At 43.9% G+C, this 125,226-nt stretch overlaps 1 protein-coding gene across 1 annotated transcript; it reads right to left on the bottom strand.

Moving 5' to 3' along the window:
• Nucleotides 1-16,659: 16,659 nt before the first annotated feature.
• NEDD9 (neural precursor cell expressed, developmentally down-regulated 9) lies at nt 16,660-117,251 on the bottom strand. Its single transcript, XM_065399210.1, has 7 exons — nt 117,194-117,251; nt 40,945-41,391; nt 24,562-24,663; nt 21,714-21,815; nt 19,873-21,093; nt 19,327-19,416; nt 16,660-17,169 (listed from the first exon to the last, which is right to left on the bottom strand). The coding sequence occupies exons 1-7, from the start codon at nt 117,194-117,196 to the stop codon at nt 16,660-16,662; spliced, it is 2,475 nt and encodes an 824-aa protein (XP_065255282.1). The 5' UTR covers nt 117,197-117,251.
• Between the last annotated feature and the right edge of the window lie 7,975 nt (nt 117,252-125,226).

Below are 125,226 nucleotides of genomic sequence, written 5' to 3'. Positions count from 1 at the left end.
AGAGTGAGTTGAAAGAAATGGAAGTAGAGTTTGGATTTGGAGATTTAGGTCTGTGCTTGGGGTGGGGTGAAGAGTATGAAATTGATTGGCTATTGGAGTTTTGGGGGGACAGGAGGGGAAGAAATACTTTACCCAAGGAAATACTTTACCCATGGTCCTGCCATGCGGGCAGGGGACTGGACTCGATGACCTCTCGAGGTCCCTTCCAGTCCTAGAATCTATGAATCTAAGGAATGTCACCTGTATTGGTGACTGAAGCAGAACATTTTTGAGCGAGCCTCTTGTTTAAAAGTTGGTAGCACATCATGTGGAGTGCTGAAAAGAGTGATGCACAAAATACATAAATGATTGTTATAGAGAGCTGAAAATTTTTCAGCTAACTAAAACCTTGATCAAAACCAAATAATTTGGTGCAAAAACAAACAAAAAATCATGATCGTCTTTCCTTTTCCCAACTGTGTTAATAATTATGACCATCATTCTTGCAAGAGAAGTTACTCTATTTTCTACATGAAATAGTGTTCTTTACTTTGCTCACATTTCTCTGTCCACCTTCTTTACACCAGTGACACTGATCAGTAGCCTAAGAAATGGGTGTAGAAATGAGCAGAGAGATGATAGCTACAGTGTTCTGAGGGAAGGAAAGCTATCACAGCTGCTAAATCTGTCCTTGTTTGCCGGGAGTGATCTGCTCTATTATTGGCCATTTTCTGATTAAATCAACAGGAGTTTTTCTACTACTTTGAGTAGTCATTTCCACCTGTGCAAAGTAGTGTGAAATGTTACCAAATCCGAATTCTCCCCTCACATGCACCACTGGTAGCGTTTTACATTCTTTTTCACACTCTGTTCAAAGTGCCAGGCACTGGAGAATCACACCCACAAGGTTTGCAGCTGTACAATTGGCTTGGGGGAATGAGGGGAACCTTAATTAGTGAAAAACAAAACAGCTGTGGCTCTTCTGTAAATGAGATTAACTCTCTTCTTGATCTTCATTTTTTCTAAGAAATGAAGAGGAAGAGAGAAATAAGGTTGTACATACCATTCTGTGTAGTCTGATGGAACACTTTTCAGAGGACCTGTCTTAATATTTTCTCTTGAGAAACAATGGAATGCATTTTGGTACAAATCATGATACTTCTCTTTTCTTTTACAATAGGGTTATTTTACTGAATGGAAAATGGGCAGTGTTTGCAGATAATGTGCAGTGAATTCCTCACCCCCACCCCCTTTCCCTTGCTTGGAAACTTAGGTTAGTATTTGTTCGTGAATGTACTACTTGTGAAATGTGTTGGCTGGATAGCTCTGGAGACTGAAGTGTTCCTTCTGTGTGTGTATCTTTCTTTCTTTCTGTGTATCATGATGCTAAATATTGTCTCATTGGCAGGGCCGGGCTTTTTTGCCGCCCCAAGGAAAAAAAACAAAAAACGCGTGGGATGGCTGGAGCGGCGAAGCAAAAAAAAAAACGTGCAGGGCAGGAGCCAGGGTGCAAACTTTCGGTGCCACTTACTTGGCGGCTCGCAGCTGCCTCCCCTGGCTGCGTTGGCTAATGGGACTCTCTACGCTGCAGACATGCCCCAGCTGGCAGCGGAGTGCGCGCCCTGGCTAGCGGAGGGGGGAGAGAGAAGGGGAGTGGCCAGGGCTTCCTTCAGCTGGGGCGCTCGCCACTCGGCTCCTCCCGCCGCGCCGCCTGCCAGGAGGGCTTCACTCCGCTCCCACCTGCAGGTGAATTGAAGGTCGGCGGGGAGGGAAGGACGCGGGCTGCTGGGCTTGCTGCAGACCTGGCACCGGCTGGGGCAGACGGAGCGCGCAGCCCTCTCCGAGCAGGGCGCTCTCCTCCTCCGCGCCGCCGCCCCCTACAGGGCGGCCGGAGCGGCAAACCAAAAAAAAAAAAGGGCGGCCGTGCCACCCTAGGATTGGAGGGAATGCTGCCCCTTAGAATCTGCCGCCCCAAGCACGAGCTTTCTCGGCTGGTGCCTGGAGCCGGCCCTGTTCATTGGGTACATCTACACTGCAATTAACTGTGGTGTAGACATTTGGGCTCAGGATGCAGCCTGGGATCTAGGATTCTGCAAGGTGGGAGGGTCCCAGAGCTCCGGCTGCAGCCTGAGCCCAAACGTCTAAACCACAGGTAAACAGTCCCTTAGCCTGAACCCTGTGAGCCTGAGTCAGCTGGCACGGGCCTGCCGCGGGTCTCTAATTGCAGTGTAGACATACCTGTTATTACCTTGCACTCCTCCATCTGTCTGTATCTATCTGTTGTCTCTTGTCTTTTATATTTAGTTTGTAAGCTCTTGAGGCATGGACCATCTTTTTCATAGATGCTAAGGCCAGTAGGGACCATTGTGATCATCTAGTGTGACCTCCTGTCCTAACACAGGACATAGAACTTCCCCCAAAATCATTCCTAGAACAGATTTTTTAGAAAAACACCCAATCTTGATTTTAAAATTGCCTGTGATGGAGAATCCACCACAATCCTTGGTGAATTACCCTCACTGTTAAAAATGTACAACTTCTTTCCAGTCTGAAGTTGTCTAGCTTCAGTTTCCAGCCACTGGATTGGGTAATACCTTTCTCTGCTAGACTGAAGAGCCTATTTTCAAATATTTGTTCCGTATGTAGGTAAGCATAGGCTGTAATCAACTCACCCCTTAACCTCCTCTTTGTTAAGCTAAATAGATAGACTCAAGGAACTCAATCACTCGAGGGCATATTTTCTAATCCTTTAATCATTCCCGTGGTTCTCCTCTGAACCCTCTCCAATTAATCAACATCCTTCTTGAATTGTGGACACCAGAACTGGATGCAGTATTCCAGCAGTGGTTGCGCCAGTGCTAAATACAGAGGTAAAATAACCTCTCTGCTCCTATTCTAGATTCCCCTGTTTATGCAGCCCATGATCCCATTAGCTTTTTTGGCCAGATGTGTCACACTGGAAACTCATGTACAGCTGATTATCCACCATGACCCCCAAATCTTTTTCAGAGTCACTGCTTTAGGGTGACCAAATGTCCCGATTTTATTGGGACAGTCCTGATTTTTGAGTCTTTTTCTTATATAGGCTCCTATTGCCCCCCACCCCCTGTCCCGATTTTTCACATTTGCTGTCTCTTCACCCTACACTGCTTCCCAGAATAGAGTCCTCCATCCTCTAAGTGTGGCCTACATTCTTTGTTCCTTGATGTATACATTTACATTTAGCCATGTCAAAATGCATATTGCATGCTTGCACCCAGTTTACCAAGTGATCCAGATTGCTCTGAATCAGTCACCTCTCCTTTTCATTATTTACCACTCTCCTAATTTTTTGTGTCATCTGCAAACTTATCAGTGATGCTTTTGTGTTTTCTTCCAGGTCATTGATAAAATTGTTAAATAGCATAGGGCCAAGAACCGATCGCTGTAGGACACCTCTGGAAACACACCCGCTCGATGATGATTCCCCATTTAGTTACATTTTGAGATGTATCCGTGAGCCAGTTTTTATCTATTTAATGTGTGTCATGTTAATTTTATATCATTCTAGATTTTTAATCAAAATTTCATGTGGTACCAAGTCAAATGCCTTTCAGAAGTGTATTATATCAACACAATTACCTCTGTCAACCAAACTTACTATTTCATCAACGAAAGATATCAAATTAATTTGACAGGATCTGTTTTTCTACAAACCACATGTTGATTAGCATTAATTACATTACCCTGCTTTAGTTCATTATTAGTGAAGACCTGTATCAGCTGTTCCATTATCTTGCTTGGGATTGATGCCAGACTGATAGGCGTGTAATTGCCTGGGTCATCTCATTTTAAAAAATTAGCACATTAACTTTCTTTCAATCTTCTAGAACTTCCCCAATGATCCAAAATTTATTGAAAATCAACATTAATGGTCCAATGAGTTCCTCAGCCAGCTCTTTTAAAACTCTTGGATGCAAGTTATCTGGACCTGCTGATTTTAAAATGTCTAACTTTAGTAGCTGCTGTTTAACATCCTCCAGAGATACTAGTGGAATGGAAAGAATGTTATCATTATATGATGAGACTTTATCATTTGTTTTTTCCCCAAATACAGAACAGATGTATTCATTGAACACTTCTGTCTTTTCTGCATTATTATTGATCATCTAGTAATGGACCAATACCATTGTCAAGATTCTTTTTGATCCCAATCTATTTTAAAAACTCCTTATTGTCCGTAAGTCTGCTGGCCATAGATTTCTCCTTGTGTCCCTTGGCTTCCTTTATCAGTTTTCTACAATTCCTAACTTCTCATTTGTATTAATTGCTATCAACATCCCCTTTCTTTCATGTGTTATATATTATTTTTATTTATTTATTTTCTATGGCTGCCTTCACTTCCCCTCTAAACTAGGTCATTTTTTTTACCAGCACATCCTTTTTGCTCAGTTGTGAGATTGTGGCTTTTCTGGGCATCTAGTAAGGTGTTCTTAGATTATTCCCAATTATCATTTACATTTTTATGATTAAATTATTTCTCCCAGCTGATTTGACTCATAATAGTTTTTAGCTTTCTGAACTTGGTCCTATTAAAGCACCAAGTACAGTATACTCCCATTTATCCAAACCTCTGCATTATCTGATCCTCTGCATTATCTGAATCTGTTCCTTGGGCACAAGGAAGGGATTTGAATAATGCAGAGGTTTGGAAAATAAAGAGGAGACCTCTGGATAGGACTGTGAGGTGGAGAAGGACAATGAGCCCCTGCCTGCGGTTTAAACCACCCTGCTGCTGAATGGATCCTGTCCCCTCAATTTATCCAAACTCCCAATTAGCTGAATAAAATCCAGGTCCCTTGTGCAATTAGGATAATCAGCAGTATACTGTATATATATTGCTGGTCTGGACTTTGTTCTTTGTGCACCTTATAAATGTGATCAAGTCATGATCACTTGTATCTAAGCTACCATTAATTTTTAGTTCTGTGATCAGTTTCCTCGTTATATGTTACGATAAGGTCTAATATAGAATTCCCTCATGTTGGCTGCAACACTTTTTGAGTTAGGAAATTGTTATCTATTATGTTTAGAAATTCCAAGGATGTTTTAGGACTAGCAGCATGAGACCTCCAGCATGTGTCACTCAAATTGAAGACCCCCGTGATATCACAGCTTTTTTTTTTTACCTACACATTATAGATAGGTGCATAAAGAGATGGTCATCTTGTTCCCTATTGTGATTTGGTGGTCTGTAGGAGACATCAACAATGCGCAGTACTCCATCTTGTCATTCCTATGCTACTAAGGCATCTTGTGCATTATCTGTTAGGACATTGATTCATAAGCATTCAGGATCAATTTGTTCCAAGTTATCAGTAACTCGGAAATAGTTAATGCCATTTTTGGCAGAGTGCCACTCTTCCTCCCCTTTTGCTCATTCGATCCTTCCTAAATAAGTTGTAATGATTGATTTTAATATTCTAACCATATGAATCATCCCACCAGGTTTCAGTAATACCAATCAGATCAAATTTGTGCTCATAGGTGAGCAATTCTAGTTCCTCTTGTTTGTTAGGCAGGCTCCTAGAATTGATGTATAGGCAATTCAAGAATTTTTTCTCTTCATGCCATTTGGTTCCCTGATTAATTTTGTTACCATCCTCTCAATTTTGTGTTAACTGAGTGCTCAGATCTTCCCTCTTTTTACTTTGTTGCTATTTTGCTTAACCCCTTCCTTTTGGTCTGTGTTTGTACAGTGCCTAGCATAATGGGGACCTGGGTCCATAACTGGGGCTCTGAGCTACCACGATAATACAAATAATAAATAATATCACCAGCTGAACCAGCAATTTGTTGCACAGGCAATTAATTGTGGGTGCCAATCTGCAGTTGTATAATTAGAGGAAGCGTTGAGATTGAGAATAAGGATAATTTTTCAATGACTGCATCAAGTTTATTCCCAAACATTGTGTCCTGCAAAGAGATATGGAAGTGCCACCACTGGTGTATTGTACAAGGTTATTGTCTTAGATATATTTAGTTAAAAATTTGAACTATTTTATGCTCTTTCCATCTGATGATATCTTGACCCAAAAGCAGGCCTGCGGGGAGGGCTCTAATCTCGTAATAGGGATAAATTTGGGGTAGGCATTTCTTTCATCTATCAAATGTTTCTGAATCATAAAACGAATTGTAACTTGTTTACTTTTTCACAGTTTCAAAACTAAATGCTGTGCAATTATATGCAGTTCCTTACCCAAAATTACCTGAAACATTTAGCAAGGTTATGCCTGCACTGTAATTAAGCTCCCACGGCTTGGCCTGTGCCAGCTATCTCTGGCTAAGGGGCTGTTTCATTGAAGTATAGATGTTCAGGCTCAGGCTGGAATCTGTGCTCTAGGACCCTGCGAGATGGGAGGGTGCAGCCTGAGCCGGAATGTCTACACCGCAATTAAACAGCTCCTTAGCTCAAGTCCGAGTCGGCTGGCATAGGCCAGCCGTAGATGCCTAACTGCAGTGTAGACATACCCCCAGACTGTTCTTTTGCCAGCTAATAAACTTTCAAACGCTGCGCAGAGATTTAGCTGTGAATCTCTGATTCATTTGAGCAGGAGCTGACTGGCTGCATGCTGCTTTGAAAATGTAAGGCAATGACTTTGTATCTAGTGCTGCTTACCAAAGCAAAGTTAAAATCAGCCCCTTTCAACATGCTCTGTGTGAGCCATGGAAATAGCAGCTGCTTGATGTTCTGAGCCAATCTGCCTGAATACAACTGTTTGCACAGGCATGAAAAAATGACCCTTGTTGGGAATGAGTCTTAGGCTGACAGCAGCCTGGAAACAGCAAACACTCAACTAACTTCCCTCCATACTCCGTACTAGCATAGGAATGGCAAGAAAACTTCTCCTGAGTACACACATGATTCCTCCCATCCAGTGCAGAGAATATTTTGGTCAATATGATTTTAAGGGGAAGGCCTGATCTTGAGTGTTGATGAGAACCTTGAAGTCAGTGGAAGCTGTGGTGCTCAGCTGCTCTCAGCATTAGGTCCTAATAGTGGGTCAGTAAATCATAACTGTGATCACAACTTGGTACCAGAGTTCAAGGTTAATTATTTAAATGTCATGGTTATTTGGGGGAAGAGAGAGTCAAAATTTGTAGATGTTTGCTAATTCTGCATGCCCAAATTGCGGCACCTTGTGCTTGACTTTCAGATGGGCTGGGGATGTGCTGCAGTGCTTAATTGGTAATGAAAGAGGTACAGGGCATAGGGGCTGTGAACTACCAAGCCTAAAAGTGCCGGGGCTCAGTTCTGGCACAAATTAAGCACTGATGTGCTGATCCCATTGACTTCACTAGGCGCTGACAGTGCTCGCACCTCTGAAATTCAGACACCCGAGGTCTTAAGTTGAACACAGGGAACACTTCTAAAAATCAGCAACCAAACACAGCTTTATTGCTGATGTATCCCCACTGGCTTCAGTGCATTTACACCAAGGATGAATTCGGTCCTTTTGTTTTCATGTTTGCAGCTGAATAAAGTTCAGTTTTCCACTTTTTACTGTAAATATGCAATTCTACATGCTCTTAGAACATTTAGGCTGCTATTTGAATAAACTTCAGTAGGGTTCTTATAAAGAAAAAGAACAGTATCTCTCAGAGTTGTAGATTCCACACACTTGATTTGTTACCTGTGTAATTATGGAGACTGAAAAAGTAACTCCATTATTATTAGACAACTGGAGGAGATGCCTGGTACCGAGCACCAGATTTGACGAGAGCAGAATGTCAGACATTGGAAAATCCAAATGCTCATTTTCCTTTAAATTTATCAAAGATTAGTTTCTCTGATTTTGCCTTTTTCCATACCAAATTTTTTATGTTCAACCCTATTGGAATGCAGGTTAATTATAGCTGCTATTGGTATCTGGCTTAAATCAGCTTGTACGATAAAAGGCTTTGTGTAGGCTGTACTTAGGAATTTTAACATCTTTCATAAAGAAACCCTGTATCACAGGATGAAAAGACACTGAAAATCCATCTTTCTCTTTCATGTTCACAACAACTCACCCTTGTGGCTTTTTCCATTTCCACGTAGCTGTGGGCAAAACCAGAGCTGAGTCACTGCATGGGAAAATTACCCAGTTTGTTCTACATCTACAAGCAGCAATAGGATGTCTCCAGACCCCTTTCTGAAGGGCATTTGGGGTTGATTTTTTCCCTTTCCTTTCATAGTGTCATCTCAGTGAAATTTTAAATTCAACCTTCACTTAATGCTGTGCTGATTTGCCCCTCATATATAATATAAAGCAGTAGATGCTTCTGGATCTTCACAGTGGTGCTTTCCTGATTGCAAGCACCTTGGGTAGCCTTGATCAAAACGGTGAACAAGACAAAAGCTGAAGCAGAGAGCAAGGAAATATCAGTTTTGTTTCAGTCTCCTGCAGCCTTGCACTGAAGAGGGAACTGTTTGTTATGTAGTTAAGAGAGCTTTAAAAAAACAGTTCCCCTTGCTCTGACCTGTATTTAAAGATTCCATTGCCAGTCATCAGGGTTCCATTTTTGACTGTAGAGTCCTATCCTTGGCTCTTAGGAGTTGATATTGTGGTATATATAGCTAAAGGCAGATTACGGTTTTGTGGTGCCCTGGGCCAGAACAAATGGGGGCCCCTCCCCATCACTTCTGCCTGCGGTACCCTCCCCCTGCCCCACCCCCGGTGTTTCTAGTAGGGAGTGGGGTCAGGGTGCAGGGGTTTCCCCTGCTCCCCAGCAGGAACGCGCTGGGTTGGCGGAGCGAGGCAAGCCCCCATGTCCTGACCCTGCTCCCTGGCAGGAGTGCCAGGTGGAGTAGGTTGGGGCACAGGGGTGCCCATTTTTCTGGGACACCCCAGTTGGCCAGGGCCCCTGGGCATGGGCTCCGTTGGCCCAGAGGCTAATCCGCCACTGTATATAGCCCGTAACTTTTGTGATTTTAGTTTTGGTATACTACACCTTTAAACTTCTAGAAAACTACTATCTGCAGAGGCGACTGCCATTTTGTGAAGTATGTTATAGATGAGATGTGCCATGCACTTTCATGGAGACTTAATTTTTGTTCTGTCTTGTTTAGTTGTTTCCTTAAATCTAAACAGAACCATTCAGACTGATATATCACATTGGTGCTCTTTGTGTGGAAAAATATATCCCGCCTCTTCATGCTCCACAGAATAAAGAAAGCTTTGATATGGAAATGCTGAATCTGTTACAGATGTAGCAGCATTTTTTGTGGGGTGGTTTTCCCAGATGGTAGGCTAAACCTGGACAGTGACTCACAGAATTCATGGAGATGGGACAATCTGTAGTAAGGAACAATGGACCTGAATAATCAGAGAGGAGACATTTTCAGAAGAACATAAATTTGTCAATTTTTGCCTTTAAAGGTCTCTCTCTGTCCTTAATTGCTATGGATTTCAATTTTTCCTACTTTGATATGCTCCTGAAAGAATTATGAAACAGCAAAGAAAGATAGGTTCATGAGTTTTAGAGCATTCCTACCTTTGAGGAAACTGAGACATTCAATAGTAATCTCTTGACATGTGATTGAGAAAACGATGATTGTAGGAAGACATAATGCCATAATGTGCAACTAAGTTAGCCTGGCTATTTTCTATCAGGCCAGAATTTGGCATAATTTACTCTATATGAACTTGCTGCTTTTCCCCACTCACATCCTTTCCCTTTTCCATGGTTTTGGTATCCAATCATGACCAGGGCCGCCCAGAGGATTCAGGGGGCCTGGGGCAAAGCGGGGGAGCTGCGGCGCTTGTACTCACCCGGCGGCGGTCCGGGTCTTCGGTGGCATTTCGGCAGCGGGGGGCCCTTCAGTCACTCCGCATCTTCGGCAGCACCGAAGGGCCCCCCGCCGCCAAAATGCCGCTGAAGACCCGGACCGCCGCCGGGCCAGGACTTGCGGGGCCCCGGGGCAAATTGCCCCACTTGCCCCCCCCCCCCCCCCGGGCGGCCCTAATCATGACCTGATTTTCTCTTTTCTCACCTTAACTTTCATGCGATAAACTGTTAGGGCTTGTTCACTTCAGGAGGTCCAGTCATTTCCCATGAGACCTAAATTATCAGAATCATCCTATCTAATGAGTTAGACAGATGACAGGACAAAGAGCACTCTGCTTCTGACACAACAGCTGGAACAAAAGAAGATAGCGACTGATGTTATGGAGAGAAGGTTGTTGAAATAAGTTTAAGTGGCGGTATATCGCTCAGAGTACTTTATTTGCTTTCTGCTGAACAAATCTCTTGATAGCACATTCAGGTATCTGGTATGAGGGCAGCATGTTTGAATTTTCAGTGCAATACCAATGGGCCTCAGCATGCCCAGAATAATCAGACATTGTTAATGATGCTGTCCACAGTCAAAACATAGCTCTAGTTTAATTAAAAGTAAAGGAAATGTGTTGAAGGCAGTTCGGTGAGCAACTCTTAATGGATTGAAATTACCAAAGGTGCCAGTTAATAGGTTTTGGGAATCCGTATGGAAAATGACCCCTTTTTAAGGCCTTTTGCTCACAAGAGAGGCAAAACCAGAAAGTTAATGTTTTTGAGATGAGACAATGTATGTGTTCCTTATCTTGTACTTCAGGCCAGCCAAACCAGCAGACTCATGACCTTGATTCTTCTTTCTCTGTGAGCCACAAACACTTCTGTGAGGACACTAAAGTGGCAGCTGCACCTCTTGCTGCACTACTCATGGTACAGATCGGCTCTGAAGAGCTACATCTAGCCCTCTCAACCATGGCATGGACGGATGCTCTGACATGGGTCCTTGGTGCAATTTGGTGTCAATGGCTAAATGAGAATCCCTTCAAGACTTTAAAATAAATAAATAAAAATTCCCAAATACTATCTGGGGAACTCTGTTTCAAGATATCAAATATCCATTATTTTGGCCAAAATAATAATTTAACGGATCAAAGACTGAAATATGCACTATCACCTTCGCACTAGTTCCTTAAGCGCTAGCGTGACAGGACATTAAGGAGGAACTTCAGGGATCTGCATTGCCCCTTTGCGTGGCCCTATTTAAAGAATGGAGAAAAGACAATCCCTGCCCTTACAACTGCAATCTAGTGTACTATTTAAATGTAACCAAAGTAGAATGTGAAGATACTATACCAGACACAGAAAAGTGCTAAAATATATTAAAATGTGAATCGGACAGTGAGAGAATCTTACAAACTTAATATTATAAAACTTGACATGGAGGAAGGGAAAGTTGTGGAGGAGACTGGGAAACTGGATGAAAGTAGTATTTGGGCAGGACGGTAAGGATGTTTGGCTCACAAGAAGGAGGTGTGACTATCTATACCAGGGGTTCTCAAACTTCATTGCACCCAACCCCCCCTTACTACATGACCCCTGGGTGTGGGGAGAGGGGGCTGCAGCCTGAGCCTCATTGTCGCCTTCGTAACCTTAGCATTAGATTTGCTGGGACCCAGGGCTGAAGGGGTGGCCATAGCATCCATGCAGGCAGCTGGAGCAGCCCCTGCAAAAGTCACACACGCTTACTCCCACCACCTAGACATTGGTGCAATACACAGGGAAACTGAGGCACGCACAGCATTCATGCAAAACAGTAAGACTCACATACAACATAACAAGGGGAAATCCCCACAGTGTCACAGTGAGATTTGAGATAACAAGGCTGGTGCATACAGGGCCGTCCCTAGTTATTCTGGGGCCCTACGCAGCCCCCCCTGTGGGGGGGATGTGGGGCCCCAAGCCTCTGCGTGGGGGGCTGGCTTGGGAGGCAAGGGGGAACCACCCCCCAGCACTCACTGGCGGCATGGCTGGGGCCAGGCCGCTGCACTTCCTGCTGCCAGGGAGTGCAGGCCGGGCCCTGCTTCAGTCCTCAGGGGAGTGGGAGCGGGGCTGGGGCAGAGCTGGGGCAGGAAGAGGTAGGGTGGGGCAGAGCAGGGGCAGGGGCTTTGGGGAAGGGGTGGAGTGGGGGCGGGGCTGGGGCAGAACAGGGGCGGGAAGAGGTGGGGCAGGGGCTGGAGCACCAGGAAAGTTCCTGGTGCCCTATGCAGCCGCATACTTTGCGTATGGGTAAGGACGGCCCTGAGTGCATATATAATTTTTCTTTGATGAAATGAGCTTGAATTGTTCAGTAGTGTGCTGGACAGTACAAGACGCACATTTCTGGGGGAAAGTCTGGGACTAGGAATTTACGGGTGTCGCCCTGTATGCAATTCATGAGTGACTGGCTCATGTATTTAGCTGGGAATGAATTTGCATCCTGAAGGTTGTGTGAACAGGCCAGGAGTGGCTGTTCTGACAGCAAAGCAGTGTTAAAGGCACCCCAGGCTAGAGAGTTAAGGGGATACCACTGTTCAACAGTCCAGATTGTACCCTGGCTACTGTCACAGAGTGATGATGTTCCAGGCAGAGGAAGCAATATGGGGAACAGGCATGAAGATGAGAACAGGAGTAGGAGACAAGCTGAGGAGCAAGGTGTGATAATTGTGCAGAATGCGTATGGGAAGAGGGGTGAGATGCACAGAGAGGCAGTGCCTTAACTGGTGTTGGCACTTTGTGTAGAAAGAGACAGTGCACCAGTGTGGGAAACTGAGTGGTGAGAACGATGCCATCAGAGCAATGGGAAAAGCTGGTGAATGCTGGTTAGAGTGACGAGGTGAGAGTGTGAGAGAGTCTAGAGAATGGAAGGCTACAGCCCACCCAAGAGAAAACCATGACATGAAGCAGAACATTAATATGGGGGTGTACAAGGCATTCACAAAAATGTGGCCACTCTTTCATTGCTTCTACAGGGAAAATAAATTTTAAAACAGCCAGCAAAGATGCTAGATTGACAATGAAGTTTGGCAACAAGTTCACCTTCAGCATGGGCAGCAGAGGTCATCAAAGCAGCCTCACAAACAAGATCATGTTTAATATTGAGGGTGTGAGTCAGCCTCTTGGTCCATTTAATCCTCAATGCCTATGCTGCAATTGCCAGCCAGCGGGTCATTCAGAGGTCCAACGATCTAAAATATTGCTAGCAATATCCTCCATTTTAAAAATAAAGAATATCCCTGGAGCTGGTGACATCTCTAAACCGGAATGAACAGTATTGGAGTACTGTAGCTCCTTATCCCTCCAGTAGCTGAACTTAAGAGGTGAGTAATGCCAAATGTTTTTTGTGAATTAATGTTTATACAGGGCTCTGAGGTAAAGAGCTAGATGTGTTTAAGCATTTTTGTTTTGTGATGTGGCATCTATTCATTAGAAACCAGAAACCATTTCATGTTGGCCACCAAGCTGTTGTCACATGGCAGCAGCTTAATCTGCTGCTGTCGTGGGACACAGTGACTCAGACATAAAAGGCTGTGGCTCCCATTTCCAATTCCTTCAGTTATCCAATCCCTTTATTATTAGGTTTTTTAAATTTAGAAGCAGAATACGGTGGAGTCGTCTTATAGATTGTGATCAAAACAGGCATTGCCTGCACCAATCACGGAGTTCAAATCCACCAAACCCAGAGGTTTCTAAGTCAAATGTGCATAGAAGCAACCTCTTCATTTTGCAAGGAACGGAGTAAGCTGAAGTAGGCATTAATTTGCACTCACACAAGATGGGACTTTCTTTACTGACAGCCAACTGTTGTCACACTCCAGAAAGTAGCTCTCAGAAAGGTGCAAAATTCTTTCCTAACTTTGGAAACAAAGACACTGCTTCTGCTTTCATCCTTACGATCAATGAAGCTCAATAGGTATGAAAGTGAGAGGCAAGCCCGTCAGCACCAATAGGGCATAACTTTTGGAGAGGAATTTTTGATCCTTAAAGCCACATAGTCATTTGGGCTCTTGACCCCTCACCCCAGACATGCAAGGCCTGAACCACAGCTGAACTGCTATGGTTCCACCTGCTTGGGGCTGGGGGAATACAGACTATGAGGAGTGGCTCGTCAGCCTTCCATGTGGCATAGAGCATAGATGTAATCACAGAAGTTGGATTGGAGGGCAGGGATAGAATTGGGCATGAGATGGAATGAGTCCTGCAGCTGCGTTGATGGGTACATTAACAGGATAGTATAAAGCTGAGAGGACATGTCCTCTCCATCTGATTATACCTGTTCCATAGAACAGTGCTACACATCTGCAGTCTCTGTGGGATGATACACCGGGGCTTCGTGAATGAGATAGGGAAGTGGCCAAATGGGCCCACAAATATTGTGCATCCACTGACCATAAACCCTGCAGGGAGATGAGGAGAGCAGCAGCCTTTAGCTGTTTTTATAATCTATGAGGCATAGTAGCCGCTGCAGGCCAGTTGCACAAGTGCTCCACCAACTTCCTCCGGACTAGTAGAGATTTTTATCACCCCCTCAATCTCCACACTGGTTACTCATACAAAGCCAGTCTACTAGGGTTTTCTATGGATGATTTGAACTTCACCCTATAAAGAGTGATCACTACAGACCAAATTCCCCTAAACCCTTTCTAGTTAGTTTCTTCTTTCTTGATAGCAGCTTGTTTAATTACTGTTTCATTGACTTTTCTACACTCCTTAGGGGCGGGAACATAAGCACTCTGTCTCACAACAGCTTTAGCCTGGAACATTTGCTTCCACAGTTCATAGAGAATTGCAAAGGAGGAATAAAACCAGTTAACATAATTTTTTTTTTAAAAAAGCTTTGTATATTTAATGATTTTAAAAATACTCTCTACAAGGTAACAAGTAAACAATAATATAAGTTTGCCATAAAAGGAATCCCCCTTTTGAAAACTCAAAAGTGATTGACATGATGGCTAAAGTTTAAAACACTTTGTCACTTTCTAAAAATATTACAATGGAAAAAAATAGAAAAATCCCAAATAACACAAATACAAAACAGGTTCAAGTGGATTCTTTGGTATCTTTTGGCAATCCTATTTTGTTTACAATGGGATAATTATTCCTCTCCTCTTGTAAAACGGAGAAGAGCTTTCAATATTATATCTGATGCAAGTGCTGGGTATGATTCTGTTGCTGCTGAAGTCTCTCTGAACTCCCACTGGCTTTAATGGGAGCCCTCTGGAAACAACATTATGGTAACTCTCAGTGATGAGCAGTCATCACTCTGAGACAATGTATTAGGAAAGCATAACTTCATTTGCTGGTTAAGCAGTTCTGTTATCCAAGATAAACAAATGCACTGCAATGAGGCATGCACTGGAGAACGTGTTTAGACATAGGCTGGAACAAAAATACCAGACATCCTTTTGTGAAGAAAGACTTTACTTAAGTGCCTCCTGACTAGGTATTCTACATGGTGTGATTTTGTATTTACCACCAGGCTGGTCTCTTATGCAAACACTCAGAATAAATAAAGACATGGGACTGTAGCCTGAATTATCACAAGGAAACTTGGGTAACAATATTTTTGTTTTAAATCAGAAGTCCACTGAGCATCACCTGGACCTCATTCCCTGGAGCCTGATTGCCACTACTCCACAGTTAGGAGTGGTCATGTAATGTGACCTGTGGTCAAGTCATTGTTGTGTCTGCTACATATGGAATTACCCCTTTAAATATAGGGTGTTGCTTTGGTGACTATGTAGCCCAGGAGACCCATGGTGTGTCCGTAGGTCGGGAAGGAAAATTTGGAAAAAGTCCAAAATCTGAGTGAAGCTCAGAGCTGCAAAAGTGCAAATGATTCATAAGAATTTGTCATAGAGATAAGTGCTATTTTCTCCTCTAAAATTACAGATGTTTTAATCAGATGTTCCAAAATTGATGGCAAATTAAGCCTTTTCATGGGGAATTATGATGCCATGCATTTTCATTAAGCCTGATCTTGGGAGATGTTGTGTACCTTCAGAATCCACTGATGTCAGCAAGATTTAGGGACATTCAGCAACTCTGAGTAAGTCCCTAGGTCTGCAACAAAAAAAAAATACATCTTTAAAGTCTGACAGATATCATTATTTGCAAATGCAAGGAAAGGTGGGATAAACATATGTGAATTTATATTGTTGGGAATTCTTCCAGGTTTTTTAAATATTTTGTGGCATTAAGACGTTATTTTTAAATATATACAATCCTTCCTGCTCCTCGTGAGGAGGTTCTATCATGCAATATGAGGATGATTTTTGCCCCGCTGGTTTGAGCCTTGGTTTATTGTCTGTTATGTAACTTATATATATACACTGCTCAAAATGACTCCTGTATGCAAAATAAAATTGAGGGTACAGTTAATTTTTTACTAAATTAATTCAAATCAAGTAGGTTCTGGGAAGGGATTGGGGTTCCATTAGAACTATTACATCTACATCATGAATTGCTACAAATAGATTTGCCAGCCTTGTCCATGTGACAGCATCCAATTAACGGATATATTGAAAACCAGGCAGTATATACAGTGATATGCATCACTTAACTGATGCATACTTTTAAGGTGCTTACATAATGGTGTCTTATGGAATGTAGCAACATATACATAGATGCAGTGTATACATATATATATATGTATATTAAAAACATAATAGGGAAACAGATATACCCCCAGATCCCTGAATTTTAGATTTTCTAATCCATAAAAATGTATTTAAAATATTTCATATAAAATATTTACAAAAATTGATAACATTTACATAAACTAGGACATATTTCCAGTTTTTAAAAATCATTTTTACTGTCCATTGATTGGATTTCATTTTGTTTGTTTCAGAATGATGCCATCTGTACCAGAGAGCGTTTAAACAGCTGTGCGTGATGAGACAGTTCTGTTACTCGGTCGACCATCTCCTGCAGGGCAGCTGGGTTGGGATAATACAAAGCAGCCATCTTGGTTGCCATAACAATGTTTTTTAGCAATTCACACAGCTGGTTGCTGGAGTTCATCACTTTGCTGCGGATATCCTGAGTAGTCACTTGCCTTGTGAGCGTGTCCCCAATGAACACCAGTTTGTGAGCGCTTAAAATGACAAACTTGCTGTGAGCGACGAACATCCTTGGTGGCTGAGCAGCACTGACACAGTTAAAAAAGGCATCAGTGGCATTTAGGAGAGAAACAAAATGAGTCTCGCACTGGTCAGAATAAAAGAAGAGCAGCTCTCGGTCTTGAGAGCCCACAGTGCTGCTTGCAGTTTGAAGACTCTGAGGCGGCTTCCATTTTGAAATGTCATTCTCCACAGGCTTTGTGATCTCTTGCTCCAGTTGCTGGAACTGATTGATCTGAACAGCAAAGAGAAGAGTCTCTTCAAATAACTATTAACACATCACATCACCTCGTTATAATTCACAAACCTATCCTTCCTTTGATAAACGCAAATACATTTCACACTGATTTCTTAATACCCTGTACACTAGCTGCAAGCACAGTTTCTAAATACTATCCCCATAGTGTGTAAATGATTTGGTTTGGGTATGTTACTCACAAGTAACTTACATAGCTCATCTAAGTGGAAGCCAATTAATCCTTTATACCAGAGTGTACCATCATGTATATCTGTATATGTCACCTATAGGAAAACTACTGTAGACATTTTTGAAGACTTCTAAAAACTTATTGGGACATCTTTGGACCCTACTTCCTACTACACATGAGTCCAACTACACAGGACCAGAGAAGTCATAACAATCTAAAATAGCTTTGCTATATCTAAAAAGATAATAGTTTTAAGAACTGATATATTGGGACACTACAGAGTCAGAAACAGTTGCTGTCCATCCAGTTGAGAATCTCTCCTATGATAAATAGCTGACACTTCTATCTATGCATGATCGTGAGCTATCAAACCTTAATCTTTGAGCTCCTCATTGCTCTTCAAGCAAACAAAAACACACAGGGAAATTTAAATACAAAACCTTACATTAATGTTATGTTAAGATTACAGCTTTAAATGCTCACAAGTCAGGAAATGCAAAAATCAAGGTTACCACTCGCACATTGCACATATGGAGTATTTTTGGTTACTAAATTTGTTAATATTTTATATTTATGAAAATTGTACATTTTATGTCAGCATGTTGGCGAGTTACTATTACTATGACAGCATTAACATTTTGTTTCCTGATCTTTTTGGTGTTTAAAAAAGAATTTTAAAGTTATACTAAGATTTTTTTTTTAATGTAGTGATGTACGTATTTAGACAGTGGATGTGCATAACCTATACTTGTATTCCATGTGGGCCAGTGGATATGGCACTGGACTAGGACTCAAGAGACCGAGGTTCAGTTTCTGGCTCTGCCACTTCCCTGCTGTGTGACCTTGGAAAAGTCACTTCACTGCTCTGTGCCTCTATTTCCCCTCCTGTATAAATTCTGTGGAAGAGGACTTGTCTCTTACTATGGGTATGTCTAAGCTGCATGCTTCTTTTTGGTGGCGGGTAGAGTATATATGTGTGTAGCCCCCCAGCACAGGTATAAATAGCAGCGTAGACCATGAGGCCTGGGCTTTGGCAAATAGAGTAAAGACACACCTGAAGGGTGTGGGTATGTATACAAGTGCACACCCTATAGGCTCTCTACTTGCCCAGGCCATGCCTCCCTATCTACACTGCTGTTTTTAGCAGTGTAGTGTCCCGCTGCCTGCTCATGACTGGAGCCTTCCCCTCCCACTTCTGCAGGGAAAAGCTCTACCAGCTCCCCGCTGCTGGAGCCCTTCTCCACCTCAGGGAAAGACGCCTGCAGCCAGGAGGCACTGGGGAAAGGTGCTGCCATCTCCCAGCTGCTAAAGCCTTTCCCCACCACATGGAAAGACTCGGGCGGACGGAGGCAGCAGGGAAAGATGCCAGCAGGGGGAGACAGCTGGGAAAGGTTCAGCCAGTGTGGATGGAGCCTGCTTTTCATATACCCTACATGCTATCACCAGTGATGTGTAGTGTAGATGCAGCCTATGTGCATATACTGTGCCTAGTACAGAGGGGCTTCTAGGTGCTATAAAAAGAATTAACCTCTTGAACAGACATGTTTGAATGTGCTTTCAGGGGACAGATCTCTTCCCAGCAGAGGAGATCTCTCTCAAATACACAGGAAGAGCTGCAGTTCTGCTATCTAATGGCAACAAGGTAATGAACAAGATGATGATGCTGACTCCCAGGCTATCTCCCAGAGTCTGAAAGGGCTAAATTGTCATAGAGGTTCCTGTTTTCTTTAGTGCCTCCAGGACTGAAGAAAATCTATAAGAGAGGATGGTGGGAAACTCTCCCGCATGCTAACCACTTCCGACTCTGAGGGGAGAGTGGACACCCTTGCCTCCTTTGTTGCTAAGCCGCCATTAAGTGGCTGAGAGATGAGCTCCTTCTCTTTTATTTGGCTGACACATCTCGTGGTACAAAATGGCCTGCACGCTGCCTTCCAAGTCTGACAGCTGTGTCTGACTGGACATACCTGATGATGCTCCAGCTGCATCTTGTTCTGCTTGATGATATTTTCTTTTTCTAGAAGCTCTTTCTGTTGTCTTTCAAACTCCTCTTTTCCCTGTTTGGCACAAGATAAAAATAGATATTGTGTCAAACGGTAATTCTCTAAAGTTAATGATTAAATGCCCGTGGACAGTGTGGCACATGTACCTTCTTGTATTGCCACCTTAATCTGTAGCACACCCACAAAAGAACAAAGCGGAAACGGACAATGTTATGTTGGTGATAGGCTACAGCCATTATGTAGAGTAGTCCCATTTGAATCCCATTCTTGGGAATCCCATTCTTGGGATTCAAACTAATTTTTAAAATCTGTACCCAATGTGCAGTCTGGGCTGAATGAAGTTTCTTAGGCAACTTTAGATATTCATCCATTAAAAAAAAGAAAAGGAATTTCAAGTGTATCTTGGTGTGACAGTCTGCTTCCTGTCTTGTCATGACGGGTTCTTACAGAAAGGAGCATGCAACAAATCTTAATCTGCATTGAGCAGAACAATATGTCTGGCTCGCTTACCTGTAGGTGAACGTAATCATAATCATCCATCCAGCTCTTCTCAGAGCCCTCATTAGTGATACCAGGGGGATGCTGGTCTTTACTCAGCAATGGGGGCAAAGAACTGCCGTGGTCCTGAGTTTTCTCTCTGTGGTGTAACAACTGATTCTGGGGGCTGTTGTATGCATAGTCAGTTGTGTTCATAATGTTCTCTGAAACATTCTTTACACGTGAGCTGCCTGATACCTGTTTGAATAGCATTTCTGCATTGATGCTGATAGTGGTGGTCAATTGCTTCGCATCATCTGGGACTGTCCTTGCCACCATAACAAATCGGTCTAGATCATCACATTTGTTTTGGGATTTGTTGACTGCCAAGATGTTCAATGACCAGCTGTAGCTATTCAGGTCATGGCTGGTCTGGGTTAAGATCTGGTGAGAATCCTCCAGTCTCTGCAGCTCCCTTCTCATTTTGTTATGGAGATTGATTTCTGAGAGACAGGAAGCATTGGCTGTTGCTCCTTTTGCAAACTGAAGATACTCCACCAACGACTGCTCTACTTTCTCCACGGCAGTGTGGATTTCATTGATATTTTTCTCCATGTACCCATAAGACCGCCAGTCTGTGTTAACAAAAGCCATAAGATTAGAGACCACAGTCTCCACTGTCTGCTGAAGCCAATAAAGTCTCTCTATGGCTGTGTCTGGATCTAGTATTAATCGTTTGTCCTGAGAAGGCGAGGCTGAAAAAGAAGACTCCTTTGAAGTTGTGGAAGATGTAGACATGTTACTCCTAGTGCTGCCCGTACTGGAGAAAGACAATCTATTTATCCCATCTGTCACATCTTTCAATCCTTTAGTGTCTTGTGTAGTCTGTGGTGGCACATCATACACACCTTCCCTTCCCTCTGGATTTAGACTTTTGCTGAATCCCGACTGCTGTCCAGGAAATGGAACTCCACGAGGGGTATCGTATACATCCTTCTGAGGAGCAATCTGCTGACCAAGAAATTGATTTTGATGGCTCACTGGAATGTCATATAGGCTATGTTTGCATGACAATAAATCATTAGGTAGAGGGACGTCAGAGGTAAATTTCTTGCTAAGTTCTTTGGTAGTGGGAGGAGGGATGTCATACACTCCTTCTAGTCTTGCATTATGGTTCACTGAAGAAGGGAAATCCAGCAAATTTTCCCTCAGCCCTGTATCCTCTCTGCATGCAGATGCAGGAACATCATAGATCTGAAATGCAGAAAGCAAGCCATGAGCGCAAAGGTAAAATAGCAAAGACGTCTTCAATGGAACTAGCATTAAATTAAAATTCAGGGGAAAGGCAGAGAGGGTAGGGAATCCTGGCCGCAGTGAATTCAATGGAAGATTTGCCTCTGACTTCAATGGAGCCAGACTTTCACCCTGGATTTCATGAAGTCACAATTTTCTTACTAACTAAACAATGTTCATTTCCATCAAAATGAACATTAAATCTTTTATAAGCGGGGCAGTGGGAGGGGGAATTGGGTGACCAGATGTCCTGATTTTATAGGGACAGTCCCGATATTTGGGGCTTTGTCTTATATAGGTGCCTATTACCCCCCACCCCCTGTCCCGATTTTTCACACTTGCTTTCTGGTCACCCTAAGGGTTCTCCTAAATGTAGCTTTAGCTCTAATTTATAGTTACCCTACATGAGGTTAGTAATTATGTTACAAAGCTTTAATGAATGTGTAAAAAGCCTGAGGGAATGTTTAAAGTACTAGAATTCAATACCCTTATTCAGTGTCATATGCACTTTTATGTCTAAACATGTCTTCAGTCTGACATGAAAATTCATGTATGATCCACTGAAATTGCATCAGACTTACCCCTTTTATAGCCGGTATATCATACACCCCTTGAGCTTTTGCCTCTCCCATTGGGACTGGATGCACAGGCCCCTTAACTGATGCAGGGGGAACGTCATATATCTGAAGAGAGAATAAACCTGTTACAGAAAATAGAGCCATCCCATGATAGCTGTGATTTCAGATGAGTTCTCTCACATTTTATTTACTTTGAAATAGAAGGAAGAAGAAGAGCAGGGCTTTCGCTTTTGTGTATGTGGAGGCTTGCAGGGTGGGCACTGAGGCCTGGTCTACACTGGGGTGGGGGGATATCGATCTAAGATACGCAACTTCAAAGTCGACGTATCTTAGATCAAATTAAAATTACTTACTTCGCGTCCTCGCGGTGCTGGATCGATGGCCGCGGCTCCCCCGTCGACTTTGCTTCCGCCTCTCACACTGCTGGAGTTCAGCAGTCGACGGGAGAGTGATAGGGGATCGATTTATTGCGTCTACACTACACGCGATAAATCGATCCCCGATAGATTGATCGCTACCCGCCGATCCGGCAGGTAGTGTAGACGTACCCTGAGAGACAAATATGCTTGTGATAGCTCCCTTTAGTGGGATTGTGTGGACTGTGGGCTGGCCAGATGAAGTTTCTGAATGGAAACACTTCATCTGAATTCCAGTCACAAAGTTAAATCAAGATCTGCACATAGGACCCCCTTCATCCTCTCCTTATTTACAGATGCAGAGGGGACTGAATCATGACAGAGTTCTACTGGGGTGGAGACAGAAGAAGAGATTGCCACAATGGCAGGTACGCTTCACAAGATTTGATACATGCAGTGTGGGAGGTGGTGGGGGGCACAGGGACCCAGGATCAACCTTTTTTGAGGTAGCTGTACTGGGAAATCTGTAAGGGTGCTCAGTATACACTGCCAGCTGTCCAGCTTTAGGGGCTCAGGATCATTCCTGATATCCTGGGTTTTTGTATCTCCGAGATGTCAACGGTGGTGGTGGTGGTGGTGGGGGATAACTGCTCTCTGTGGCATCATTGTCACTCGCTCCCAAAACCTTTGAGACTTAATGCTTGACCTTGTCAGATTATGTACCCATTGCCCCACTTGGTGATGTGGGCCACCCTGCTGAGAAGATTGCAGGGACCAGACCTTTTAAGTGTACTACATGGTGTGGTAGGTGCTGCATTACAGAGGATTCTGCCTCCCTGTCCTGCTGCACTGCATTCTCAGGTGATGCACTGCAAGGACAGGCAGCAACAGCAAGGGGTGGAGAAAGGAAAAGGAGACTCTCCTCTGGCAGCTCTCGGGCTCCTGCTCTTCTCTGCTCCTTGTCCCTGACGAGCAGGCAAGTGGTCTCAGGGAAGAAGCGAGCCAAGGAACTAACAAGCTTTTTGGGGTGGGGAGGGATGAATAGGGAGTGAGCAGACTGCCCCCCCCCCACACACACTATTTAAAGAAGGGCTGGGGAGCAAGAACCCTGACCTGCTGGGTTCTTCAAGGGGGGTGGGCTCTCCTTGCTGTGAGAAGTGTGCTGGTCCAGCTCGCTCCCTCCAACTTCCCCCCTCCTCTAGTGGAAAACAATGGTCATCTCCTGGGCTTGCTTTCTCTGCTTCTTAGAGAGGAGCATGGCTCAGGGCTATCAATGCAGCAAGGACCTCTGCGGGGGCAGGGCAGGAGCAATGGAATCTTGCAGAGGGGTAGGAGTGGCCTGAATTAATCTTTTTTAGGGACAGCCGGTGTTATGTTAATTGTACTGGGGGAGGGGTAAAGCAGAGCCCTGGGCCTGAATTAATTTCTGTGCGGCTTCCAGAATTAATATTATTGGGAGAACCCTAATCAGGAACCACTCCTTCCCCTCCAAATCTCCTTCCCACTTCTCACGCCAAACTCCCACGTCTTCGAGCCGCCTGGGTTATAATCTCACAAAACCTGTTTACGTAATGCATACAGTGAGGAAACATATTTAAAACAAACACTGTAATCTGTCCATTATGGCATGATGATTGTTCCACGTTTTGGTCATTTGTAACTCTGGTGCCTTGGCAGTTTTGAATGCTGAGGGGTACGCCAGGGGCGTCTGCTGAGGGGGAGCTTTAGTTTCACATTTCCTGCAGAAGCTGTGTTGTCAAGGGGCCCTGGTGAGCAGACAGGGAGTGCATAGTTCCTGGGTTTCTATATCCTGGAAATTCATGGGCTTTGGGGGCCAACTTCCCTGGTTATTCTCAGGAGTAGGGGCCCAATCCAGTATCAGGAAAATAATCTAGCGGACATTTGGTAAGAACAACCTCCTCCATGGAAGTAGCTAGTACAGGGGACAACTGTGCTCTTACTAAGTAAACTAGTGCCAACTATGCAATAACAGAAGGAGAAAACACTTTCTTTGGCAACATATTTATTCTGTTTGGGTATTTTGTTGGACCAAAACAATGAATCGTATCCCTTGGCAAGTAAATGTGATTTTGATGTTTGTGTACTGCCAGATCTTAACATCAAATGCATTTTGTGCACAATGACATAGAAAAGGACATCTCATCGGAGTCCGCACCGCTGTAGCATGCCTGGTGACAACCCTATATGCAGACAGGAGAGAGGCGGTAGCTGTGTCGGCAGAAGAGCGTCTCCCACCGACATAGCGCTGTCCACGTCAGCACTTAGGTCGGTGTAACTTGAGTCATTCAGAGGGGTGGCTTTTTTACACCCCTGAATAACATGTTATTTTGACATCAGCGGTAGCGTAGACCTGCCCTAACTGAAAAATATTTTCACTTTGGAATGACATAATGTCTCCTGCACTTCAACTGCAGATAAAATGGAAAGACTTTTTATAGCTTTTCAATGCCGCTGACCATTTTATTGGTACGTACCCCTTGGGAAGGACGAACTGGAGGGGTATCGTAGATATCTTTCTGGTATTTGGAAGGGAACTCATAAACATAACCTTGTCCTGTCCTGACTGGAGTTACTACCTGTGGGTTAAAAGAGAAGGAGATGAAAACAAAATTACTTGAGGCACTCAGCATGTTCTGTCTGTAATTGGATATGCTTCTCTACACAAACATTCCAGTGTTATTAACTTATACACTTTTTATCTGGCAATTTTATTAATGAAAGTCCCTACAGACATCTGATGTTTTTTTTAAAGTGTATTCCAAAACTATACTTATTGGTTACAATGAAAACATTATTTCTTCTTTGAGCAGCTCTGCCACTGGTTTAAAATGCTCCTGCAGTAGTTTTTTTATTAAGGAGTTGAGTAACCTCGACTGGTGCTCAATTCCTTGCTGGATCAGGCTCTATGATCCTAATCTTTGGCCTCAGAGATACTTAGGTACCAACTGATTACAACGAGAGTTAGGTGCCTAAATACCTTTGAGGATCTGGGCCTAAAATCCTAATCTTTCAACCTTTACTAATGTGAGTGGCCCAGGGACTTCAGCAGGACTACTTGTGTGAGCAAGTCCTAAACAATGGAGCATTTGTTGTGGCTTTGAAGCTCCTTTAAATGGAAGATGCTAAAGCAGGAAATTTACTCTTGGGGCTTAAGTGTAATTAGTCCACATTAGCAGCTAACAGACTGGAAAATTTAAGCTGTTCTTGAACTACACTATGTGACAAAACGGTCTCTGTGATGGTGAGAATTGACATTGCTTGTGTTTTCAAAACCATAAACTGCCCACACTTACTTCAAATAAAATGTGGTTAAAAATAAATACCTTACATCTGGGACAACCATCTGCATGGCAAGAGTTCAGTATAGTTTGGTTTAAAAGAAATGTTGTTACATAACTCCCTGAAAAACAGTGTTTATAGTGGAAATAGTGATATACTCTAAATTCTGTCTGTACAATTTAGCTCCAGTAAAGAAATATACAGTGCAGAACAAAGACACACAATGACAGAATGTCATAGGATTGTACAAGAAATGGTTTCAGGTTCAGCTGAGGAGAATTGTGAACAAGGGTCACTTAATTTTCCTTGTAAATGTAGGCGAGCTATTAAACAGAATTCCTGAGCACACTGTTGGTAAAGATCAAACAACACTTTTTACAGGAGTAAGTCCCAGTGGCCTAGCCAAATTCCACTGTGAGTTTTGCCTAACTATGGATTGCAGGACTGAGTCCCTGATGTTTACACTCTGCATATCTCTATTCTCCCTGCAAATTCAATGGAATACACTGTTCTTCTTCACTTCCTGTCCTATGTGTTTTGTGGCATTTTCCTCTGCACCGTTAAACAGCTGCTGGATTCCTCCGCAGAGGGGGCTGATGTCATTCCTGAATAGCCTGGGCTGGATTCAACCTGGCTGATGTAAGGAAGTTAAGATGGCCTGGGAGGACAGAGGAGTAGCATTCACTTCTGGGGGATGGTAAATGGTACTTTCATACTTTCATGACTTGCATCTGAAGAAGTGAGGTTCTTACCCACGAAAGCTTATGCTCCCAATACTTCTGTTAGTCTTAAAGGTGCCACAGGACCCTCTGTTGCTTTCTACAGATTCAGACTAACACGGCTACCCCTCTGATACTTGGTACTGTCATTGTTGCCCTACCCTTGGGTTTCTGCCAGAGGATGGGGGAAAGCTCGAACGGTTTAAATTTCCACTGGAGGCTCTGATTTCCACTAGGATGCCAGGCGGGTATTTAATAGAGGTGAAATTAATAGGTTCTATAGAAATTAATGTAAAAACTTATAGAATTTAATAGAGGAGGATCTCTTTCCTATAGAATTCTATATCAGGAATAGAATTCTCCATTAAATTTTATCGGACGATTAAACAGAAAACCTATGAGAACGTTCTCACTTGCCATTAAATTCTACAGGACTTTTTCATAAGAGATCACCTTGGTCATTACCCATCCCTGGCCACGGTTACACACTTCTGGGGCTGTGTTGTCTGCCTGTGGACTCCCTGGAGAAGTGGGGTAGGGGGAATAGCAATCTACCCTTTCTTCATGCGGTCTTTCTGCCATCAGGGGACGCTGGAGCAGATCCTGGAGTGAATCTGGCCAATATATATAGTTTGCAATGTGCTTTGGGATCCTTTAGGGCGAAAGGCATGATATGAATGTAAGGCATTATTAGCTTACTTTTACTAGACTGGCAGATGCTGTGTAGAATTCCAAGTGTGGCACCAAACACCAGTCAAAGACAGGTATTAATGTAATGCAAACACAATGAACCTCACCTGGCCTACTAACAGGTTTCCATAGTAATGCTGAGCACCATAGTGTGAGAGAAATACCTTGGAATCAAAGGACTCGGCTTTTAACCATGTTTACTCACTGTCCCTTCCAGGGGTTTCTAAACTGCAGTGCCTATTTTGCATCAATAATAAGCCCCCAGGGTTTTACAAATGATCCTCCAGTAGAGCAGACATTGCAAATTAGAAACAAAAGGTTGTTCCCTGGGTGGCCACCATCTTTAATCCTTTCTCTAATGTGAAAACTCTGACGTCAGGCTGCTCACTAGATTATGGGGGAAATGCTCAGCCGCAGGGTTGAAGAATTGTAGTGCTCTGGAACTCAGCCAAAGATACCAGTGCAGCCCTGGGGAGGGGCGGCGAGTGATTGCTAAATTGTTGAAATTCAAAGTTTCTTAATTCTTAACTGCTGTTTTACAGTAAAGGGCACTGGGAGTCAGCCATAGAGCAGCCAAACTGTATTTGAAAGTAGGCACGCTAGATTCCCAGTGCTGCTAGTCCTCCATAAATGGACTTCATTGATATCAGTGACAGTTTCAGGCACTGAGGGCTTGCAAGATCGAGCCCTAAACCACATCATTTTGGATTTTATGTGCGGCTATTAACAAACAAAAGTCTGTTGTTGTTAACAGCATTTTATGTTCTTGAAATTATATGCCTGAATGGCAATGTATCAGTTTAAATGACATCCCAACCCTCTATAGGATGATGTATACATAGAACAAAAGCTGTATTGTATCTCCAAACATTTATAGGAGAAGCATATCCTCAAAACCACAATCTCTGTCATGCAGTAGAATCTTGTACATCCAATTATTCTTTTACAGCACACCACAGAGTTCTCCCCACATTTCTCAGAAAAAGCTGTAATAGTTGTCTACTGTAACAAGGTCTTAAATTAACTTAAATGCCTGTTCTTTTTACCCAATGTACTGCTGTACATAACTAATACATTATGATGTATGATCCTTAGTAACTAAAACCAAACTAGACTTGTCAAAATGAAATAAGCCAAGTACATTTTGTGATGCAGTATCCTTTTTATTGTGTGTGTTTGCTCCCTTGCTGTTTCACAAATTCAGATAATCTGCAATGGGTGGGAATAAGGTCTCTCAAAAGTGATTAGTGCCTGATTTTCTGAGGGTGGTGGATGCTCAGCACTTTCAGAAAATCAGACCCTTTTACAGTGATGAATCTGGACAAAATGAAGGCACCAAAATCACAAGTCGCTTTTAAAAATCTTGGCCTAATTGTTTAATCTTTACTTTTTAAAAGCCAAAATAGTACTTTGTAATTTAATGTTAAAGACCTCAGAAGAAAGGCAATGTCAGTATAAGAAAATCTTTCCTCTCTTATCTCCCCCTGGTACGGCTAGTGGCCCTTTCTGGTGTTTAGGAATTTACTTCCTGACAAATGTCAATGAACTCTAGGTTGTCTTTTTTTCTCAAGAATGCCTGTGGTCATCTGGCTTTGAAAAATCCTGCCTTTCAAACCAGCAATTTTCCTTGTTTACGCATTAAAAGAAACAGATGGTGAGCCCACAAACTATCTATCCCAACATTCTCAAAACATTGCAACCATTTAATCTATGCAGAGCAACTAACAGGGACCAGCTTTGGCTCTGGTAAAACATGTAGTGAGCATACAGCAAACTCACAGCATTAAAAACAAAGACAATTGAGCTGGAAGTTTATTCTGTTCTTGCTGAGGGCCATGCTCCTCTGAAAGCAATTGCTTGGGCCTTTTCCATGACAGTTGTGTGTTCTTTAACCAGAAAAAAGAGCTGAATATGCATGTACTTTGTAAAGTATCCAATTCTGTGGTTCATTAAATCCCTTTTCCTTACACATAAGGAAAAAGCCTTTCCAGCATTAAATACTCAGCATTAAAATGGAAGGAAAAGTACCATAATGTTCCTAAATCAGATACAAACAGGCACATTTTCATGATTCCTGCAGATGGAGGTGGGTTTTAAAGTGCAGCTGATTTTTCATGGAAAATGTTATAAACCATTGGGCCAAATTTTATTCTCAATTTCGCTAGTGTAAAGCTAGAATAATTCCACTAATGCCAATGGAACTACTTTGGATATACACTGCCCTGACTGAGAGCAGAACTGGGTTTATTTCCTTAGCACTTCCGCATTATTTCAGTGCTTTACAATGGTGGGTACATCTCTTTGTCCTGCTTTACCAGTGAGGAATCTGAAGCACAGGCATGTAAAGTGACTTGACCAAAGTCACACAGAGATAGGGTGACCAGATGTCCCGATTTTATAGGGACAGTCCCAATTTTTGGGTCTTTTTCTTATATAGGCTCCTATTACCCCCCAACCCCTGTCCCGATTTTTCACATTTGCTGTCTGGTCACCCTACACAGAGAGCAGAGCTAAAAATAAAGCATAGGTGTCCTAATTCCCACTCCCAGGCTTTTACCACAGAGCCCCACTGACTCCTGCAGTTTGGTGTTAAATATGGGGGAGGGGTAACAGTCTTTATTAAAAAATATGACAAAAGGACATTTGCATTCTTATCTGAAGGGCTAACTTCACAATGCTCACTGATAGGGTTACCATATTTCCACAAGCAAAAAAGAGGACACTGGGGGGGGGAGGAGCCCCGCTCTAGCCCCGCCCCCATCCACTCCCTCCCACTTCCCACCCCCTGATTGCCCCCCTCAGAACCCCCAACCCCCCCCCGCTCCTTGTCCCCTGACTGCCCCTTCCTGGGACCCCTGCCACTAACTGCCCCCTAGGACCCCACCCCCTATCTAAGCCACCCTGCTTCTTGTCCCCCGACTGCCCCCTCCTGAGAACCCCCTACGACCGTACCTGTCCCTTGACTGCCCCGACCCTTATCCACACCCCCACCCCATATTCACACCACCGTCCCCAGACAGACCCCCGGGGACTCCCATGCCCTATCCAACTGCTCCCCGCCCCCTGACAGGACCCCCAGAACTCCTGACCCATCTAACCCCCCCTGCTCCCTGTCCCTGACTGTCCCAACCCCTCTCTACACCCCTGCCCCCTGACAGCCCCCCCAGAACCCCAGACCCATCTAACCCCCCCGCTCCCTGTCCCTGACTGTCCCAACCCCTCTCCACACCCCTGCCCCCCTGACAGCCCCCCCCTCCAAACTCCCGACCCATCCAACCCCCCCTACCTGTCCCCTGACCAGGGCCGGCTTTAAAGAGCCCGGGGTTGCGGGGCTTGGGGCCGGGCCGGATGTGCTCAGCCAGTGCGCTTGGCCGGAACCAGGGCCGGCGCTGCTGGGGCCCGAGCCGGGACGGGCCTGGTGCTGCTGGGGCCCGAGCCGGGACGGGACGGGGGTGCTCGGCCGGGGCTGGGCCGGCGCGCTCGGCCGGAACCAGGGCTGGCGCTGCTGGGGCCCGAGCTGGGCCGGAGCCGCCGGGGCCGGCGCTGCTGGGGCCCGAGCCGGGCCGGAGCCGCCGAAGCCGGCGCTGCTGGGGCCCGAGCCGCCGGGGCCGGCGCTGCTGGGGCCTGAGCCGGGCCGGAGCCGCCGGGGCCGGCGCTGCTGGGGCCCGAGCCGGGCCGGAGCCGCCGGGGCCGGCGCTGCTGGGACCCGAGCTGGGCCGGGGGTGCTCGGCCGGAGCCGCTGGGGCCCGAGCTGGGCTGGAGCCGCTGGGGCCGCCGGGCGCCGCTCGGCCAGGGGCCGAGCACCCCCGGCCCGGGGGCCGAGCACCTCCCCGGAGCTCTCCTCCTCGCGCCCCCCCCGCCCCAGCTTACTTGCTGCTGCCTCCCACTTGCCCCTGCTTCTTTTCAGACTTCCCGCGAAGATCTGATTCGCGGGAAGCAGGGGAGGGGGAGGAGCAGGGGGGCGGAGCGTTCATGGGAGTGGAGGAGGGGGAAGACAGCTGCGGGGCCGGACAGCGTGGTAAGGCTGCATGGGATGGGGGGGAGCCGGGAAGGGGCTTTGGGTGCCCAGTGGCGCTTGGCCGCCGCTTTCCTGTCTATAAATAGCCGACCGGGGGGAAATCCCGGACATTTTTAGATTTTTAAAAATCCCCCCCGGACGGCTATTTATAGACCGAAAAGCCGGACATGTCCGGGGAAATCCGGACATATGGTAGCCCTACTCACTGATGCTAGTGGGAGTGCTGCACGCCCCCCTTTCGGTCAGGTTAATCTGTGCCTGCTGCTAATTCCCTCCTCCTCTTCCCTGGCCCAATCTTGTTTCTATTGAAATCAGCTGCAATTTACCACTGGCATGGCCCTACTATGGAGGAAAGACACAGGTTGAAGAGGAAGAGTCTGATAGTTGTATGAGAAACTGGGAAAGTCTAAAGCTTTGAGGCAGAAAAGATGGCTAGAAAAAGTAAGTAAATGAAAGAAAACATGCAGCTGCCTGTGTGGTAAAGTGCTTTTGTAAATGTGTTCAGAACAAAAACTGCAGTTAATGGTACAGGCTTTCCCAGGCCCCTGGAAGGTTACATAACAGCCACCTGGCCCACTTTTGTTTTGCAAAGAGAAGCAAACAATCAAGGAGAATACAAGGAAATTACGTGAGAAAGGGAATTTGAAATGAAACGGTTTCCCCACTGTCTTTAACTCTTTCTGGGCCTCTGAAGGAAAGAATGACATGAGTCATTGGGAAAATTCACCACACTCCATATAGACAGAGGGAAATGCATCTACTTAACAATTTTCTTCTGGGAACTGCTGGCTCATTTGAGCAGCAAGAACATGTGTTAGAAACTGGTGTCTGAAGACAATAGGAGTACAGAAAGAACCTTGCTAATTAAATTCACTTGTTTTTAAAAATGAACCTAGTGTTTACTCCCGGCAAGTTTTCATAGAAAAACAATGTAGCCAGATCTCAAATCACTAACTGACATTTATTTACCCTCTACTAAAAGCAGTATTCCCTGTCATAATAAATGAACAAAATACATATTATGAACAGTAACCTTGACTTTTTTTTTAACTGTGTGTTTACTTATTAATAACCTACAATGGGTCTCCCAGCCTTAGTGACAATCCACTGAAGTTTAGATATACTAGAGTTATTCTTACTTGACTATCAGGCTCCTTTCATGAGTTGCTGTAAACCCCATTGTTAAACATGCAGCCTGTTTGCAAAAGCCATTTTTAAGTGAAGTTTTAACCTAATCTAATTTTTAATCCAGGTTCACTAACTGACAGATGGTGTGGCTTGCCATAAAATGCTTACTCATAGTATCCTCAGCAGAGAGAATAGCTGCTTAATGGCCATGGAAACTGAGCTACCCCTAAATGAAGTCCCTTCAAGAAACGGCTGAGACATACTCATACCCGGGGTACCGGGGGGTAAGCGTGCATAACAGTTTCTTGTACTGTACCTTGTTTGTGGCTAGGACTAGGACATGGATATAGTGCTATCAACCCAACACCTACTGTAAGGAAAGATTAAATGAACAAAAGCATTTTCCTCTTGGGTGGAGTGAGATATATGCTCCATTGTCTGATGGAAAATTGAGAAGAATGTGAGATTCTGTAGTTTATAGCTCTGATTTTTTTTAGGCTCTCATATGAATTTTCATAAAAATAGGCTTCAGATGGTAAGATATTAGTAAAGAAGGAGATGTGACAAATGCTACTCCTACCTAGAACTGTTTCATTTCATGTTGCTGCATGCATCCTAAGAAACTCCTACTTACTTTTCTCCCTCCATTTGTCTATCTGCTCTGCTTAGGTTCCAATCTTACAAAGACTTATGTATGTATTTTAACTTTATGCACTGTAAGTTCTAATTATGTTAATTCACAGTGCATGAAGTCACGCAGGTGTTTAAATTTCTGTAGGATTGGGGGCTTAAACTGTAAGCTTTTTAGGGCAGGAACTGTCTTACTATGGGTCTGTCAAGTGCTTAGTACAATGGGGACAAATCTTAGTTGGGGCATCTGTGCTATCATAATAAAAATACAAGTATTTTATTTTTTAAATCAGTGTTGATTTTTGCCCTTTTTGAGCCAGCTTAACACGTTTTAAGCTGTGAGCCTGTAAAATACAAAGCAGGAGTTGTGTAACTTGTTTTGAATATGCGGGAGAAGAGAGAAAGAAGGAAATAATGCACAGACCTTGATTCAAGCCAGAGAAGAGGGGTGATATGGGTACAGTCAACTTGACCAGCCAAGATTTTACAACTTTCACCTAAGAAAACCACTTCTGCTTAATTGTCACTCAGGGATAGGCCTGCCAGTTTATTACGTTATTTTTCAACTATGTATGAATCTTCATTTAAAGTACTGCCTATCTTCTTACTAATTGATTTTTCGCTATGAAGTTATTTAAATGGCCTGATTCTTAGCCAGCATAAATGGACATAACTCTACTGACTTCCATGGAGTTATTCTGATTTATACCAGATGAAGCTCTAGCCTGGAATCGTTCTACTCTGATTTGCTGCTGTTCTTCAGCTGCTTGTGATTCCAAACATACATAAAATACAAAGACCCTTTCTGCAGGCTTTGCAGAATGGGCACTTAAAGAGAAAAAGGATAATCATTTGTGCCACATTTTCACTTGGAAAAACATATTGCTTTTTATGACTCGATCCTTTCAGGACCTGCTCCTACTGATGTCAACATTAGCAAAACTCCCATTTACTTCAGTAGGAGCAGGATTCAGGCAGGCAGTCCTTGATTGCAGAGTAGGCTAGGAAGGGGGTGTTTCTGGGCCTCTGATAGAGTTCATTCCTTTCTATAGATACCGCTAGAGGGTCAGAACTATACTTATGAAGATAAATTTGCTGGGTTTTATTTTTTTGGATGGGAGGGGGTAAATGCACCAGATTACACTAAATAACTAGTATTTAAGCGGGGGCTGGGGGGATTCTCAGAAGAGGAAACTCATCCCAACACTCTTTACATGGGCTTTATCTCCTCCCCTCTGAAAATTAATCATTTCAGACTGAGTGACCTCATGATTTCTATATGTCAATGTACTCCCACAACCACTAAGGGTCTGATGCAGCACAACATTTGTGACATGAGAGGTCATGCACTCTGGAGTACTTGAAGTGAATGATTTGTGCATGGGTGGAAGGGTCCGGTGGATAAATCTCATTCATAATGCTTTGGGCTCATCAGTCACTGGGAAAATATACTTTTGTGCTAAAGAACAAATAGTCCCTTTAGCAGCCTGTGGCTTAAATTCTGTTTGGAGCTAAAGTTTTTAGCTAATGATGGACAAAACTCAGTACCTCAATATTATGGTGACTGGCCCACTACAAATATTTAAGATAGGACTTTTCTAATATGGGAAGACTAAATTGTCTAATGAAAGACAAAACAAGAGAATATAGAGACAAAATTTGTTGAATGCAAAACATTTTACTGTTGATAATTATATTACTAGAAATTTTGTTGGAATATGTGGTTCTGTTGAAATCAAAATGCTTTGTGAAATTGAATCATGTTAGCCAAAATTTTGTTGTGGAAGAAATTCCACCAGTGTCAAAACATCCTATTTTGACATTTCTGGAATGAGTTTTCATTTTGAATTTTTTAAATTTCGCATTATATAATTCAAAGTGTTACAAGTTTTTAAATCTAAAGGATTAGTGCAATAATAAAAATGAATCTTAAAATATCTCATACTGATTTCCTTATGCTACCCCCTATTTTTCCCAGTTTGGACTGTGAAATGAATAGAACTGTCTGAAGAACTGGAAATTGCCTTTCACAGGGGATTTCAATTTTTTAAAATTTGTTTTTATTCTGATTAGGAACAAAACCTGAAAATTTTGAAATTCTCCACAAAAAAATTAACACCCCCCCCCATGAGTTTAGATCTATTTGACTTTTTTTACATTTTATATTCTAATACATAATAAACATTGTCATTTTGAAAGGAAAACTCAAAATGTTTCATTCCACAAATATTGAAACAAGATTTTCTGACATTATTGGAACTTCCCCCCTTTTTTCTCCCAAATGAAATTTTGTTGAAATCAGCATGATTTCAGAAAATGTTTAGATTTCAATAGAACTGAATTTTTCTAATGGAAAACTATTCCTGCAAAGTTTCCCCCCCCCCCCAACCCCCTTTAGAAATTAGACGTGTTCCTTTTGATTAGATTCACTTTCAGTTAATAGTCAACTCCTCTTTCTGGTTCTCATGACTGTTTCCACTGCTGGGTTTCCTTCAGGGGAATGTTTAAATCCTCCCAACCAAACATTTCATTAACTTTTTATAAATGTAACAAAACTTTATTTTTGAAACTAATGACCTGATTCGGTGGGCAGATTCTGGTGCTCATGCAGAGTCCACCAGTGCGGATCAGATTGTTGGTTCTTTTTATGTAACCGGGAGAAAAAATATGCCCTGTTTTTTCCAAATAGAACTGATTGAGAAGAACTCTATGCCTAGTGAGAGGTTGTGAGTAATGTTGAGCTCATTTATTTACTCACACAGCAACGGTTGAGTAAAATGTGGGCTTTGCCTCACAATGCGTCTTTACAAGTCAGATCAGTGACTAACTTCCAACTACATCTTATTTCAGCTTGTGGGTGAGGGTTTCTTCACTCAGTGGTTTTCTAAAACACCACGGAGGCTAGATTAACTGCTGATAATTTCACATGCTTTATATCTGTAAATTACTGTTCTATTACTCTTGTCATATGGGAAGTTATAGTAAAACACTCAAACATCGTGAAAGATTGCATGCTTTCCTTGTTTTAAATATATATAAACAGTTTGCATTACATTGGAAGGAATCACCCTTTGAGCACATTATATGAAATAGAGCACTGACTGTCGAGGCTAATGTTTCAGTTCATGCTGTACTCTGCAGTTTTGCTGTATGTTTAACACTAAAGCAACATTTTGTTAGGAAGGTTACAAATCCCCAAAGTAGAATTTGCAACATGAAAGTGAAAGAAACAGACTAATTTTATTGTTTTGAGTCATTTAAATGAATCGTATCACAGGAAACTGTGGTATTTTTGAAAGAGGATATATTTGTATGTTGTCTGAATAGAAACATTTGTTGTTTGATTGCAAAACTTAGTACAAATGTTTTTTTCCCCTTTAGATATTAAAATATCCTGGCATAATAAATGCTGTTTTTTTTTTTACCGTGCTCAAAGTGTGACTCTTTATAGAATGTGAAACAAATAAGCAACCAAAAAATAATGGGGAGGGAGAATATTTCTGGAACAAATGTCATCTGCTGTTTGTTTCCTCCCAAATAAGACAGTAGTTGTTTAATTGGGAGGAAAAACGTCAGAACGTGGCTGAACTGGTGAACTGGCTTGCACTGCTGAAGTCTGGGCCAAAGCTGTCAGGGTGGTGCTGCTGGTGAGGAAATGAGTCTATGAGAAAGTAGAAACAACTAGCAGCAAATTCAAGTTCCTCAGGTGAGGCCCGTTCCTGCATTCCTTGTGTGCCTAAAAAACCCACTGAAGGCAAAGAAGGTTTGGAAAGGGCAAGGAACGTGGCAGAGTGGGGTAGCAGTGGTTCTGTGCCACTATGGGCTTGTCTGCTCTTGGAAATTTACCAAAATAGCTATTCTGGAATAATTATTTCGAAATAGTTATTTTGGAATTAGCCCCTGGGTGTACATTCTTCTTCTGGAACAAGAGTGCCTTTTTCTGTTTTAGCTTAGTCCACTGTAGAAATGTTGATAGATCAAAATTCTGAAAAATTTCAACTAGAAAATGCTGAAATGTTTTGTTTTGGGATGGGTCGACATCCGCTTGTGTCACTGCAGTGGTTCATGGGAGTTGTAGTTCTGGGTCCTTCATGGCACCATTCTCTCCTATAGGTCCTGCTCCCTGGTTGGACGACATCTCCTAGGATGCACTGCAGGCTCCCTGTGACTGAGCTACTATAGTCGCATATTTAGTCCATATCGGGGGGAGGGATAGCTCAGTGGTTTGAGCATTGGCCTGCTAAACCCAGGGTGGTGAGTTCAATCCTTGAGGGGGCCATTTAGGGATCTGGGACAAAAATCTGTCTGGGGATTGGTGGAGGTTGGACTAGATGACCTCCTGAGGTCCTTTCCAACCCTGGTATTCTATGATTTTGTCTTCTGTTGAATTTTTTGACAGAAAATTCTGCTGACATCTCTCATTTCCTGTGAAAAACTTTTGATTTTGATGAAACTCCATTTTCCAATGGGAAAACATTTCATTAGAAATTTTCTGACCGGCCTTTCTTCCAAGACAGTGGACACTGCCATAAATCAGTGAGAATAAGTGAGGGTTTTTTTTATTGTTGTTTTAGTGTTCAGAGCTGTTACTAACCTGGGGATGACTATACCTACTGTACATATAACATATACTTCTATAACACATTCCAACTGATGATATCAAAGGAATTTTCAAACAATGAATGTAGCTTCAATTCACCCCAGCATATTTTACAGATGAGGTAGCTGAGATACCGAGAAGTTGCCCAAGATTACACAGAAGTCTCTGGCAGGAGATAGAACCCAGGTTTCCTGACTGCCAGACTACTGTCCCTTAACAGCAAGACTCTCCTATCTTTTTGAGAGCATGAAGGGAGAGCAGGGATAGAGGGAAACTTGTAAGAGAAGGCTTTTTATTCTTATTCCTTGGATACTCTTTACACTTACGAGCATGATAATTTTGTTATAAACCACCACTCAGCCAGAAATCCTCAATGAGGGATATTCATGAGAGATATTTTAAGCCATCCCTCATTATCTTAGGCAATTTAAGGTCATTTTTAAAAGGTGGTATTTTCATTTTATGAGAGAAGCTGATACAGCTATGTTCGAAACAACTTAAAATTCCAGAATTGTTACATCACCACACTTTCCTGCCTCAGGACTTCTTTTTTGATTTGATTTGCAATTCCTGCCAGCAAGACGTTACCTAAGCAAGGCTTATCTCTTTACATTATTTCTGCTGATGATTTTCTATTACTTAAGGATAGACGATTCCTGCCTGATGAGAGCTTCCAAGTTGTTTGTGTAACATGTTGTGTGGAGGCCAAACACCATTTTTGGACAGAGAAAAATAGGTGATTGTGTACAAAAAGGGTATAAGTGTAAATGTTGCTGCTGCTTAGAAGGCTCCTTTGAGTATGGTTGTCTCTAGCTATTATTTTGGGTGGTTAGAAGGTTTACATATATGTAGAGTGCATAATAATATAGTTCTTTGAGAGGCAAATATCTTTCAGTTCAGTAGCATTGCTAAGACCCACAACACACTGACAAGCAGAGTCTCTGTTAAAAGCAGGCACAGCAGCTTGCTTAGGACAGGAGGGGCAGGTGTTGTAAATCTGAGAAAAGATATTCATCATTTTAGAAGTCAGAGCAAGGAGCCCTGGGATCAAGTGTTCAAGCTCTCTTTAATACTTAAAGACTGTTTTACCGATCCCTTGAGAGTACGGATTTGGGGTGAGAGATTGCTTCAGTATTCAGCCAAAGGAGTCAAGAGCAGAAAAAAGTTCCCTTTTAATTAGGCTTTTCTTTTACAAAGGCTCTGGAATCTTATTGCTACTGTGCTTTTGTCTTAGTGCAACAGTAGCATAAATAAATTGCAAAACAATATAGAGATTATTAGGAAAGACGCACGTTTTATTTATTCCACCTCCTTCCCCCTTCAGTCCCTGATCCATCTCAGAACCTTTCATATCCAGCAGACTTACAGCTCCCTTTCATTTCAGTGTAATTATTTTGGTCTAGAACATGTCTTGCTAATTTACAGCCAGAGGAAACTTCAGGAACTGGAAATGTGTAATGCTCACTGTCTGCAGCTAATCAAGGGAGGTCACTGATATTGAGTTTGTCATCCACTGAGTCTGTCGTTAATGTGTGATGGGTGAGGAATCAGGGCTGTTGGTTCAAACCTCTATCGAGTCAGGATTAGAATAATCCTTTCCTGAGTAACTGGAGCACACGTAGTCCCACACTGGCTTCCTGTGTGGACCTGAAGAAGAGCTTCAGTTATATTCAGTAGCAATAAACCAGCAGATGTGATTCAGGAGGGGAAGGCAGGGCTGAACTGACAGGGGAATCATTCCTTTCCAGCCAGTGCTAAGCAGGCTGGTAGCATCTAGTGCTGGAGATCAAATGCTTTATAAAACATACTATAGTCTATAAATAGTGGGCGGTATAGCAATGTATCTTCATGCAGTACAGATGGTCTTTCATAACTTACAAGAGACTAAATTAATCATGTTATAAGTCAGTCTAAACAAATGGTCTTTATTTTTCTTAGAAAAATCTATTCAGCCAGAAAAATGCATATCCAGGCTTTCTAAAATCTAAGTTTAGGCAGGAATTTTAGAGGAAACAGGTGTTTTAGTGCCTCTGAGTTTGCATCCTGATAAGAAGTTTGCATTTAACAGTTGAACAGACCCAGGATTTTACATACTCATGCTGCAACCAGATATTCTTACAGAATGCCCTTTTGATTTCAGTGAGTAGCTTTGCACATGGAATGATAGCATAGTGTGGCCTCAGTTGGTCTAACTGTTTTTCAGACTAAGATTAGTTGCTCATCAAAGAGGCAATTTATCCAGGCCTCCTTCAACTGCTTTTGAAGGTGCTTAGTTATACAGCTTCAGGCAGAGGTCACTGAATGAGGTTGGTTACTATCTAGTCTCAGGGATGGGGGAAGAAGAAATGAGGTGCGATTTCCATTAATAAAACCAGTCTAATTGCTCCAATAAAGATCATATCTCCACCTGTGAAGCAAGCCAGTAGTTTTCAGATGGCAATTTCATCCACCTGCAGATCCTCACACACAAAATGATGCTTTTCTTCCAAAAAAGAATAACTTTGAAAGTCCAAACAAACCTTTCTAGCACATGAGTTGAAATGATTTCACAACTCTTTGTTCCCTTTTTTGAAAATCTACTCATTAGCAATGAAAACAAAACTATAATAAGTCAAAAGTCTCAGAAGTTTTCCAAAGGCCCAAAATGGAAAAGTCCGAGTCTAGAAAGAAAAACACCTGACCTTCTTGCCAGTATAAACTTCAAGATGAAAGTTTAAACTATGGCACCTTCTGGTCCCTCACTTCCTGCTCAAGTCTCCCTCCCTCTTCTGTCTGCTTCAGGTTAATATGCATTTATTTACCGATGGCTGTGCCAGTCAGCTGTTCTACATCATGTGAAACAGAATGGGTTTTACAACACTTTTCCTCCTTTCACCTTGGGCAGGTGCCCTGTATCATGCAGTAGGCACGTACACTGAAGACAATTGCCAAGTTTTATATTTACTTTAGGTTTTATATTAAAGTATCCCTTCTTATCACCATTATCTGGCTTCCTGTTCTTCCAGGTAGGGACATATTGTCACCACTTAATTTTTTTTTTAAATGTCACATCCCATTGAGACCTCTCCATCAAGACAGTGCATCATAAAAACTGGGCATTTTATTTAATTACACAAGGTAAATATGGCTTGGCTAATGAGCAATACACCACACTGCCTTATGAGTTCTAAACTCTTATGTGCTAACAAAGGCAGTGGGTGGAGTCAGGGCCGACTCCAAGCACCAGCATAGCAAGCAGGTACCTGGGGTGGCCAATGAAGAGGGGGGCGGCACGTCCGGCAGTTCGGCAGCAATTCGGCGGCGGGGCCGTCACTCCCTCTGGGATGAATAGACTGAAGCGGCGCTAGAGCTGCTGCCGAATTGCCGCCGATCGCGGCTTTTTTTTTTTTCCCCCCCCCTCCCTGCTTGGGGCGGCAAAAACGCTAGAGCCAGCCCTGGGTGAAGTGTTATGGAGCGGATGTGCCTTGGGGATGGGACGATGTTACCACATCTGTCACCAGCCGCTCCTCTAGGAGCAGGCCCAGAATAGTCTCCCTTTGCTGTGGAGTCTGGTGCCCATTATGCACCTGACCTTTCTTCTTGTCCCTGTGCAGCATGTGTTCAAGCAGGAAAGAGGGGGATTTGCAAGGATAAATAGCAGCCCATTAAGAAGCAAAGTGAGTGTAAACCCAGCACATCATTCTTACTCATACATTTTTAAGCCCTCAGGCTCAGTCTTTTTATTTATTACCCTACTGTTGCATAGTGCACATAACCTGCTTTGAAAGAAAGATCTGAAGGTCAAGGCACCCACCTTGCTGTTGAAAGGTGAACCATCAGTACCACCTAAGCTTCTCTGCACAGATGGTGGGACTTGGTAAACATCTTGCTCCTGTAGACCATGGCCGGTAGGTACCTGGTAGATGCCCTGATTCAGATGGGAAGGTGGCACCTGGTATACCGGGTCCCAAGTTGAAGCCTGTGAGCTTGGCATTTGGTAGACTTTCTGCTGGTTATAGGCATGATGCATTGATCTTGAATTGGACGTGTCCTGGTTAGACGGACTATCCTGTACTGGGCCTATCAAAAGTTTCACCCGGTTGCCTGGAACAATGCCTTGTCGGCCATGTAAAGAGCAGAGCCACCATCCTTCCAGCCCTTCAGTGTTCTGTTCTATCACTGTCAAAATGTCTCCTTTGCGGAAAGCCAGCTCCTCTGCGCACTCTGGGACATTATCATACAAGGCTCTTGCCATAAGATTCTATAGAGAGATTGGGGGGGGGGGGGGGGAGAGAGAAATTGAACATGAATTAGAATTTCAACAGCACCCATTCAGAGCTTAAAGCACATTCAGTTCTGGATGCATCTAGCTTCCTGGGAGGAATAAGAATTGATTTAAAAAAAGAAGTTAAATAACATGAAGAAGACACAACTTTTGGAATTTGAATTTCAAAAGATTTGGAATTTCTCCCTCCAAAAAAACCAGGAAAAATGCCAAGTTTACATTACTGATAGCATTGCTGGGAAATCTCTCAGCATCAATAACATCCAGGTAGAGACTATCAGAGTATACCAATAACAAAAAGGCTTTTCATGTATGCTGTTGGCCTGAACGCAGAGGAATCCAGGCATTCCTGAGTTTTACTCTCCACTCGGACACCTATTCCTCCTATTACTTTGAGCAAGTCAGGTCACTCCTCTGCCTTAGTTCCCCAATTTGTATAATAAGGGTAACAACAATACTTGCCTGCCTCACAGAGGTGTGCTGATTAACTAAATTACAGTTAGAGTCCTAGTCACCTGCAAGGAATTTTTCTAAGTGATATAATTCAGAAGATCAACTGGGAGCATATAATCTGAGGGCCTGAGTTTGTCTGAATGATCAGGGTGGTTACTATTTACACTTACGAGCATGAGAATTTTGTTATAAACCACCACTCACTGGTGCTTGTTCTTATCCAAATCTCCCTTTCCTCATTCTTTCCATAATCTCCTTTGCCATGGAATGCTGTATAACACTTTCAGTCTTATAGAGATAAAATGTCCATTGATAATAATGCCCAAGAACTGCAGGGCAGGGCTTTTAGAGTATATCTTTGTTTCCCTCTGTGTACAATGAATATGCCTATTGAGAGAATGCTCTCTCATCATTATTATTAAACATTTATATTTCCAAAGTGTCCAGAGGCCCCAGTTGAGGTTATGGACACATTGCACTAAGTGTTGTACAAAACCATACTGTGCTGTTCTTATCCCAAAGCCCTTCCATCTAGTTATATAACTTTATTACACAAACCTATCCAAACATATCTAAAAATATGCTGTCGCCTTTCACAGACCAAACACGCTTTCCCTCTTGCTCTCTCTTTCTGTATGCATGTCTGTCTGTCTGTCTGGCACATTCAGTACTGAGTAGTCAGCCAATGAGGTATTCAATGGAAAGTGGGCAGGCAGTGTATGCTGACATTCCTGGAACCCTCACAAAGGCCCTCAGCATTTCATTTCTTGGCTCTGGTGATGTTTCCAAGTGCGCTGGCAACTACTACTCCACGCCTGCCTGCTTTGCAGTGAAGGCAGTCGGCAGAGACAGTTATAAACTAATTGTAAGCACTTGGGAAAAATATAAGGGGTACTGTATTTGAAGTGCTGTAGTTAAAATATTTGGATGTGGTGCACATAAATGAAACCGTGCTAATTTATTGAAAGAAGGGATGTGGCTTGCTTCAACTGGCTCATGGATTTACCTTGCCTCATTTAAAAGGATGCTGACAAAGACTTTTTAATGATGGTTTGATTTGGTGTATTTTTATCCTTCCCCTCAGACATTTCAAAGCAATATTTTTTTATCCCCACTTGTCCTCTTTTCTCATTGATCTCCCTCCTTCCCCCATGCTTCTTAGAGAATATCCAACCTTACTTGGCTTTTCTTAGCTCAGTGCTCCCCATAGCACATGAAGGACTAACTGGGGGGTGCAGAAGACGTATACATGAAGATGGGCAGGCCTGAAGTGGGTGCATGTGATTTGGTTTCATTTTTCCGAATGTGAGCTCAACTTTCAAAAGTTTGGGAACCGTTGGCTTAATTTGTCTTTTATCAGCATTATCGCTGAGGTCAACATGAAATAAGGTTTGGTCTTACCTGGGTGGACAGAACAACCATTTTAAAACCATATTGCAAATTAAAGCTACAGCACTAGTGCCAAATTCCTCCCTGGGGTAAGTCCATTCATATAATGCGCCTTTGATGCTGAGAGATTTCAGTGGGGTTACTTCAGGGAGGAATTTGGTCCCTTTCTTTACAGGGCTGTAAGATTATCCTGTAGCATGGTTAGAGTTGTTCCATCAGCCCTGTTACATCACAATTCCCTGACTATAAAGATTTTTCTGTTAAGTTGGGCCCTAAGAAGTTCAGAAGGGAAGGACTCTGCTGCAGTCTATTTAATCGGATTAATCTATTATCTATCTACATGTACTTCTAATGTGCCTTTCACTGTAGTGATCAGATATCAAGTCTCAGTCCTTTTTGGCTAACTGTGGCTGTTTAATGGGGCCTTTGAAGGTGGAGTGGTTCAAAGATGGGGAAAGAGAGGAGGAAGACTGCAGAAGGTCCACCAAAATTTCCAGAGTAAATCAAGAATAAATGACTGGCTAATCCAAAAAAACAAAACATTAAAGATTTGAGAGACCCCGATAGTTTCTATGGAACAATATGTCGGACAGAGCCTTGAGCTGTGCTAGTATTAGAGCAGATAAAAATTCCCATGTGAAAATCTTTCTAGTTGCTTATTATCTTTTCCCTATGACCTGCTCCCCATCCGGTTAGAAATATGTTAATGTTTTCTGGGTCTGTCTCAAGTACTGCTTCATTGCAAATACTTTCCGGCCCTCACTGTCCGTGTTAACTGAGGCACCAGCAGGTCAGTTATCCTAATTTGTTGTCAGTTATTTCACACCAATGTCCTCAAGTGCTTGCAGAGATTAGCATTTTGAAAATGGCCCTCAGCAGCACCATCAGTGCCAGGGAACAATGCAGCACGTATTGACTTGCAGGGGAATATTTTCAGCCAACGGTGAATGACCATCAGGAGTTTTTGACATTCATCTAGCGCCTGCCTGTAAGTAGGTGGGCTCAGTAAGTAGTAACTGCATTGACTGCTCACTTGCCATTGCAGATATTTCCCCTGTGCCATTCCCCTCCCAGAGACAGAGCAAACCTTCCAGGTCCTGATTCTCACTCAATGGGAAGTTCTTTAGTTTCCTGGAGGGAAATAAGACATTCCCCCGGTGCTACATTCATTAGCGTATTTGGCTGTAGAAAAAATAATCCACTCACACAAGCGAGTAGGCAATAACTTTTGAAAATCACAGCCCTTCCCCCCGCACCAGAAGATGAAAGCTGGTTATTTATAGTTATGATGGTGTCCAAATGTTACCTTTGCTGCCCCAGGCATCAGTTACTCAGCCCTGCTCATCATCATCACCACCCCCACACATCAGACTACAAGGCTGTGCCATTTGTCAGTATATTACTTCCTGCCTGTCTCATAGTCATTTCTTCTCTGAAATCTCTTCAGAAACACAGAGGAGTAAACAAGGCACGACTGAAAATACCAACCCACAAATCCCGTTTGAAACACATTTTATTTTTATGTGCAGGGAGGGATTTCAAAGTTGCTGAACTTCCCAGGCTAAATCTTGTACTGTCTGCACATGGATGGTGCCGGGTGCAATCAATCAACACGGATTAGTGCCGCCATTTAAATCAGAAGGAGCAGATGAGACACCCTTAGAATTTAGGAACAATTTGGAGTCCATGTTTGAATTTAGCTGTTTGAGGAGCCTTATTTCATCTAGTCTGATTCAGTGCATGTGTTAGCCCATTGGGGACCCTATGCTGGACTATTTCCTACCCAACCCCAAAACAAACACACACACACATAATTAATAAGGGGGCCCTTGAGCTGCTCTGGGCCCTGAGCAATTGCTTAGTCTGTTTATGCCTAGTGCCGGCTCTGTCTCCTGTCACAAGATGTTCTTCTTGATCTAATAATTCCAATACTGGGCAAGGTTCTGATCTCACTCACATGATCAATGCCAATCCCACTAAGGTTGGTTCCTTCCAGAATTACAGCACAAACAGACCTTTCAAGTCTTCCCTGATGGGACTCTTTGTTCTACTGTCTCTTCTCTTTGCCTCTTAGCCTACAATTCTTTACTTGCCTTTTACTTTTTAAATGAGCACATTTCAAAATACTGTAATGCTCAGTAAATTGTCCATTCAATCAGCCCATGTGAATAATAACTTCTCCTGCCGAATCAAACTATGGGAACCATCTACATGTCAAGCTGGAGATGTAAATTCCCATCTGAGGAGACATATCGGTGCTAGTTCTGATCGAGCTAGCGTGCTGAAAACCGAGTGTAGCCATGGCTGTACAAGGGGCAGGAGGGACTAGCCTCACCCAATACATACCTATCCTCTTGGATGGGTGCGCACTTGGGGCAGCTGCTGTAGTTACCTTCTATTTTTAGCACACTACCTTAAAGGTAGCTTGTGCAGGTGTGTCTCTTTGAGGTGGAATTTTCACCTCTGGCTTGAAGTATAGATATGCCCTCTATCCTTCGACTAAACCCTTCAAGAAACAAAATCAGTAATGTAGAGGAGCTTACCAATGTCCCATTAAGGTCAACAAATCTTAAATCTTTTGGACCCAACCTGTCAGTTCTAGAGTTGAGAAACCCCTTTTGAAGATATTCTACTTCAAGCCCTCTCCTTTTTAAACTAAAAAGATGTTAGCTCAAGTACCCTGTATTATTATAAAGAAAGTATTGCAGAGAAAAAAGACCTCTCTCTGGTAGCCAGGTCCCAAACTGTGTAGGGCTTTATAGACAGGGCCGGCTCCAGGCACCAGCACAGGAAGCAGGTGCTTGGGGCGGCCAATGGAGAGGGGCAGCACATCCGGGTCTTCGGTGGCAATTCGGCGGCGGGTCCCTCAGTCCCTTTCAGAGGGAAGGACCGCCGACGAATTGCCACCGAAGAATGAAGCAGCGCAGTAGAGCTGCCGCCGCTCATGGCTTTATCTTTTTTTTTTTTTCCCCTTCACCACTTAGGGCGACAAAGCTGGAGCCAGCCCTGAAATTATAGATAAAAAGCAGCTCCTTAAATTCTACCTGGAAACTATTTGGAAGCCAGTGCAGATTTCACTAGTGCCTTGCGCATGAAGCAGCACTTAGTAAAGAAAGTGGCAGTTGGCTTGTTAAATTTCTAAATGGTGTAAACCCACATAGGATGCATTTCTGGCAGTTTAATCTGTAGGTGTCAGAGGCATGGAAAGCTGTAGCAAGGACCAAATCCAAGAGAAAAGGTTTCACCCTTCTTCTTCACAGATACAGAAAGAACCGTCTTGCCTGCAGCTGCTACATGAACACCCAGCCAAGGACATTATCTACAAACTGTGAACCTAAATGATAAATGGCAGGCATACTTAGTCCATCAGGGCATTGAACCAAGAGTGGCCATTTCTTTTGGTTGCTTTCCACAGTCGACAAGCACGAGTTTTATCTGGGTTAAGACTCAGCTAATTATCCCTCATCCAAGCCTGATAGTGTGGCTGGGGAGGGGGGAGGCAGAGTGAGGGTAGCCAGCTTCAGCAGTGTTACTAAGCATGCTTGGTCCATGTGAGCATGCTCAGTACAAGCCAACCAGCAATTCTGGGGGAGTACGTGACCCCATGCATCATCTCTGGTTAAGACTCCGCTAATTTTCCCTCATCCAAACCCCTATCTCAGCCAGACAGTGTGTAAGTCTATTAACTGCACAAGTCAGATTAGAGGTGATGAAGACATGGAACCTGATGCAAGATTCCTTTGATATCAATGGGCTTTGTTTGACCAGGCCCACAGAGCTGAATATCATTAGGACACTGTAAGCAACTTAAGTCCATTCTCCCTTACTACCCCTGTTGTAGCTTCATAGGGTGTGTCTACATAGCACTTTGGAGTGAGCCTCCTGGCCCAGGTTGGCAGACTTGGGCTAGTGGGGCTTGCACTAATGCACTAGAAACAGCTGTAAAGACAGCTTTGAAGTTTCAGCTCAGGCTGGAGCTCAGGCTCTGACGTCCACCCACCTCCCCTAGGCTTCAGAGCCTGAGCTGCAGCTTCAAAGCACTGTCTCCATAGCTATTTTTAGAGCACTAGCACCTGAGTCTGTCAACCCAGGCTGGGAGCTCTCGCTCCAAAATGCTGTGTAGACATACCCTCATTCTCATTAGCAGGCGGGGTTATTCTGGGTTTAATGTAGATTTACTCCTTGGGGCAGGGATCCATGCGTGCTGGAACTAGGGGCTTGAAGTGGTTTCCATCATATACGGGGCTTACAGTTTGGTTCAATGGCTTTCAGCATCCCCGCTATACAAATTTTTCCAGGACTTTACTTGTCTGAAGTATCAAGCACTGAATAAGTATTAATGTTACTGCCTGAAGCTTGTTACACTGAAGGCAAAGGCCCAGCAGTGGCCTCTTTATATGATGAAGGGTTAAAGAGCACATTAAGGCTACTTCCTTAACAAGTGAGAAAATCAGCTGTAGGTAGCAGAGCTGATGAGAAACTTTTCTTTGGGTTTGTTTTGTCGGGGGGGGGGGGGAATTGTACAAAGGGCCCTTTATATTTCTAATACACTATGCAGTCATTGTTAATGAAAGGCCAGGAGCTAAAATCCCACGTTTGAGATGGGCGCTCTATCAGGCGGTAGTGGAGAAGGGAATATATAAGGTGAAAGTGAGATCCATTGCTTTAATGATACTGTAATGAAGGCACCCAAACTTGGCTCAGCTGAGGAACCCAACTGTGCTTCCAAAAATAGAGCAGATTGCAGTCGCTCTTTGGTTCAAGGAGCAGGCTGCTCAGATCAAGATGGCGCAGCAGTGTTCTTGACCTCTTTAGTAAAGCTGAAGGTAGCTGTGGGCCACGATGTAAAGCTGTTTGGGCCACTTACGGCTTGTAGGCTGTGCTTTGCACCCCCTCCCCAATGCCATAATGGTACAACAGCCAGGCCTTCACAAGTGCTCCTGGGCCCTTACAACAAATCACTGGCTGTGAAAAGCAGCTCAGCCGTAGGCTATGTTCTCATCGTAACATTCCAGTAACATTGTGGTAAACCCCAGAGGCCTCAGCTGGGATCAGGGCCCTATTGTGCTAGGCACTGTACAAACGTGATGGTCTCTGCTCCAAAGAGCTTAAACTCATCTTAACCTTGGGTGTTTAAACATTGAGAGTTACCTTCACTGAGACTATTAAAAAAGCAGGGATGTTAGGGAAACCTTGTCCAGTCACCAGTGGGTCAAATTCTGGGCACTGGAACAGAAAGGAAGCCTGATCCTGGTGGTTGTAGCCTAGAGGTTTAGCTGGAGAATGTTCTGTAGAAGTGGCTTGGAAAAGCATGTTGGTGGCAGCTGATTAGGAGTTTTATATGAGAGACCTAAAATGTACACAGATAATTTCTGGTTGAATGCAGATTAGAATCCCGTCACCCCAAATACTGTCCATTTTTGAGATAAAAGTACAATTTAAAAGCACTATCTGGTCAAGCATTTTGCCCATCAACAGTGGTTTCAGGATCCCTAAATTCTATATAATTCCAAATAATCTCAATTTAAAAAAAAACTAATTATAAAATATTTAAAAATTATAAAATATTAAAAACCAACAGCTATTCTCGCTTTAAGACACTTAGTAGAATAGCATCCCAAACTGCAGACCTGGAGGAATTCCATCATTGTAAACACAAATGCATTTGCCAGCAAAGACAGACTGAGAGAAGGATTTGTTGTATGCTGGACTCAATAAAGTGTTTTCTTCCTTACATTTCTGAAGAGAAACAAGACTAGGCAGCCAGTAGTTCACTTGCACGGGCAAAGGCAGGTTGGAGCAGATTTTAAAAAGTTATTTAGGCACCTAATAGATGCTTACCTGTATCTTTGGGATTTTCAAAAGAACTTAGGCATTAAAACTAACAGGTGTTAGGATCTAGAAGGATTCTGCATTTGAATGGCATTACTGTGGGACCATGTATTTTCGAAACTCCCACTAGGCACCTATCTGTTTCTTTAGATACCAAAATACCATTAAAATCTGGCATGCTGTCCTTTTGATTTGTTTGTTCTTCAGAGCAGGGACGTAAGATGATGCTCTGACACTTCTGATGCAACTAAAAGGGAAAACGTGGCTAGTAGGGCTGTAACTGCTAAAGAGAGGAGAAGACAAGGTGAGAGGGAGAGAACTGCGGAAGGGTCCATTCCTTCTGCTAGTATAAACAGGGAGGATGACGTAGGTAACAAGACTGTGCTGGGTGCACACGGCCAAAAAGCAAACACTGAGGAAAATAGTGAGATAATAAGCGACGTATTATGGATTAAATACAATGGGTTCTTTAAAGGCAAAGTACTATGGTGCAAATGTCACAGTGCAGCGCCAACATTTAACTCCTCACCAGGCCGTGCTAATGAATGAGGAAAAGGTTTAACCGACCACGCTTTTGCCAGAATCTCATGCTACTGTGGCGGAAGTGCGTGAAAATGTTCCTGAGCACGTACACTTATGTGTACACCTGTATGCGGGCTGACTAACTCTTCTTTTTTTTATTACTGCCACCTGCATGCACACAGGGTTTATAACTATCTCTTTTCCTAAGCAAAGAAGGGCGAGACTTCTCATTTCTGTTATCAGACAAGCTACCTCAAACTCCAAACAGCCCCTTTATTGTGTTTAGACAGTTGCAGGAAAAGGGAAAGAAAACAGAAATAAAGGAATGACGTGAGTGTCTACGCACAACCGATGGCTTTCATTTGACCAGATAATTTTTAATCTCCGATAACATGATTTTATATTGAGTCTCCTGTTTTTTTGGTTTGTTTGGGTTTTTTTCAGTATCTCTTGTTTCCGCTTCAAGTCACTAAGTAAATTTCAGGGGTCTGATGTTAGCTTCAGGAACCCAGCATTTACGTTACACTGCCCCTTATATAGTGCTGTGAAGCATAATCACAGTGTCTTTGTCTCACTCCTTCTCCATCAGAGCGGGGGCAGGGGGGAGAAACCAAGTGGAAAATGCAATACCGAGTGTCCTAAAATAAACGACTTAGACACAAGCAGTGCCAGGGCCCACTCAGAACACACCAGTCGAGAGAGACGATCATGCTGTATTGTGCCTGTTGACAAAGACCAGCTTCAGTCTCAGAGTTATCAGGCAGTTTTGCATCAGTTCTTTTTTAACTTCTGCCTCCCTGCCCATTTCCTTCATCACTGCCCTAGGATAAAGGAGCTATTGTACTGAACTTTCAAGGAAGAAAACTATTGAAGCACTGTAGGTAACAAATCTATCTGTAAGAAACTGGGTTTTATTGGGGCTATTTCTTCTGAGACACTAAAAAGAATCATTTGGCTCTCATGGACTTTAAGGCCAAATGGGACCATTATGACCATCTAGTCTCAAACTGTGGGTCAGGACCCCAAAGTGGGTCGTGACCCCATTTTAATAGGGTCGCTAGGGCTGGCATTAGATTGCTGGGCCTGGGGCTGAAGCCGAAGCCCTAGCCTCACCGCTCAGGGCCAAAGCTGAAGCCCAAGCCGCACCAACGGGGGCTTCAGCCCAGAGCAGCGGGGCTTGGGCTTTGGCTTTGGCCTCCTCACCCGGGGTGTTGGGGCTCAGGCAGGCTCAGGCTTCACTCCCTCCTCTTGGGATTGTGTAGTAATTTTTGTGGTTAGAAGGGGGTCGCGATGCAATGAAGTTTGAGAACCCCTGGTCTAGTCTGACCTCCTGCACATTGCAGGCCACAGAATCTCACCCACCCATTCCTGTAGTAGACCCCTAACCTCTGACTGAGTTACTAGAGGGACTGGGGCTCAGTATGTGGTAAACTTGTTATGAAAAGAAGGTGAGGTAGTGCTGCAAGCTATGTAGGTACGGGAGACAACACTTACAGACCTGAGGTGGTTTGAGTATACTACGGTTTTCTGCCACCAGTATCTCAAAGTCAGACCTTCTGCCTCAGGGGAGGTTTTCTGCTTGCCTTCCCGAGTGAGGGACAGACAGTGAGTGCAGCAATCACAGCTTCTGGTATGTATGTGTGCATATAGACACACGGGCAGGCATATGGACACCTAGGGAAAGAATTGTAAAATGGCCTAGAGGCCAACAAAGAAAGGTTTTGTAAATGCCTTTCCATCCCTTAGTTGGACTGGCTGCTATCCTGAGGTGTAAGCTGCTGTATGGAGGGAGGGCTCCCTTGGCTCAGAGAGCTGGTAACAAAAGGGAGAGACAGTGTGCATAGGCTTCACAGCACCAGCCCACTGCCCTGCTTTTCTACCTCTCTCACTTTATGCCACAAAAACAATAAATGTGATATTTAAAAAGAGACTCTTCCCCCCTCCCCCCGGTGAAGTGGTAGCAGCCAAAATAATTAGAAGTCTTGTTAGCTGAAATTAAGGCATTTTCCTACCATAGTTTGGGAGCATTGTTTTTTTATTATTATTATTTTTATTTTTTTTTATTTTTTACTGCTAATGAAAGTGAGGGTCTCCTAGCACCAGCCTCAGCCAGGCCTAATAAGGGAAGGTCTTCAGTCCTAAGTACCCTGCCATTCCATTCCTGTGCATCTTTGGAGCAGTCATGCTACAGTATGCCAATTTGTCTGGAGGTTATGTGATGTGGAAAATTTTTGGTCTGCAGAGGAGAAAGGCAAGTGTATTATTTCAATGTTCCACTGAGCTGTCCCAGCCCTTTGTCTCGCCGGAAAGGTCTACATTTCAGAGACTACTCTGGACTGTAGGAGGTGTGTGCATTTTGTGTGGTGTGTGTGACCAGTTGCTGAGATGGCAGGGATAAAAACTGGAAACAAACTCTCTTTAATGGCAATATTATGGTATATAAAAAGGTGGATTACAGGGTTAGGTGTTTTTAGTTTACCTCCTGCTTTTTCCTATTGGCATGTTGGGCCAAATTCACTGCAGGCACAACACCCATTGACTTCAATGGGAGTGGCAGGTGGTCAGCTCATAGGATGATCAGGCCCCAGAGGTTTCACTCTGGCACGTAAGATGTTGATGTGCTCCATGAATGGATCCCAAATGGGGATTCAAATTTAGGGTCCAATCCTGTGAGGTAACTGAGCACCCTTAACAATGAAGGGCCTGTGTCCCAGTCCTATAATAAAAGTAACTCCATGTCAAAATAATGGGAGCTATGCCTGTCCTGCAACACACACTTCATTGGGCCCTAGGTGTGGAGGGCATTTAGCACCTTGCAGGGCTGAGCTCTTTGAGGGTCTAGTAGAAAATCTGTGGCTCAGATAAGTCAGATCTTGGTGGTAGTTTCCAGAGGAGGGTGTAATGCACAATGATGAAAGCCATCCACTGGGGAAAGGGAGAGAGATACTGAAAGGAGAAATAAGGAGAGTTTCAAACCGAGGATGGGAAAGCGCACTAGTGCCTTACCCTGTGTGAATAAAATACCTCATTGTTCTCCACTGAGTTGGTTCAACAGCAACATATTTCTGTGTTTGATGTTTTCAGCTGGACATGTGATTTAAAAAAAAAAAACTCCTCCACTTTCTGGTTAAATTGTAAGGCCCTGTAAATGTAACTATATTCCTGGAAGAGCAATAAACCACATCTCTACATCATCTAAGTGAACTGGAGGAGGTGGGGTTTTTTGTTGTTGTTTTTGCTTCTCAGACTGTGATAAGGAAACTTGGGAAATCTGGCCTAAAATTTAAATGCCTAAATAAGGAGCCAAATCGTCCCTTTTAATTTTTGCTCTGGAAGGGGTAAAAGTAGCCGAAAGGCCACTAAAATGGCATCAAAGCCTGTCAGATGCGAAGGAAGGGGAGTTCAACTAACATGGAGACAGCTCTTCCTCTCACCACATAGCATGCCCTCTGCATGGATTCTATGCAATTGGGAATCTGCAGGTCATGGCTGGGTAAAAAAGTGACATAGTGAGGGTAATGCTGTTTTGTGTGTCATCAAGGAAAATAACAACGAGTTAATGCTGACCCCAATACCGTTAACATCTGTGGGCTCCTGATCTGTGTTTTCAAACCTTCTTAGAGATGGGGTAGAAGCCAGGCTTAGCTGTTGATGGTATAATTCAAGATGAAACAGAGCTTTCAGGTGGAGAGAGGAGCCCACACCATATATGTAAATGTGAATTTCTCACCACATTTTCCTGTAGAGCTCTGGAAAATCAGCAACATTGGAGCAATATGTCCCTGCTCACTCTGTGGGAAGGCAAACTGCAGCTCTTGTCCTGACTCCAAAACCAGGCCATTTTTTGGGAAACTCCGTCAATGTTAATAACTCAAAGTTTTCTACATATCTTTTCCCTACCCGTTGTTTTTTCCCAAAGGGCGGTGATCTAGCACTATGATTTTAAAAGGGCTTTTCAAATCTGCCCAGTGACCGGTATGCATTCCGCAACATCAACAAAAGAACAAAAAACAAAAACAGCACCACACCAAGCAAACCATACAGCATAAGTGATCTCACTCTGACTAAACCCCACAGCCGTAAAAAATAGATGTGGAAAACGTAAACTCTTTCCCTCAGGCAGTCAATTACTTCCTTAGTTAAAGGAGACTGGATGTTGCATGTTTATGGGTAAAAGGAGTAGAGCAGAAAAACAATGTGAGAGAGAAGAAAAACCCAACCCTGAAATCTGGTTTAAGTTTTGAAACTTTCCACTTGCAGGCATTTGCAATAAGTCTTTTCCCAGATAGACTTACACTTTCTCTGTACAACTTGTTAGGGAAAACCATTACAACATGGTGGACACCAAATTGGTTATAACACTAATTTTGAAGTGAAGGCCAAACATTAACTGGGTGGTTCATTATGTCCAAGTCTTTAGTGCAGTTTGGGGACCTTTTTTATATTGCAAATGTGGTGTCACAAGGGTGGGAGACAACTGTGTCTTAAATGGGGTTCTCCAACACAGTTGTACTGTAGATGAGGCCTAATATTGCTTGAACAATAAAGCACTCAGCTATTACTATGGTTGTGAGGACCATATAAATGCCTAAATAGACAGACAGACAGAAGGCACATGCACACATAATGTAATATAAACAAAAATATAAGGAGGCCCAGGCCTTCTCTCAGTTACAACAGTACAACCTCACTGAATTCAGTAGCATAGCACCAGTATAACTGAGAGTAGAGTTAAGCCAAATTAATGATACACAAATTAATACAGTGCATCAACAGAAAGAAAAATCCACTAGAAGATCTCTTCTTGGCAAGTGCAATAGTACCTTAAAAATCCTAGGCAACTGATTGGTTATCACCGGCATTTTAACTCAATGTAAACTTACTAAGAAAAGTCACACAAACCCAGCTATTGCAAAGTACATGTCAGACAGGCAAAGGATACATTTTGTTGTTTGAGCTTCTGGATAAAGAGTTGTGCATTGAAGGGGGATTCTGAATTTTCATGGTCTGTTTTCCTTACTGAGCAAGATGACATTCATTGGGAAACAAGATTTATTCCCAGGCCACTTTGACATTCCCCAGGACCCATTGTCTCCACATGATTCACAGGGTTGTTCCCGCTGAAATTTCAACCTCTCAGTGAATGGGGCATGTTTAAGAAAAGGCCTCTGATGGGCTGATTGCATTCCTGTAGAGTAAATCCATTATTACTGCTTTTCCTTTTCAGGGCAGGCTAATCCAGCCTGACTATGAATGAACTGGTTTTAAAATAAATACATAAATAAAAAGGCAGGTGTGGGTTCCAGTCCTAGAGAAGGGAAAAATATAATTTTTTTGTCATCCTGTACAACTGTTTCTGGGACTCTGAACTGCAGCTTTAGCTGTCCCATTTCCTGACAAATACAAGGCACACCCAAAAGTGCACTAGGGAAAAACTAACTCCTTAAAAATGAGGGTAATTTCCACTACTATTAAAGTCTAGACAAAGGGGGGAAAAGCAAAGGGCCATTCTGCAAGAGCAGCCTGTGATAGGCAGCAATATTCAAGAGTCAAATTCTCTGCTAGTGTAAATTGGTCCAACTCCGTTGACATTCATGGAGCTTCATCAGTTTACACCAGGAGAGAATTTAGCCTAATATCTCTAAATCCAGCTTGAATTAGCAATAGCAGAAATTGTGTTTAAGGTATATATTATTCACCACTTTTTGCTTTGCTGTACACACACTGACGCCTCCATAGTATGTCTGTGTGATAGTTCCTACTGAAGACCTAATATAAAGCATCTTGTAATCACAGAAAGATACCCATCCATCAGATAAAAATTTCAAAAGTGCCTAAGTGACTTAGGGTGAAATTTTAGAAGTGATTTAGTCATCCCATGGAAAATCAATGGGATTAAAACCCCTAAGTACTTAAGTCACCTTGAAAATGTGACTTAGGCTCCTAAATTGCTTTGGAAAAAATTACCTGGCATCAGTTTTGTTAAAGGGTTGTTTTAATGGCCCTAAACCAGCTTGTAATAGTGATATTATGGTAATCATAAGATACTGTGGTTTGATTATGTCACGGAGGTCGCAGAAGTCACGGAGTCCATGACTCCGTGACATTGGGGACCATGCCGGCAGCAGCCCAGCCTCCACGGGTGGCAGGGGACCCCTCCCAGCCACTGGGCAATGGGGTTCCTGCAGCTCCCAGCCACCGCTGGACCCTCCTCCCTCCCCATTTTGTCAGGGATGTTTTTAGTAAAAGTCAGGGACAGGTCACGGCTTCCATGAATTTTTGTTTATTGCCCATGACCTGTCCCTGACTTTTACTAAAAATATCCATGACAAAATCGTAGCCTTAGTCAGGCTGAAAGGTGAATTGTCAGGTTGGAGGGAGGTTACTAGTGGAGTTCCTCAGGGATCGGTCTTGGGACCAATCTTATTTAACATTTTCAATAATGACCTTGGCACAAAAAGTGGGAAAATGCTAATAAAATTTGTGGGTGACACAAAGTTGGATGGTATTGCTAATATGGAGGAAGACTAGAATATCATGAAAGAAGATTTGGATGACCTTGAAAACTGGAGTGATAGAAAAGTGATTAAATTTATTAGTGCAAACTGCAAGGTCACGTACTCTGGGACTAACAACAATTTTTTTTCTATAAGCTGGGGACATAGTTAAAACAACAGATGAGGAAAAAGACCTGAGTGTATTGGTCAGTCACAGGATGACCAATATGATGGGGCCTTGAAAAAGGCTAATGCAGTCCTAGGATGCATCAGGCGAGGTATTTCCAGTAGAGACAGGGAAGTGTTATTACTATTATATAAGGCACTGTGAGACCTCCTTTGGAACAGTGTGTGCAATTCTGGCCTCCCAGGTCTAAGAAATTTGAATTCAAACTGGAACAGGTGCAGAGAAGGGCTGTTAGGATGATCATAGGAATGGAAAACCTACCTTATGAGAGGAAACTTAAGAAGCGTGGCTTGTTTAGCCTAACCAAACAAAGGCTGAGGGGAAATATGATTGCTCTCTATAAATACATCAGAAGGATAAACACAAGGGAGGGAGAGGAGTTATTTAAGATAAAGGACAATGTTGGCACAAGAACAAATGGATATAAACTGGCCATCAACAAGTTTAGGCTTGAAATTAGATAAAGGTTTCTAACCATCAGAGGAGTGACATTCTGGAACGGCCTCCTAAGTCTGTTCCTAAATCTAACTAGTTTCAAGAATGAGCTTGATAAGTTTATGGAGGGGGTGGTATGATGAGGTTGCCTACAATAGCATGTGGCCCATCTGCAACTATTAGTAGCAAATATATCCAGTGGCTAGCAGTGGGACACTAGCTAGGGAGGGCTCTGAGTTACAACAGTGAATTCTTTCCCAAGTGTGTGTCTGGTGGGTCTTGCCCATGTGCTCAGGGTCTAACTGATCACCATATTTGGGGCTGAGAAGGAAAGTCCCCCCCCGCCCCCAGTTGGATTAGCAGAGACCCTGGGGAGTTTGTGTCGTCTTCTGCAGCGTGGGGCATGGGTCACTTGCTGGTTTGAACTAGAATCTCGTAACTTGAAGTCTTTAAATCATCATTTGAGGTAGGGTGACCAGACAGCAAATGTGAAAAATTGGGACGGGGGTGGCGGGTAATAGGAGCCTATATAAGAAAAAGACCCCAAAATTGGGACTGTCCCTATAAAATCGGGACATCTGGTCACCCTAATTTGAGGACTTTAGTAACCCAGCCAGAGGTTATGAGTCTAGTACAGGAGTGAGTGGGTGAGGTTCTGTGGCTTGCGATGTGCAGGAGGTCAGACTAGATGATCACGATGGTTGCTTTTAGCCTTAAAGTCTATGGAATCTACGAGTGTGGAGGCGACAGATTGCTGCACCCACTTACAAGTGTCTGTGACTCAGGAGAACTTTTGACTGAGTCAGAATTCTTTCTGAGGACTCCAGTCGCAGCAGGCCTCAGAGTATTGACTCCAGAGTGTGGAAGTTCACTGTAATGTAAGCCTCTCCCCAGTAAACACACAGAAAGAGTTCAATGGTCAGTGATAAAATGCTACAATCCAGCAATAGGGTACAGTGATCGTCGATGATAACCAGATTTATCAGTAATGTTGTCACCAGCATCAGGTTTTGTGCAGTTAGCAGAAAAATTCCCTCCTCTGTCTGTCTGGGCTATCCTAAAGCCATCTTCAGAACATGTTTCCTAGGACAACTTCACAGGCTATTACTGCTGCTACCACCACACCAGTAATGGATCATAAAAGCCACCTCTGGCATGTAAACCCATGTTCAGGTCTTCTGAAGGTACAGCATCATCATATCAGTTGAGGTGTTATTAATAGAGGCAAACTGCCTTAGAGTAACTACGAACCTGAATTTTCACTAACAATGTGATCTGAACCTTTATAGAGATCTCAAAAAGTGTGGTTAAAATCCATTTTACATACAATTTTCCCAGGCCTCTACAACTCAGGGACTCAAGTGAAAGCAGAAGTAACAAAATACCACAAGTAAGACTGTTCTCGTGGTATTTCTAATGACCCAGCCCACACCAGGAACTACTAGGCTTTTTCTCTTTCTTTCTTTCTTTCTTTCTTTTTAATCTAGCCAAATTTCCAGATTAAATAGGTTCAGATACATTTCTCATAAACACCTGAACTTTTGCATCCTTATGCAGAGAGCCTACAAACCATTTAAACAATTGCCCATCATTAGCTAGTTCTTTGACATGACTTTATAGTAGGTTAATGTAGGGTTGGATGACCCAGTAGTTAGGGGACTAGCTTAGTACTTGAGAGACCTGGTTACAGTTCTCTGCTCCACCACAGATTTCCTCTGTGACCTTAGATAAATTGCTTAGCCTCTCTGTGCCTCAGTTTCCAATCTGTAAAATGGGTGTTATGAGTGAGGTGCTTAGACACTATGGTGATGGGGACCATATAAGTACCTAAAATAGACAGTTGATAGGCAAGACCATGCTATTCTGTCCTCCTCATAGGCTAACAAAAGAGAGAGAACTGAGTTTATAACTATGGTCTCTGATACATTCTGCCCTTGGTGGGGAATAGCTTTCAGCAGAAGTGACCAGCAGTCTTGTCCCAAGTCCTGCAGACTCCGAAGGTGCATGGAGACAAGAGCCACCTGCCCAGTACCTATCTAATGGCTACTAACCCCTTTGGTCTTCTCTAGGCCATTGGCAGTATGTCAATGCCACCATTGGCTTGTTCATTGCCACTGCTTTTTATGCGTGATGTCAAGGATAACAGCTGCTTTCCAATCATAACTCACTTGTCCTACGTTATGGTGCACAAACCCTTCAAAGCATGTAGACAGAGAGGTATTTCCATGGTCGCTGAGACTGCACTCTTCTCTTTCACATTCATCCAACATACATCCATTTGTATTGCCCCTCTCCACTGACATGAGGGTCAGTATGGTTCTTGTCATCCCTGAGGTAAAACTCCCATTAAATTTAATGGGAATCTTTTTTGAGTAAAGGCTGCAGGATTAGTCCCATGGCCCAATATGAATTAAAATGTATATGTGTATTACTGAATTGTATTAATATGAGGAGTAATGCATTTTAAATTCTTAAAGAGAACATTTTAAAGGGAGGCAGGCTCAAAACTGTACCAGACTTGCAAAGATTGTTGTTAATGGTAATGTCTTCTAGAAGTGTATGTCACTTGCATTTGTACAGTTTGGTAGTGCTAAATTGGCTTCTAATAAGAAAATCTTTCCTGTCAACAGTACTGGTTTCCAGACTGCTAAAAATCAGCAAGAAAAATCTGTTACAAGTTTATCATGTTCCTTTTTTGATGATGATGATCTGCCCTTTAAGATATAAAGTGACTGAATCAGTCTAAAGGCTGTTTGTTGCCTGGTAGACTGACGGGTAGTCTTTAACTTTGTTAATTTGCTCTGTGGTGTAATTTTTGATAAGGTTTTACAAACCTTATTTACTGCACTTTCATACCTCAACTGTCACAGGGTGAAGTCAGGAATGTAAGAGTAAACAAAACAGAAGGGTTCTGGTCAGTAAAATACAGGCAGTTCTTTTTCCTTCACGTAGTCAAATAATTTGTTGTTCATTGCCTGGGTTACAAATAGCTTTTCACAAGCATTTCTGGTTGGAAATATAGTATTTCTTCCCAGTGGCACTATTTTGTTTGACTTGGCGTGCAGGGCATTGTAATTAAGTCTATATATTACTGCCCTGTACAAATGGCAGGCATTTCAAACCAATTGGTTTAGGTTCCTTTCTTGCCCGGCAAATTATTTAAAAATGGATACTCAAGACCTCATACTTTACATTTACATCATTCTTATTTGTTTAAACGAGATGAGGAATGCAGTCATAGTCCCCCCACCTACCCAACACAGACACCCTTTTGGATTCTATAACAAATACACTTTTCCCCCCCTTTGCTTGTGATTGGTGAATACCTATCAAAGCCTTATCACAGTACACTGTGACACAATGGAAGAGTATCTAGTCATGGTAGCACCTAATTACATTTTTATTACCATAGTGCAAAGTTTTAGTAATGGACATTTTGCTCGCAGAATCGTAGGTTGGGTTTGGATTTAGAAAATGTGAATTCAGTCTTCTGAAATATGTAATACTGGGATGGCGTGCCCCCAGTGAAAAGTCTATGGGATATAACATGCCATAACTGGATGAAAAAGAACCTGAGGTATGCCACAATACAATCACAATGTAATGGAATTTATATTTGATAGTCTTTCATACAAAATCACAAGACATTTCGCAGTCAATATGCAAATACACATACACAACACAGCTTGCAATATATCATGTAGGTACATCTGGTAGAACACAGGTGAAAGGTATAAAGGTCTGACTAATTAAATATTGAGAAACTAGGAGATTAAAGATGTAGGACTGATGGAGAAGCATAGAAGAAAAAGCTCATCTACCCTAGTGTCAAATTCAGTTCTGGTGCACAGACACAGTTCCACTGAATTTGACCTAGGGAGTAGAGTAAGGAATGGCACAGAGAAAAAAAATTGGAGTGAAATCGTGGCCTCATTGAAGTCAATGGGAGTTTTACCATTGGCTTCAGTGGGGGCCATAATTTCACCCCTGTTGTTTGAGGACCAGGCGGAAGAACGAAAGAAGTTTAGGTGAGCAAATCCTTTTTCACTACCAGATCTGTTGGAGGAAGATTTTGAGCAAGACAAAAAGAAGTAGTTCAGGTTAGGTACTGAGCCAGATCCTTCTCTCACCAACAAGCAACACTCCACGTGGCATATAACCGTTTTCTGTTACCTCAGTAAACAGAGGCTCTTCTAATGTACAGGTACAAGGAAAGTAAAACAAACAAAAACAAATCAGCAGCCACCACTTATTGCACTAGGAAAATTACAGGAAGCTGTTAGTGAAACAAAGTCCACTGTACACCTGGCATAAATGCAACCTGATTTTTTTTTTTCAAATCAAAACTTAAAATATTAATACTTTACTATTATTTTCTTCTCCCTACAGTAAGCAAGGACATAGAGGAAAAATAATATAAAATAAAAAGTATATTCAAGTTAGGAAATATTGTATAAGCAGGTATTCTCTTTGTAGTTTGCCCCCGTGGCTGAGAAATAGATCTAAGGATATTTGTCCTGGATAAACAGTTTAAATAAATACTTCAAACTTCCCAGGAAATGTAAACACACAAGTTTGGCAGGAACGTTTATGGAGACCAAAAACCTTCTGTCTTTTTTATGGTTCTTTCTTTTTCTTTGTCTAGCCTGCTCCATCTAAAATTACGTAATCTCCTTCCAAACTGAAGCTCTCATTCTAACTAGACAGGGAAGGAACATTACAGACCAGGGAAGATTTCTGTTGTGGAAGTGGCTTATTTCATATTCTCCGAGTGCCTTGTGGCTAGTGTGAAATATGATCACCTCACTACTGTAGAGTTGTTTCTTGGCAGTGTGCAAGGGAGGAAGGGTGACGAGATTGTAGGGAGTTGTATAATCCTGCAGATCTGTCATTTTGCAGTCAAAGCACAGTATAGCTCATTTGTGAGTGAGAATGTATTTAATTAGCTAAAGATTAATGCTAAAACAAATGACAGTTTCCACTAAGTGAAGCAGCGGTTTCAGTGCTTTCCATATTTTGTTATATTATTAATTACCCATGTTCTCTCTGCGTGTAAGTGACTCTTTCTCCAAACCAGTATCAAATAAAGATGGACCTGAACTCTAAAGTTTGGGGGCATTTGGATCAGTGGTTTTGGCTCAACCCATTACAAACACTGAGTCAGCCATAGAGTTCAGATCCAGATCTGAACTTCCCAAGTTACTGGGTGTTTCTGTTTGTCATTCTAGGTCATATATGACCCCTATTGCTATGGTATCTGGGTGCCATAGATGGAATCTGGGGTTCAGCTAATTAGAGAAATCGGAGCTGGCCATAAAGTCTGGATCTGGATCCAAACTTTCCTAAAGACTGTGAGTGTTTAGTTTCTGAGGGCTTTAGGATCAAATAAGAACATACATAGTTAAAAGTGAATGTGGGTTACATGTATTATTGCTATGATTTATTTGTATTCTGGTAGCATCTGGAGGTTCCACTCTATATAGGTTCTTAAAACACACTCATCACCTCAAGATCAGGGCTCCGTGGTGCTAGATACAGTACAAATATAACAAAAAGATGGCTCCTTCCCCAAAAGAGCTTGCAATTTAAGTGTGAATGACGTGTGTGACTTTTAGAATTCACCTTTTTATTGACCTTGATGAGGTTTTTTTGGGGGGGGAGGGTGGGAACTAAAATATTCTTTCCCTCCCCCTTTTTTCCAATCACACAAGATTACTGTATGTCTATACATTAGTCTAATGCAGCAATCCAGTACCCTGCCCAGTTATTTATAATTTGTGTAACACTATGATTGATTGACACATCAGCACTTCATGTTTATGTCTTTAAGAACAACTGTATTAAATAGATCTGATACATTAAAGTGTTTTGGTTGGTTTGTTAAAGAGTGAAGAGAGGAATATGGTTCTAATTTCCAAATATATAATTGGTTTCTTACTCACAGCTAATTAAAGCAAACCATGTTAAAAAAGTTGCAGCTTGTTCACATAAACCCTATGTTGTTAAAGTGTGGGAAACAGGCTGATCATTTCATAGGGGGAAAACAAATTCTATATTTATAAACAGTGCTGGACAATAATGCTGGACATCACTTAGGAAGATATATTTTGATATATATAAATACATTTTACATCCACAGATGTAAATGTCCTTCTTGATTAGACCAGTGAAACTCTGAAGTCACAGCAATTATGCTGGTGTAAATGAGGGGAGATTTAAGTCCCTTGTACAGATATGTATAGTACTGTACTTGCATCAAAAAAGTTACAGGAAAGCACATTCTCCTTTGAAATCAAAGGAGATTTAAAAAATCACTTATTTTCCATTTAAGGGACCTAATTCTGCTCTCATCTGCACCATCGTGAATCTGGAGTAACTTCCATTGACTTCAGTGCAGTCAATTCAGATTTTATACTGGGATATGGGGTAGCAGAATTTGGTCCAAGAAATTCATACAGAATCCTACCATGTCTCAGTCAGCATAAGATTTTTTTTTTCCTGGCTAGCTAGCTCCTTTTCTTGATTATACATTAACCTTTTGTCAGCAGGTACATACAGTATTAAAGTGACCATTTTCTCATAAAGTACCAGTTAATGTTTTGCCAGGGATGAACGCAAGAAGAATTTTTACAAGGGTTCAACAGAACTGTAACCTAATACATGTACTACTCAAGTTATGTGTACCAGGCTTTCTGCTAAAAATGCCTTATATTTTCAGAAAAGAGCAACAAATCCACAAATTATCTACATTAGAGCCTCAATATTAACGATTTCAAAAAATGGGTAGAATTTTGCAAAGTCTCCTTGAAACACACACGGCAAAGTCATTCACAGCAGAAGAGAGAGAGACTTTAAAAACTGCCTTAGGATGAATCCAAAAATAAGTGAGTCTGAGACCTAGAAGCTCTGCTTTCCCACCTCCTTTGAGCTACTACTATATCTGTAGCAGTTGCAGGAAATCAGCTGCGAGCTTGCCTAGGGACAGTCTGACACAGTCTAAAAACTAGACAGAACTTGGGGTATTTCAAGCAAAGTACTCTACATCCATCGAATCTAGATATGGAATCCACCCGCTCATCCAGTCCCTCTCCTAGCCTGCAGTGCACTGGAATGGAGCTGTCATTCAGACTCCCTTTGGAATTAAAGATGTAAATGGCTCCCGCCACACACACATTTAATTAAAAAAAAACCTTCAAAGAAGCCACTTCCTTACCTTATACTTCATAGTTGCAGGCTTATATGGAATAGTCTTGTGAAACTAGACAACATACATTGAGATCGCACGTATTTTTCCACCCATTTAATGTCTTACTGAACGAAAATGAAAATAGTCCCAGAATTGCAGTTGGTTTGCCAGTCTAATTTGAGAGTTCTCGGTACTGCTAAATGTTCAATGTCTCTGAGCTCATGTTGGGATTGTTGGAGGCAGACTACTCAACTCATTTGCATAGCTTCCTACTATTGGCTAAAAGGGCAGAATTGCTGGGACAAGGTAACATGGATCCCACCCCCTCCCAAACTTTTGAAACGCCCCTTCTAACAAAGATCACTTACTATAACATGAGTTTCTACTACGAAGGGGGGGGGGGCGTGAGAGAGAGATTGAGGGTGAAATCTTTTAAAGATTAGCTTCGTTTTTTAAGAAATCAACTCACACAAAACAAGTTCCGACAGTCTTGCTTCCTGTGACCTAGCAACTCCTTCATAAACCAGTTTCATTTCAAAGCCATTCACCTCACAATCTCCACATGAAATCGACCATGGGAACAAAAGCCTTTCTGTCTACAGTACTCTCTTTACTCACCACCCCTGCTGATATCTCTTTTGGTCGCTGTTGTGTTTTTGTTCTTTTCAGGGTTCAAAGTGCTCCGACTGTCAGACTGAAGCAAGCCCCTAAAATATTTTCTGACATGACAGAGATCAGGCACTAAAACTTTCTCAGAAATGTACTCTGCATCTACACTATTCTAATGATGATCAAAATGTGCACCATTTTTACAGACAGAATAAAATACATATGATATTCAGACAGTATACAATATACATCTGGCAGCCACCATTGGTTTAGATTAATACTTTGTTAAATTTGAGCTCTCTAATGCTGCCTATTACATTTTCCTTGTAGTCCTTCTTTCAGTGCTAATTCTCTTGGTGCGCACATTTGTACCTTTGTTTTTGAACAGCGAGGTTTTTCATTCCTGTCTTCCTGCTTAGTGAGATGGTCTGTTAACAGTCCAATCATTATCTCTTGAATCAAAATGCCAAGCGTTCACTTTGCATGGGAAAGGATTGTTATTTACATATTGATTAGACACTGGAGGGCAAGCTGGTTTTAATGCTCTCTATGCCTGGTTTAAACTGTGACCCCTGTAAAATCAGTATAATTTGGTAGTAATTCCTTTGTGATTACTTGGGGACAGGCAGTGCTTAATTTGTAATGAAAGAGCTGCTGGGGCTCAAGCAATTAGGTGACATGGCTCAAGCAAATTTTTTTTTTTACTTTCATAACTGAGGTGGCAAGCCCAGGGGTGCTGGGGCGATGAACTGCCAAGCCTAGAGGGGCCGGGGCTCAGCCCTGACTAGCCCTGACACAAATTAAGCACTGGGGGCAGGAAAGAGAAGTGAAGAAAATGTGAATTGATAGTGCCATGCTTTATAACTGGGTCGCCAGGCTCCTAATGATGAATCCAGTCCAGACACTAGCAATCTTTGAGTGGGAAGAACTCCAGCTAGACTAGATAACCTGGAAAGAATTTTTTTTCTTCTTCTGACCAATTTGGATCTAAGCCAGAAGTTCTAGGTCATAGATGTACTCAGACTGCTTCTAGAGTAAGAGAGTGTCTTCTATTGCCAAACTATAAAGATTTCTACAGTGTGCTAGAACCTCACTAATTCTCATGTGACTAAGCCACTAGCAAGGTCTCGTTATTAAGCTTTCATTATGTATAGAAAATATAATACTGTATATTTCTATGATCCTATACTTGCATATACAGTGAAGTATTGTTACAGATAATTAAAAGTATACTTCATTTTGTTAATGTAATTTATGTCTTTGATACAATAGCTTTGATATTTGTTTCCCAATTTGCTTACTCACGAAGGCTCGCATCCTGCAATTGACTCCATATCAGCGCAATTGCAGGAATCAGACTATAATTCACAAAATTCAATAATCCACAATGGGTGTACCAATCATGAATGAGGACTAGTGAGTTTCTGCTGTGTGTGTTGATAAAGATACTTTAGAAGCCTACCATGTTGCATTATAATTGTGCTCACAGTCTAATACTCTGACACTTAACATTGCTATTGCTTGGACTTCTGGTTTTGTTGGTTTGTTTTTTCACTGCAAATTTTCAGAGAAATCATGTGAATTAGTTTATACAGAGAACAGTTATTCCATGTCAATTTACCAAATATTGAAATGTGCAACAGTTAACAATGTGACATTACTATGGATGGTAGATGGAATTATTCCTAATACTTAGAATAGCCTCAACGGGATAACTAAAATTGTTTTCTGTGTCCACATAAATCAGAGAAAGCAAATAGCCAAGTACCATTTGAAAAATATTTGGATGATTAAATGTATCCCATAGACATGTATGAATTTACTGTAATTGTAGTGAAAGTCTGCGTCTCTTTTAGGGCCTGACCTCCTCTGCTCTTTCTGCTTGACTCCCTGAGGCTTTTGTGAGAGGATATAAACAGTTCCTTCTGGGCTACCCTCCAGGAGGAAGGATAATCTAGAGATCAGGGAATTAATCTGGGATTTGGGAGTCCCAGGTTCAATGTCCTGTTCCACCACAGACTCCCTGTGTAACCTTGGACAAGCCTCTTCGTTACTCAGTTTTCTCATCTACAACATGGGTATAATAATCTTCCCTCTCTCATAGGGGTGTTATGAGAATAAATACATTAGATTGTGAGACAACCAGGCACTACACTAATAGGGCAAGGCAAGTACTTCAGATGCATAGAACTATGTTACTGGCTTTTCCTAAATTTAAACCCACAATGCATCTGTTTCTCTGTTGACACAGCAGTAATAATGCTTAGCAGCATGTAACTGGGGTTTTTCATGTTCAGAGTGCTCTGCAGCCAGTGAAAACTAAACGCAACCATAAAGATCTGACAACCTGCCTTGTGTTTTAAGATTATTCTTTTGAGTAATTTAAAATGCCCTGTCCACTGTTAATATGCCATTTTATTGTGTTCCCTACATGCATATTAATGAAAACTTTTTGTCAAAGGCAAAAAACATTCAAGGAAGCAGTTTGTTACTCTGCATAGTGTGTATTAAAAGCTTGTATGGACTCTGCTGGAATTAAATTTTGGGGTGTCAAACCTCAAAGTCCAAGTGGCCGGCAATACTGAATGGGAGCTTGTAATTGTTGTACTTTAAAAAAAAATTGAAGAAATAAATACATAAACTAATATTGTAAAGGAAAACTAGATCAAAAACTCTCTCTGCTGCTCCCCCATTAAAGCAAATCAGTATCTTATTGCTCTGTGTTTTCAGACATGCCCTTCCTCTCTCTGGCCTACTCCATTTACCATCTCAGGTTTGCTTTGAGGTGGCTTTTAATTTCCCCAAGGGTGAAATTCTCCTTCTTAATGCAACACTTCTAGCACAATCTGCAATAGGGGTGAGTTTCCCCAACACACCAGGAATGTCAGAAATTAGATACAACTTGAAAGGGGCATTTGTAAATGTGATCCTGTAACCCTGACACGTTGCTGAAAAATTAGACCTAACTGTATAAAGGGCATATCTATGGTTAGTACAGCTACTTAGCTTTTCTTAATGATCTCATAGTTTGCAATGTCTTTATTGCCTAATATTGTATTACAGGCATAGTTTTGGAAAATTTTGAGACTGTTGTCTTGGCAGACCAGCTAAATTATACAGCGTAACCAGGACCGGCTCCAGGGTTTTTGCCGCCCCAAGCTGCAGGGGGGGGGGGGGGGGAATAAAAAAGCCGCGATCGCAATCACGATCGGCGGCACTCCAGCGGCAGCTCCACCGCGCCGCTTTCTTCTTCCACGGGAATTCTTCCAACCTGCTTGCTGGGCTGGTGCCTGGAGCCGGCCCTGAGCGTAACATGCTTATGAGACGAAATCCTGGCTTTACCAGGGTCTGTAGTGCACAGCCAACTTGTGCTGTGTGGCCTGGATTTATATTTACAGAGCCCTATTCAAATTCTTAGGAGGGCAACTTATGGAAAGTGACTATTGAATCTTCCTCCAGAGCACAGTCAACGGGCCTGATTCTCTACTTTGTTGTTATCTCGCTACGCTGCCAATGGAGTGGAGAATGAGCCCTATGACTTCATCTGTGTCTGCATCCTCCTCACTCTCTTCTTGAATGCCAAATCTGGTAGTCAGGTATTTAGTGAAGAATGGTATCAGAGGAGCAAGAGCCCCTTCAGTGCCAGAGCTAGAACAGATGAGTGTCAGCCAGGGAGGTTAGATTGAATGGGCTACGTGGTCCACAACAAGCACCTCTGGACAACAGCTGTGAAACGGGTACATCAGCCAGGAAGAGGGCAGGACCTATTGAAGCAAATCGGCAAAGAACAACCCTATGACAATTGGTGGGAGAAGAACAGCAGACAGATACCCTCCCTTCAAAGGTAACTTTAAAAAAAAATGCTAGGGGTCTCCAGATCCTTGTGCCCCTTTTGCCATGGGGAAGCTAGAGAGAAACCAGGGCCTGTGGAGGGCCCTTTGAGAGACTGATGTCACTGTAGCCGCACTGAGCTTCCCTTCTTCTGCACAAAGCCTGACTGTCCATCGGGGTGCTGGAACAATTTTTATAGTGGGGGGTGCTGAGAGCTATTGAAACAAACTATAAACCCTGTATATAATGGAAACCACTTCAAACCAGGGGATGCAGCAGCAACCCTAGTTCCAGCACCTATGCTGTCCATCAGACAGCATTATGCAGCAGTAAGTAACATCTGCACCCCTTACAATCTTGTTAGTGGGTCTAAGGATTTGGCTTAAAAATGAACATGGATATAGTGCAACTGCATTTCAGTGTGGAAATTACAGTTCTGACTATAGCGAATGAATGTCCACATACAGGGCCTGATCCTGTAGCCCTTATGCAGACCACACTTCCTTTGGCATGAGAACTGCAGGAGTAGTCCTCAGTGGAGTTGTTCTCTGGGGAATGGAATTACTTCACTATAAGATAGTTCCATCCACAGCCAAAATGGCGGAATTTGATCCGCTGGGCAAATTTGTTACTGTTTTCATGAGGGAAATAACAAAAATATACCTCTGGCCTGGGCAGCCCCTTACATTTCCCTCTCCTTTATGGGACAGAGAGGTTGCTGAGAGGTTCCTTTTTCGTGCCTCTTTCCCCAAAGCGAAAAAGGAATTATGACAATGACTTTTAATTTTCACCCAAAAATGCAAAACATTTGAGGGAAACTCACTAAGTAGTCTGTGTTTCAGCAAAGCACACACAAAAAGTAGTTGTTCCCCATTTTGGCCAATGGTGGGAATTTTTTCCACTCATCTTTAGTACTGGACAGACAGATAAACAATTCATGACATGAAACAGCAATGAGGACCTGTCTTGCTAGAAGGAGTTATAGGCAGTGGTTTCCTGTAGATGCCAAGTTCATATGCAAAGATCAAATGAGGAATATTAAGTGGCTGGAGACAATTTTCCCCCCCTTCTATTTAGAGGCTTATTTGTTGTCATTTTACCACAATTCTAGCTTACTTTTCTTGTTTTAGAACAGTATGTTTCCTAAAATAAATGAAATAATCTCACTGACATCCCACATCCGTTCACAATAAAGCACAAAAAAGCCGCTCCCTCAAATTCTCAGCAAAGGGCTTTTTATGCAGAGGTTCTCCAGGATTCCCTCATTTAACTTCCCAAGCCACCCCTGAACACCCTTCTTGGTGACCCCCCATCTGATCAAATGGGGGTAATGCAGCTCCCTTCAGTTTGACAGTGCTGCTTCAAATGGCAATGGAAACATAAAGGTGTTCTCCCATCCAGAGGCCAGTTCTGATGCTTTCAAAATGAACCCAGCCCATGTTAGCCTCAGGAATCTTGGAAGAAGGTTGGAACTGGAGCATTCCAGCATAGTTCTACCTCTAAACCAATAGTCTGGTCTAAAGAAAGGTATCTAAATGACAGGTAAATCAATTTGGATAAAATGTGAAAGGCACTTCCTTCTCTAAATCTTCATTCCCTTTTAGAACCAAATTTAGATCATGCTGTGGGGGCCTGGATGCTGTAGTCAAAGATGAAAGTGACTGTTCACATTGCTCTCTTGCTGATTCCCACCAGTGCCTCTGTCGTTTCTTCCTCCAAAAGGAGTTCCTTTCTTGCTGCACGTTACTGAGCAGAAACAGGCCTTAGGTTCCAAAATGTGTCCCAGAATCCTTGGTATTGCTTGCAGGGATGCTTCAACAGAAGTGCTGTTGCAGCTGGCACACAAAGATCTGACCCATTTCTAAAAGCCAAAAACCATCATCGCACCCAAATTGTGGCACCTTCTTGGAGGAGTAAATAGGTGAGCAGAATCTCCAAACCTAGAAAGAGCTGATCAGGACTGGTCTGTCACTGGGTGATCAGAACTGTCTGAATGCTGTCCAGTGGGGACACTTTAATATGTGGTCCTGCAGGCAGGCAGCTGCTTATCTAGCCTCCACTTAGGACCACCCCAGTCAAGCTCAAAGTGAATCCTTTGAGAACCTGAAATGTTGTATCTGTTCGGAATTGGAATGACCAGAAATCTTGAGAGAACAGCTCTTCTCTCAAGCTTTCAAGCCCTGTTTTGCAAGCTTGTGTGTATATATCTTTCCAAGTTCTCTCCAAGTATCTTCCGGGTTTAGATCTGGTCCCAGGGACAGGCAAACAGTATGACTGCATGTAGTGCCTCTCTTCTGTGCACCTCCTTACAAGCCAAAGTGCTGGGAGAAGTGTCATTTTTTTTCTTTAACCACAAAAATGGTATGGATGAGAATGGCAGGAGCCTTATAAAGAGGAAGGTGAGTAGCAAGAATGTAGAGAGGAGAGGAAAGCAGTGGAGGCTTTACCAATAGTGCACCTGGGGTACTTCCCCACTCTGAAAAATGAGAAAATAAAATCAGAATGAATTAAATTTACCTTCACCCTAATGCTGCCTGTTGCTTGCAGGTTTGGAATGGGATGAAATAGCTCTTTCAGACCTATTCAGGGCAGCTGCTTCAATGCCTCAGAGTGTATAGTGCACATGATCACATTTTAGTAAGGGGTTTCAAAGTAGCAGCAGCAGGAGGAATTCGTTGAAAAAGATATTTGTCACACTTCAGGGCAACTGCACCTCTATTACCCCTCTGCAGTCCCTCAAGGACACCTGTTCTAGCTCCCAGCTTCTTACACATCACCTCTCTGTGTCTCTGTCCCCCATGACCAGGGTTTTTCCAGGCTGCACAGCACAGCTCCCTGCCTACCCTGTGATATCTCCAGCAAACCAGACTGCCTAAACAGGCCACTATCTATGTTTTACTTTCTCTTTGAAGGCTACAAACAGCACAATTGCCAGCAATCACAAGTCATGACACAGCTATTTATCAGCAAGCACATTTATTCTTAACATGAAAGCATGGCAGAGAAAACCCCCCAAACAGTGAAAGAACCTACACACATGCTAAAAGCTTAACAGGAGTCACCCATCAGTCTTATGGGGCCTCAGTAGGCCAAAGTCCTTCCAATCCTTCCGAGGAAGGATTGGGATCCCTCTTGGACAGAAGGTCCTGTCTGTTTGCTGCTCAGAAAAGAGGCCCTGAGTCAGTTTTGAATCAAAAGTCCTTTCTTTGTCTGTTGGTCTCTGGAGAATCCCATTGGAACTAATAAAGGTGAGCTTCCTCTCTGGAGGTGCTACAACCTGAGTGAATTTGCCTAATCACCCCACACTGGGCTCCTGGAGTTCTTGGCTCCTGGGGGAGCTGTGGTGACCCTCCCCCATAGAATTATATACAATCCCCGGCCCACAAGGATATATAAACTTAATACAGTAAGATCTGCCAAAGATATTGGAGGAAATGGTTATCTCTGTCACAATGGTAATCACAGCTGAGCACTGAAGGGCACTGAGAAAAGGGCCTTTATTAAGAAAGCTAAGACAAATTACAGTCCCCCAACTAAAATGTTTGACATAATGCTGCTGCTGCTGCTGGGGGAGAGGGACTGTAGGCAATTCTTGCTCTAAGAAGCTGTGAGGCTGACTATGTTCCCAGTGTCCCTCTGCCCACAAACCAGTGTTATTGAGAGGGCAGGAAGAATCCATGGTATGTGGAGAAAACTGGAGAAGGAATGGAATGCAAGGATGCAGCCCTCCCTAGCCTGTTGCTTCCAAAGATACTTTGAAAGACTCATTCATTTCTGAAGCAAACAAAGCAGTTTACCAATCCTGCCTGTAGAATACCCTCTTTTGTTTTCCTGCTGGCAGTAATAGCTTTAATACCTGGATTAAAAAAGAGACTTGCCTCCAGAAGCGTGGACTGCATGCCATTCAGCCTGCTAGTGTCAAAAGGGAAAAAAATACTCTTCAGAAGAAAAGCTGAGAAAAATAATGTGATTAATGAGAATGCCGAAAACTTGCTAACTCATGCTAGTGTGGATGAAGCACAATAAGCACAACTCTCTGATGTTGCTCAGGATCAAACACTTCCATAACACAGCAGCAGTTTTAATTAGAGGGGGCTCCAACACATGTAGTTAGGAATAAGATTCATGTTACTCTGAAATACCCCAAGATTTAGGCATGGTCAGATTCTGGAGCCCAGTTTAACTGATTACAGAAATAAGCCTGAATATCAAAAAGTTCAGATCCTGATCTGAGCTGCTCCAGAATTCGGGGAGATGCAGAGTTGCAGTTTGGTCCGATCTATACTTTTAATCAATGATATATAGGACAAGTGGTGTATGCTATTCACTTCTCCCCAAATAATAAAATTATTAAAACAAGACCAAAGGTTGAGTGTGTGTGGGTTTCAATGGAGTTCAGTCAAGATGCCATAGCAATTTTATGCTTGTTGGGGAATTTCCCAGGTTCCTTTAAATGAGCATCTAAAGCTTAAATTGGTTTGGCATATTAGGATTGCAGGATGGTAGTTCTGTTGCCCAGAAATGGTTATCATGAGGCTCATCAAAGGGAAATGTCTTTCCTGCAGACCTTGGCAAGTCCATGGGAAGGTGTGTATGAGTGGAGAAGTTTTTCATGAGTAGGCTATGGGGGTAGTGGATAGGATAGTGGGTGGAAATGGAGGGGACAATTTTTCTCCATACTGAACACTTTCAGCATTTAACATTTTATGGTTTGGAAATTAAGTATTCCACAACTATCCTAGATGAATAATTGCCATTCGTTAGTAGGCTCCATGCCCCATGTTCACCTGCCCCTCCTTCCATGTCCTGCCAGGCTCTTCCCCCTGTCCAAGCACACCAGTCTCCAGCTCCCTACCCCATACCAAGTAACACAGCTGGCTCCATGCCACCCCAGTCCATGTCCACCATCTCAGTCCACTGGCCATAGCCACTGACTCCATGGGTGCTCCAGGGCTCAAGCACCCAGGGGGAAAAAAATAGTGAGTGCTCAGCATCCACCAGCCACAGCTGTTCAGTGGCGCTGCTGATCAGCTGCTTGGCAGCTGTGGGAGGTGCTTGGAGGTGGGTGGACAGCAGCGAGTGGTGGGCAGGCAGGGGTCTTGGGAGAGGGGCTGGGAAGAGGTGGGACGGACCAGGGGCAGGAAGAGGCGGGGCGAGGGCAGGGCCTCAGGGGGAAGGGGTGGAGTGGGGGTGGGGCCTTGAGGCAGAATGGGAGTGGAGCACCCCCGGGAAAAACTAAAAGTCAGCACCTATGCCACTGGCCCCGCTCCGTACTCTTTCTCAGATTTTCTCCTCTCCACATACAATCTATCCATACCTGCAGTCAGTAGGAGGTACACTTGTATATCTAAACCTTTTAAGGTTTTCTCTGCACGCATGTGAAAACATCTGCATATGAAAGTGGCTTAGACTGTAGCTACAGGTAACAAGAAAGAATGGGAGGAATAAGGAAAGTGTGGGGGGGAGGGGGGAATCAAAATACTGCATCCTGCCACTTTAAAACCCATGCTCGTCTGCAGAGAATTTCTGCACCCTGGCCAGAGCACAGGGAGTCAGGACCAGAACTGTCTACAGCGTGGTCCAAAAAGAGAGCAAAACAGCAAAGGTTGGCTTGCATCAGTGGGGCAAAACCCCCACAGTCCTTAACCTAAGTCTCTTTTGAACGACATAGTCCTTTAGTTTTTTCACATCCTCCTCCATTCCTGCTCCTGTGAGTGGGCTAGGCAAGGACTTCCACTTTCCCCTGGAGCCTGTCCTCCAGCCTTCTCTTTGTATCCCTGCTTTCAGGAGCCTCTAGTTAACATTTCCCCCTCCGCCCTTAGTGTAAACAAACTGCATTACCTTCATAATTCCTCCCAGACAGCCCCCTCAAAGCCCTAAAAGGCATTTCTCCTCAGTGAGGCCAGCCACCGTACACCAGCTCATTTTGTGGATGAGTCCAAGTAAAAGTTAATTTAAAAAAAAAATAAAAAAGGCCAGGAAGGGAAATTTTTAAAAATACCCTAACTATGAAAATCCCCTTTGGTTTCTCCCCAAACTTCCCATAAAATTTCTACTTTGGAATGAGATGTAGCTTGAGACTCTCAGGAGGATTGGTTTCTAGGGGGAAAGTTGGATGGAGGGCATATAATGGGAAGATAGCTACTTCCTCTTCATGGGCTGATACAAGTCCCACTGAAGTCAATGGAAGGCTTCTCATTAATTTCATTGGGAGCTAGATTAATCCCATAATAGCAGAGGATGATGCTTCAGTTTATTTGACTTTACATTTTTGATAGTTTGTTAAAAATCTCAGTTCAGTCTCAGTGTGAACCCCCTTCCCATGAAGATTGTTTAAGAATGCATATCTTTGCTGCCATCTAAATTTATTGATGATCTTGCTCCCATAATTATTCTTTAAAGGAGACTGGCTGATTTTTTTTTTGCGGGGGGGGGGGGGGGAGGAGGGAGGGCTTGGCTCTCACTCTAACAAGCGTTAAGTCTAATGATTTTTAGAGAAAAGAACAATGTATTGCCCGGTTTACAGGACTCTCAGTAAGCAATACAGGAAAAGAAGACATATGGGGACTTTGTTCCTTCTCTTTTTTACTGCTGCCATTCATAACTCTGGACACCTGCATTGATATGGTAGCCAAAGAGGGGAAGGGGAGACCAAATCTTCTTCTCACTGGCAAAACTCCCATTGACTTCACTGGGACCAGGACTTGGGACACATACTGCAGTGGCCTGAGCCTTGACTTTAATGAATTTGACTCTGCTTAGTAAAGCGTATGTGGTGAGAAGAGAACACTGAAGATAGGTTGTCTCTTTAACAAAGAGCAGCAGGCCCATACTTTGCCCTGCCACAGGTAGGGAAGAGAAGCCTGAACTGCTGAAGCAAACATCGTTCCATAAAGCGCATACAGGAAAAGCTACAAGACCAGCAATTCAGTGGAAGCTCCTGTCACAGAGTGTGGGGGAGTCAGGGCCCTGCACCCCCCACTTCCTGCGATTCACTGTGACTCTCTGCCAGCCAGTAAAACAGAAGGTTTATTAGATGACAGGAACACAGTCCAAAACAGAGCTTGTAGGTACAGAAAACAGGACCGCTCAGTCAGGTCCATTTTGGGGGGTAGGGAGCCCAGATCCCAGTTCTGGGCCTCCCTCCATTTCCCCAGCCAGCTCCAAACTGAAACTCCCCCCAGACCCTCTTCTGGCCTTTGTCTCTTTCCTGGGCAAGGAGGCCACCTGATTTCTTTGTTCTCCAACACCTTTAGTTGGCACCTCGCAGGGGAGGGGCCCAGGCCATCAGTTGCCAGGAGACAGGGTGTCGGCCATTTTCTGTGCAGACCCCTGCACACCTCTGCCCTCTAGGGCTCTGCAACAATCGCACACCCTTATCCCACCACCTAGATACTTAAGAAATGCATAGGGGAAACTGAGGCACCAACATAGTATTCAGAGAAAACATTAAGAACATTCCCACTTTGTCACAGCTCCCTAAATACCGCCCCTCGTGATGCAAAGTAATTATGTCAGTTCCTGAACTTCAGACTTTTCAATTATGGTTTAAATGGGGATTTAAATCCATTAGTCCTCAAACTTTTGGGCTCTGCATTGGATCATTGCTACTCAGAGCTGCCTCTTTAACTTGACTAGAATACATGAATGTGTTCTGTTCAGTTGATTATATTAGAGGATGAAATTTTGTGGGGGAGGGGGGAGACCCTGCCCAGACTCCCTGAGCTTCAGGCTTTAGAGAGGCAACTCTAATATCAAAATGGCTTTGAGAGACAATTTGAGCAACTTTCCCCTCTCTGGACAATGGGTAAATGCTGTAAAAATACCTGGGCAAAGATACTCCTCAAAGTTAGGGGGCTATTTAACCATTAGTACACAGGGTGCCATGGTGCTGGGCATGTGACAGATTATTCTAGAGACTCCTAGCCCAGTGAAGGATTAAGTCAGGTATGGTGTTTGCTCAAAGAGCAACCTGGGCACGTCAGATTTTGGCAGTTCTCTTTCCCAGACAGTGAGCAATTAGGGATTGACATTCACTTATATTAAATCAAATAGCAGCCCCCTGGTTTTGTATGCTCTAGACAGCTACCTGAGTCCCCACTAATGTTAAGGCCAGCCATGGGTTAGGAGAGGAGTGGGCAAACTCTTTGGCCCAAGGGCCACATCTGAATACGGAAATTGTATGGCGGGCCATGAATGCTCCTGAAATTGGGGGTTGGAGTGAGGGCTCCGGCTGGGGGTGCAGGCTCGGGGGTGGGGCCAGAAATTAGGAGTTCAGGGTTCAGGAGGGGGATCCGGGCTGGGACCGAGGGGTTTGGAGGGTGGGAGGGGGATCAAGGCTGGGGCAGGGAGTTGAGGCCCAGGAGGGGGGGCAGGGATGCAGGCTCCGGGCAGCGCTTACCTCAAGCAGCTCCCGGAAGCAGCAGCATGTCCCTCCTCTGGCTCCTACGCAGAGGCATGGCCAGGCAGCTCTGCGCCAGGGCCGGCTTTAGGCCGATTCAGCTGATTCGGCTGAATTGGGCCCTGCGCTAAGAGGGCCCCGCGCCGCAGCTCTCCACCCTGCCCCCAGCTCACTTCCCCCTCCTCCCCTCCCCTGAACGCTCCGCCCCCGCTCCTCCCCCTCCCCTGCTTCCCGCAAATCAGAGGTTCGCGGGAAGTCTGAAAAGAAGCAGGGGCGGGCAGGCAGCACCAGGTAACCCGGGGTGGCGGGGGGCGTGAGAAGGGCTCCGGGGAGGCACGGCCTAGTCCGGCCCCGGTTCCGGCCAAGCGCGCCGGCCCCGGCGGCTCCGGCCCGGCTCGGGCCCGGCCCGGCCCCCACGGCGTGGCTCCGGCCCGGCCCCCGCGGCGCAGCTTCGGGTCCGGCCCCCCGGCCCGGCCCCCGTGGCGCGGCTTTGGCTCCGGCCCCCTGGCCCGGCCCCCACGGCGCGGCTCCGGCCCCCCGGCCCCTGCGGCGTGGCTCCAGCCCCCCGGCCCGGCTCCCGCGGGGCGGCTCAGCTCCGGCCGCCGAGGGGCTCTGGGCCGGACCCAAGCCCGGCGAACACGGCCGGAGTGCGGCTCGATTCCTGGGGGCGGGGCTTGCCGGAAGCCCTGCCCCCAGGAATTGGGCCCCGCTCTTGCTAAAGCCGGCCCTGCTCTGCGCGTTGCCCTGTCCGCAGGCACAGCCCCTGCAGCTCCCATTGGCCCTGGTTCCCGGCCAATGGGAGCTGCGGGGGCCATGCTTGGGGCAGGGGGCAGCATGCAGAGCCCCCTGGCTGCCCCAAGTGTAGGAGCCGGAGGGAGGGACATACCACTGCTTCCAGGAGCTGTGCGGAGCCACAGCACACACGGAGCAGGGCCAACCCCGCTCCCCAGCTGGAGCGCTGGAGCGGGGCAAGCCCCGGACCTTGCTCCCCGGCGGGAGCTCAAAGGCCAGATTAAAACATCTGAAGGGCTGGATGTGGCCCCTGGGCCATAGTTTGCCCACCCCTGGGTTAGGAGACTCTGTATACAGTATATGTATATAGTGTTGAAAGATTTGAATTAGAACGAGATGATCATGTGTGAAATGTCCCTGTCTGGCACTGATACCATTCCATTTGTCACCCTTTGTCAGAGAGGTTCCTTTTTCTATCGCTGACAGGCTTAGAATGATCACTGCAATGAGAAAAGGATGCACCTAAGGTGCTTGTGTGCTGCCATCCACCTCAAACTAACCGGCAAAAACAGACAAACAAACAAACCAGGAACAACTACATTTGTAGAAACTTTAATGGCTGGGGAGAGGAGGAGAAGAGGAAGGGAGAAGTGTCTTGAAATTTGTGGACAAGGAGGGAGGAGAAGAAAAATAAACAAGGAAAGAAGGACAGTGTGAAAGAAATGGGGAGCTGAATTTTCCATTTTTATGCAAAACAATAAGAGGGAGATTTTCAATGGCACAAGGAAAGTTAGGCATCTAATTCCCATTGGAAGTCAATGGGAATTGGGTGCTTCAGTCCCCTTTGTGCTTCTGAAAATATCCCCTCTTTTTGTTTTTATATTTAAAATGTTCTGTCAATTTACATGGGTATGATAAATCACAAAAATATGGTTCTAAAATACCAACTCACATCATGCTTAACAGCCAAAGTAACTTTGTGAAGACAGACAAACTTGTGTTAAAAGAAAAGAAAAAAAAAATCACACCATAAATTTATGTACGTTTCTATTTTAAAATCATCTGGTCCTAATTTACAAAAGTTACTGCCTCAGAGCTATTGCCAAAGTGCTACATTTGATTTATGGAAATACTTTAGCACATTTTTCCATCATGCTATTGTAGAATCTATTTACTGCTCTTTTGTTGTTATTAGAAAACTGACAGACTTTAAAAAAACCGCAACCTTTAAGGAGCTCAATGATATCTTATTATAGCACACCATAGGATGCGTAGGTAATAAGAAACCTAGTAAACAGTCCCATGTATTTAAAACCATTCCACTTTTGCTCAATTAAAAAAATAAGTGTTCCATCTGGTAAATGGATGTTTGAAAATGTCCAGTTTGTGCCAAACCACTTTTCTTAAGAACAGACTACATTTTTTTCAGGCAAATATTTAAACAGCAGCCATACTGTGATGCATTGCTAACCATTTAAAAAAAAAAAAAAAAAACCTCAGACAGCACAGCACAGGGGGTACTCACAAAATATTCCATTAAAATATATCTAAAAATATCAATCTAAACAACATTTTATGCCCTGAAATGGGTTTGGAGGATTAGAATCTATTGGGTGCTTGGCTCTAGACCCCTTTTCAGCAAAGAAGTTAAACACATGATTAAAGTTAAGCACATGCATGAGTCCATCTCTATTCAGCAAAGCACCTAAGCACGTAAAGTTAAGCATGGGCTTACATGCCTTGCTGAATCCTAACTAGTAACAACATGAATCTGTTTTGAACCTTTGTTGGCCTCTGACGCTAAACCGAGACTGAGATGCTGAATGTTTGAGGTTTTGCAGGTACTGAAAAGATTGTTAGCTTTCCCCCCTCCCCCATTATTTTTCATCTTCACTAGAAATAGGTCAAAGCTGCACATTTTGGATATGGAGCTCAGTGTTTCCAAACACAGGGTATTTGGATGTAAGGTTTTGGTTGAGGCCTTTCGCTAATTTTCATGCTCTAATTTTCTGCACGTTGTGCTTCTAGCTAAATCTGGAACCAGAAGTGCTGAAATACCACAAGATAAGGGGGTTCTTCTGGTATAGGCACCATACAAATAATAATTAATACTATTTCTATTCTGAGCTAAAGTAGGCAGTGCTAGAAATCTTGTGAGAAAGAGGTGGTGATTTAAAACCAATTGGGATGTGATCTAGTCTAGCCAAAGCGCTCCTCCTCCTCACCCAACCATGTAACGCCCCTGCTAAAGCATATGTACCACTCCTTCATAATGCGACCTCTTGTTCCTCTCTCTCTGTACTCCCACGTTGATTTCTGGATCCAAACTTAAGGCCCACAGAAGTTATGGGAGTCTTTCAACTGACTTCACTGCTTTGGATCAGTCGCTTTATGGGCCTGTAAGCTCCCACTCAGTCATGGATTCTGCTGACTGCCTTTCTCCTCACCTGACTTCCTTATCTTATTTCCAGCCATTCTCTTCCAAACTCAAGGAATTTAGAGAGCTAGCCCCTGATGGAGAAAGCCATCAAGCCCTTACGATGAGCCTCAGACAAGTACTGAAATGTTTAGATGCCTTTCTGAAACAAACCCCAATTCCAAAGTTTTCAAGGTTCACCCATCACTACATGTGACTGAACTTACTAGGTTCCCAGGCTTGGGGTTTGCAAAGCACCAGCTGAATATGTTGCAGTTTGAGTCATGGAGTAATGGGTGAAATCCTGGCCCTATTGAAGTCAGAGGGAGTCTTGCCACAGTCTTCAATAAAGCTAGGATTTCACCTAGAGAGAGAAAATAACTATTGGGCCATCCTATTCTTCTCTCTACCAAGGGAGGATTGTTCCCTATTATATATTTAGTAGTGGTATACCACCAGGGCTTCCTGTAATTTCCCACGTTTTGAAAGTATTTCAGTTTTCTTTCTGGTACACTGATGATTTTATCTTTTTTGTGAACCAAAAATGTGAGAAACAGGAAGCATTTTAACATACCCAACTAAAAGATCCTGGCTGAGAAAATTTCCCTTGCACTCATCAAATACACGCTCCACCAAAACGTCTCAAATGGTTCTGTCATGCAGATGTATGTGAGCCACTGATGAAGAAATGAATTGATGCAAAGAAAGGAAAGAGGAGGAGGGAAAGGGGGTAAAAAGGTCACAGCTAAGAAAAAAAATGATTCAGTGCTGGTTTCTGTGGGGCTGGCATTTTTGTTTGTAGGTCAAAGTCAGTGTAAAGTTGTAAACTTCTCACTGTGTCCTGCCCTGGACAGGAGATAACTGTACAAGCCAAGCAAAACGCTAGTGTCCAAATTTAATTCGACACACCATGAAAATGAGACCATTGTGTGCTAGCTGGTTGGGGTCCAGAGATGTCACCTCCCATTACTGTCATTTGTCGGGAGGCTGCCAGCATCTGTCCATTTTCACAGCCCAATAAATGCGATGGAAGACCTCGGCAGCCTGAGGGAGAGTAGAGCTTTGTTTTTCTCGGCCTAATCTCCTTGAACCACTTCCTGTTTCTATTGAAGAGATTTCTTTTTAATGCCTTTTTTTGTTTTGTTTTAATGACCAGTGTTCTTGTGGCAGTTTCCAGGTCTCACTCAAAGGTCAGGTCTGCTTTTCTCTTTGCTTTCCATTCATATGGTGAGTAGCAATCACTGCTTCCCAAGGGCCTCAGTCCGGTTCTTTGAGTTTGACAATGGCCTTTCCATTATTGTACTCGTTGGGAGAAGAGTCCCTGAAGAACTCACAGTGAATTTAGATCCACACATCCAAGTCTTGCTATTTATCATTACTTTGGTAAAGTGTTTTGGTAAATAAGTGTGTTCAAACTGCATAGTGATCTAACCAAGGACATCTGAAGTCAGGAAGCATTTTTTCCACCTGCTGCTTTTAGCAGCTTCCAAATTCTCTTATTCTTAGTCTGCATGTTATTTCTCTCTCACAGCGATTGTCCCATGTTTAAAAAAGAAAAAAAAATGACATTATTATATGTTCATGGCCCATGCACTTTCATGGACATACTGTATGTATATGGGCATCCCTGTAGAAGATTAAATATGTAAGGCATGCAGGTTTTAAAAAATACATATGGCAGAAAGTACATTTAAATGGCTATGCACACAAGGGACAAGATTCTGTCCTCAAATAGGGCCTGATCCTGAGAGGTGCTGAGCACCCACAAATTTTATTGCAGCCAATGGGTTTGGTAGGTGATCTTCTCTTGGGACCAGCCCAACACACTGATGAAATTTACATTGAAGTCCAGTGAGAGTTGCGCTCAGACATACAGGGGCACAATTCTGCTCGGGTATTTTAAAGCAATAAAGCTGAAAATAGAATTCTAAACTGTAAGTGTGAATGACTAGTTAGTTACAGAAAAATTTGCTGGGAGGACATCTTAAAAATGGGTGCAGCCTTCATATTCGCAACTGAAGGACTTTGCCCATCTCTCTCAAACAAGTCCAGTTAGAGACAACTAGTTTAGTTCCAAACTTTAACCTATTTTGTTACTAGAGTTAAGTGAATAATTTGTAATAAATAATATATTCAGTGAGTTTCACGTCCTTTTCTCTTCATTAATTGTCTTCAAATGAATTGCATTTTTCTCAGATTTATTTTATGATTTCAAAAGTATTTGACTTTTTCATAGCGTGGACTGTATTTTAATAGAGAGATCATATCCTGGACAACTCCCCTCCCATTCACAACTGCACATTACAATTCCATTTTAATCCCAGACCACATGACATCCCTGTGGCAACTACAATCATTGCTCACATGAAAAAGAACATTAGGAAAGTTTTCAGTGCATTTGATCTGTCTTCTAATGCAGTTTAGCAGCTGGAATTAAGGAGGAGTGAACACTGTACAACCAGCAATACTCTGTGAACCACTAGTTTGGGAATCACTGTTACAAGGAAAATGCTCCAGAGTCTAAGTACATATTATCATTGAACCACAGAAGACAGAGATGTAAAAGACCTATTAGATCAACTAGCCTTTCTCCCTCCCATGCAGAATTATTTTCTGTTTACTTTACAAAGGATTTGTCCAACCTAATCTTATGTCCAATACCCACTTCTTTGGGGAAACTGTTCCAAATATTTTTCCCTTTTAAAAATAGCCCCTGCTACCTCCAAGAACTATCCAACACGCCATCTTGGAGAAGTTAAAACAAAACTTGTAAAAGAACCTATAACAAAATAATGCTTTGAGCATCCCCAAAGGCTCTGTATCAGATCAATGGTGGGTTTGTATTTTATTTATTTATAAGAGTCGCAGTGGTGCTCCTCACAATGGTATCTGAATTAAACCTCACAATAATCCGGTAATAGTAATAGTGCCCTTTTTTTGCAGATAGGAAAACTGAGGCAGAGAGGGCTTAAATGATTTGCCCAAGGTCATACATGAAATCTGTAGCACAGCTGGGAATAAGAGGACCCAGATTTCCTGACTCTTATGGCTACACTGGAAACTTCAAAGCGCTGTCATGGGAATGCTCCCGCGGCAGTGCTTTGAAGTTCGAGTGTGGTCGCACGTGAGCACTGGAAGAGAGCTCTCCCAATGCTCCTGGTAATCCACCTCCACGAGGGGATTAGGTCTGAGCGCTGGGAGTGTGGCTCCCACCACTTGGAGCCTGTTTACACTAGCACTTTAAAGCGCTCAGACTTGCTGCGCTCAGGGGGGTTATTTTTCTCACCCCTGAGCCAGCAAGTTAGGCGCTATAAAATGTAAGTGTAGACAAGCCCATGTGCCTTGAGCACAAGACCATTCTTCTCTCTGCTTCCAAAGCTAAATGACAAAAGTTTGGAGGTTTGGTTCACTTAGAAATGCAAAGGTTTGAGGAGGGGATTTTTTAAGGCAATGGCAAATGGAAAGTCCATAGGAGGTAAGTGCCTGACGGCCCTTTGTACATTTGAAAATTTTCCCCTGAATGTTTATGTAAAGCATGGCCATGCTATTTGAACGTCTTGGGTCTGCAAAATTTGTCTGGAACTCTTGTAAGAAAAGGCTTGTGCGATTTTCAGCTCTCCTGCTCACAGATGAGTTAATGCTGAAAGAATCAGGAAAATGCAGAGGTAATCACAACTGAAACATAATTATTTTAAAAATGATTCAAAGTGTTTTCCAGTCTCAAAAGTCTGATCTGGTTTCAGTTAAAACTTTGGGGAGGTAGTGAGAATTATTATTCAGACCAGTTTTTTGACCCTAATATTCAGGCAAGTGGAAATCCATCCATTGTAGAATTATCATGGCCTGTTTGCTCAGATTGCCACAACCTTTACCACTTTTATCTCCTGTGCATACAAGTGGCCCCCTTCCTGCTCCAACAGAAGCAGAAAATGATTCAGTGCAAACAAGCATGTCAGTCCTAGAAGTCATTGACCTTTTCTGAGGACTTCTGAAATGCCCATTCAGTTTGAGGACCATGTACAGAGTGCAAAGGTAAAGTAGAGGAAAACTAGTCTTTTAATTTTTGTTTTATATTCTTTATGTCTTATTGATTTGTATCATACATTTAAAAAAATAGTATTGACTCTGCTTAGCTATGTAGCAATGCCATTTTCCCTGCATCAGCAAACTATTATTATAACTTCCATGCTATTAAAGTAACAGAATGAAGCTTGAGAAATGTGCCCTACCGGAACTTAAAGCAAAATCACATTTAGGCAGGGACTTCCGTGTTATAGTCACACATTGCAGATTTCTAGAATTTAAAAGGATGTGGTTTTGCTTCTATCTAGGCTGCAAAGTTTACCAAAAAATTTTGTACAGTAATGATTTTAAGAAAAGTTGTTATTTTATGCCATCTATAAGAAATGCTTCAGCAATCTTTGTCTTAAAATGCACCAAGGACTTGAAGCCACTAGTCAGGGTGGCTGAGCTGAATCTGGTCAGTGGTTTAGGTCCAGTCCTGCAAGCACTCACTACTGGACCCAGTAGATTGATGCTTCACTAGGACTAGGTCCAGTAACATTTGGAGGATCTGCCCCCTACATGAATTCTAAATCCTATTCATGACTTGGACTCTGACCATTATGTAACTTTTACCTGGCTTGCCAAAAGATTAAGGTAAATAAGATTATTTAAGGGAGAAATGTTCACTGGGCATGAATAGCTTTTGAGAGTGGTTCAGGGCCTTTACTCAACCTTTACTTAGGCAAAATGTCTATTAAAATCAAAGCCCTTTCTAGGCCCAATGTTGTCTCTTTTGTGCCCTGTAGCCCGTAACTGGCTAGATGTTTTGCAGCTTGGCCTGACTCTGTGGTTGTGAAGCAAGAAATCCTTGTGTAACACCCACTTGGCTGGTAAACACCTGCCCAGGAGTTAGTCTGATATTTTGCTCTTTTAGGCCCTTAGAAATGACGTTAAGTGTCTCACTGGCTCCATCAGAAACTGGTCTCTTAGCTGACTCATAGTCAGCTGTGGAGGACTTATCCAGCCCTCAGACTTCTTACAATACAGAAGAAATCTAGATGGGGGTGAAATTGAAGGGTAAGGAGAGCTTCTCCCAGGCTGCCTCCACACTGAAAGATATCATTTTTTGTAAACCTTACGAATTTCTCCCCTAGCAGCATGGCTCTGGAGTAAATTCTGGGAGCACTCCATGAGAGGTTTCATTGGAGACAGAAATTATTTTCATGAAAGCGTTGCCCACTGCAAACAGTTCCATGCATCCTGACCATTAACCAGCCATGCAGCCTCTCCATTCTCCATTCCACAGAGAGCCAGCATAGAGCTGACGTGCAGGAATAAGGAGCTAATACATCCCTTCCTGCCACATAAGAGAGGATTGGGGTTTGGCTTTGAATGAAGACTTAACATATGTGCCTCTCAGGGCCTGTCTATATGGAGACTTAGTGCATGGCACATCAGGGTATAAATCTACAGCACATTATCCTGCTGTGCATTAAATCCACATATGGACCCTGTTGCTGAACGCTGAAAGTTCCGTAGTGTGTTTTGACCTACTGCTGTTCGAAAATTTGGTCAATGTTTTTCTTTCCAGGTGAAGGCTTGAAAGTTCCATGCTGCTGCTGCTTCCTCTGGCCTGTCAGTGATGCCATTTGCACTATTGTTTTTGCCGTGTTGGTCCCAGGATATGAGAGAGACAAGGTGGGTGAGGTAATATCTTTTGTTGGACCAACTTCTCTTGGTGAAAGGGACAAGCTTTTGAGCTTCACAGAGTCTTCCTTAGGTCTGGAAAAGGTAACCAGAGTGTCACAGCTAAATACAAGATGGGACAGATTGCTGGCATGCAAAATTAAAAAGGTTGTGGAGTATTTTTTAAACTAAGGGCTGAGGAAAAACCAACAGCTGAGGAGGAGCACATGGTTGGAGCAGAGACACCCCTTAGGAATGAACTTATTAAAGGGGGAATTGTATATTCTACTGAGTAGGATAGGAAAGAAGTTGGTAAACTATAGGTAGAGCTATTGAGGAACAGTTAAATGTAAGAGTCCCATTTAAATACAACACATGAAGGCAAGCAACTCAATACTGACAACATTTACAGGAGCTTATATACAAATGCTAAAGTCTACATACTGTACTAAGATGGGTGAACTAGTAAATGAGGACACTGATACAATAGGCAATTTGGTGGAATAAGGATAATCAATGGGACACACCAGGGTACAAAATATATAGGAATTACAGAGTAAGTTGTCCTGGTGTGTGTGCGGGGGGGGGGGGGGGGGGGGGGGCAGGACGGACTATCTATGAAATAAAGCATAGAATCAAATAAAGTAAAAATCTTAAATGAATCACACTGTACCAAAGACTTTCTATGGATAGAAATTCCATGCTTGAACAAGAAGAGTACAGCAGCAGGAATATACTATCGACCACCTGACCAGGACGGTGATAGTGAAATGCTCAGGGAGCTTAGAGAGACTACAAAGGCAGAAAACATAATAATAATTGGAGATGTCAACTATCCCTATGTTGACTATGACCATGTCACCTTATGATGGGTTACAGAGAGAAATGTTCTTGACACCATTAATGACTGCTTCTTGAAGCAACTGGTCATGGACTCCACAAGAGGAGAGGCAATTCCTGACTTAGTCCTATGTGGTGAACAGGATCTGGTCCAGGAGGTCAATCTAGTTGAACCACTTGGTAATAGCAACTATAATGTAATTAAACTTGACATACTTGCAAGGAGGTAAATATCAAAGAAACCCACCACAGTGTCATTTAATTTCAAAAAGGGGGAACTACAGAAAAATGAGGAAGCTAGTTAAGCAGAAATTAAAAGGAACAGTCACAGGAGTGAAATGCCTGCCAACTGCATGGAGACTATTTAAAAACACCATAATAGAGGCCAGGTCTACACTCAAAAGTTAAGTTGACCCAGCTATGTCTCTCAGGGGTATGAAAAATCTACACTCCAAGTGATGCAGCTAAGCCAACCTAACCTCTTGTGTAGACAGTGCTAGGTCGACAGAAGAATTCTTCTGTTGACCTAGCTACTGCCTCTTGGGAAGGTGGATTAACTATGCCAATGGAGAATCCCTTCCATCGGTGTAGGTAGTGTCTATACTGAAGCACTACAGCTGTGTTGCTGCAGCTGTGCTGCTGTAGCATTTCAAGTGTAGACAAGAAAAATGCTAATCACAATCCCCAGAGACTTTCCCCTGCCCCAGCTAACAATAGGGAAAGGTGCTCTCTAGGTGCGTCTACATTAGTGATGTATCCAACTTTGAATTTTATTTTTTTGGTCACATAGTGAATGTTTGCAGTTGGTATTTGGCCCAATTTGGATACAAAGCAGAATTTATTTAACTGATTTTTTTTAATGTGCTCATGAACATAACATCTGGATGCATGACAGATTAAATGCAGCATCACTTTAATTTAAACTGTTCACAATGGACAGTCTATATAGATCCCTTCTGTATACTGCTCCAAACAATCTTAGATAAATCAACCATCATCCAAAGCAAACAAACTTTTGACCAGAAGATGTTTTATACTATGCAAAGCATTTGAGAACAAGCTTAACTTCAAGCACATGTTTAAAATTAAGCATGTGTTTAGGTGCTTTGCTGAATCTGGGCTAGGTCAGTAAAACTTGTATTCTCAGGGTTCTACAAACAGGAACCTTTCTCAGAAAACTCACTATGTGTAGCCACCAGAAAGTACCCCTTAGGGGACTGTCAACCAAAGCTCCTCAACTGATCAGACAACTTGGCATTTCACAGGGAGACAGGTGCTCCTGAAGTTAGCCAGATTAAAGCTATGCAGAGTCTTTATGGATCAGAACTTACACTGCACACCTAATCAAATAGGAAATCAATTAAATTCACAGCGAAGAGGTGTAATTTGCTTATGTCGACCCATAAGCAGATGGCTTCCAATTCTGCATGTGGTACTAGCTGTACCTTCCAAGTGATCTTCAAGAGTAGCCCAAGTAAAAGGACAATGAATGTGCTCTGATGCAGCCATATCTTTATCATAGAATCATATCTCTGCTTTTATCATCTTTAAAAATAATGCAAAAACTTGGAGGTGAATTTAGCTTTTGTGAAGATAAAGTACTAATGTAACTGTCCAGAGCCTAGCTTTGGGGATATGCAGACACGTTGTGCTTTTCATACACAGCTTTGCACATAATTTTTGACAACCCTCCACCCCCTCCTCGCAAACACTTCTGTTGCTGTTCCAGTCTTGGATCTCTGTTGAAGAGAGATTACACAAACTCATCATTTCTTTTGGGCATATTTAGCATGAAGACTTCTGCAAAATTAGCATTTACATAGATGATAGGTATCTAAAAATGTCTAAGTTATTGTGCATTGTTAATAGAAAATGCTAAGTTGACTTTGGACTATGGCATGAGGAACTTCAGGGGTTTATTTTCTAGTTAGTATTCATGTTTTTTAAAATGCAAGTGCACATTTAAAAAAATTCACTGTACAAAATTGCCTTTTAGCATTTGCTTGGAATCTAAATAGGATTTTAAGAAGGGTGTGCTAAAAGTGAATGGCAAGATAAACATTTCAAAGTCACCTAGGTCATGTGGGAGCCAAAATCCTGTTTTATAACTTTTTTCATCCCAAAAAGTTTACAATCTACATAGATAAAAGGTTCAGGGAGATAAATGCAACAAAAATGCCGAATTATACGCATTACCATTTTGCCCATTTTCACCAGAAGAATTACTTGGCACATTGTTTTGAGCACAAATATGGGGGGTTGCATATTGAAAATTTCAGGTGCAAGTTTATTGATGGGGTTGAGACTGGCTGAGAATTTGAATCAATGTCTGAGTGTTAGACATTGCTTGGGAACTAAACACAGAATTTTATAGGGCACAATTTTAGAGGCTAGATTTCATGCATTTGGCCCTATTGTAAGTAATATAATCAAGCTTATATTCCTTAGGTGAAAAAGGCACCGCATTGACAGCCCTGGGTCTAATAAAGGTATTGTACATACAGTATATGCCTGGGGTATCATTTTAAACTTTAGGACCATGCCTATATATTTCTTTTCTTCTAAAGTACAAATACTTTACTTTAGAAAAAATCAGGTACTCTTGTTGTAAATGTAATCTGATAAAATCATGGTTTAAAATTCACTAGCAAAATGTAGCTTTAAGGAAATACTTGGCCAATGAATTAATAAACTGACCTTTATGGCAAAGCTTTTGAGAGTATTCCATAACTCCCATCCCCCCTACTCGGTCCTTCTTCCCCACAATGAAATCCAGAAACCGTTCCCTGAGACTGCTGCCTTGGAAAAATGCTAGTTTCAAAGAAAACTTTATATGGAAAAAAAATACAGCTATACACACAGAACCTAAATGATCTGCCAGAGTCCATGCTGTTTATGTTCAATCAACTTCTCTTCTTGAAAAAGAAATATTATTAGCAGGACCTTCATGCATGGATGCTTTCCGCCCAGGATTTAAGTATAAAATAATGTTTTGGGGATGATTTCTTCTGTGCATTTGGCTTTTATTTTATGGTTTTTTTAGTGGCATAAAGGAATGACCTGGTCAGAAAATGGGAGTATTTTTCCCGCCAGAAAATTTTGACATTTTGGTGAAAAATCAGAAAACAAAACATTTTGATTTAGAAAAGCTGTTGTGGTGCCTCATGGGAGTTGTAGTTTGGGTGCCTCATGCTTCCATTCTCTTGTCTTCGGTGGAACTAATCTCCCAAGATACACCTTTTTCGTGAGGGGAGGTAGTGCATTATGGGAGTCCAATGGCTGTTGTACATCATCGGATATGAGGTCTGGCTGGGGAGCCCAGTCCATAGAGGCAAATGGGGACATAAACCAACTGAACTGCAAGTACCATGAGGCACTGCAGGGGCATATACATTCTGAAATATTTTGTTTTTTGGCCAAAACCTGAAATTTTCTAGTCCCCCCCCCCCCCCCCCCCCGCCCGGTATTGAGTTTTTTAACAGAAAGCAGGCACTTTTTGTGAAAATTTTTTCATCCAGTTAAGAACCCAATTTTTCGTGTAATGACAGTTTTGATGGAAAAATATCGACCAGCTCCAATGCCTACACAACGGTGGAATGAGTATGGAGACTTATCTCTGACTTGTGGCAGTTCTTAGGGCTGGTCCACAATAACCCCACACTTCGAGCTAAGATACGCAACTTCAGCTACGTTATTCATGTAGCTGAAGTCGAACTATCTTAGTTCGAACTTACCGCGGGTCCACACGCAGCAGGCAGGCTCCCCCGTTGACTCCGCGTACTCCTCTCGCGGAGCAGGAGTACCGGCGTCGACGGTGAGCACTTCCGGGATCGATCCGGGATCGATTTATCGTGTCTAGACAAGACGTGATAAATCGATCCCAGAAGATCGATTGCTTACCGCCGGACCCGGAGGTAAGTATAGACGTACCCTTAGTGATACGTAGCTACGGCAACATGGGGAAGTTTGTATTGTCCATTCTTTAGACATTTAGATACCTTTGTTCACTTGGGCTGTCAAAATAACCCTTTTCACAAACATTAACACCAAAACCCAAACAAAGAAAGTCACATTGTGGTTATTTTGCTCAGGAGTATTTAGGAACAACCCTCATGGAAAAATGTCTCCAGATTGTTGTGTATGTAGCTATGATTCTGATTTTTGTGTACTACAACTTTCTGGGAGCTCTCTTTGGGGATTCAAGAAGGAAGTTATTCCAGAGTGAGAGAGAGAGACAGTGTCATTTTTCATGGTGACTTAACGATTGTTTGCTGATGCAAAGCTGCCCTAAAGATGGGTTACCTGGCCACATTAGAGGTGCCTACACTACCAATCCTTCCTGTGGCCACAGAAAAGGTCTACAAGCCTTGTGTTCCTGCAGTCCTGGCTATTGTATTCCCCTGGGGATCCACCTTACAAAGAGCAGTCCTAAGCCACAACAGAGGATCTGGCCTTCAATTTGTTCTTTATTTGTTGCTTTCCTTATTCAAAATATCCTTAACCTTAGTCTTTTCTAGTCAGTTTACCTGACCAGAAGCATGTATTTTGCTCTACGTGTATGGAAAAACATAATACATAGTTACCTAGATAGATGCCAGAGGGGAGGAAAAATAGGTGAGAATCCAAATGAATTGCTTTCTATTGTCTCTTTGTTGTCATAGCAATATCCATTTGGCAAAAATCAAAAACAGTTGACTGTAATTTTTAAAAACTCGTTAAACACAATGTGGCTGTGAAATGTAAATGAATGTCTGAGATCCCTGTGCAACCTGCTGTCAGTCCGAGCAGTGTCCCCTGCTTGTATTCAGCTGAAAATAAAGAATCAGATTCCCATGGAGCCACGCAGATTTACAGCAGCTGAGTATCTGGCTCATAAATGCAAGTCACTGTTTTTGTTCCAGTCCCAAATCCTAAATTCTTTCTTGACTTATACCCTGTGATTGAAGAGGGTGGGCTGTGGGGTCAAGCTGGAACAGAATTTTGCCCTGATCCTGTCCTATATGTCACTGTCCTTACAATGTAATTAAATCCTTGGCCATGGTACTCTTCTTTGCTGTCATTACATATTGCTCGTTCAAAATATCTCCTTTCTTCAGCTGCCAGTGGCTTTTCTGCTAGGATTGTACACTATGTACGATGAGTAGGGCTGCTAATGGCACCTGATTTCTTCTCAGTTTACTAGCTCAAAGTATCACTTTCTGCGGGGAGAGGTTAAAGCCACCTTGAGCACATAGTATCTAAAATAAGATTCAGATTGAGGTATGGATCTGGAAAGTGCAGGGCTAGTTTCATTGCATAGCCCTCTGAGAAACTCAGCACAGGCCATGCTTCAAGGCAACAGTGTGCTCACATTGTCCAGTGCAGAGGAACCACAATCACTGAACAGCCCAGCCTTTTTACTCATCACAGAAGCAGTATCATGTGGTTAACAATTTTCACAATGATTAAAAAGTGGAGATTGAAGCTTGCATTATTCTAATTACAACAACCTCCCCTACCCCTGTTGCTGCCCCAGATTATGGGAGGTGTTTTTTTTTTTTTTTTTTTTTTATCTGACACAGTCTTACAGCCCCATGTGGTTTCTTGGAATGATAGAGTTTAAATTAAATGAGCTGCCACTGACAGAAGTGCAGGGGTCCTGTGGTTAACATGCTGAGGCTGGGACTTTTTTTAGCATTGCCACCTAACTTTGGAGATTATTGTAGATAGAAAAAGTTCCACTCTCCTGATTTTCAGTCAGGCTTTCACTGACCTTCCATTTTTGCTCTCAGTAATTTGTGGGTGCAGGTTAGGACCCAGATTCTGATATCCTTATTCCACTGGTAGGATTTCTGAAGTAGGAGAGTGTTCAACATTAACGCTATCAGAATCTGCCCTTGGGCTATTGATATCTCTAAATGCTAAATCTTGTTGCAAAAGTTGTCAATGCATAGCCCTTTTCCCCCCTGTTTTTTCACCAAAAAATCAGAATGGCCAAAAGTGTTTCCACGATCATCTGTGCCTAAAATTTGTATTCCAGATTCTGAAAACCTTAGTTGGGTTGAGTGATGTTTTACTGCTCAAGTATCACCATGGATTTCAAAAAGTAAGAAGGCCTGCTTAAAAAAACCTACTTTAGTTTCCAAAGTCTAGTACCCATCAGTAATATTATGAATGTAAAACATCTGCACATATAAAATCCACATAAAAAGACACTGTACTGAAACTATTAATTACTGTGGCAAAATATTTCTGGGTATTGCTTAAATATTGTGAATAAATTTTAACACAACCAACAGCTATTAGATTTCCATATTGCATTCAAACACTGGATTCTGCCATCATTCTTGTTGATTACTCCTTGAGTTCTCTCCCTTATTTAATAGGTCCATTTGAGGAATAAATAACTATTTAGTGTGAGAAAGTGTGGCAGAATCTGACCCCAAATGCTTGAGATAATCATGAAATGTAATTTGCATGGAGCTGCCCAAAGCAAAGGGAACGTGAAAGCAACTTGAAACATTTTATATTTCATTTTACAGTATATTACATTGATCATCAAAATATTTTAGTTAAGATTCAAATTAAAAGATGTTCTCTTAGGTAACAGAGGCCAAATGCATCCTGACTTGCTAGAATGTTGACCATCTACCTCTTACCCAGTGGATATCTGAGTGAGAGTCTTAGGCTTGGATAAATAGCCATGAATAAGATGAAGTGCTGATCTTTTATGAGTTACAGAGGTCCTGAAAGGACCAACAACTAAGCTGACTCAGAATAGAATGGCCTGGCCTGGGAATACTGAAAAGCAGCAGAAAGCAGATAATTTTGGCAAAAAGTTACCCTTAGTCAAAAATAATTTTGCTGCACAGTTTATCACGAGCTACATTGCCTAACTCCCACTTGTGCCTGTGAAATGCCCCCATTCCTACAAACTTCAGAAGTATTCTCCAATTATTAAAATCATACTGCAACATAAAGTAGCCACCATTGAAAAGTCATTTGTTATCAAAAGTTACCACACTGTAATATCGGAGATAACTGGCAGATAAAATGACAGACAGCAAGCCCCTGTGCTCCAGAATGTTAGAGCATTGTGGTGGGCTCTTTCAAAAGTTTTGTCAGCCTAAGTAAAACAAACAGGGATACATTCTACTTATTAGCCTTAGGTTAGCAAATAACAAGTAGTTATTAACTGTTATTATGGGGAACCATAATTATCAAACACTGGGTATGTGAACTTATTTTGTATACCCTAGGGATTTAAACCTATTTTCACTCTGCTCTAATTAGAAAACTACATGATAATCTGTAGCCCCAGGCTTTTCCTACCCACCCATGAATAACTGCTTAATTTATCCACTCAAAATAAACAAAGAAGAGCTGCCACATTCAGTGCAGAGTGCAAAATTTCCCATACGGAAGCTCAGTACGCAATCTTATGCTTCAGACTTAGCCAAAGGCTTTGAAAGAGTATTCAAGCCAGTTTATGTGCTCCTAGCTATTTTGCTTTGTGGCATTGTATACTAAATTTGGTGGAAGTAGCTTAAGTTGGAATAGTTAAACTCAAAATACTACTTCCAAATTTTTAAATCAAGTAGCTCTATTTTCTTACTAATAGAGAAGGTTGGGACATCTCCAAATGAGGCAAGAGAGAAAAAATCATCTGAACTAATATCTGAATTCACAGATGTGTAGATTCAAGGCTAGAAGGGACCACTGTGATCATTCTAGTCTGACCTACGGTATAGCACAGATCACAGAATTTCTCCAAAGTAATTTCTAAAGCACGTATGTCAGAAAAAACATCCCCTCTTGATTTTAAAATTGCCAGTGATCGAGAAACCACCACAAACCTTAGCAAAGAGTTCCAATAGTTAATTACTCTTACTGTTAAAAATTTACACCTTATTTCCAATGTGAATTTTGTCTTTGTTTCAACTTCTAGCCACTGGATGGGTTATACCTTTCTCTGCTAGATTGAAGAGCCCATTACCAAATATTGATTCCTCATGTAGGTATTTGTAGACTGTGATCAAGTCACCCTTTAACTTTCTCTTTGTTAGACTCAAGGAGCTCAATCTATTTAGCTTATCACTATAAGGCATGTTTTCCAATCCCTTAATCATTCTCATGATTCTTCTCTGAACCCTTTCCAATTATCAGCATCCTTCTTGAACCGTGGACACCAGAATTGTACACAGTATTCCAGCAGCAGTTGCACCAGTGCCAAATACAGAGGTCAAATAACCTCGCTACTTCGACTCCAGATTCCTGTTTATGCATTCAAGGATCACGTTAGTCCTTTTGGCCACAACATTCAGGACCGGCTCCAGGGTTTTTGCCACCCCAGGCGGCGGGAAAAAAAAAAAAAAAAAAGCCGCAATCGCAATTGCGATTGGCGGCACTTCGGCGGCAGCTCCACCGCGCCGCTTTCTTCTTCGGCGGGAATTCGGCAGCAGGTGCTTCCCTCCGAGAGGGACCCACCGCCGAATTGCCGCGGAACAGCCCGACGTGCTGCCCCTTCCCCTTGGCCGCCCCAAGCACCTGCTTGCTGGGCTGGTGCCTGGAGCCGGCCCTGACAACATTGCACGGGGAGCTCATGTTCAGCCAATTATCCACCACGACCCCCAAATCTTTTTCAGGGTCACTGCTTCCCGGAATAGAGGCTCCAGTCCTACATTATTTGTTCCAAGATGTATTTATTTACATTTAGCCATAATAAAACGCATATTGTTTGCTTGTGCCCAGCATCCCAAGTGATCCAGATTACTTTGAATCAGTGACCTGTCCTCTTCATTATTTACCACTCCCCCAATGTTTGTGTTACCTGCAAACTTTATCAGTGATGATTTTATATTTTCTTTTAGGTCATCGATAAAAATGTTAAATAGCATAGGGCCAAGAACAAATCTGTGGAGGACCCTACTAGCAACACACTCACTCAATGATGATTCCCCATTTACAGTTAATTTACTCTGGTACTGTTATAAACGAGGGTGCAATGAATGCCATACCCTGGTATTTTTGAGTATGCCCACATTTTGTGTTTAGAGGCAAGAGGATGCCCTCTTTTTGACAACAGTGAATACTGTTTTATGCTGAAGTAAAAATGTAAATGACAGGATCGAGACAGTACATACATCCCCTTAAGGCAGGGACTGAGAAAGAAGAAAGGTAACTTGTTTCACTCCACAGAATCCCTTTGAATAATAAAGAAATGACACTGGTTGAGTTTGAAAGGAGACTTGGCCTCTTCTCCCCAGCTGGAAGAATGGTATCTGTGATAGCGGGTCAGGGAGCTGGTTGAAATGGGGAGATTCCTATGCTTCTGGTTGTTCTCTTTCAATGGACTTCTGATTTGCATGCTTGTTTTAAGTGTCCAGCACTGAATAATGCCATTGTTCAAGTGAGTTACTTATTGGCTAGAGAGTAGTATACCTGCCAATCAGTGAGAACATTTCCAGTGATGGCTATATTAGGCTGTGATGGAATGGAGAGCATAACGTTGACAATCTATTTTCACTAAGGTTAGTGACCAGGTGCCAGATGGAATGGATAGTTTCTGAAGTCTTTTGCAGCGATAATTGATGTGTGAACAAGCATTGTTACAAAGGAGACAAGCTCTTCATAGTGCTCCTGTTTTATTACCAGTGTTCCATGGGTTCAGATTTAGCCAACTACTGTTCATCCCAGTGCTGATTTTGACTAGACACTGATAAAACTATATTTTATGTAAAGAAATTGTAGAGCTGGGTGTCCTCTACATACTGCTAGCACGCAGCTTCCCAGTGGTTTCATGTAAATATTTGAATAATATAGAGGAGAGGATTAAGCTTTGTGGGACTCAGTCATTGGTTGGGGAAGGACAGTAGTCCATAAACAACCCCTGAGTGCAGACTGAGTGGATGGACCTGAACCATTTTAGGATGTTTCCATTCATCTCTGTGGCATATGTTATCAACAATATCAAACCCATATAATTTATAGTTATATGATGTATTTTAAAAACCACCAAAACAAAACACCATTTTTGCAAACAAACAATTTTCCTGATGTGGAGAGTGTGAGAGAAAGGATGCATCACGTGTGACAGATGTTAATCTAGGGTTACCATACGTCCGTTTTTTCCCAGACATGTCCGGCTTTTTGGTAATCAAACCCCCGTCCGGGGGGAATTGCCAAAAAGCCGAACATGTCCGGGAAAAATGCCGGCCGGGCACTTCCCCTCCCGCGGCTGCTCTGCTCCTCCCCTGACTCTTCGGCTCTGTTTAAGAGCCGAGTTGCCCGAGCGCTATGGGCTTCAGGCAGCCCCCTTGCCTCCGGACCCCAGCCGCCGGCCAGGCACTTCCCCTCCTGGGCTCCGGGGGCGCAGGGTCCAGAGGTATGGGGGCTGCCCGAAGCCGGTAGCGCTCGGGCAGCTCGGCTCTTAAACAGAGCCGAAGAGTCAGGGGAGGAGCAGAGCCTCTGGCCGCGGCAGCTCTGCTCATCCCCTGACTCTTCGGCTCTGTTTAAGAGCCGAGCACTACGGGCTTCGGGCAGCCCCCATACCTCCGGACCCTGCGCCGCCGGAGCCCGGGAGGGGAAGTACCCGGCCGGGGGCGCAGGGTCCGGAGGCATGGGGGCTGCCCGAAGCCCGAGCGCTACCGGCTTCACGGTTTGCCGGGCAGCCTCCAGACCCTGCGACCCAGCTGGGCGCTTCCCCTCCCGGGCTCCAGCTGCGCTGGGGAAGCGCTGGCCGGGGGCGCGGGGGCTGGGGGCTGCCCGGCAAACCGTGAAGCCGGTAGTGCTCGGGCAGCCCTTTTTGCGTGGCTGGGAGTGGGAGGGAGGAGGGGGCGGAGTTAGGGCGGGGAAGGGGCGGAGTTGGGGCGGGGCTGGGGGTGGGAAATGGGCGGGGCCAGGGCCCCGTGGAGGGTCCTCTTTTTTTATTTGTTAAATATGGTAACCCTAGTTAATCGCATTTCTTAATGTGCTTTTGTAAGGTGCTCAGATATTACAGTGAGTATAATATAAGAACCTTAATAGAACAGAATAGAAATTCTGTAGAGACACCCAGCAGGATGAGCATAGATTCCTAGACCATGCTAAGTTAGCCACTCAGGCACAGCCTTGCTTAGATGCATATTTTAGGGCCTTACCAGAATGCAAAACATCCAAGGCATGCACAGAATGCACATTCCAAAGCCTCATAATTCAGTCAAATAAAATATTAAGAAAAATCACCCAAACACTCAAGGGCATTTTCTCAGTGAGGGTTCTTTCCCAGACATATTTCAACTTTCTAACTGCAGCTACTCAGGCTGTAGAGCTGTCTAAAAAGAAACCAGTCATTTTATTTAATAATGAGGAAAATATGTGGGTTTTTTACTCTTCATCCATTTAAAAATGGATGAACTGTTTCTGCTGAAACTTTCCAAAATCTTCACCTTGAGATAGATACGTAGCTGACAAGTCCTGACTCATAGGCAACATTTTCAGAATGTGATAAGCGTGTGAAATGGGAGGTTATCTTGGTAATGCTTTTGCTACCTCGACTATAGTGCTGAATTTCTTTACTGCTATAATACAGGAGTTATATTTATGCTGATGCTATGTAAACCAGGGTTCACATATTAAAAGCCATTAATAAGCAACACGATGTAACCTTTCCCTGTGAAGTACATTTCCATCTGATTCTTGCATCTAGAGGGTGCTGAAGTGTTAAGTGGCCTCCCCTGTATGGGAATATCAGACAGCAGAGAGCCCATATAAAAACACATACCTGGGTGTGCCATGTTGCCAAAGCTGAAAATATTTTCCTTGGAAGTTTTGTTCACAAGAAGAATTGATTATTTGGGGGTTTTATTTCAAAACTTTAACTGTTTCCTCACATGAGATACAGTGCACATCTAAGAGATAGCGAGACCTGGTCTCTAGCTACAGACTCTAAAAAACAAAAAAATGATCCCAGTAGCACTAAGCCTGACAAATGAAGTTTCATTATATTGCACTGAGTTCCATTACACTTCCAGTAAATAACTGTCTCCTGTAGGTCTCTCTCAGTTTCCAGAGGTTATTTTCTATTTGGATTCCATCCTCACAGCAGCAAGAACACCTGAAAAAGTGCAACCAGAGCTAACTGTTAGAGGTGATAATCAAAGTTAACTGGACCTTTCTAGAAGCTAATGGAATATATGGCATTATTTTGTCTTCTCTTCCCCCCTGTGAAGGAGTGTACTGTCCCTTTAAGTTCAGCCAGGAGCTCAAAATCAGAAGAGTCTGGGTATAATCAAAGAGGCTCTCTGCTTTGCCTAGGACTGACCTATTTAAACAAGAAGAAGGAGCTAAGAAGGAGATGGGGGATTAGAAGCCATCTAGCTTTCAGAGAGTGGTGCTCTTTTACACACCATCACTTTCTCCTAAGGGGAGAAAAGCAATGGGTCCAGATCTGACGTGCTGTGGGAAATTTGGGAGCTCAGCAAGGTTCCAGATTCAGATTGGCAGCTGAACCCACTCTCTACAGTAGACCTAACCAAAACTCAAGATCCTAGTGACCCCATATTTCCCAATGCTTCAAATGGCTAACATGGGATGCAGTGCCGCTCAGGTTTGGCCCATCTGCCCTTCCATAAACACAGAAGGAGGGGTGGACGGGCCAAACCTGAGTGGTGCTGCAACCCCCATGCACTGGGTCACTACACCACTCGGTTTGGGGTCCTTTCAAATGAAGGGCCTTGGGAAAACTGTCCCTTTTCCCCCTGCTGGGAAGTCCCGAATGTGGGACTTGTTCACTTCAACTGGGCTGGGCTATTGGGAGGTCCGACGTCCCTGAACTCTGGAGACGTTTGGATCCAATTCAGATCCAGCTCTGAACTTGGTGGCTGCTGTACATTTCTAGCTGTCACCCGTTAGCAAGTCAAAACATGAATTCAACCCACAACCTAATGTCCCCCACCAAACCATATTCCTTATGTAAAGCTACTTTTCCTCTTGCTACATGATGAAACCATGAAGTAACTCTCCTCTTGGCTGTTGCAAAGAAGTGGGTGGAGGTGGTCTCCCTCACTCTCCTCCTTCTGCTGGAAGAAATAGTCTCTATTCTCTTCCCCCTCCTGGTTGCTGGGAGGAGACTCTCCCATCTTCTTTGCATGTCCTTGCCCTCTGAGCCAGTATTAACTCTGAATGCCCTCCCTCTGAATGCACACACTATATTGCCCTACCATGCCCTGCTCCACTTCTCAGTTGGAGTCTGGGTCCAACAGCCAGTAGAGAAGTTCCTGGTAGTGCAGCTCCAATTGAGTAATGGCTATGAAACTGAAAGAGAGGCAACACTGAGAAAGTGTGGCAGCACAAGTCTCCCCAGAGGTTTAGCAAGTATGGTTGAGCTGAATCCCTTACTACTCCACGGAAGAGGAACCCTGCCCCCATTACAGAGCCAGTGTCCATTCTTTCAAACATGGATGACACCTGCCTATGCAAATGCATTTATCGTCCTTTATTTCTCTGTATTCTTCAGATACAATGTGTATTATGCCTGTAACTACTACACCTCTACCCCGATATAATGCTGTCTTTGGGAGCCAAAAAATCTTACTGCGTTATAGGTGAAACAGCGTTATATCGAACTTGCTTTGATCCACCAAAGTGCGCAGCCCCGCCCCCCCGGAGCATTGCTTTACCGCGTTATATCAGAATTCGTGTTATATCGGGTCGCGTTATATCGGGGTAGAGGTGTATATTATCAAACTCATTCACCATGACATCTGAAGAGCATTAGGCCTCACTGGCAGTTGAATAGTTTTACAAACACATGAGTTGAGCTCCCTGATGAACAAGAGCAGAATAAAAATCAAAAGAAGCTGAATCAGGCTCTCTTTGCAGTTCCTACCTCGTCTTTCTTTTTAAAATATTTTTCTTACAACATATTTTGTGAGTCAAATTCACCCCTGGTATAACTACACTGACAGCACAGTTGTTACAGCCAGGGACTACGTTGGCTCTGCGTGGTTTGCTAGGAAGCAAGTCCCACATATCACCTGTGGGCCTACTCTTCCTCCCACTGATGTAAGTGGAAGCTATTTCATTGGGATCTTGCTCAATGAGAAGAGAAGACTATTAGGTCCTTCACACTGTTGGAGATGCCTAGAGCCCTCGATTTCCTGCAAAAGATGTCTTTCCTACATTAGGGGTTTATTTCCAATTTAGATATGCAAACATACCCAGTACTGAATTTCCTGGTAGAAATATTTGTTTTCTAGGACCTTAAATATAACATTACAAAAGCAATAACAAACTCTGGTGTTTTGCTACTGTCTTCTGTATATAGTAAACCCAGATGACCTTCCTGATATTGTTAATTCCCTTTTAATTAGCTTTTTTCCCCATGCTGTGCTGGGCCAATGGATGATTAGTACATTAATCTCAGTGTTTTCAACTGCTCATTTATTCTTCTAAAGAAGGAATTGAGTTATGAGTCCCAATTAAATCTTACATTGCAGGGGCTTTTCTCGCCCTTGGTAAAATGCACATTTTTCCAGGAAATTAATATGAAAACTTGAAGATGATACTGTACAGAACAATACACATATACAGTGCTAGCCAATAGTCCTGCCAGTTAAATACAGAATGATTCTTTTCATAGTGTATGTACTAATGAAATTTGCTTTTGCAAGCTCAGCATAATGAGACTGCTTCTGAACAAACTAACAAGTATTGTACAGTATAGTGTGCTTACACCAGAAGTAATTCTAAAATATCTATTAATGATACAAAATTGGGGTTGTTGCGAGCAGTAGCTACTGTACTATTTTATTACTGAGAAATAATACGAAAGGACTTAGGCTAGGAAAATCCAAAGCTATGCATTTGATATTCATCATGGATATTCAGTGGAAGGGAAAATTCTGAAAAACAGTCATGTCAAAAAAATCCTTTGTTCATATTGGACCACAAATTAGATGTGAGATTGCAATGTAACATCACAGCAGAAAAGGACAGTGGACTGTTGGGCTGAAAATTTAGAGCCACTGTGTTCTGCATCAGGCATTAGATACACCTGTGTTACTTTCTATGACACTGGTGAAAGCATTCACAACTGGACTGGATAAAATACTTGAGAATACACTGCAAGGAATTTCTAGCTGTGTGTGCTGAAAGCACCCACAAAGTTCTGAGGTGTGTGTGAGTGGGATTTTGGTTTGAGCCCATCTCTGATGTTTATTATGTATGGTTTGAAATACAGAGAGCATCTTCTGAATGATGATTCACTCTTTGTAAAGTGGTAGAGAAAAATCCAGTATTTGTTGCACGTAATATAGATGATGTTTCTATTAAAACATTGTTCAACCAAGCAGCAATCTGTGACAGAGAGCAGATACAACCAACTTTTCTCACGTTCCTTCCTACAGTATCTCAAGTGGTTTTGTTTACATACTCTGCTGCAGAAAAAGCTGATTATGAGACGTGATAATAAGCACAAAGTGGGGCCACACCTTGTAGAGACTGTAGCTAGCATTAGCCAGTCTATATCTTCCCTTCTTTATTTTGTTAAGTGCCAGGAAACAACAAACCAATAAGTAACAAAACACAATAGCTATTCTCAACCTGCAATCAATTTCTGCTAAATGAACAACTAATCCAGAAAATAGCTGCAGACATGTTTTATTAGCTCTTTGACTAAACAATGGCTATAGCCCAGGTGCTTGATTAGCAGGGATGTGAACCCACCAGGCGTTCCTTGTTGGGTGTTTGTTTCCCATTTTGATTTGCACAGCTGCAGGCAAAGTGACTGAGGAATACCCTAAGACACACACGAGAATTCAGCAGCAGAGCTGGGGAGTGAATCCAGGATTCCCGGCACACAGTTCCCCTGCTCTAACCACAGGACCCCTCTTCTCTTCCAGAGCCAGGGATAGAACCCAGGTGTCCTGGCTCCCAGCCCCTCCTTGCTTTAACTCCCTAGACCTCACTCCCCTTCCAGAATGCTGCTTAGGTTACCTGCCTGGCTGCCTCAAATTTGAGAGGCGTTGCAATGTCCTTCAAAGTAATGATATTTTGTGAGGCATAGCATGGCCACTGGGCCACACAAGGGAAATCGGGGCAGGATGGGAAGGGGATGGGGCTGTGCAGGGGTCACTGAGGGTAGTATTGGGAAAGGGATGGGGTTGCATGGCATTCATGGGGGCAGGATGCGGAGGGGACAAGGGTTGCATTAACTATAATGCTGGTCTCATAGAGCGTGGACTATCTTTCACTCCTCCCATTTAAAATAATCTCTAAATAGATCCCATTGTTCATGCTATAACATGTGTTCAGTGGCAGGTTTATGGGAATTGCCAGTCTGGATCAGACTGGGCTCCTTGTAGCCACGTCTCATGTTTCAGACACTCCTAAACTTTGTAAACATGGGAGTGAGCTCCCACAAAAACCAAACCCTGTGCACTTTCATGGAATAAACCACAAAAATCTCGTTTGATTTCACAGCACGGGGGCAGAAAGCCCAAGGGCTCATCCCCAGAGTGTGGATAAACCAAAAATGGAGCTGTTCTCACCCAGGCTTGTGGATGCCATTTTCTCTCTAGACTTTTGTAGTTACTGAATGTACTGAGGGCAATGTGCCATTCAGACAGAAAAAGGCTGGAGTGGGTACTGCTGGGGGGAGTCTGACTCCCTTCCCAGGCCCTGATGGCAGTCGAGGCACCTGATCTCAAACCCACAAAGGATAAAGAGGGGGCTTTGTTCCAGCACAGATCACCCATCGCATTCCCACTGAAAATTCCCCTCCAAGTAGGTTCTCCTAAGTCAACCAGCCAATGGCACAACTGGAAATAGAGCCAAGGAGATCTGACAACCAGTGCCTCTCACTACTAGATCCCACTCCCCTCCCAGAGCCAGGAACAGAACCCAGGAGTTCTGAGTCCCAGCGTCCCCTGCTACTCTAACCCACTAGATCCCGCCTGCACTCCCAGAACTGGGGATAGAACCCAGGAGTCCTGACTTCCACTCTTCGTCACTGTAACCAATTAACCTTGCCTAACGCTTTGACAAAAGGCATGTATTATTGTTTGGGAAGAGGGTTAGGCACCTTAGAATCATAGAAGATTAGGGTTGGAAGAGACCTCAGGAGGTCATCTAGTCCAATCCTCTGCTCAAAGCAGGAGCGACACCAATTAAATCATCCCAGCCAAGGCTTTGTCAAGCCGGGCCTTAAAAACCTCTAAGGATGGAGATTCCACCACCTCCCTAGGTAACCCATTCCAGTGCTTCACCACCCTCCTAGTGAAATAGCGTTTCTTAATATCCAACCTAGACCTCCCCCACTGTAACTTGAAACCATTGCTCCTTGTTCTGTCATCTGCCACCACTGAGAACAGCCGAGCTCCATCCTCTTTGGAACCCCCCTTCAGGTAGTTGAAGGCTGCTATCAAATCCCCCCTCGCTCTTCTCTTCTGCAGACTATATAACCCCAGTTCCCTCAGCCTCTCCTCGTAAGTCATGTGCCCCAGCCCCCAAATCTTTTTCGTTGCCCTCCGCTGGACTCTCTCCAATTTGTTCACATCCCTTCTGTAGTGGGGGAATCAAAACTGGATGCAATACTCCAGGTGTGGCCTCACCAGTGCCAAATAGAGGGGAATAATCACTTCCCTCGATCTGCTGGCAATGCTCCTACTAATACAGCCCAATATGCCGTTGGCCTTCTTGGCAATGAGGGCACACTGCTGACTCATATCCAGCTTCTCGTCCACTGCAATCCCCAGGTCCTTTTCTGCAGAACTGCTGCTTAGCCAGTCAGTCCCCAGCCTGTAGCCGTGCATGGGATTCTTCCTTCCTAAGTGCAGGACTCTCCACTTGTCCTTGTTGAACCTCATCAGATTTCTTTTGGCCCAATCCTCCAATTTGTCTAGGTCACTCTGGACTCTATCCCTACCCTCCAGCCTATCTACCTCTCCCCCCAGTTTAGTGTCATCTGTAAACTTGCTGAGGGTGCAATTAATCCCATCATCCAGATCATTGATAGAGATGTTGAACAAAACCGGGCCCACAACTGACCCCTGGGGCACTCTGCTTGATATCGGCTGCCAACTAGACATCGAGCCATTGATCACTACCCATTGAGCCTGACAATCTAGCCAGCTTTCTATCCACCTTATAGTCCATTCATCCATACTTTTTAAACTTGCTGGCAAGAATACTGTGGGAGACCGTATCAAAAGCTTTGCTAAAGTCAAGATAGATCACATCCACTGCTTTCCCCATATCCACAGAGCCAGTTATCTTATCGTAGAAGGCAATCAGGTTGGTCAGGCATGACTTGCCCTTGCTGAATCCATGTTGACTGTTCCTGATCACCTTCCTCTCCTCCAAGTGCTTCAAAATGGATTCCTTGAGGACCTGCTCCATGATTTTGCCAGGGACTGAAGTGAGGCTGACCAGTCTGTAGTTCCCCGGGTTCTCTTTCTTCTCTTTTTAAAAATATGGGCACTATATTTGTCTTTTTCCAATCGTCCAAGACCTCCCCAGATCACCACGAATTTTCAAAGATAATGGCCAATGGCTCTGCAATCACATCAGCCAACTCCCTCAGCATGCACTGACTCGTGGGATCACATTGTTATGCAGGTATGGGATGATGAGCAGGGGCTGCAGAACTTTCGGATGCACAAGGCTACATTCCTGGATGTGTGTGTGGAGCTCTCCCCAGTATTGGGTTCTTTTTATTTGCTTTCTGGTTTTTGAACCTTTAGGGTTCATGTTTTCGAGCATTTCTCCACAATTACGTATGTCTTCACTGCAGAGTTTTAACTAGGACTTTTACTTGGGTGTTGCCCCAGCCTCCCCTCCTGTCACACACACAAACCTCTCACCCAAGTTGAGTGGTCCTTTCAACCCAAACTAGCTGACCCAGATGGAGGTATAGACTAGAGCTTGGGAGTGTCTTTCACTCAGGCTGGTAACCTGCTCACTTTGCATTGAGGATGCATACTAAATCTCTTGTGTGCTGATAGTCTCTAGTATTTTCTCACAATTCCCTCCAGAAGAACAAACAGTTTCCCCCCCCACAACTCACTGGGAAAGAAGCGTAGAGTGGTTCAGCTGGCTGCCCCACAAACAGGGCCGGCTCCAGGGTTTTTGCTGCCCCAAGCGGCGCAAAAAAAAAAAAAAGCCACCATCGCGATCTGCGGCGGCAATTCGGCGGGAGGTCCTTCGCTCCGAGCGGGAGTGAGGGACCGTCCGCCGAATTGCTGCTGAATAGCTGGACCTGCCGCCCCGCTCCGGAGTGGCCTCCCCAAGCACCTGCTTGGCAAGCTGGTGCCTGGAGCCGGCCCTGCCCACAAAGAACCTGGGCTGTGCCCTCAGCAGTCCTAGCAACACACACAGGGAAGAGCCGCACCAGTGAGCACTCAATAACTTAGGTATGGCTCTGGATTGTGGCAGCTCACAGCCAGGTTAGGCTAGCCCAGGTGCTCAGATCCAGATGCCTATCATCAAGGCTAACTCATTATGCAGTAAAGACATACCCTATGAGAGCTAGAAACTTACCTTTTTAAAAAAAGTGAAAGCTGAGATTCTCACAGAATTGACTCCACAGCCTGGTGGGGTGTTAAGGAAAACACCAAATATCACAAGTCTTGTGATAAAAGTCATAAGCGTTGGCAACACTGTTTAATAATACTTTAGCACTTCACATCTGCAATCTGCTGTATGGATGTTAACTAGGTAATTAATTCAAGTACAATTCATTTGGCTCTCATAGGGTCCCACACATCTGTCAGTTGCTAGCTAGTCAATTCTTTTAGCACCCATAGCTATTGACTAACTAAGAGGGCAATCATGTTTAGTCATATAACCCCAGTTCAGCTAGAGACGGGCATGAACTTGAACCTTCCATGTAATGTAGCAATATGTATATTTAGGGTGAAATTCTGCCCTTGCTCTGATTCCATGCAACTACCTGATTTCAACATTAATGTATGAGGGCTGAGTGAGGACAGAATCTGGCCCATAGTGTTCTGAATAAAGTTCTGATTTCTTAGTACTGGAAATGCCTGGTACACCAGGAGTTCTCAGCCTTTTACTTTCTAAGCCCCCACCCCCCATGCTATAAAAACTCCACAGACCAGCTATGCCACAGCAACTGTTTTTCTGCATATAAAAGCCAGGGCCAGCATTAAGGGGTAGCAAGCAGGGCAACTGCCCAGGGCACTGAAAAGCTAAGTTGCTCAATCTTTGGCTTCAGTGGCGGGGCCCAGGGTCCTGGGCTGCAGTTCTGTGCTGCAGGGCTTTGGCTTTCTGTCCTGGGCCCTAGTAAGTCTAATGCCAGCCATGCTTGGCGGCCCCCCTGAAACTTGGTCGTGGCCCCCGGACCTCTGGTTGAGAACCACTGTGGTAGACTACACTAGTACCAAGAATCCTTAACAGAAAGGTGTGCGTGTGCCAGCCAGGAGAGTGGGGAAATAAAGCATAGTGTATTGTTACCAGAATACCGCAAGGTCTCTATCTTTCCTTACAAAGAAAAAGTACAGGTTTGGTGTTCTTGATATCACCCTGCAGAAATATAAGGGCTATGCAGAAAAACAGTGCCACCTTCCCAATGTGCCATGTCTTAAGGTTTTGCGGAAGATGAATGGATCTGTTCCCAGACAACTGGCATATAGAGAAAATATTATTTTCTAGCACTGGGAATTCTAATCCTCATTTTTGCAAATGAAGGATGAGGCTGTGGCTGTAATAGACCAGACAGCAAGGTTGAAAAATCAGGACGGGGGTGAGGGGTAATAGGAGCCTATATAAGAAAAAGACCCAAAAATCAGGACTGTCCCTATAAAATCGGGCCATCTGGTCACCCTAGGCTGTAAACCAGTGCCCAGCTGGAAGGTGGAAGTGAGGAGGGGCTGCTGCTACTCACTGGCAGACACTCTCAGAGGCTTTGTACCTGAGGCAGGTATAATGGCCTCATTAGCGCTGCAGGATCATAGGTTTCATTAGTTCTCTTTACTAGTGTGCAGCATGCACTCTCCCCATCTATGCTGACCACCACAATAAAGCAGGCTATGCCCTTCCTTCAACCCTTTCTCTCTGGGGAATCTATACCGCTGTCCATACTAAACTCCCTCATTCCTTGCATGCCAAGAATGCAAAGACAGGGATTGTGCCTCGGACCCTGTTCAGGGGCCCCCAGGGCAAAGAGCTCGTTTCAATTCTGCTCCCTCCACCCTCCCACACACATGAGCACAATCTAACCCTAAATAAACAGATCTTTAATCTGATCTCATTTTAATACGGAGGGATAACAAGTGGTAGAAAGAAATATGAGAGACTCCATGTCAGAGAGGAGTCCGGTGGGACCTTAAAGACTAAGGCCTTGGCTACACTTGCAGATGTACAGCGCTGTGAGTTAAACCTGACTTTGTGCAGCTGAGTAGGGAAAGCGCTGCAGTCTGTCCACACTGACAGCTGCCCAGCGCACTGTCGTGGCCACATTTGCGGCAACTGCAGCGCTATTGGGAGCGGTGCATTATGGGCAGCTATCCCACAGAGCACCTTTTCCCATTCTGGCGCCGTGGGTTGTGGGAAGGGGGCGTGGGTGCGGGGGATTCTGGGTCCTGTCCCAATGCTCCGTGATGCATCGCTTCGCATCTCAGAAATCCCTTTGTTTCCGTCCACCTTTGGCGCCATCTTTCAACGGTTTCTGTGCAGCGCGATCTGTCTGCGGGAAATGGAGTCCGAACTGCTGAGGCGTATGCTGACGAGTCTCGCCAGCACGTTACGTTTGGCTGTCAAACTATTCCTTAAGATCCAAAGTGACAGTGAGAGTGAGGGTGAGGAGTCCGACGATGCTATCGAGCCGCATGAGGCGTACGACACGAAATTGCTTGTGGCATTCACGGACATGCTCAGCACCGTGGAACGCCGCTTTTGGGCTCGGGAAACAAGCACCGAGTGGTGGGATCACATCGTCAAGGAAGTCTGGGATGACGAGCAGTGGCTGCAGAACTTTCGGATGAGAAAAGCCACTTTCATGGGACTGTGTGAGGAGCTTGCCCCCACCCTGCAGCGCAAGGACACGAGATTGAGAGCTGCCCTGCTAGTGGAGAAGCGGGTGGCTATTGCAATCTGGAAGCTGGCAACTCCAGACAGCTACCGGTCGGTCGCAAACCAGTTTGGAGTGGGAAAGTCGACCGTTGGAATCGTGTTGATGCAAGTTTGCAAGGCCATTAATCATATCCTACTCAGAAGAACCGTGACTCTGGGTAACATGCAGGAAATAGTGGATGGCTTTGCACAAATGGGGTTCCCTAACTGTGGAGGGGCGATAGATGGGATGCACATTCCTATTCTGGCACCACCCCACCTAGGATCCGAGTACGTTAATCGGAAGGGGTATTTCTCTATGGTTCTCCAGGCGCTTGTGGATCACCGTGGGCATTTCATTAACATTAACACAGGCTGGCCCGGAAAGGTGCATGACACACGCATCTTTCGGAACACTTGGCTGTTCAGGAAGATGCAGGCCGGGACTTTTTTCCCAGAGCGGAAGATCACGGTAGGGGAAGTTGAAATGCCCATTGTGATCCTTGGAGATCCCGCTTACCCGTTAATGCCGTGGCTCATGAAACCCTACACAGGGAGCCTTGACAGCAGCAAGGAACGGTTCAACTACAGGCTGAGCCGGTGCCGAATGACTGTGGAGTGTGCCTTTGGCCGTTTAAAGGGCCGCTGGCGATCTCTGCATGGGAAGCTGGACTTGGCCGAAAACAGCATCCCCGCGGTTATATCCGCGTGCTGTGCCCTCCATAATATTTGTGAAGGGAAGGGTGAAAGCTTCACTCAGGCACGGACCTCCGAGGTTCAACCCCTGGAGGCTGAATTTGCACAGCCAGAGAGCAGGGCTATTACAGGGGCCCAGCGCGGGGCTGCAAGGATTAGGGATGCCTTGAGGGAGCAATTTGAGGCTGAAAACCAGCAGTGATATCTGGTGCCCTGCACGGGAGTGAAGTGCAGTAGTTCCAATCTTTAGGAATCAGTGTTTGCTAAGCAGACTTGCATGCCTGTTTATTTCCTGGGCTAAGGAGTCTTTTACTTTATGCAATAATAAAGAATGTTTTCAAAGCCAAAGAATCCATTTATTGAAAAGAAAAAAAAATATTTATTGAAAAGAAACAAGGGGGTGGAGTAGGGAACAGTACAATCACAGATTCGCGTATGTCCTGTCTGGTGTGCTGTGCAGTGAGTGCTGCACTTCAGGACAGCTATACTGCATGGTGATGGGGGCTGAGTGCAGAGGGTAAGGCTCGTGGTTTTCAGGGCTAGGTGGTGAAGATACTGGTGTTGGAGGCAGCGGGTGGCGTGAAGAACATGGAAGTTGGGGAAAGTGGGTTGGAGGTGACAGTGGGGCACAACGGAAAGAGTTTTGGGACAAGGGCTGTAGGGTGGGGAGGCGTTTGCGTTTGCGGTACTGCTCCTCTTTCTGCATGGCTACCAGCTCCTGGATAGCGTCTGCTTAGCGCTCCAGGATGCTTATGAACCTATCAGTGCTTTGCTTCCGGTGCACGGTGCTTTGCTTCCGGTGCGCGGTGCTTTGCCGCCGGTGCGCTGCGTTTTCCTGGCGGATCCTGCTTTCTCTCTCCCTCCAGTCTTGTGCTTTCTCATTCTCTTTAATAGATTGCCGCATCACTTCTTGCAGCATGTCTTCTTTGCTTTTTCGCGGTCTCTTCCTGAGTCTTTGCAGTCTCTGAGCAGGCGATAAGAGGGACGGCTGAGGTCTCAAGGTTGATGCAGCTGTATAGGCAAAATGCAACATTTAACAGAGGCAGCATTGTTTATACCAGACAGAGTAATGATTCCCCCCGCACTTAAGGAGTAGAAAACACACAGGGTCTACACAATAGCATAATTTTCCCGTCCGAAACAGAGCACACATATCCTACGGGAGCCTCAAAATGGTGAGTAAGGGGGACTGATTGTTTCAGGGCTGCACTGTCCTCTGGGTTTCTGTGCCTTGGGGAGAGCCAACAGCTTCAGGGGGCACCTACACTGAACACTGTCCCAACATTTTCCACAGGAGTTCGTCCTGGACGATATCTCGCTGCTGAGGGTGACTTGGGAAGCAAGGGAGGGTCTTCTACTGCAATGCGGCTTCCGCCCTGGCCCATATGCAGCTTGCCTGTGTGCAGCAATGGTCCCCCCGCCCCTCGCGGCACAGTGGCGCGGACACGTTAGCCTGGCTGGGACAAGGACCACGGTGGCTCTCCCGATAAACCTGCGCAAGCGCATTGCACACGTTCTGGATGAGACATTCGAGGAGATTACCTAGGCCGATTACCGCGATGTGATAAACCACATCAATGCACTATTCCGCATCTAGGCATGCATGCCTAACCCTCCTCTCCCAAAGAGCCCGCACCGAAAAAATTCCTTCCCGAAAAAACCCCCCGCTTACCGGGAACCTGCTCTTGTTTGTCCTCCACCAAGTACCGGCTGCTGCGACTGGCTACCTTCCTCCTGGCTCGAGAAGAGCTCCTAGCTGCATGGCTCCAGGGATTCCGGGGTGTCTCCATCCGGCCCACCACCATCACTCCCGTTTTCCTCCTCCTCCTCTTCCTCCTCTCCCCCCCCCCCACACCAGCTCTGAAGTGTCCATGGTGGTGCTCGGAGTGGAGGTGGGGTTAACCCCAAGAATCGCATCCAGCTCTTTGTAGAATCGGCAGGTCGCGGGGGGAGCACCCGAGCGGCCGTTTGCGTCGCGGGCTTTGCGGTAGGCACTCCGCAGCTCCTTCACTTTAATCCTGCCCTGCAGGGCGTCCCGGTCATGGCCCCTTTCCATCATGTTCTTTGATACCTTCCCGAAGGTATCGTAATTCCTACAGCTGGAGCGCAGCTGGGACTGGACAGCTTCCTCCCCCCAAACACTGATGAGGTCCAGCAACTCGCCATTGCTCCATGCTGGGGCTCGCTTGGCACGTGGAGGCATGGTCACCTGGAAAGATTTGCTGATAGCACTCCACACCACGCCGGGCTGAGCAAACAGGAAGGGGATTTTTAAAATTCCCGGGGAATGTAAAGGGTCGGTCATATGGTTGGTTACCTGAGGCCAGGGCAGTAGAGTTTGAACTGATGACCAGAGTGGCTAGAACAGGCATTGTGGGATACTGCCGAATAATTCTGGAGGCCATTCACAGCGCATTGGGCGGCCACACTGGTGCCGCAGCGCTGCAGCGGCAGCGCAATACTCGCTATTCCTCTCGGAGAGGTGGAGTACATGCAGCGCTGCAACCACGGAGATACAGCGCTGCAAATGCCTTGCCAGTGTGGACGGGGAGTGAGTTACAGCGCTGGGGGTGGCTTTACAGCGCTGCAACTCGCAAGTGTAGCCAAGGCCTAACAGGTTTATTGGGGCATAAGCTTTTGTGGGTAAAAACCCCCACTTCTTCAGATGCATGGAGTGAAAATTACAAATACAGGCATAAATATACTTGCACATGAACAGAAGGGAGTTACCTCACAAGTGGAGAACCAGTGTTGACCAGGCCAATTCAGTCAGGGTGGATGTGGTCCACTCCCAATAATTGATGATACCAATACCAAGAGAGGGAAAATTGCTTTTGTAGTGAGCCAGCCACTCCCAGTCCCTATTCAAGCCCAAATTAATGGTGTTAAGTTTGCAAATGAATTGTAGCTCTGCAGTTTCTCTTTGACGTCTGTTTTTGAAGTTTTTTTTTGTTGAAGAATGGTGTAGCGGGGTGATCACCCGCTCCAGCCCTGAAGGGGTTGGAAAAGCCCTGCAGAGGGCTGGGGCTGGGTAAAAAGGAGCAAAACCCCGGCTGATTGGGGAAGTGGCTGCAGCTGGGGCTACGCCCCAAACTGAGCCACTCAGCCTTATAAGAAGGCCAGGGTAGTCAGAGCAGAGGAGTCTCCCGCTGACTGGAGAGAGATACAGGCCTGGCTGCAGGGAGTTCACCTGGGGACCTAAAGTGAGGCAGGGCTGGGGAAAGGCCTTGGGGGCTGGGAAGCCCTAGGCCAGCAACTCCCTGGGCTGCAGGGCCTGGTCCTAGGCCATATAGGTATTGGGGTTGCAGAGGGGCAGCCTGAGGGTGGGTAAAGGCAGCCAGTCCAAACCCCTTGTTGCTGGTGATGATTGGCTGATAGACTGCAGTCTGTCCTAGGGCGCGGGGACTAGATGGTGACTGGCAGTAGCCATGACTGAGGCAACATTGGGATAAGGGGTGGGGGTTCCCCTGGGTGGAGAGACTCAGAGAAAGAGTGGGGTTCTGCCAGGGGGGCAGCACCTAAGCCAAGGGCACTGGGGTCTGGGAGGGACTTGGGGGCCAATGACAGGCGGATCACTGGCCCGCAGAGGGCGCTCCAGAGGCTGGTGAGCTAATTCCCTGGATGACCAGCAGGAGGTGCCGCAGGGGTGAGTCCGGTCGTCTTACAAATGGCTACTTTTAAATCTGTTATAGAATGTCCAGGGAGACTGAAGTGTTCTCCTACTGGCTTCTGTATGTTACCATTCCTGATGTCTATTTGTGTCCATTTATTCTTTTACATAGAGACTGTCCGGTTTGGCCAATGTACATGGCAGAGGGGCATTACTGGCACATGATGGCATATATCACATTAGTAGATGTGCAGGTGAATGATGATGTGGCTGATGTGGTTGGGCCCTCTGATGGGGTCACTAGAGTAGATATAGGGACAGAGTAGGCAACTGGATTTGTTACAGGGATTGGAATCTCCAAGTGAGCGTGGAAGGAAATGAAAACTCCAGAAAACATCATTCAGCTCCTCTACCTGTATCTGAAAAGGGAAAGTTCCTGGGTTTTGGAAGGAAAAAATTGAGGGCTGTTAAAACCCTGCTAAACTTGGAGGTCAATTGATGCATTTCAAATCCTGTTTACGTTCTGTGTATTCAACAATGCTCTTTTCTGAGAGCTTAATTTCTGCAGTGTGACTGGGCTTCATAAAATCCCTTTAATCGAACACAGAATGCTCAATGCAATCAGATCCAACACAGTGCTATTTTACTTGATTTAAATGAGAGAGTTAAATCTCAGTCTAGACAGGCCTCTGTGTAACCCCTGTGAATCTTACACCATCATCTCTGAATATGTTTCTCATTTTCCAGACAAGCCCAGGGGATCTGCATCCCCCAATAAAATTCCTGTCTGCACTAAATTGCTTTTTAGTAGTGATTTATACTTCAATAAAACTACCTCACCAGAGGAAAATATCTTTAATTGTATAACTGACATGACTTATGCAGGGCATATTTTCTGTGATTAGTTTTATAGAGGTTATAGGTCTCTGAGAAGAGGGTTGTAGGCCTCTGACTTTCATTTACAATGGGACCAGTAAAAGAAGCGGAAATCAACTGTCAATAAACACAACTGTCATGGCATCTAAAGTGGAGCTTGATTATAAACTTCTTTGGAAAATGGAGGTGAGGCTGTACTGTAACACCAGATCTGAACCCTTGTTCCTCTGGAATTTGAGTGGACCTAGATCTGATCTTTGCAACTCGGGCTACTCTTTCTAATGAGCCAAACTGAAACACAACCCAAACTTGTAGATAGTTTCCCACCTGGTTCTGGAGCTTTGCTCCATTACCATTCCTGTTCACGGGAAGACTGGGTATAGACAGTGGTGCTGCAGAAGACAAAAAGCAGCAGAAGGCGGCACACATAATAACAGGTGGTGGGGAAATTTTAACTTAATTTTTGCTATGAAATAAAAGACGTTCTGTCTGTATGAAGCCAGTATAAATCAACAACTCTGAAATTGCAGTACATCTCTCTTCTAAAGTGGTATGTGCATTAGTTGAGACAACATGAGTGTCTCTCCCTGACCCATTTAGTAGAAGTGAACTGACATTCTGCCAGATGGCAATCTGGATTCTGGGCAGGAGCGGCGCCAGGGTTTTTGCCGCCCTAGGCGGCAGTGCTCCTCCTCTAAGCATTCAGGGAGCCTGGGGTCTTCAGCGGCGGGGGTCCTTCCACTCTGCGTCTTCGGGGCACTTCGGCGGCGGGTCCCCGAGCAAGTGGAGGACCTGCCGCCGAAGATCTGGAGCGGAAGGACCCCCCACTGCCAAATTTCCACCGAGAGAGTGGAGGTGGGAGGGATAGCTCAGTGGTTTGAGCATTGGCCTGCTAAACCCACGGTTGTGAGTTCAATCCTTGAGGGGGCCACTTGGGGATCTGGGGCAAAATCAGTACTTGGTCCTGCTAGTGAAGGCAGGGGGCTGGACTCGATGACCTTTCAAGGTCCCTTCCAGTTCTAGGAGATGGGATATCTCTGTTTAAAAAAAAAAAAAAATACTGCTTATTCAGATTATTTTATCATATTCTTATCCCATAGAAGTTAATGGGAGTTTTACTTAAGACAGGAGTGTGGGACTGTGACTTCATCAATGACTCCATTTCAAAACACTTGTAAACCAGAACACATAAGATAAGAAGACTTCAGAATACTTAGAAATGGGTGGTATTTTCTGGCTGGGGAAGCAGTAGTGGCTTACTTAAGGAAGCACATGTAGCATAGGAGTGTCGGCTAATTTACTTGAGGGTTATGCACTTCATTCCTTATGTAGGCCAAACTAGCAGGTGGTAGGAGGGGAGGAATGCAGTCTTTATCCCTGACCCCAAATGCCCTGCCCTCATAGAGCACTGCCCATATGAGGATTTCAAAGTGCTTTACAGCCCTGAGAGAATTCACCCTTCCCCCAGCCAATGAGAGACAAAGGCAAATAAGATCCATTACAGTCAGGTTCTGCTGCCTCAATCCCCTCCTCTGTCCCTGACTTCCCACCCCACCCCAGGCTTGCACCCTCCATGCTGCCTTTTACTCCCCCATTACCCCCACATCCCAGGCTGCTGTTGAATATTTTCTGTTCTCCTTTCCACCCTGCCCCTCCCCAAACCTTGATGCCTTTCTAGGTCATCTTTCCCCAGTTGTAGAAGAACTTGTGATGGATCTGCAAAGCAGGGGTATACAGCTCCCTCCCCACTGTACTTCCCTGTCCCCAGCCAAGTGAGGGAGAAGGTCCTTTAACCAGGAAGTGTCTGGGCTCTGTTGGGGAGTGGTGGTTCCCTGGAGGCAAAGAGCTGCAAGGAAGCTGAAACAGTGGCCAGGAGGCAAGCAGGCAGCTGGAGAGAAGCTGGAGGCAGGAACGGCTGCAGAGCAGTGTCTGGAACAGACTGAGACTGTTGGACACTATGGCTGGTTGTAGGTCTGTGTGTGGGACTTCTGGGGGAGCAGCGGCAGGTGCAGAGGGGCCCCCGTGAGAGACCCTAACTGAACCTGGAAACCTGCAAGCATGTATTTGCATAGAATAGATACTGGAGAGGACACCTTAGGCACCAGGCCTGAAGAGCCCTGATTTTTGATTGGGCTACCCCCAGGGGTCCACACTGGAACCACCATTGCTCACTTTGAACTGTAACTGTTCAAGCCTCTGTACCTAGGGTATTTGCAACCTTTCTCCTTTCTTGTCAGCCCTAGTAAAATAACCCTTCCCATAGCCATGTGTCTGAGTGCTGATTGGGATGCACCAGGGTTAGAACTTACAAAGTCTAGCTGCCAAAGCACCTACAGTGCTTACCTATGAGTCGCAATGCATCTGGCATGCTACTGCCCCCCCAGGGGTTTGGGGGATAGAGGGGCAAAGGTAAATGATTTTTGCCTGACCCAGGCAGAGTGTGGAGGGAATCACAGTGCAAACCTCCAGCCTCACTCCTACTCAGCCAGTATAACTCCTGATCTGAAGCAGACCCTGCTATTCCAGTCCTGAACCTCACATCCCCCCACATGCGCACACACACAACTCTGTCAAAGCACCTCCATTTTGACCTGCAGTTTCATTGGTTGCAGTGAGTCAGCAAATCGGATTGAAGTATGGAAATAAGCTCACAGAAGGGAGTGGAGAGTTACCTCTGATGTCACAATGCTACCACTCAGGCAACAGCAGGGTGCTCCAAATGGGCAGTGTGTGTAAATCAGGCTTTTCCAGGGTTCCAGTTTTCCAATTGTCACCAAAATCAGTTAGGTTTCTTCCCATTGATGCCTAGAACATTTCCTGAAATCTTGGAATTGATTGGATGCATTCTTTAAAAGTTATGTTACAGACAGACAAATGCCAATTATCAAATCATACTTGAATTAACTGTTACATGCTTATTGACCCACTTACCAGAACAATGTGTTTTAATGTTTTATATGCATGAGGAAATCTTCTTGGTAACATGTTCACTAAGGAGATAGCTACAATAATGGCTTACAGTTCTAGGCAGTATCCAAGGCAAAACAGAACTAGTGAGGGTACGTGGTGGGTAGTGATCGATCTATTGGGGATCGATTTATCGCACCTGACATGATAAATCGATCCCCGATCGCTCTGCCGTCAACTCCGGAACTCCACCGCAGCGAGAGGCGGAAGCGGAGTCGACGGGGAGCAGCGGCAGTCGATACCTCCCATCCTCACGGCACGGGAAGTCGAACTAAGATATGTCAACTTCAGCTACGCTATTCTCATTGCTGAAGTTGCGTATCTTAGGTCGATATCTTTCTCTCTTCCCCCCCCCCCCCTCCCCAGTGTAGACCAGGCCTGATTCTCAACAGCCCTAAACCTAAGAATGACTGGTTGCAATCAATCCTAACAATGAGCAGTCAAAATTCTAAATGAGGTGGGTGTTCGGTTTGCATTGTTTAAGAGGACAAAGTATTTCCTTGCTGAGCTTAATTTAAAAAAAAAAAATGCTTAACTTGAATTCAAATGAATTTTAACTTCATTGAAAACTAAACTTACCATTATCCAATGTTTCTGACGTTCCACCTACAGCATGTTAATCCTAGGAACACAGGGGCTCTGTATCTTGAAGATAACAATCTCTATAGGAAATCCAGCATTTTGGTATGCTGGCTAATTTTTGTCCTTTCTATTGTAGGTCGTCTTTTCACTTCCAGGATTTCCTTGTTCCAAATATTTCTATACGGACACAAGCACTTTGTTGCTCTGAAACAAAAGGTCATTAAAACACAGTGATGCAGATGATCAAAGAGGGGAAAAATCTCTTCTCATCACATTACCAACCTGCCAATTCAATCATTTTGAGCTGTATTGGGATTCCCCACAAAACTCCTACTTATGCATGGGAATGAGCTCAGATGGATCTCACTTCTGTCCGAGGTATGTGTTTTAATAACATTGCCAGTGCACACATGCTATATTTTTTTTTTTTTCCCCTCAACTAGCAACACATAGTTCCTTGTATGCATTTCAAAGGATTAGGCTGTTTTGCAGGAGGCTAATTTACCCATGCAAATCTGAAAAGCCTTGGTGTTTTGCCCCTTAGTTCATTCACCTGGTGGGGTTTTATTATTATATTCACACTTGGCCAATAGAAAGTGTTCTTTAATCAAAGAAACATTCCAAAAGCTATTTTCAGCCCAAACATTATAATTTTATGTTAGTTCTTAAGAACTCACAAGTGTAAATAGCTAGAAAATGACTGCGAACTAAAGTGAAACCAACTACTCTGTTTTCATTGCACAAGCTCAGAGAAATACAAAGGGTAAAGAGCACAAATAGTGAAAAGTAAACTGGATTTTAAAAATTATTTCAATTTTAATAGTTAAGATGATATTTGTAACATATTTATTTGCATTGTATTGCAGTAGAACATAGTCAGGACCTCACTGACGCTGTACAAACCGTAAAAATATAAGGGATTCTCTCTGCACTGAAGAGTTTATAATCTGAGGGTACGTCTACGCTACCCGCCGGATCGGCGGGTAGCAATTGATCTATCGGGGATCGATTTATCGCATGTAGTGTAGACGCAATAAATCGATCACTGTCCCGTCGACTGCTGAACTCCAGCTCGGCGAGAGGCAGAAGCAAAGTTGACGGGGAAGCCGCGGCCATCGATCCCGCGCTGCGAGACGCGAAGTAAGTGATTCTAAGTCGATCTAAGATACGTCGACTTCAGTTATGCTATTCTCGTAGCTGAAGTTGCGTATCTTAGATCGATCATCCTCTTCTCTCTTTCCCCCCCCCCCCCTCCCCCCAGTGTAGACCAGGCCTAACTTTTGAGCTGTTTGTCAAGCTATCCTGCAGTGTCTCAAGAGCATGAGTACCAACCTCAGGGCAGACTATTAAGAACTAGGGCATACACCCAAATTGGCCGAGAGTTCTGTACTTAGATTTCATAACCAATTATCAAACATAACATGGAGTCTCAGACAGTCCCTTTGGGTACTCCAGTCTGTCTTGCCAACCAGATGAGTATATCTTTGTGACCGATGGTACCTTACACCAAGGATCATAGCAATATTCAGGTCAGTCCCAAAGCATCAGTCATTTACCCCAGGTCAATTGCACTTTAGATCTGACAGCAAAGACCATGCTTGTAGCCAATCCTATAATAAACTATCTAAAGATTTATTGTACAGGGAAAAAAAACCAAAGGAGTTATTTACAAGGTTAAAGCAAATGAACCTAAACACACATGAGTTACAATCTTATGTTTCAAAAGGTAATAGAAGCTTCTATAATAAGCAAGCTCTATACAGGACCGGCTCCAGGGTTTTTGCCGCCCCAGGCAGTGGTGGGGGGGGGGGGAAGCCGCGATCGCAATTGCGATTGGCGGCACTTTGGTGGCAGCTCCACCGTGCCGCTTCCTTCTTTGGCGGGAATTCGGCGGCAGGTGCTTCCCTCCGAGAGGGACCCACCGCCGAATTGCCGCGGAACAGCCCGACGTGCTGCCCCTTCCCCTTGGCCGCCCCAAGCACCTGCTTGCTGGGCTGGTGCCTGGAGCCGGCCCTGACTCTGTGTCCTTTAGGGCTAACCCAGGCCAAGCACTGGGGTTCTCTTGCTTATTCCTAGAAAACCTTGCCCTTCAGAATCCAAGCAGCATAGAGATACAGTTCCTTTGTATTAGGGGTTTTTATTCCTTTCCCCTGAGCCCCTTGTGCTCTGAGCTGCAAACTCCGCTGAGGAGAAGAATTTCACTTGTATGACTCATCTCCATTGGGGGAAGGAAGAATAAACAACAAAGGCTTTTGTCCTCTTTAATGCTCCACACTAGTCTGGTGTCCACGAGTCATGCCCATTGGGCAGGACATACACCTTCAGTTGGAGACCAGTATTTCACACAAGGTAATGTCTCTCTCCTGTCTGGTGATTTACACAGTTAGAGGTTTATAATACAAATGCTCAAATATTATTTATAACATGAGGTACAGATGTTAAAAGTGAGATTAATGCAGGCACCAGTTTACAAGCATCCCATAAAGTCTAAACACTAAACACATTCTTGTAATTCTAATACCTCTTTTAATAATACTAACACACAGGTGAGCCAGACTGATTCCAACTATGTATTTGTCAGTATTCAACTGAGGGATGGGGGCATGACCTGGCACCTGGTATGCCAGCGTCGCACTAACAACATCCCTTTAGTAGGTTTTTTTTTTTTTAAGCTTTGTTTGGGACTTCAGCGACCCAAACATAACATTGCTGAGGTCCCATTGTTATCCACTAGTGTGATGCATGGAATTTAACGTCCATTAATTAAGGTATTTTGAGAGCTGTGATGTGATATATAGATCCTTGTCTGAGGTTGGCAGGGAGAGAGTTAACATTCACTCCCTGAGTGGGATGTGGGGAGTAGACTTCAGTTGCATGCTATCATTACAGGGATCATCACTCAGGAAACCTGTCTGCGTCTGGGACCAGGAGTGGACGGTGCATTAGGTAATTCCCCCAGCATGCTACAAGAAGGATGGGCTGGTAGATATTTAGGTTAGCTTGAATTTGGGCCAGTTCCTCTTTACAGGAAGGTGGAAATTGTGGCTGAAAAAAAAGCCCTTGATTATCGGATGCAAAATTTGGTTGCACAGAGCTGTCCTTTGTTACTCTAGTCGTTAGACATCAGTCTGGAGGAAGCCTTTGAACTCCTAATTTAATACTCAAACTGTGAGCAGGCCTAGAGTACATTTGATTTGAGTGGACCTTGAAAACCCCAGTAACACTTGTCATTTGTACTCTGGAGTTAGTCCAGTTCCACAAATGACTGTGGTTCATTTGACCTGTTGTGAGGACTTAAAAAGTGTTGTAGTGTCCCTTTAAATTCTACATGTCTACAGTCTCCCATATTTATAATATGCACAGAATTCAGGATGCACATATTATCCCCTTGAATTTTCAAGACTACGCTCATGTCTTAGGCAATATTTATGCAGAAGAAGACTATAGCAAAAGAGGGAGAAATGACGAATTTCCAAGATCTGTAGTTGCAATAATTCAGACAAATACTTTAAAACCCTAAACTTACAACAAATGTATTGGGTAATATGCAGGGTCTTTCAGCCAGCAGCCAAACCACTAGTAAAAGTCATGCATGCTGCCGTCTGATTTCTCTTTTCCCAGCAAATGAGGAAAACTGATGGCTTGGTGAGGGCTGCTTCTGTCTGTCTGGATGTAAAGCACAGAAGTAGCAGTTCCAATGGAAGAAAAGGTTCCGTTTTTTTTTTTTTTTTTTTGGTGGGCAACAGCCAACTTTTCACTTTCTTTTGACTTTGGCTTCCAAAGAGATAAGATCTGCTGACTGAGCACAATTCCTTAGCCCTACTCCAAATTATAATGTTTTTAAATCACTGTATATCACACAGAGACAATCTCTTAAATATTGGGATTTCATTATATATTTTAAACAGTAAGCTGTCTTCTGGAATGTACGGAAGGATCTACTCTTTGGAACTCATCCTAATACTTTACCTAAGTATTCATCCAATACCAAATACAAACAATAAGACCTGATCCTGCAAAGCTGCCTCACTTGGAGGTGTGCTACCTCATGGCAGAATCATGGTCATTGACCTTAACCAGCTCATTCGTCTATTTGTCTCCCATTCCTCTACATCTCCCTTCTAGCCCCACTCCCTCCTCCTGGGTAAAATCAGAGTGCTAGTAACATGTGGCCCTACCATACTGAGTGGAGAAGAGAAGTATTATGTCTTTCACGCCTCCTCTTCCCTCAGCAGCAGGGCGACATCTCTTCTGTGGTAAACTTTCCCCTGAGGAAAGGCGTTTGTCTCTTATCTTGCCCAGGAGCTCACACTTTGCTCAGTATTCCTTGCTCTGTCTGAGCAAGTTTTGCTCCTATAATTTAGGACCTGAAGCTGACACCGTACAGGGCTTGTCTACATGGGGAAACGTACTGATATAATCTGTATTGCTATAGTTATACTGGTATAACTCTCCATGTGGACACTCTTATTCCAGTTCCTTTTTCCAGAGTAGCTTTTTTTCTGGTGTCGCTTCTTGGAAAATCTAAACCGGAAAACGACACTCTTCCAGCATAAAAATGTCCACAAGTGGTATTGTACTGGTCTAACTACACCAGTACAGTTATGCAGGTAAACTCACCGTGTAGACAAACCCTAGTGTAGGCAGAATACATGAGGCACTGGTCAAAGAAGTGCTCCCTATTGATACAGGCAGAGTGCTGCTCAGTGTGAATGTACGTTGACTTAACTGGTATGTGCACCACTCAAGAGAGGCCAGATGGTGAAGGAAACCAAAGAGAAGGTGACGATAGTGGCGGGGAGGAGGGAAGAACAAGTGGGGTCAGCTTCCCTTACAACAAAAGAAGGGTGGCCTTTTGCTTAAGGTACAGTAATAGGAGTCTGAAAGCCATTAGTAATTTCATTGACCCTTTTCTGGCCAAGAGAAAGATCTAGAATCCACCCTGAAAACACTACAGCATTCTATCTTAAGGTATTTCCATCAGCTGGCAAAGACTGTAGTAGAGAGAGGGTTAATTTAATTTAATTTTAGATACCGTACTAACACCTTCAAACTATCACTCCTAGGAACTGAAGGCAACTGGTGAAAGCTTTAGCTTTATACATCTATATTCTAGTTACAGCTCAGTCAACCACATGCCACTCACGAGGTGAGGAGAGGTTTCTCAAATAACTGCGCCAGGATTATTATCCTTTTATTTTAATTAATACGTTCATTTTCCCCAATCCACCCTGAGGCATATAGATGATTCCAGCTGGCAAGGGAAACTCAGAGTAAAGCTATTTCTCCACGATCTATGTGGTTTACCATGGTAAATCATAACATAATGATGGAAAGACAGATCCAATTAAATTCTTAAAAAAACAACTTGTCAGCTGTGTTTGAAGAAGCAAGAAAAACACAAAACGTTGCCACTCTCCTCCAGAGAAGTACAACATTCTACTGGAGCTGCTAAGGACGCCAATATATTCTAGTTGTTTATACTTTATGCCCTTTCATAGTACTAAAGAAAGAAAACAAGGTGCTACTGTAATGCATACCCACTCCTTCCAGGTCTCCCACAAGGCACTTTTTTCTCTAGCATAATGAACAGACATGACATGTTTTTGCTACACACAAACAGATTATTGGTTGTTTGAGGCTGATCGTTTATTTGCTTTTTTTTTTTTCGGTTTAATTTGAAAAATTGCTGCTTCAGATTCCTGTTGCTCTCCTAGAACTCAAAGTCCTTTGTTTGTGCTGAATGAAATTGTGCAGGCGGCAGTTCGCTTCTAATTGTAAGGACAGCCTTGCTTTCAGCAGGATAGACTGTCTCCGCGATCTAAATAGACAGACAGCAGTGGAAGGGGAAACAGAGGTACAAAGAGGTGAAATGACTTGTCTAAGATCACACATCAGAACCATGGGAGAACCAGGGATAGAAACCAGCTCTCGTGAGTCCCAGTCCAGTGTCTTGTTTGCTACACCACTGTACCTCACTAACAGAGCCAGGCTGTGTTTCAACTTCCCAGAACACTTCTACCATTGTTATACTACATTCATGTTTACAGAATGGGGCCATACTTACAGGATGGGTGACTATTCTGGGAAGCAGTGACTCTGAAAAAGATGTGGGGGTTGTGGTGGATAACTGTCTGAACATGAGTTCCTAGTGCAATGCTGGGGCCAAAAGGGCTAATGTGATCCTTGGATGCATAAACAAGGGAATCTGGAGTAGGAATAGAGAGGTTATTTTACCTCTGTGTTGGTACAAATGCTGCTGGGATACTGTGTCCAGTTCTGGTGCCCACAATTCAAGAAGGATGTTGATAAATTGGAGAGGGTTCAGAGATGAGCCATGAGAATGATTAAAGGATTAGAAAGTGTGCCTTATAGTGGTAGATTCAAAGAGCTCAATCCATTTAGCTTAACAAAGTTAAAGAGTAACTTGGTGACAGTCTATAAGTACTTACATGGGAATAAATATATAATGGGCTCTTCAATCTAGCAGAGAGGTCTAGCATGATCCAATGGCTGGAAGTTGAACCTAAACTAATTGAGACTGGAAATAAGGTGTAAACTTTTAACAGTGAGAGTAATTAACCATTGGAACAATTTACCAGAGGCTGTGGTGGATTCTCCATCACTGACCATTTTTTTTAAATCAAGACTGGATGTTTTTCTAAAATATCTGCTCTAGGAATTATTTTGGGGAAGTTCTGTGTGCTGTTATACAGGAGGTCAGACTAGATGATCATCCTGGTCCCTTCTGGCCTTCAAATCTATGAAATCCTATGTGCCAATGGAACTCTGCATGCCCTATCCCCAGAGTGACTGAGCATGCTCCCTCCCAGGGCTGTACAGGCTGAGCAGGACTTGCATGCAATTGCTTCTCCAGGCTGTCAGTGGCCACTGCATCGGAAGTGAAAACGGGGGCACTGTTTCTCCTGTGTTCCCAGTGCTCCCATCATGCTGCTAGTGCCCAGGCAATGAGGAGAAGGAGGAACAGCTGCTGACTTGAATGCAGAGGGGTGAGGCAGGGAGGGCATTGCAATGGCCACAAGGTGGAGGTTTTGTACTGTCTGCCAGTTGCCAGTTAACATGCTGGATGCTGGGTTTTTTCCACTAGACAGTTAAGCTCCCTGCTCTTGAAGGAGAGATGGAGCAATCTCTCTGCGCTGACTAGGTCTCAGCTGGAGTATTGTGTAAAGTTCTGGGTGCCACATTTCAGGAAAGATGTGGACAAATTGGAGAAAGTCCAGAGAAGAGCAACACAAATGATTAAAGGTCTAGAAAACATGACTTATGAGGGAAGATTGAAAAAATTGAGTTTGTTTAGTCTGGAAAAGAGAAGACTGAGAGGCGACATGATAACAGATTTCAAGTACATAAAAGGTTGTTACAAGGAGGAGGGAGAAAAATTGTTCTTCTTAACCGATGAGTATAGGACAAGAAGCAATAGGCTTAAGCAAGGGAGGTTTAGGTTGGACATCAGGAAAAACTTCCTTTCAGGTTGGTTAAGCACTGGAATAATTTGTCTAGGGAGGCTGTGGAATCTCCATCATTGGAGATTTTTTTTAAGAGCAGGTTAAATAAACACCTGTCAGGGATGGTCTAGATAATACTTAGTTCTGCCATGAGTGCAGGGGACTGGACTAAATAATAAATGGAGATATCCCATCTCCTAGAACTGGAAGGGACCTTGAAAGGTCATCAAGTCCAGCCCCCTGCCTTCACTAGCAGGACCAAGTACTGATTTTGCCCCAGATCCCCAAGTGGCCCCCTCAAGGATTGAACTCACAACCCTGGGTTTAGCAGGCCAATGCTCAAACCACTGAGCTATCCCTCCCCCCCAAGGGACATCGAGAGGACTAGATGACCTCTCGATGTCCCTTCCTGTTCTGATTCTATGGTGACTCAGTAAGCAGAAGCAGCAGAGGTGGAGAACTTGGGGCTCATGGAGGTGACTTCTTGAGTTCCATATGGTCAGGCAAGCTGACCAGTTTGCTTGGAGGGGCACCTGCACATGCAAGCTGCAGGGGTGCCTGATT

Source organism: Emys orbicularis, chromosome 2 (assembly GCF_028017835.1).
Source record: "Emys orbicularis isolate rEmyOrb1 chromosome 2, rEmyOrb1.hap1, whole genome shotgun sequence".
NCBI lineage: Eukaryota > Metazoa > Chordata > Testudines > Emydidae > Emys > Emys orbicularis.
Note: the sequence above shows the minus strand (reverse complement) of the source record. Positions and strands in the feature narration are given on the sequence as shown.

What these genes read in the sequence shown, in the direction of transcription:
- NEDD9 (XM_065399210.1), bottom strand. An exon ending in ATGATTACGTTCACCTACAG is followed by an intron (nt 19,417 to 19,872) that starts GTAAGCGAGCCA and finishes TGTGCCAAACAG; the next exon opens with GGAAAAGAGGAGTTTGAAAG. An exon ending in TGCAGCTGGAGCATCATCAG is followed by an intron (nt 17,170 to 19,326) that starts GTATGTCCAGTC and finishes TTTGCTGTTCAG; the next exon opens with ATCAATCAGTTCCAGCAACT.